Source organism: Oncorhynchus clarkii, chromosome 19 (assembly GCF_045791955.1).
Source record: "Oncorhynchus clarkii lewisi isolate Uvic-CL-2024 chromosome 19, UVic_Ocla_1.0, whole genome shotgun sequence".
Lineage (NCBI taxonomy): Eukaryota > Metazoa > Chordata > Actinopteri > Salmoniformes > Salmonidae > Oncorhynchus > Oncorhynchus clarkii.
The window spans coordinates 51387950-51508645 of record NC_092165.1 but is presented as its reverse complement, the minus strand read 5'-3'; the positions used below and the strand labels follow the sequence as shown (position 1 = coordinate 51508645).

The following is a 120696-nucleotide window of genomic DNA, read 5'->3' as shown; positions in this document are numbered from 1 at the left end:
AACTTAACTTTGCGAAATACCCTAGATGCAGTCGCACTGCTAAAAACCAAAACAATTGTCATAAGAAACAAGCTCCATGGTATACAGAAAATACCCGAGCCCTGAAGCAAGCTTCCAGAAAATTGGAACGGAAACTTGGAAGCCTTCCAATGCTTGGAAAGACAGTACTATGCAGGAAACTTGGAAGCCTTCCAATGCTTGGAAAGACAGTACTATGCAATATCGAAAGCCCTCACTGCTGCTTGATCAACCTACTTTTCCAACCTGACTGAAGAGAATAAAAAAATCCCAAATGTATTTTTGATACAGTCACAAAGCTATCTAAAAAACAACATTCCCCAAGTGAGGATAGCCTTCAATTCAGCAGTGATGAATTCATGAACTTCTTAGATGAAAAGATCATGATCATTTGAAAACAAATTACGGACACCTCTTTGAATATGCGTATTTCTCCAAAACTCAGTTGTCCTGAGTCCGCACAGAACTGTCAAGACCTTGTTATTTTTGATCCTGTATTTCTCGACACATTCACAAAAATAGACATGGCCTCTAAACCTTGCAGCTGTCTACTTGACGCTATTTCAACTAAACTACTGAAAGAGCTACTTCCTGTGCTTGGGCCTCATATGTTAAACATAACAAACAGCTCCCTATCCTCTGGATGTGTACTAAACTCACCAAAAATGGCCGAGCCGCACTTGTAAAGTAGGTAAATGACCTATTAATGGCGTCAGACCCAAGCTCTGCGTCTGTCCTCGTGCTCCTAGACCTTAGTGAGTCTTTCGGCTAAACCGGTCACCGCATTATTTTGGAAAGATTGGAAACTCTAATTGGTCTGTACAGGCCAGTTCTGGCCTGGTTTAGATCTTATCTGTCGGGAAAGCTATCAGTTCGTCTCTGTGGATGGTTTGTCCTCTGACAAATCAATGGTAAGTTTTCTGTGTTACTCAAGGTTCTGTTCTAAAACCACTATTGTTTTCACTATATATGCTACCTCTTGGTGATGTCATTCGGAAACACAATGTCAATGTTCACTGCTATGCAGACGACACACAGCTGTACATTTCAATGAAACATTGGGAAACCACAAAATAGCCTACCTTGGAAGCCTGTGTTTCAGACATAAGGAAGTGGATGATGGAAAATGTTTTACTTTTAAGCTCGGACAAAACAGAGATGCTAGTTCTAGGTCACAAGAAACAAAGAGATCTGCTGTCGGATCTGACAATGAATCTTTTCCATCTTTGTAACATTACAAAAATCAGAAACTTTCTATCCAAAGATGTATCCATGCTTTTGTCACTTCTAGATGGGACTACGGCAGTGCTCTACTTTCCGGCTACCCGGATAAAGCACTAAATAAACTTCAGTTAGTGATTAACACGGCTGCTAGAATCATAACTAGAACCAACCATTATTTATCATATTACTCCAGTGCTAGCCTCTCTACACTGGCTTCCTGTAAAGGCTAGGACTGATTTCAAGGTTCTACTGCTAACCTATAAAGTATTACATGGGCTTACTCCTGTCTATCTCTCTAATTTGGTCCTGCCGCACATACCAAATCAAATCAAATTTTATTTGTCACATACACGTGGTTAGCAGATGTTAATGCGAGTGTAGCGAAATGCTTGTGCTTCTAGTTCCGACAATGCAGTAATAACCAACAAGTAATCTAACCTAACAATTTCACAACAACTACCTTATACACACAAGTGTAAAGGGATGAAGAATATGTACATAAAGATATGAATGAGTGATGGTACAGAACGGCATAGGAAAGATGCAGTAGATGGTATAGAGTACAGTGTATACATATGAGATGAGTAATGTAGGGTATGTAAACATATAAAAGTGGCATTGTTTAAAGTGGCTAGTGATACATGTATTACATAAAGATGGCAAGATGCAGTAGATGGTACAGAGTACAGAATATACATATGAGATGAGTAATGTAGGGTATGTAAACATTATATTAAGTGGCATTGTTAAAAGTGGCTAGTGATACATTTTTCCATCAATTTTTCCATTATTAAAGTGGCTGGAGTTGAGTCAGTATGTTGGCAACAGCCACTCAATGTTAGTGGTGGCTGTTTAACAGTCTGATGGCCTTGAGATAGAGGCTGTTTTTCAGTCTCTCGGTCCCTGCTTTGATGTACCTGTACTGACCTCGCCTTCTGGATGATAGCGGGGTAAACATGCAGTGGCTCGGGTGGTTGTTGTCCTTGATGATCTTTATGGCCTTCCTGTGACATCGGGTGGTGTAGGTGTCCTGGAGGGCAGGTAGTTTGCCCCCCGGTGATGTGTTGTGCAGACCTCACTACCCTCTGGAGAGCCTTACAGTTGTGGGCGGAGCAGTTGCCGTACCAGGCGGTGATACAGCCTGACAGGATGCTCTCGATTCTGCATCAGTAAAAGTTTGTGAGTGCTTTTGGTGACAAGCCGAATTTCTTCAGCCTCCTGAGGTTCATCTCATCTTCGATCATCTCCTTTGTTTTGTTGACGTTGAGTGTGAGGTTATTTTCCTGACACCACACTCCGAGGGCCCTCAGTTCCTCCCTGTAGGCCGTCTCGTCGTTGTTGGTAATCAAGCTACCACTGTAGTGTCGTCTGCAAACTTGATGATTGAGTTGGAAGCATGCATGGCCACACAGTCGTGGGTGAACAGGGAGTACAGGAGAGGGCTCAGAACGCACCCTTGTGGGGCCCCAGTGTTGAGGATCAGCAGGGTGGAGATGTTGTTTCCTACCCTCACCACCTGGGGTCGGCCCGTCAGGAAGTCCAGTACCCAGTTGCACAGGGCGGGGTCGAGACCCAGGGTGTCGAGCTTGATGATGAGTTTGGAGGGTACTATGGTGTTAAATGCTGAGCTGTAGTTGATGAACAGCATTCTCACAAAGGTATTCCTCTTGTCCAGATGGGTTAGGGCAGTGTGGTTGCGATTGCGTCGTCTGTGGACCTATTGGGGCGGTAAGCAAATTGGAGTGGGTCTAGGGTGTCAGGTAGGGTGGAGGTGATATGGTCCTTGACTAGTCTCTCAAAGCACTTCATGATGACGGAATTGAGTGCTACGGGGCGGTAGTCGTTTAGCTCAGTTACCTTATCTTTCTTGGGAACAGGAACAATGGTGGCCCTCTTGAAGCATGTGGGAACAGCAGACTGGGATAAGGATTGATTGAATATGTCCGTTAACACACCAGCCAGCTGGTCTGCGCAAGCTCTGAGGACGTGGCTGGGGTTGTCGTCTGAGCCTGCAGCCTTGCGAGGGTTAACACGTTTAAACGTTTTACTCATGTGGCTGCAGTGAAGGAGAGTCCACAGGTTTTGTTAGCAGGCCGTGTCAGTGGCACTGTATTGTCCTCAAAGTGAGCAAAGAAGTTGTTTAGTATGTCTGGGAGCAAGACATCCTGGTCTGCGACGGGGCTGGTTTTCTTTTTGTAGTCCGTGATTGACTGTAGACCCTGCCACATACCTCTTGTGTCTGAGCCATTGAATTGCGACTCTACTTTGTCTCTATACTGACGCTTACCTTGTTTGATTGCCTTGCAGAGGGAATAGCTACACTGTTTGTATTCGGTCATGTTTCCGGTCACCTTGCCCTGGTTAAAAGCAGTGGTTCGCGCTTTTAATATTTGTGCGAATGCTGCCATCAATCCACGGTTTCTGGTTTGGGAATGTTTTAATAGTTGCTGTGGGTATGACATCGCCAATGCACTTGCTAATAAACTCCCTCACCGAATAAGCGTACCTACACGTACGCTACGGTCACAAGATGCAGGCCTCCTTATTGTCCCTAGAATTTCTAAGCAAACAGCTGGAGGCAGGGCTTGTACTAGAGAGCTCAATTTTTATGAAATGGTCTGCCTATCCATGTGAGAGACACAGACTTGGTCTCAACCTTTAAGTCTTTATTGAAGACTCATCTCTTCAGTAGGTCCTATGATTGATTGAGTGTAGTCTGGTCCAGGGGTGTGAAGGTGAACGGAAAGGCACTGGAGCAACGAACCGCCCTTGCTGGCCAGGTGAGTCACTGGCTTACTGGTGCTCTTCCATCCCGTTCCAAGGAGGGGTGCGTCACTTCAGTGGGTTGAGTGACTGACATGATCTTCCTGTCCGAATTTGGTGCCCCCCTTGGGTACGTGCCATGGGGGAGATCTTTGTGAGCTATACTCAGCCTTGTCTCAGGGTAGTACGTTGGTGGATTGAAGAGATCCCTCTAGTGGTGTGGGGGCTGTGCTTTGGCAAAGTGGGTGGGGTTATATCCTGCCTGGTTGGCCCTGTCTGGGGGTATCGTCGGACGAGGCCGCAGTGTCTCTCGGCCCCTCATGTCCCAGCCTAACCCTGACCTGTGCACCAGACGTGTTACTTTGTCCCGGACCTACTGTTTTCGACTGTCTCTCTCTTCCGCATCTGCTGTCTCTAACTCTGAATGCCACCGTGCTTCTACATCTGCATTGCTTGCTGTTGTTTGGGGTTTTAGGCTGGGTTTCTGTACAGCACTTTGTGACATCGACTGATGTAAAAAGGGGTTTATAAATACATTTGATTGATTTATTGATGCTGGGTCGGGCATGCCCTGAGCTCGTGAAGTGAGCGTTACTGGAGCGAAATTGGAGAGGGTGAGAAGGCCGATGCTCCAGCCTTTGGGGAAACTCCAGTCAAATTGGGCACGCTCTACTCCTCTCTCCGCTCCAGCTCCGCTCTGCTCACATACTCTGGTGCTGAACATTATGTGGCCAAAAACGGGGGCCTCAGGTAAAAACAATGGCCGATGTGGGGGGCCTCGAGGACAAAAATAGACCAGTGTATGAGAAATGTCTGTGCTGATTTCTGGTCCCAGTCCTTTGCTGCCTCATGGTTTTAATCAACCTGAACCCAGACAGTAATTACTGATGCATTTGTCCTGTTTTCCTCTGTACACAGCGGAATGGGATGGGATGGAGAAAACTGAGAAAAATCTGTGCTTGTGAAGTGTGTGAAGATAACAGCTGTTATCTTTTTCTCTGCAGTTACCGTGAGTCGTGATCCAATCGAGGTGCTACTGAAGGAATTTGTTGACTCCTGAACCCAGGAATAGTACACAATGCTTTTAAAATTTTGAGAGAAAAATGTTGAATCCTGACCAAACACACACTGATGTGAAAAGCTGTTGTTTTAGGAATAAATAACATTTTCCATTTCCATATTCCTTTTAGTAATTTAGCAGACAATCTTATCCAGAGCGACTTACAGTTAGTGAATGAATGAATGAATCTTTAATAAATCAGTGTCAAGTGAAGGGAAGTCTGTCATCTTAGGAGAAAATGAAGATCTTTCTTGAGGATGAATGAGAAAAGGAGGATATTCCGAGCGATCTTCCACAGACAAAACTATTCAGGTTTCTAAAATGAAAAGAATAAAGACAAAAGTTTCTCAACAGGATTACTGAAACCTACCTTCTTTGTTCATTAAACCTCATGAAAAGCTTAACCAAACTCCCCAATAATAAATAATACTTCAAATATAACCTTTCCAGTGTGTCACAAACTAGTTGTATCAACATTGTTTCCATATCATTTGAACAAATACATGAAATGTGATGACGTGGAAAATGTATTGGATTTGCAAATGTTTTATTTTAACCCTAGATCCAATGGGACGGTTAAAATGTTAGTTGGTTTTTACTTTCAATTCACATTATTTGACAACTGTATCAAGTGTAAATCAAAACTAGGCATTGAACTGACATCTGTGCTCAGTGGGTAGTTCTTTCAATGTATTTTCTTCTGAAAGTCATTCATTACTGTAATAAAATAACTGTAGTACAGTATGTACAGTGCCTTCCGAAAGTATTCATACCCCTTGATTTATTCCACCTTTTGTGTTACAGCCTGAAAGTGAATAAAACAATTATCTCACCCATCTATAGTACACACAATGTCCCATAACGGCAAAGGTAAAACATGTTTTAGAAATGTTAGCACATTTATTGAAAATGAAACACAGAAATATTACATTTACATAAGTATTCTCACCCCTGAGTCAATAATTTGTAGATGCTGTCACGTTCTGACCTCTATTTCCTTTGTTTTTGTATTTATTTAGTATGGTCAGGGCGTGAGTTGGGTGGGCAGTCTATGTTTGTTTTTCTATGTTTTGGGGCAGTTCTATGTTTTCGGCCTAGTATGGTTCTCAATCAGAGGCAGGTGTCATTAGTTGTCTCTGATTGAGAATCATACTTAGGTAGCCTGGGTTTCACTGTTTGTTGGTGGGTGATTGTTCCTGTCACTGTGTGTGTTGTCACAGGATAGGCTGTATAGGTTTTCACGTTCCGTTTGTTGTTTTGTAGAGTTAAGTTATTTCATGTATCGTTCAGTTTCCATTAATTAAAGAACATGAGTAACCACCACGCTGCGCTTTGGTCCGCTTCTTCTCCTCCTATAGACGAACACCGTTACAGAATCACCCACCACAACAGGACCAAGCGGTGTGGTAATGGGCAACGGAGAAAGCAGCAGCAGGAGCAGCGCGAGGAGGTATGGACATGGGAGGACGTTATGGACAGCAATGGCATGGGTTATACTACTTGGGAGGAGATCGACAGGTGGGCGGCCGACCCAGGGAGAGTGCCGGAGCCCGCCTGGGATTCGATGGAGCAGTGCGCGGAAGGCTATCAGAGAATGGAGTTGGCGAAGCAGGCACGGCGGCGCGGAGGGAAGCCGGAGAGGCAGCCCCAAAAATTTCTTGGGGGGGGGCTAACAGGGAGTATGGCTACGCCAGGTAGGAGACCTGGGCAGACTCCCTGTGCTTACCGGGGGGCTAGAGAGACCGGACAGGCACCGTGTTATGCAGTGGTGCGCACGGTGTCTCCAGTGCGGGTGCATAGCCCGGTGCGGTATATTCCAGCTCCGCGTGTCAGCCGGGCTAGATTGAGCGTCGAGCCTAATGCCATGAAGCCGGCTCTACGCAGCTGGTCCCCAGTGCGTCTCCTTGGGCCGGCTTACATGGTACCAGCCTTGCGCTCGGTGTCTCCGGTTCGCCTGCATAGCCCAGTGCGGGCTATTCCACCACGCCGCACTGGCAGGGCGACCGTGAGCATTCAACCAGGTAAGGTTGGGCAGGCTCGGTGCTCAAGAGCTCCAGTGCGCCTGCACGGTCCGGTCTTTCCAGTACCACCTCCACACCCCAGCCCTCCGGTAGCAGCTCCCCGCACAAGGCTTCCTGTGCGTGTCCTCGGCCCAGTACCACCAGTGCCAGCACCACGCATCAGGCCTACAGTGCGCCTCGCCTGTCCAGCACTTCCAGAGCCTTCCTCCTCTCCAGCGCTGCCGGAGTCTCCCGCCTCTCCGGCGCTACCAGAGCCTTCCTCCTCTCCAGCGCTGCCGGAGTCTCCCGTCTGTCCGGCGCCTCTGCCGGAGTCTCCCGTCTGTCCGGCGCCTCTGCCGGAGCCTCCCGCCTGTCCGGCGCCTCTGCCGGAGCCTCCCGCCTGTCCGGCGCCGCTGCCGGAGCCTCCCGCCTGTCCGGCGCCTCGGCCGGAGCCTCCCGCCTGTCCGGCGCCTCTGCCGGAGCCTCCCGCCTGTCCGGCGCCTCGGCCGGAGCCTCCCGCCTGTCCGGCGCCTCGGCCGGAGCCTCCCGCCTGTCCGGCGCCTCGGCCGGAGCCTCCCGCCTGTCCGGCGCCTCTGCCGGAGCCTCCCGCCTGTCCGGCGCCTCTGCCGGAGCCTCCCGCCTGTCCGGCGCCTCTGCCGGAGCCTCCCGCCTGTCCGGCGCCTCTGCCGGAGCCTCCCGCCTGTCCGGCGCCTCTGCCGGAGCCTCCCGCCTGTCCGGCGCCTCTGCCGGAGCCTCCCGCCTGTCCGGCGCCTCTGCCGGAGCCTCCCGCCTGTCCGGCGCCTCTGCCGGAGCCTCCCGCCTGTCCGGCGCCTCTGCCGGAGCCTCCCGTCTGCCCGGCGCCTCTGCCGGAGCCTCCCGTCTGCCCGGCGCCTCTGCCGGAGCCTCCCGTCTGCCCGGCGCCTCTGCCGGAGCCTCCCGTCTGCCCAGCGCCGCCCGTCTGCCCAGCGCCGCCAGCGCCGCCCGTCTGCCCAGCGCCGCCAGTGCCGCCCGTCTGCCCAGCGCCGCCAGTGCCGCCCGTCTGCCAGGAGCCGCCAGTGCCGCCCGTCAGCCAGGGGCCGCCAGTGCCGCCCGTCAGCCAGGGGCCGCCAGTGCCGCCCGTCAGCCAGGGGCCGCCAGTGCCGCCAGTCAGCCAGGGGCCGCCAGTGCCGCCAGTCAACCAGGGGCCGCCAGTGCCGCCAGTCAGCCAGGGGCCGCCAGTGCCGCCAGTCAGCCAGGGGCCGCTAGAGCCCCTCCGCCCGGAGCAGCTGCCCCTCCGTCCCGAGCAGCTGTCCCTCTGTCCCGAGCAGCTGTCCCTCTGTCCCGAGCAGCTGCCCCTCTGTCCCGAGCAGCTGTCCCTCTGTCCCGAGCAGCTGCCCCTCTGTCCCGAGCAGCTGCCCCTCTGTCCCGAGCAGCTGCCCCTCTGTCCCAAGCAGCCCCTCTGTCCAGTGGGGTCATTGAGAGGGGTGGGCATGGTGTGTAAGCCACGGAGGCGGACAATAAGGCGGACTGAGACAATGGCGAAGTGGGGTCCGCGTCCCGCGCCAGAGCCGCCACCGCGGACAGACGCCCACCCAGACCCTCCCCTATAGGTCAAGGTTTTGCGGCCGGAGTCCGCACCTTTGGGGGGGGGTACTGTCACGTTCTGACCTCTATTTCCTTTGTTTTTGTATTTATTTAGTATGGTCAGGGCGTGAGTTGGGTGGGCAGTCTATGTTTGTTTTTCTATGTTTTGGGGCAGTTCTATGTTTTCGGCCTAGTATGGTTCTCAATCAGAGGCAGGTGTCATTAGTTGTCTCTGATTGAGAATCATACTTAGGTAGCCTGGGTTTCACTGTTTGTTGGTGGGTGATTGTTCCTGTCACTGTGTGTGTTGTCACAGGATAGGCTGTATAGGTTTTCACGTTCCGTTTGTTTTGTAGAGTTAAGTTATTTCATGTATCGTTCAGTTTCCATTAATTAAAGAACATGAGTAACCACCACGCTGCGCTTTGGTCCGCTTCTTCTCCTCCTATAGACGAACACCGTTACAGATGCACCATTGGCAGAGATTACAGCTGGGAGTCTTTCTGGGTCAGTCTCTCTAAGAGCTTTCCACAAAAAGCTCTTAGCTCTTAACATATGCACAGTATTCTTTTTTAAATTATTAGCTCTGTCAAATTGGTTGTTGATCATTGCTAGACAACCATGTTCAGGTCTTGCCATAGATGTTTGCCTTTTCACTCTGTCGATGAGGTTAGTATTGTGTAGTAACTGCAATGTTGTTGATCCATCCTCAGTTTTCTCTTATCACAGCCATTCAACTCTGTAACTGTTTTAAAGTCACCTCTGGCCTCATTGTGAAATCCCTGAGCGGTTTCCTTCCTCCCCGGCAACTGAGTTAGGAAGGATGCCTGTATCATTGTAGTGACTGGGTGTAATAAATCCAAAGTGTAATAAATAACTTCACCATGCTCAAAGGGAATTCAATGTCTGCTTTTTTTTTTTTACCCATCTACCAATAGTTGCCCTTCTTTGCGAAGCATTGGAGAACTTCCCTGGTCTTTGTGGTTCAATGTGTGTTTGAAATTCATTGCGTGACTGAGTAACCTTACAGATAATTGAATATGTGTGGGGTACAGAGATAGGGTGGTAGTCATTCAAAAAGTATGTTAAACTCTATCAGTGTTGTGATGTAAAGTGCATAGCACGTAGAATTAAAAAGGTATTGTTGGATATTATTCATCCTAATCAGACAGGTTTTTTTAATATGGATAATACACTGGAGGTAAAATAAGACAAGTAGTAACCCTAGGTGTAAAATATTAAATAATGGCTACTTCTCAGAAAGTTTTAAACTGTCAAGAGGAGTAAAACAAGGTTGTTCACTATCGGCATATCTATTTATTATGGCCATTTCGATGTCAGAATCAGATCCAACAATAATATCAAGGGCTTAGATATCCAGGGCTTAAAAACAAAGGTATGCTGATGATTAAAGTTTTGGATTCCTCCACAGCCTCATAGATGAACTAATATGAACTAATTATGATGTGTCAAACCCTGATCTGTTTCACCTGTCTTTGTGCTTGTCTCCACCCCCCTCCAGGTCTTGCCCATCTTCCCCATTATCCCCTGTGTATTTATACCTGTGTTCTCTGTTTGTCTGTTGCCAGTTCATTTTGTTTCATGAAACCTACCAGCGTTTGTTCCCCCTGCTCCTACAGCACAGCTGACTGCTCTTTGCAACGTTATTGCATTGGCCAAATGTTACAAAGTAGCGAGGTACAGTGCCAGCTGTCAGAGTCAGATACATGCTTATTGCTGAGAACAGTTCCATAACTTTGGGGCTGTACAACTTATTCAACAAGCTGGCAAACTAGCTATTCAAACAAGCTTGCACTAGGCTGCCAGCTTAGTTTAGTCAACTGATCGAACATTGTTTGCCGTAGTAGCCAGTGTGTCATAGCTACCGAGAGCGGAGTGATTTTAATAATTAGGAACTATTGTTAGGCGGATGAAAAAAGAAAATCAACCATATAAAAATCCCTACAAGACAGATTGGTTGAGGGAAGAGCTTTGCGTAGGAGTGACGCCATCTGACGTGAGACAATGATGGAACCCGGTGTTTGCTTTACACTGCTCTTCCCCACCCTATGTAGGCTAATTTGTCCAACTGTAAATTCCCATCTGTGCAGAACTGATAAGTCACCTCTAAGCCTCCTGTCCTCATTTAAGTCACTTTCAGGAATCCTCCTGAAAGAAGAGAAGAAGTCCAGATTTGGAGGCTGTTATCACTGCTTTAATGCAAACACCAATTTAGGTCTGGTTGGTTGGCAGCACAACGGCGGGTGTTTGCAGTAGAGTGCAGCAGAGCGGTGAATTGCGAAGCTTGAGAGGTAAAGTGTGTTATAATAATGATTAAATAATTATCCACCTCAGGCCTTCTCTAGGCTACACAGAACTGCTAGGTTGCAGGGCAGAGGTACTCTAACGATGAGGAAAATAATGTTAATTCACAGAAGAAGGAAAGTGAGACTTTCTGCTTGGTGTGCTGCTCCTTCGTTCTACATTGTGTCAACAGGGCAAAACGTAGAGACAACGATCGCTAAAAGACAACAGAAAACAATGCTAACAGTTCTGAAGTTTGTGTGTGTGCATGTGTTAGAAGAGGACAGTTGTGTGTTGCGTTGGCTGCTCGGTGGGAGGTGTAGGTTGACTAGTGGAAAAGGCCAACCCTCTCTCTTGTCTCTCAGGACAAAATGTCACAGGTGTGATTAATTTCAAAAGGCGCCCAAGTGTGTTATCTTCCCATCTTCCACTAGCCATTGCAGAAGCCCAAAAGGTTAGTGTCCCTGCCCCTTCCTCCCTCACCCAGACATTTCCCATCTATTCCTGTCTCAACGACCCACTCTCCATTAGGTTAATGGTTCCCTGCTGACGGCGGCCATATTTCTGGTCAGCTAAAGGCAAAAGAAAGGAGTGATAGCAGGAAGGTGATGAATAGGCACTGTACAAGGAATTCTATAAGAATCTACAAATCAACAGTCTTCTTCTGTGATGTAACAATGGTTACATAATAGTGACCTGAGCTAGCTAATCCTCCTTGAAACAAGTTGTAATGAGGATATGCACTGAGTGTGCAAAACATTAAGGACACCTGCTCTTTCCATGACATATGCTGACCAGGTGAATCCAGGTGAAAGCTATGATCCCTTATTGATGTCACTTGTTCAATCCACTTCAATCCGTGTAGATGAAGGGGAGGAGACAGGTTAAATAATGATTTTTAAGCCTTGAGACAATTGAGACAAATCAAATTTTTTCAAATCAACTTTTATTGGTCACACACACGGTTAGCAGATGTTATTGCGAGTGTAGCAAAATGCTTATGTTTCTAGATCTGACAGTGCAGCAGTATCTAACAATCCCACAACAAAACCTAATGCACACAATCTAGTAAAGGAATGGGAGGAGAATATATAAGTATAAAATATATGGATGAGCAGTTACAGAGCAGTTAAGATGTAATAGACAGTAAATAACAGATAGTGAAGGATACAGTATGTACATATGAGATGAGTAATGTAAGATATGTAAACATTCTTAAAGTGACATTATTAAAGTGACTAGTGGTCCATTTATTACAGTGGCCAATGATATCAAGTCTGTAGGTAGGCAGCCGCCTCTCTGTGCTAGTGGTGGATGTTTAACAATCTGATGGTCTTGAGATAGAAGCTTGAGAGAGACGTGGATTGTGTATGTGTGCCTTTCAGAGGGTGAATGGCAAGACAAAAGATTTAAGTGCCTTTGAACGGGGTACAGTAGTAGGTGCCAGGTGCATCAGTTTGTGTCAAGAACTGCAACGCTGCTGGGTTTTTCACGCTCAACAATTTCCCTGTGTATCAAGAATGGTCCACCACCCAAAGGACATCCAGCCAACTTGATGCAACTGTGGGATGCACTGGAGTCAACATGGGCCAGCATCCCTGTGGAGCGCTTCAACAGTCCATTGAACTCTTGTAGAGTCCATTTGCCCTGACAAATTGTAGCTGTTCTGAGGGAAAAAGAGGGGGTGCAACTCAATATTATGAAGGTGTCCTTGATGTTTTGTGCACTAAGTGTATATTTCTGAACACATTCTAGTTGACATGTCACCTTTCCTGAGACTTAGAGATACTTAAATTATTACATTTTCTGAGCATAAACTTAACAAATGTGAACTATGCCTTTAAGTCAACTGTCGCCAAGACAACCATGACAGACCAGCTTTTTTGGGTCAGTGGTATCAAACCGTTTTCTTGAAGTGCGAATAGTGTGAGCATCATATCGAATCCATGAACAAGTTGATACATGCTTCAGCAGCAGGACTGAAATGAAGAGCCTCAGAATGGCACCTCCCAGTAAGCACAAGACCATCAAAAGTATTTTCAACCAAAAATATATTTATACCTATATTTATATTTTTCTCATATGGCTATCTAGGCATGACTTAGAGAGGATTTAGAGACATGCGTCCTCATTTCAAAGTTTCATGACCTTGATTTATATAGCTAAACATATAGTTTCCTCATGTCAACCTTGTTCCAGACAGTTGGGTTGGAGTGTGGTAAACCGTCGGTCTCTTATCTACCCCTTGATGGGGGCTTCCCTCATTTAAATATCTGACTCGGAATAAGAAAACGCTATGATTTGCTTTGCACAATTGAATTTGAATAATATTACCACCAATACATAGCCTTGAACTACAGAAATATGGCTTTTGATCTTGCTTATTACTCTGAGAATTATGATGCAAAGTTTCAGAGCCATTCTTCCCCCTGCAAAACACAGTCGGAAAACGTCTTCCTCAAAATGATTCAAAGTAGAGACAGCAAACTGCTGAAAGGTAGCAAATGGAAAATAGATTGTGAATCGTATAATTACGTGACTGCTTCGACTAGTGTTGCTTTTGTTCCCAGGGACGTTACAGTAAAACACAGTATGTCCTACCTTTCATTGAACCTAGAATAAATGGATAGATGGACAAAAGGGAAGGGGGGAAAGGGGAAAGGGGCTCTCAAGCTACTGTTTTCTCACTGCTTTTCTCCTAACTCATTGTTTTCTCCTAACTCACTGCTTTTCTCCGAACTCACAATAAGACATTGATCACAAAGCTATGTGAATCAGCCAAGCGGGAGACATTGGACGATGACGTCTCAGTCAAACCCGATAACCGTCTCTTCCCAGTTCCCTTGTGGGACTGAGCTCAATGAGGGGAGAATGGTGCCATTAGCCCCATATACGTACACAAATCCCAGGAGTCATAGCACCGACGAGCCTGGCGTTCTAGCTCACGCCTTGCAATGTCCTTCAGAACTGGCCAGTGGGTAAAAATAATCAGATGACCCCTCCTCTCAAGTCAGTATTCGACTGGCATCCATGTCTGAGGATGTTGGGAAATTACATGGAAACTGGCCACTAGGGGGCAACAGTGAGCACAGTTACGTTCAAGTAGGTTTGGGTTTTGCTAGGACGTTGTGGACAGGGATGGCGGATGGCTGTAAGCATCTGTCTGTGGTGCCAAGGTTTGCATGTTTGAATCCAGCAATAGACTGTTGTTTTTGATATTTTTGTTTTAAGCCTATCCCAAACCTTAACTCTTACCTTAACCATTCTGGGTTAATGCCTCACCTTAACCATTCTGAGTTAATGCCTAACCTTAATAATTTAGAGTTAATGCCTAAACTTAAACTTGGAACGATACAGAGAAGTAACCAAACACTTGGAAATTTGATGTTTGGAGCAACTTCAAAATTGGACGTTTTAGAAACATGGATGAACGTCTAATTCTGAGGTGAGACTGTGAGAGCTTGAAGCTCTTCTCTTCTCTCCTTTAATCTTCTCTTCTCTTCACCTCTCGTCTCCTCTCCATTCCTCTTCTCCTCTCCCATCCTCCCCATTCCTGTTCCCCTCTTCTCTTCTCCTCTCCATTCCTCATCTCCTGTCTCTTCCTCTTCTCCTCTAATCCACTCTCCTCCTCTCTTAAACCTTGCCTTGCGGTTATCATCATCATAATTCTATAAGATAACCTATGGAGAAGATGACACATTGGTAATTGACCAGCTGATGTGTGTGTACACTATAAAGCCAATCCATGAACTCTGGGTAAGGGTTTACTGCCTCCCTCATATTCTCTGTCATCCTTACCACGTTACAGGCTCCCGTAGGGCTCGCACACAGACACACACACCGTCAGGATATAGAAATGTACCTATCCCCTTTATTACCAACCATTTGTCATCAGTAGCATTTGTTACACTGTGTCTTTTACAGAGCAGTAAATCATTGTGTATTTGATGCAGTGTTCAGGCCAGGTTTGAAATGTAATTGGCTATTGCTTTTGCCAAATTAACAGAGCAAAGCCCATGAAGAAAACATTGCTATCTTGTTCGTTTGGGCCCCTCGTGGTAAAAACGCAGTAGATGTTCCGGGAAACGTAGTCATGGCGAGCCCAGGCGTGCCCAGGCCGTGATTGGTTCTGTCATCTAATCATGTGACTTGTTCTTTTTCAGAATCTATAATGAGCCATTATAACCGACAGATCAGCGAGCAAGTGAGAGAGAGAAAAAGACTCAATAGCTGGGAGACCTTATGACATCACAGTTCCCCCAGGCTGATTAATGGATCATCAGATCAGCCATCGTTGGGTTCTGCCTAGCAAGATGCTCTGGCCCTAAGTCCACCCCTGAAGGAGAAACGAAGAGTAAAAGAAGAAAGGGAAAGAGCAGAGGGAAGGAGATGAGGAGAAAGGGAAGGAGATGAGGAGAAAGGGAAGGAGAGAAGCTTGGGGTGAGAGGAGGGCGTCGGCAGAAGAGGAGAAGAGGATGAGAAGAGAGGAGATGAGATGAGGGAGGAAAATAGAACAGGAGGAGAGGAGGCAAGCAGAGATAGAAGAGAGTAAGAGGAGACAGGGAAAGCCATGTATAAAGGGAGAGATGGAGACAAGAGGAGAGTTGAAGAAAGGAGGAAGAGAGTACAAGGAAGCAGGAAAAGATAGAAGAGAAGACAGGCATAGAGCATCCCAAATTAACCCCACCACTCAAACACAGGAAATGGGAAACACGCGATAACACAAGTGCCAAGTCCTCATAGTGATTACGTGATTCTGATCACTTAATTAAACAACAAAGTACATTAATGCAAATAACTCTAATTTCCACTTTAAAGGCCTACCAAATTATAAAAAGAGTTAAGGAGCTTCAATCGAAAATACATGTTGAGGAAACTCATATCTGATTGAAGTTATACGTTTAAGAGACAAGCTTCAAGTGAGTTGGGAGTTGTTTATTTTTTTTTTGTTGAATCACAAGCTTAATGTAGTCATTGGTGCAAGCAATATGGGACCAAACAGGCCTACTAACCTTTAGACTACTTTAAGAAACTTTAAGTGAATTTGTTCAAGTACATATGATTTCTTCAAATGAGGGGACTAGATACATAAAGTGCTTTTATGTTGAAATAGTAAAACAGATATGTCTGAAAATTCCCTCAAATAAAAGGTGACATTTTGTACTATTGTGTCATAATGATAATTTGATCTCAAATCCAAAATGCTGGAGTATAGAAGTGCATTTTTTATTTTAGCTTCACTGTCCAAATATGTTGAAGAATACAGCATCCATATTAGGAAATCTTCTCACACAAACAATCAAAGCAATCCTCCCTGGCGACTTCCTGATATCGACGCCGTAAACCTAGCAATGGTCATATGTCTCATTATAGCTATCAGTGCTAGCAGGGGAGAGGGCGCTGGCGCAAGACATGCTACACCTGTCGACACACAGAGACACCTGTTGACACAGAACACCACCCCTTCATTTGGCCCAGCTAACCCCACTAATGGTGCACAGGTGGTGGGGGCAGAACGAGTGATGGGGAGAGGAGGAGAGGAGTGGAGGAGGAAGAAGAAGTGTGATAGAGGCCAAATTAGTCCCAGTAATCTGAAAAGGGAGGGTTAAACTCTGCTGCTCAGAGCTTGAGACAAATGTGCTTGATTTGATGAGCGCATTGGACCAAATTTGAACGATGGGTGAATTCCGTATGTACCCAGTATCTGTCAGTTTTCACACAGAAGAGAGAACAGGTCAGGGAAGAAAGGACATGAGAGAGGAAGGGGAGAAAGAAGAACAGGGTGAGAGTAGAGGAGATACGTACAGAGGAGAGAAGAGAGAGTGGTAGGAAGAAGAGAGGGATGGTGAAGAGGAAGGAAGGATAAAGAGCAGTAGGAAGAGATAATGGAGGAGGAAAGGAGAGCAGAGGAAGAAGGGAACGGAAAAGAGAGAGACAGCCCTCTGATGATGGGTGGGGATTGGGGCTGGTAAGGGGGTAGGGGAAAGGAAGGGGCGCTAATTGGGGTCAGAAGCATTAGTTGTGGATTTGAAGAGGCGGCAGGAGGGCGAGGCCTGTCGGACAGAGCCGTCACAGTGAAAGGGATTGTGGGAAACTAGCCTTGAGGTCTGTCAGAGCTGTGATGAAAAAACGGACCCAAGGATAGCTGACTCAGACCAACGACTGTAGTTTAGCTACCGACTGGGTTTTATTATTCTCAAAAAAGGTAACGTAAACTTTACTTTATGTGTCTAGGACAGTGACACACACAGACACACACCAAACTATATCTCAGACTCACACAAACAATTATCTCTGTCAGACAGAGACATACACTCTCGGCACCACACACACACACACTCCCTCTCTGTCACACATACACGTTGTCCTTCCTTCCTGTCCTTATCAGAGCGACAGGAAGTGATTGCTCTCTAATCTCTGAGAGTTCCCTGAACAGCTGGATCGCTGTCCGTGTCCGACTCCACATGCACACACACACACGCAGGCAGACGCAGGCACACACTCATACAGGCACACACAGGTTAGGAGGTACGAGGCCACACACAGTGCCTGTGTGGAACAGCTTACCTGAGTTTGGCGAGCAGACAGAGTTTGATATGAAGTTTAATCCTCTTTATTCTCCAAGCGTGAAGATTACCGTGGGATGGCGGTGGAGGGAGGAGGCAGGAGATTTACAGTACGGCACGACAAAACTGGAGTGGGGCGGCGTTCAGGAGAAACTTTCAAATTAACTTCCAAGGGTGTTGTGGACTTTAGATTTCAACATGTGTAATGACATTTCACTATTCAAATAGTAGATAGTAAAAATAATACAATAATGGGTTTATTTATATCGTTGATCTCTCTCTCCATCCCTCTCCCTCCTCTCTTGCTGTTCTCCCTCCATCTCTCTGTCAGAGCACGGCTCCAGTCTAAGTTGTGACGTGTGAGCAGGATTTGGCAGGCTGGCGAGTCGATTTGACAGTCTAGCGAATCGATACGGAAGATCAATCGGATGTCGATGCTGTCTTATCACTGTCTGTCTCATCCTACTTCACACACACACACACACCTTACCTCCTCTGACGGAAGTCATGTTGAGTGTCGCTCCTCCTCCTGATCCCACAAACACACACACAGCCCCTAAAAATAAACGATCAATCTTGCTCCTTGATGCGTGGCTGGCTGGTAGACAAAAGGGGGAGAGGAGAAGGTGTCCTCTGTTTGTTCCTTATTGTTACCTGCCTACATTGGTGGTATACATTAATTATTCACCCGGGGGGGTTTCCTCCTAAGACTGGTCAGGTTTACCTTCTGGTGTGAGACCCGAAACGAGGCCTCTCGTTTTCTCAGCGAAGATAAAGGAACTTTCTCTTTTCATTAAGTGTGTGTCCATAACTCTGACAGTGATCCTCCACTCACCTCCCTTTAACCCCACTGTTAGCTGCTGTATGAGACCAATCCTGTATGTCCTGTTCAAAATACTGGTTGCATCTGAAATGGCACCCAATTCCCTAAAATAGTGCACTGTCTTTGACGAGAGGCCCATGGGTCCTGGTAAAACAAATAGTGCACTATCTTTGACGAGAGGCCAATGGGTCCTGGTAAAACATATAGTGCACTATCTTTGACGAGAGGCCCATGGGTCCTGGTAAAACAAATTGTGCACTATCTTTGACGAGAGGCCCATGGGTCCTGGTAAAACAAATAGTGCACTATCTTTGACGAGAGGCCCATGGGTCCTGGTAAAACAAATAGTGCACTATCTTTGACGAGAGGCCCATGGGTCCTGGTAAAACATATAGTGCACTGTCTTTGACGAGAGGCCCATGGGTCCTGGTAAAACAAATAGTGCACTGTCTTTGACGAGAGGCCCATGGGTCCTGGTAAAACATATAGTGCACTGTCTTTGACGAGAGGCCCATGGGTCCTGGTAAAACAAATAGTGCACTGTCTTTGACGAGAGGCCCATGGGTCCTGGTATAAATATATATATATATATATATATATATAAAACATATAGGGCACACAACATTTAGTTATATATGGAATTTCAAGAACAACAACAAACAGTACTGTTACGACCTGCTGTGGTCATTCTCTTGTGAGATGGCAGTGTCAATGCAAGACCAATACTGTATGGTTTTACCGTGCTTCTACATCTGCATTGCTTGCTGTTTGGGGTTTTAGCCTGGGTTTCTGTACAGCACTTTGATATATCAGCTGTTGTAAGAAGGGATTTATAAATACATTTGATTGATTGGATTGAAGATGTTGTTCAAAGTGGCTAGAGAGGACTCTGTAATGAGAGAGAGAAATAATAATACAGAAAATATTAGCCTACAAGATTCAAAGTTTGCTTCAGTTGCAACCCATCAAAGGGGTAATCAACAGGTGCTACATACATTTAGTTCACTTTTGAATTAATTAAATGTGCCCATTGATTTTTGAAGAATATAACTTATAAGTTCCTCATGAGCTTAGTTCAGCTGTTCTCGTTAATGGGGCTGTAGTGGAGCAGGTTGAGAGCTTCAAGTTCCTTGGTGTCCACATCACCAACAAACTATCATGGTCCAAAACACACCAAGACAGTCATGAAGAGGGCAGGACAAAGCCTATTCCCCCTCAGGAGACTGGAAAGATTTGGCTTGGGTCCTCAAAGAGTTCTACAGCTGCACCAGTTCTTATTCTTATTGTTAACTGCATTGTTAGTTAGGGGCTCGTAAGTAAACATTTCACTGTCTACTACACCTGTTGTGTTCGGGGCATGTGACAAATACAAAATATTCTCGCTCTTATTAATAATATTCTCATCATGTAAACTAGCCTTCTCCCACAGCCTACCTTCACAGCCTACCTTCACAGCCTACCTTCACAGCCTACCTTCACAGCCTACCCCACACAGTCTACCCCACACAGTCTACCCAACACAGTCTACCCAACACAGTCTAGCCCACACAGTCTAGCCCACACAGCCTACCCACACTGTACCTGCGATTTGATTTGATTTGAGCTGTTGGCTAGAGTGCACGTGCATTCTGTGTGCACTACGTCATCACACACTGATTTTTATCCGAAACGTCTGTTTGGTGGAACACACCACACACAGCCTACGTCTGTTTGGTGGAACACACCACACACAGCCTACGTCTGTTTGGTGGAACACACCACACACAGCCTACGTCTGTTTGGTGGAACACACCACACACAGCCTACGTCCTTTGGTGGAACACACCACACACAGCCTACGTCTGTTTGGTGGAACACACCACACACAGCCTACGTCTGTTTGGTGGAACACACCACACACAGCCTACGTCTGTTTGGTGGAACACACCACACACAGCCTACGTCTGTTTGGTGGAACACACCACTGGTGGGAAAAAAACACATCTTTTTTTTGTGCAGATTTGAGGATAATTGCATGATCATCTGTCAGCAGTTGGATGGAAACCTAGTTACTGACATCAAGTCCTGCGACCCCCAGCACATAAGACAAAATCAACAGTACAAAACCAAAGATCTGTTTTATGTTTTGATCTTGTGTTATCGTGCTATAAACCTTTATACTAAGATGTGCAATTCCCCCCCAATTCGATGTGGTCAAAACGGCAGCTTGGGTTGTTAGTTGTTAGTATCACATGCTGTCCACATCATGGAAGGTAGTTTAATATACATTCATTAGATATAGCAAAATAATGAAATATCTTAGTTTAGGATGATAGTAAATTAAGCAAATTCACAGATTTTTACAATAATCACATATATTTGTTACTGATTTAACCATTTAGAGAGTTTTTTTTTTCTTATGCGCAATTTAACCAGGAGCTTAAGAAAGAGTTCCCATAATGAAGCCCATTAATTCGCCCTCCCTACTCTAGTTGTGCTGTTCCACTGTTACGGAGGTTTCACTGGTAAGACTCTTATTGAATGTGAGAAAGTAGACTAATTCAAGTAAAATAATTTCAGTGAAAGTTTGTGTTGATGTGTGTAGGTGTGTGTTGTTATCAGGGTCAGAAAATGACAGCTTTCCTCTGTCCCTGTTCAGTTGTACTCTGACCCTCTGAGGAGCTCTCTGTTTCAGTGTGAATAGGGTGGGGGACAAATATGGCTTGTATCCAGCATTACACCACTGTATTCCACACATTCTAACCCAGTCACCATGTCCTTCCCTGGAGACTCTGGGGCCACACCTACAGCAAATAATTTAATATCTCCAACCTCAATGTCCCAGCTGTGTGTCCCTGAGTTAAAGCCCTCTGAGCCCAGGACAAGGTCAGATTTATCAAACCTCTCTGGGTTGTCAGGTAACTTCTGTGTCACTCCAATGCATCTCATACTGGTCAGATCATCAGAGAGGAGGAGACCTGGGTGACCAGTGTTGGGTTCCAGAATCACAGGACCTAAAGAGATAGAACGGAAACATAGGACTAAAACTAAAAGACATTTCATATGATGTTTATTTTTTAATAACTACTTTTATGCTATGATTAACATTATACATTGCATATTTTCCAATAAAGTTATAAATGTGCATATCCATGACTGTCTAGTTCTGTTTGTTTCTTTGGTACAAATATATAATCATCAATTTTATTTGTATAATTATAACACAATACTCACTGTACTGAACAATGTCCTGCATCTTCTCCCAGACTCTGAACTTCAGGTTGCCCAGGTGTTTGGCCACATCTATCAATGCTCCTGAGACCAGCTGTGGATCTGGCAGTGTGCACTGGGCTCTGGAAGAACATTGAAGTGCTGTTGTGAGGTTGGGTTCAGATTCAGAACCACAGAGAAGAGAGACACAGGAGAGAGATGACTTACCTTTTCACCGTGGCTGTGTAGTTCTGCAGGAGGATAGAGGGTTGTCAATTTTATCAATCAACTTATCATACAATCATGTCTACCAAGGACAAATATGTTGGTTCTTACTTGTAGAAATGAGATGTCTTCAGCTCCCAGCTCCTCCTGTATGGCTCGGATTGTGTCTGAAAGGCATGATATCTCTTTACTCATCTCCTCAATCTTCTTCTTCATCCGATGACTCTTCTGCTCCTCTTCCTCCCTCATAGCAGCTACCCTGGCTGCCTCTTTGTCTCGTAGAAACTGGTGAAGCTTCTCAAACTCCTTCTTAACTTGCTTTTCTGTAGTCTGGGCCTGGCTCTGGATACAGTGAGAGGAATACGTGGGTAACGTGGGTAACTGTATCCACACACTTGGTGAATTAAATATATAGAAAATATTGCATGCTAGCAGCATTCATTAGTCTTACTGGGTTCTGCTGTTCTATCACATGTTACTTTAACTATGTTAAAGATCTTTAGCTTCTCTTGTAAGGGTTGCAGTGCAGTCTTGAGTTCCTCCTGCAACAAAATAACACAGTAGTTAGCTCAACCGCCCGCGGGGCACCCACCGATCCTGTGGAGGTTAATGTCAGGGGTGCATATTAACACAGTCCACAAGGTTGTTAGTCCTTCCAAATTTTGTTTCTGCATGACACTGATTAATGAATTGTTATCGATAGGCTACCTAGGAAATCAATAGCCTTCCAAGACAGGTGTTGTGCACCCCCGGTCTGTATCTGGATAGTGGGAGTACCAGGGCTACGTTTTACAACTTCGGATCAGGTGATCTATTTCGTAGATTCAAGTGGAATTTGTTTACTATTCTGACACTGATTTAGCTCGTTTATATTTCCACTTAAATCCACACAATAGGAAACTTACACAGCAGGCTGAACCACCACAGACTATAGGTACTAGATCATGTGGGTTTCATTTCTAGATCAGTATACCAGATTCTATTGGTCCTTTTATAAACTGGGTGTTTGGGGCCCTGAATGCTGATTGGCTGACATCCGTGGTATTTTAGACCGTATACCACGGGCATGACAAAAAATGTATTTTTACTGCTCTAATTATGTTGGTAACCAGTTTATAATAGCAATAAGGCACGTCGGTGGTTTGTGGTATATGGCCAATATACCACGGCTAAGGGCTGTATCCAGCCACTCTGTGTTGTGTCGTGCATAAGAATCTAATCAAAGTTTATTTGTCACGTGCCCCAAATACAACAGGTGTAGTAGACCTTACAGTGAAATGGTGCGAAATAAAAAGGTATGTGTGTGTGTAGGTAAGTAAAGAAATAAAACAACAGTAAAAAGACATTTGAAAAAAGAATAGCAAGGCTCTATACAGACACCTGTTAGTCAGGCTTATTGAGGTAGTATGTACATGTAGGTATCGTTAAAGTGACTATGCATATATGATGAACAGAGAGTAGCAGTAGCGTAAAAAGAGGGGTTGGCGGGTGGTGGGACACAATGCAGATAGCCCGGTTACCAATGTGCGGGAGCACTGGTTGGTCGGGCCAATTTAAGTAGTATGTACATAAATGTATAGTTAAAGTGACTGTGCATATATGATAGCAGCAGTGTAAAAGAGGGGTTGGGGGGGGGGGGGGGGGGGGGGGGGGGGGGGGTGCACACAATGCAAATAGTCCAGGTAACCATTTGATTACCTGTTCAGGAGTCTTATAGCTTGGGGGTAAAAACTGTTGAGAAGCCTTTTTGTCCTAGACTTGGTACTCCGGTACCGCTTGCCATGGGGTAGTAGTGAGAACAGTCTATGACTGGGGTCTTTGACAATTTTTAGGGCCTTCCTCTGACACCGCCTGGTGTAGAGGTCCTGGATGGCAGGCAGCTTTGCCCCCGTGATGTACTGGGCCGTACACACTACCCTCTGTAGTGCCTTGCGGTCGGAGCCCGAGCAATTGCCGTACCAGGCAGTGATACAACCGGTCAGGATGCTCTCGATGTTGCAGCTGTAGAACCTTTTGAGGATCTGAGGACCCATGCCAAATCTTTTCAGTTTCCTGAGGGGGAATAGGCTTTGCCGTGCCCTCTTCATGACTGTCTTGGTGTGTTTGGACCAATCTAGTTTGTTGTTGATGTGGACACCAAGGAATTTGAAGCTCTCAACCTGAACAGCCCTTAGCCATGGTATATTGGCCATATACTACACCCCCTCGTGCCTTATTGCTTAAATAAATCCTCATATAGGTTCTTATAGGTCCATATATTAGTTCCTTATATATCCTCATATAGGTCCTTATATCCTCATATAGGTTCTTATGGGTCCATATATTAGTTCCTTATATATCCTCATATAGGTCCTTATATCCTCATATAGGTCCTTATAGGTCCATACATTAGTTCCTTCTATATCCTCATATAGGTTCTTATAGGTCCATATATTAGTTCCTTATATATCCTCATATAGGTCCTTATATCCTCATATAGGTCCTTATATCCTCATATAGGTCCTTATAAGTCCTTATATTAGTTTCTTATATACCCTCATATAGGTCCTTATATCCTCATTATATACAGTATACCCTCATTCTGAATGATTAGGTATGTCCTCACAGTTACTTTCTCACCTTATAATCCTGGGCAGCTTCATCTATGGGACAGAAGGAGTGTTTTTTGGAAGTCTGACACACAAAGCAGACAGGCGGTTTATCGTCCAGACAGAAGAGCTTGAGTTTCTCGCTGTGCAGACTGCAGAGCAGCTCGGACCCTGCTGAAGCTCTCAGACACCTTTCCTCTAAGGCCTCACACAGGTTCTTTAAAACCAGAGTCTCGTTGCTCAGAGGCTCGTGTTTTGATGATCTGCATATAGGACATTCCTGAGTTTCCATTCCTTTCCAGCATTGCTGCAGATGGGATTTACAGAAGTTGTGGCTACACGACAGGAGCACAGGATCCAGGAAGATATCCATGCACACAGGACAAGAGAGATCCTCCTCTAGGAGAAACGATCTGGAAGCCATTTTTCTCTGTCTGTAATGGCTTCTGAGGTTATTACAAATCTACTTTCCCTTTTATGTTGCACACTGTACCGAAGTCAGGAACATTCCAATGTTAGAGTTTAGATGAAAGCTTCGTTATGCTTCCCCTTTGCTATGGTCTCTTACCCGCTGTGATTATTATAGATCTTGTCTCAAGGTCTAAACAGGTAAATGAACAGCACGGCATGAATGTCAGTGTTGTACTGCACTGAACATTGAACATGTAACTACTTCCTGTGTTTCTGAAAAGAGTAGAGGGTGGAGCTATTGGAAAACTATTATCAGCTACCTTTGATTTATTTCAGAGAGAGAGATAACATGTAAGAGAGTGCAGGAGAGAGAGAGGGAGACAATTGTATAAGCCCACATGCAAAGGTACAATATGTTGATTTTTTGCTCATTCAAGTAGCTCTAAGACCCTAGTATGGCCTCTCTGGCCACAGCTGAAATTACATTGGTTGGTTCCAAATTCGCCCTTTTGCAGGTATAACCATATAATTTCTTCATCCTGGCCAAATTTCCTCATATGCACGTTTCTCCCCTATTTCAAAGTGTTTCGGTACTTCCCTTATGCACTACACTTTTCCACACGCTAACTTTTACTGTACCACAGATCAGTATAGTCTACCAGTCTAACTGTCTATCCTGCCCTCTATCCACCATTCAACACAATGATCCTACCTAGACTAGCCTACAACACAATGATCCTACCTAGACTAGCCTACAACACAATGATCCTACCTACACTAGCCTACAACACAATGATCCTACCTAGACTAGCCTACAACACTTAGATCCTATCTAGACTAGCCTACAACACAATGATCCTATCTAGACTAGCCTACAACACAATGATCCTATCTAGACTAGCCTACAACACAATGATCCTATCTAGACTAGCCTACAACACAATGATCCTATCTAGACTAGCCTACAACACAATGATCCTACCTAGACTAGCCTACAACACAATGATCCTACCTAGACTAGCCTACAACACAATGATCCTACCTAGACTAGCCTACAACACAATGATCCTACCTAGACTAGCCTACAACACAATGATCCTACCTAGACTAGCCTACAACACAATGATCCTACCTAGACTACAACACAATGATCCTATCTAGACTAGCCTACAACACAATGATCCTATCTAGACTAGCCTACAACACAATGATCCTATCTAGACTAGCCTACAACACAATGATCCTACCTAGACTAGCCTACAACACAATGATCCTACCTAGACTAGCCTACAACACAATGATCCTACCTAGACTAGCCTACAACACAATGATCCTACCTAGACTAGCCTACAACACAATGATCCTACCTAGACTACAACACAATGATCCTACCTAGACTACAACACAATGATCCTATCTAGACTAGCCTACAACACAATGATCCTATCTAGACTAGCCTACAACACAATGATCCTATCTAGACTAGCCTACAACACAATGATCCTATCTAGACTAGCCTACAACACAATGATCCTATCTAGACTAGCCTACAACACAATGATCCTACCTAGACTAGCCTACAACACAATGATCCTACCTAGACTAGCCTACAACACAATGATCCTACCTAGACTAGCCTACAACACAATGATCCTACCTAGACTAGCCTACAACACAATGATCCTACCTAGACTAGCCTACAACACAATGATCCTACCTAGACTAGCCTACAACACAATGATCCTATCTAGACTAGCCTAAAACACAATGATCCTACCTAGACTAGCCTACAACACAATGATCCTACCTAGACTAGCCTACAACACAATGATCCTACCTAGACTAGCCTACAACACAATGATCCTACCTAGCCTACAACACAATGATCCTATCTAGACTAGACTACAATACAATGATCCTATCTAGACTAGACTACAACACAATGATCCTACCTAGACTACAACACAATGATCCTACCTAGACTACAACACAATGATCCTACCTAGACTACAACACAATGATCCTACCTAGACTACAACACAATGATCCTACCTAGACTACAACACAATGATCCTACCTAGACTACAACACAATGATCCTACCTAGACTACAATACAATGATCCTACCTAGACTACAACACAATGATCCTACCTAGACTACAACAACACAATTATCCTACCTAGACTACAACAACACAATACAATGATTAACTGCATATTTGTTTTCAAGTGAGTACAGAATTCTACTCTAGGCTGCAGTGAAAATGTCATGTGAATAACGGAGCAAAAGACCTGTGATAAATGATTTGAATGTTTCAGTCCATTTAGATCAGTTGTGGGTCTACTCTCATCAGTTGATAGGGTCTAGAAAGACACAGTAGCAGGCTAGTTTTTTTTACTTCTGATACTGAGATGTGCTGTCTGTTGCAGATCATCATTCTCCCAAGTCGTCCTATAATAATGTGGCCACATATGCTCCCGGGAAGATTTTTTTTTTTTGACAACCCAGTAAAAGGTTGGTTTCATTTGAAAATATTTGCAACGGGGGCACAATTTTTTTCTATGACACCTCAATACCATGAATCATACTTTATAACTATCTATCTAGCTAGTCATTTAGCGTTAATTGTAACTACGTTCCAGCGAGGCTGGATGGATGGAGGGAAGGAAGGAAGGTTGAAAGGAGGGGAGGGAGGCATGAAAAAAATGTAGATAGTGATGGAGGGAGATGGAAGGACAGGGGGGGGGGGGGGGTAGGTAAAAAAAGATAAAAAAAGAAAAAGACAGAGAAATAAAGAAATAAAAGACCTGCACACACTCGTTCTTTGTCAAGTGTCTCTGCATATAGACAATCATCACCGTATTATACAAGCTCTCACGTTAATACTTCTCAGTCTGACATGGCGTACATTACCTACAGTACAACATAACTTCATTCTTCCATTACACTCAAGGGTCTCCCAGGACAACATGCAGATAAATGCCTAATTAGTTTGATCATTAGTAATATTAAATTAATTTATTTTCACTCAATGCACGATTTGTTGGCTAATGAGCGTCACTCACTATGAAAATTCTCCAGTCACTGTTGTGCTATTAAAGAATATAGTGCAGTATTGGATTTAGTTTTGAATGACACAATGACACTGAAGTGAGGAAGAGACGGTGAGCAGAGTAGAGAGGTTTGAAGAGGGTGAATGGAGGAGAGGATAAGGGGAGCATAGAGGACAACACAGTTACTGTAGAGTGAGAGAGCAAACCATCCATGGCCAGGATCAAACCAATGTAACACTCACAAACACAAAAAAAACAGATATTTTTCAAGGAGATTTTCTCCACTTTTTTCCACTTGAAAATATGAAAATAAATCACTTACAGCAGATAAGAAAGATATCAGTCAGTATGGGTCTGTTTTTTTCAATTTCTTCTGTCTCTAAACCCACAGGGGACACCTCAGGAACCAATTTACCCACAATGCAGTTCTGTGTGACCGCATTGCAGGCAGCGGTTAGACAACAGATTCAATTCCCTTGCTTAAGTAATTACCCCCCTACCAATAAACCCTCTCAATTCATTTGTCTTAATTGAACCCTCAATAATGGGAGTCTATACGGTCATCGCTGGCTGCAACCAACGACCATAAAAGACTATCGTCTGCGTCAAACCACTCTCAGTCTCAGCCATCACCAAACATTTAGGATATTAGACACTGAGGTAACTGAAAAAATTGCAGTTTTCTTCTTTCATATTGAAATGAAATGGAGTTGCAATCAGAAGTTGGGCAATGAGTGAAATGGTCATGGTGATTAGGTTGGATGGAGGGACATGGTGATTAGGTTGGATGGAGGGACATGGTGATTAGGTTGGATGGAGGGACATGGTGATTAAGTTGGATGGAAGGACATGGTGATTAGGTTGGATGGAGGGACATGGTGATTAGGTTGGATGGAGGGACATGGTGATTAGGTTGGATGGAGGGACATGGTGATTAGGTTGGATGGAGGGACATGGTGATTAGGTTGGATGGAGGGACATGGTGATTAGGTTGGATGGAAGGATATGGTGATTAGGTTGGATGGAGGGATATGGTGATTAGGTTGGATGGAAGGATATGGTGATTAGGTTGGATGGAGGGATATGGTGATTAGGTTAGATGGAGGGATATGGTGATTAGGTTGGATGGAGGGATATGGCCTGAAGATAAAGGGATGGAAATAGGGGATGATGGAGAAAAGAGGAAGAGTGGTTGCTATCCAAACTGAGTGGTTGCCATCCAAACTGAGTGGTTGCCATCCAAACTTTACAATATAGAGGATTAGGAACTGTATCTCTTCCACATAAGGACGGCATCTGTGTGCTGTTGTTCAATATGAGTTACCCTGAATATGAGTTAACCTCAATATGAGTTACCCTGACACAATATAGAGTGCTTTTGAGACCATACCTATACACTCACTATATCACCTACAGCATACAACACACACACACACACACACACACACACACACACACACACACACACACACACACACACGCACACACACACACACACACACACACACACACACACACACACTTTTTGAATCTTCCTTCACTGTGAGAAGATGAACATTCACCTCCAGACTCTCCGGGCTTCTGCCTCCAAAACACTCATCTTCTATTTGGACACAGCATGTTGGGCCTGCGTGATTTACTCTGACACACACACACTTTCTCGCTGGCACACATACATACATAAGCTAGCTCCCTTGCAGACACACACACTTCTGTAATTGCAGTGGAACAAAGTAGCAAAGTAGCATTACACTGCCTGAATGAGATTGTGAAATCCTCCTTGAAATTATGCTGACTTAAAAACCTCTCCCCTCTCCTCTCCATTTCCATTTCAAAACGACAAATAGACTGCGGTTTCTATTTACTTCTCAGAGGTTAATCAAACCGTTGACCCGGTTACTTACCACCAATTACAAACCTGGTCTTCAAGGCCAACTCGCTATGTAATTCTCTATTGATCTGAAGGTGCATCAGTTGAGGTTGAATAGTTATTAAGAGGGAGAAAGTGGTTCTGCCTTCACTGCTATTTTGTCATGAGAGAGATGACAAAGAGAGCTAAAGAAAAACAGATTCACGTAAGAAAGAACCAAGCCAAGCTATACTGGCCGCATCCGCCGTAGTTGCTGGAATCGTACTGTGCTGAAAAACACACAACACTAAACCTTTCACCTGCGCGTTACCCACTGGGAGATATCATGCTGTGGGTGAAGAAATAGTTACATTTGAGTCTGATTTGTAGCTGAGTTTTGAGTGATATTGAGATCTCCGTCTGGCACCCATGTGACTGTCCTTGCTCTCTGGACCGCCAAAGGAAAGATAAGGGTCATTCTTAAAATCAATCAACGCCCCTTTCTATGCCCAGCTTACACACACGCACGTCCCCTTCCGTGCTTCAGTCTGATTAGTGGCCGGAACAATTACGCTAATCATGTATCTTAATGAAGCAGCTGATAAGGAGAGACCACATTGGTCATCTTAATCCAGGAGACCTTCGCCTACGCACAATATCAGCTGCCATCATCCCACAAGCGTGCACGGACGCAGACGGGCGCTCGTACGGACACACCGACGGGCACACACACACAGGCATCGAGAGACAGAGAAGAGGTAAACAGAGAGAGCGAGGTAGAATGAGAAAGAGAGGTAGAGGGCCTAAGTGGAAAGGAGACCAGATTCAAAACCCCTCAGTGCTGCTCACATCACAGCCTCTCCAACCAAGGTTCTGCCAGGGGGTCATGGATACCACCGGCTATCCAGAGTGCTACAACAGCCATAACATTTACATTCAATTAGCCAGCTTCAAAGACACTGTCGGAGACTGTACACACAACATCTGTAAACACACACACACACACAAATGCGAGAGACATTTCATGCGTCTAATCTCTAATCAATGACTCTAATATTTCTAGATTTCTTAATTCCATTATTTTACGTTATAGATGTGTGCATTGTTAGATATTATTGCACTGTTGGAGCTAGGAACACAAGCATTTCGCTACACCAGCAATAACATCTGCTAAATATGTGTATGTGAACAATAACATTTGATTTGACTTGAGGTAACTGTGGTAACTGATTTTTGGGTTATTTTGCAAGAAAGAGGGAGATGAACCCTTGAAGCACTGCAGCTACACAAAGCCACTTTAGGTCTATGTTATTCGAGTTTCACAGACCAACTTTCTATGCAGAAGTTCACTTTAGTTCAAACATTTTGAGTCATAAGCAGTGCAGGAGAGAATGGAGATACCTCCATCGTCCACCTCCTTCGACGATAAGCGCGAATCCGACCATCACCCCTGGTGAGACAAAAACGTGACTCGTCAGTGAAGAGCACTTTTTGCCAGTCCTGTCTGGTCCAGCGACGGTGGGTTTGTGCCCATAGGCAACATTGTTGCCGGTGATGTCTGGTGAGGACCTGCCTTACAACAGGCTTAAAAGCCCTCAGTCCAGCCTCTCTCAGCCTATTGTGGACAGTCTGAGCACTGATGGAGGGATTGTGTGTTCCTGGTGTAACTCGGGCAGCTGTTTTTGCCATCCTGTACCTGTCCCGCAGGTGTGAAGTTCAGACGTACCGATCCTGTGCAGGTGTTGTTACACGTGGTCTGCCACTGCGAGGACGATCAGCTGTCCGTCCTGTCTCCCTGTAGCGCTGTCTTAGGCATCTCACAGTACGGATATTGCAATTTATTGCCCTGGCCACATCTGCAGTCCTCATGCCTCATTGCAGCATGCCTAAGGCACGTTTACACAGATGAGCAGGGACCCTGGGCATCTTTATTTTGGTGTTTTTCAGAGTCAGTAGAAAGTCTTCTTTAGTGTCTTAACTTTTCATAACTGTGACCTTAATTGCCTACTGTCTGTAAGCTGTTAGTGTCTTACCGACCGTTCCACAGGTGCATGTTCATTAATTGTTTATGGTTCATTGAACAAGCATGGGAAACAGTGTTTAAACCCTTTACAATGAAGATCTGTGAAGTTATTTGGGTTTTTATGAAGACAGGATCCTGAAAAAGGGACGTTTCTTTTTTTCTGAGTTTATGTTAAAGAAAGTAGAGCTACTTGTCCCAACCCATGTTGTTTGCAGACCTGAAGAGACAAGCTTCCGTCATTGCTTCCACAAGTTCCTTCAAATATGTTCCTTCAAATATGTCAACACTGAAAGGGAAAGAAAGAGCAAGAGGAGTTTTCTAAACATGTAGGAGATCATGATCCAAGAATTCTAAACTTTGCAAGATTATGGGAATCCCCTAATTGGTTATGGGAGTGTCTAGCACGTTCACACAAACATTTAATTTGAACTATGAGATGAATGACAGCAATAGTTTTCTCTGAAGATGAGAGCAAAATAATAGCCCTGTTCTGAGTCTGGTAGCATGGCTCCCTCTAGTGCAGTCCAGTGTAGATGCACTGCATCTTCTACTAACTAGTGGAACCAAATGCATTTGGAGAAAAGAGGACACAAGAAATTAAAGAAATACAATTGAGATTCACCCAGTCTGATTCTCAACCTTACATGTGCACTTTTTAACTCCTCCCCATGGAGTGAATTGACAGAGTTTCCACACCAATCTATTCCTTTAAAATGTGTAAAGGGGTGCATACCAGGGTTGAGCTCAATTCAAACCTTAGTGCTTAGAATAGCCCATTTGTTTTCCTTGATGATTCATTTCAAGAGTTTATCCTGAAAATCAATTGTTACAACAATATTTTATATGCTTGTAGGCCTATATAACGAAATGTTTTATGTACAATATGTATATTTCTATACACTACACCTAGTATGGAAGAGGCATTTGAATTTAATTGAATTTCACTAAATTTAATTTAATTCAAATTTCAATTCTGTATTATGATTACTACTTCAATTCAATTTATGAGGCATTCTCAACTCAAAATTGAATTGATCCCAACCCTGGTGCTTACTTCACTATACGGCTATCACCAGCAAGTGTCGCTACATCACTGTAAAAAAAAATCCCTTCTGCTGTATAAACATAAGCAGCAGTTGTCCCATGCCCCGCCCCCTTCCTTGTTTTGAAACTATTTCTTTAGTTTGCATAGATCTCTTTATCACTGACCCATGCAGGTCAACTACCCAGTTGCATAAGATGCCAGCAGTCACACCATGTGGTTTACATTGAACCAGGAAGCACCAAAGACCTGCAGAACAGGGCCCTTGAAAATATGATCTTTTGGACTCTGACATATGTTTGCATTGATTAATTATAGGTGTGTTGTAAGGGAGGATCCTTCTTTTATAGGCCAGTTGACTCAGTCACAAGTAGGGTGCCCACTAGTTATAATAAATTATTAACTCCTGTGGTCATGGAATTGTGTTTTATGATTGACACAGAGAAATGGTGACAACACCGCTTTGTTGGCAGTCAGCTAGCACTGACTGACATTCATCAAATTAAACAGTATGGTAGAAGAGGAATGTGGTGGTCAAACACAACATTATACCTAAGATCAACAATGGGCAACATGTAGGCCTAGCCTATTGTAAACAAATCCATTGTAAGCCTAAATAGGATTGTGTGGCCTACCTACACAAAACCTTACATGTGTTTGACCTTACCATTATGGCCAGGGAGTCTGTCGGCCTTTCTTTCTTCAATGTTCTTCAACGTTGCACTTTTAAATATAATGTATTTCACGTAAGATAAACATTTCATTTCTTTCAAGTGACAGATAGCTCATCATTATATGACTGTTTTCGAAGACAAAAATCACGTTTCTTTCTGCAATGTTAATGCAGTGAAACTTTGCTCAAGATTTGCTACCGACCTTCCCCACCGGAAGGGGCGGGCATGAGATTATCCCCTGGTTTCTTTTTGTTATCCTTATGTTGAGAGCTCGCGAACAGAATCGTCGGAATAGACCACGGTGCTGAGACAGAGTTGTTCGGCAAACAGGTGGAAAAATTGGCGACGAGAACGGATACATTAATCTCACACCACACTTCTCCGTTTGGAAGAAGAGTGTATTTTAAAACATGGAACAGTGTCGTTAGCCGGTAGATTGAGCCCTAGCACTTTCTTGTACCTAAATCGCGAAGTTGAGTCCCTCGACCCAGCCCGTTAGCTGTTTGGCTAGCTAGCCAGTTAGCATTGCATTATTAGCTATGTAGGTCGCTAACTAGCACATTTTTGTCAGCCAAGGGGTTCGTTCGCAAAGCAAATATATTTCGTTGTTTGCATATGGGAACTGTCATGGTATTAACTATTCAGTTATTAGGTATGCTTGTTGGGTGTGTCCTTTAATCAATATTTGCTGTCATTCTGTTTGAAGACAGACAATAGTTTTGTCCGAGGGCATGATGTCACACTAGTTTAACCCTGTATCAAAACGAACGATAATTTCGCTTGGTTAGCTCATAGCCAAGGTATCCATGAATATGTCATCTTACGCGTTAGCCGATTAACTATTAATTGACATTGTTTAGCTGAGTTTTAAACGCTAACAGGTGAATGCCAAATGTGTGTCTACATCGCAAAAGCAACCGGCATTAGTGACTTAGTTAGCGGCACCAGCTAACATGTGTGGACTCTTGTCTTGTGTGAAGCTCATCAGAGTTATTGCTTGTTTTCAGCATTTATTGACGTATTTTCTGGATTTTATTTTACAGATTAAACTCCTCGGGACATGCATGATCTGGGGAATAGCTGTTTATTGAAGATTTGCTGAAGGAGAGAGAATTCCCCTCCAAGTAGCAAGCCATTGTGTGATGATGGAAAATGCAATGTATGAGGACGAACCTTTGTAACTAATTTAGCTGGCTGACCAGGCAGTTGGCACCACATATCAAGGATTCTGGATGATTCTTCGACTAGAGTCCATTGGGGATTATTATCTTTTGGAGAGGTCCTGTAATTTATCGCCGAGACAGTCGCATTGTCTGTCCGTCTGACAGTGGACACAATGGGGGAGACCAGTCTCAACGACTCGAATGTGAAGGTCGCAGTACGTGTTCGTCCTATGAACAGGAGAGGTGAGTAGCATTTGCTAGCATATCGCTAAATTGATGACTTAACACTCGGCTCAGTTGTTGTGAGACGGGCCTAAAATCCACGGTACTAAATGGTTTTGGACACCCTGGCCCATAATACACAAACTAGCTGCCTATTCAAACAGTTAATGTGATCTGCCTGAACATGTGTAGTCACCCTTTCATAACATAAGCCGCTATAATAAATGCACGGTGACATGCCTCCAGATAATGAATCTGTGCGCGCGCACCCAAATGATTATTTCAATTATAATTCGGGCTAAGAATGCTGCTCAGGGGAAAGGAATGACATTTTAGCCGTGTGCCTAGTCGAATTTAGCCGTGGGAGAACATATCTGGAAGAACAGGAGTCTATTGAGGCGGAAAATACTGAGTCTAGCTACAATGTAGCGGACCATGTCACGTGTGCCTTTTCACAGAGTGTAGAAATCGGTCACAAGACGGGGAACTCGCTCTCCAACCAAAGCCTCCAACCAAAGCGGTTTCGCATGCAATGAAACAAGCCCAGGGCAGTATCAGTTATATCCTCCACTACTCGTATCCTTGTCCATTTTGATAGTAGCCCACCGTCTACGAATGAATTGGATTCCCACCAAAACAGATCATAGACTGAAGCCTCTTATTTGAAGATAAACTGTAATAGATTGTTAATAACCACATAACTCAGAACATAACATCATTTTCTCTTTCACACTGTTGATGGAACCTTAAGTTTGGTTTATACGTCATTGACATCTCAATGTGTTTTGGCAAGGCATCATATTTCTCTTTCAACCTTGCCCTGTGTGTGTGTCAGTCAGAGCTAGCTGGTCTCTGGCTGTGCTGGACAAAGGCAGGAAGGGAGTCAGTCCTTTCAAACTATTTGCTAGCTTTGCATAACTGACCATGTTCCCATGGTGGTAGAGAAGTTATTGAGAGGCCTTCGAAGAACAGCCTCATCGTCTCCATCCCAGTCACAGCATAGACACGGCTTTTCCATTTCCACACTGATGTCATGCCCATTGTACCACCAACCAAGCCCAGTGCTGTTTCACTTACCGTATGGAAGAAAGCAAAAGTGCCAGTGGAACATTTGCTGGTACTGGAGAGAATCTGGTGAAAGATGAGATACTCATCATTGCATTTTACCTCAGATATTTTTCTTCTATTTCCTTTGAGAAAAAGGAAGATCTCAATGCTATTCCTGAAAGTCATCGAGCAGTCATAACTGGTTATAACATGATTAGCAGGTGTACGAACACATACACTGATTCCGTTACTACCAGTGAACTCTGTGTGGCCTTAATGTAGCCTTTGCTTAGAGCTGACGCTCATACCCATGTGATGATGCCCCTGACACGCGCACACACAAACAAACTAGGGCTGTGACGGTAATGGCATTTTGGATGGCGTTAATGGAATGAATATAACGGTTGTCCCCATTCAAGTTAATGATGGCATAATGGGTAGACTGGCGGCCATTGCGAGGAGGTTGAAGTGGGAAGTGTACCATCAATATGTGCTGGGATTTCTTGATTCAACTCGACTGACATTGCAAAAAATACATTCCATTGCATGAGCCAAATCAGTTAACACCATTTGAAATGGGGCTGGGTGGTATAGCTTATTTTCCGATATATCATTATTGATGCACGAACCCGTTTGGGTTTTTACTTTACCTTCTATAACAGTATTTGAATGTTTAGTTTGTTAAATGTGACACGCCGTGTGTAATGTCAGTTTTATAGTTTACTCCGCTACTTGAGTCATCTCTCTATCTATATATGCCACTTTCCACACAGACCTATCCCCTGCCAGTCAAGGAGCAAATTTGTTGTTCCTCGACCATGAGACATTTGCGTTCAGTCTGCATGGTCAATGCAGCACATGCAACAATTTTGTTGACAAAAATGCTGTTTTCATTTTGCTTCTTAATATAAATCCACTAGCGTTGTATAATTACACTAATAGTTTGTTTCTTACATTTGCAAACTGATAATTTGTTTTAGCAACTTGGGCCTAAATCGAGGTTAGCCGCTAGTACTAATTGCCAGAGGTGTGGACTTGAGTCACGTGACGTGGACCCGAGTCACAAATATGATGACTTGCAACTCGACTTGAGCCCTTTGACTCGAACTGACTTGATATCCTCCCTAAGCCAAAATATTGAAAATTATGCGATTTAAGAAAGTGTGCAGCGCATCAACTCTTCATTTATTGGATTACAGTTTGAATCGGACAGCAGCCAATCCAATTGTGCCAGCTGAGAAAAAGTTGTGCATGGCAGTGCAGAGGAATGTCGGTGGGTGAATTCAGATAGATCCCTTGAAAAGATGATACCCCAAATTATTATTTTTGGATATAAAGGGCTATGCTGTAGTCAACAAAAAATGGATTGCAACTTGCAAAAGATGCGAGAAGAAAATTAGACTGAGGCGCAACAACTTCCAACTTTGTTTGGCATTTGAAACTGCACAAAGAAAGGTAAGTAGTGGCTAATACAGCCGACGACTATATATAATTTGCTTGTGTAACATGTAGGCTAACGTAACATTAAATCAATGAGCCTCCACACAGTCAGTCAGTGTGGGAACGTGATCATTGCACCCAGGATTGAGCTACAACTGGCTAGGCAGTTGGTAGCCTAAATCCTGCCTGATGTTACTGCTGTTCCTAAAACAATTGACATAGCCTACTGTAACCACACATAGAGAGGGTGTATGTGATAAGGTTGGGCGATTGTGTACAAGCCTATTGCGCCCCATAGCGATCCTCGATAGTCGATGTGGGAACGTGATCCCATGGAAATATAATGTTTATTTGGAAAGTAATACATTTATATATTTTTTTAAAGAATTCATGATTTGCATAAATGTAATATACTAACTATTACTCTTATGAAATATATTATATGAAATGGTATTACATTTGGTGAAGAACACATTATGACTTGTTTAGGACTCAACTCAAAGTTTAGGACTTGACACTTACTTGTAAAACAATGACTTGGTCCCACCTCTGCTAATCGCTAGTTAGCTGGCTGGCTAGCTAGCTAATAAATGTACTGAGTCGGAGCAAACGTAACTAGCTATACAGCCTGATAATACCAGGGATGGTGCTACCTAAATCGGAATGTTTGTGCAGCAGTATCTTCTAAATCAAAGAGGAATACGGAAAGCATAAATATGTTGCTAAGAGAGAACTTTAAATGTTAGGCAACACTGACAACTTTGGTTCCTATCCTGTCACAATAACGCTTCCCTTATATTTGAATTCGTTGTCATGTCAAGCAACACTGCATTTTAACTTCGCACTATTAAATTCTAACTATATAGAATTAGAAGAAATTGAGGAAAATACATATTTTTTTTGGGGGGGGGGGGTTTAAGTTGAACTGATTAAAATCATCAAAGCCTGATTATGAGTTGATCATTTTTGTCAGCTCTGTAGTAGAGGTCGACCGATTAATCGGAATGGCCGATTAATTAGGGCCGATTTCAAGTTTTCATAACAATCGGAAATCGGTATTAAAAAAATAAAAATAATAATAATAATAAAATAAATAAAAAACAAATTGTTATACCTTTTATTTAACTAGGCAAGTCAGTTAAGAACACATTATTATTTTCAATGACGGCCTAGGAACGGTGGGTTAACTGCCTTGTTCCAGCAAACAAGAGTAAGGTGCTTCTTTCCTCAAATATATACATGTCAATTTGCATAAATATTGTGATTGGTTGACAGCTGTGAGGATTATCGAATCAGAATCAAATCCTCTGTCCAAACTATTGACTACGACTGTATATTACACTTAGTACTGTACATTCACTGTTAATTAATTCCGATAATTTCTAATCTACAATGTTTTGCATTGGTTACTGTCAATGAATTCAATATTATTCTTCCAGCCTTCCTGTTCTCATTGTCAGAGTGGAATCATTGTTTGCAGAGTGCACAGCCTATGCTACACTAGTGAGAAACACGTTTTGATTAATTTAAATCCATTTTCAAGTTCTGTCAATTTAGTCACTGTCTTTTGTTTGGAGCGCTCCTGTCAATGTTTATTAACGACATGCAGGCATAGAAGTAGTTGCCTATAGGCTACATTGCTTGTGCGCAAATGTAGGCATATAAATGTGCCCATTTGGGGATCTGATAGTAGTTCTGATTGTCTTAACGCAACACCACTAATGACCTATGGAGCATCTTGAAGTAATGTTTTCTTCAAATCAAACTGCAAGCAAGCAAAGTATGTTTTTACATCGATTTGAGAATCACAATAGTTCCTCAATGTATTTGAAAAATCTTTCCAGCTCTCTCCCTTTCGATAACCACTCGGCGTGAAAGGGACAATGTCATGCTCTGATCCAGTGGAAACGTCATAAAATACGATTCTTGTCCGTGCTTGACTTGGACTGATGTGTTTCGGTACTCATTTTGGGTGCTTGTACTGTTTATAGTTAGGTGCATGACCTCCACAATACTTTTGAGCTAATATTCTATAAGAGGAACAGGAGCTCAAGCAGTAGAACATTTTGGGTTGCCTGTACTCCGCTCCGGGTTAGCTCTGCTTCTTATCCTTTGCGCAATTAGCCTACATCTGTGTCTGTCCCGTGTTCATTGGTGCAGGAAACTCTGAGGGCCAAGAATATTTGATACAATGTTGGAAGTTCACTAGCACCAGCTTTAGGCCTGAGCAAGTTAATAGTTGATACAATGTTTCAAGTTAGTTGCAGACAGGCCATGTGCAGCCAGTGTGATTTATAGGATATTTATTTTTATCAGAATATTTTCTACCTGTAGGCTGCAATGTTTTTATTTGTTGGCTATTTTTACCTACTTGATAATGGAAGTTACTTTTTAGGTTTATCATTTAAATTTGGATAGAATTTTTATTAACCACACGACAATGCTTTTGTGATATGAAGACGTTATTATAAATTAAATGAAAATGTGCATATGAAAACCATAACTGGCACGCAGATAGGTAGAAATGGGAAGATAAATTGGCATTCCACATGAAAGGTTGTTGACTCTCTGTGTAGCCTATTACCGGCAACTTCAGGAGAGTAATGGCCGAATCTACGAAAGCCAGCGGGAGAAGAATAGTTGGGTCAGGTTATGTTTTTTTCTCTGGCACCCTCTTGAGGCATCAGACTTTAAGCTTTAAGCATTAGACAAGCTCTATGCATATAGTTCATTTTATTGTTCATTTATTACACTTAAGGTGTCCATAAATGGAAAAATACACTTTCGAGCAGTCGATTGGTCGAAAGAACCAGTATTTTTTTTAGTCGGACAGCCTTATTGTGCTTGAAATGGAATGTGTGTGTGTGTTCCTGTCTATGGTAAAACATTTATGAATTGTCAATATTAGACCCCAGAGGCCAAGAGGAAACAAAGGGTTTTGAAAATAATTTAGTTTTTGAAATATTACTACCATGTGACTAAGAATAGAGTGAGGAATCATTTTCTACATAGTCAAGTACAGATTAAATCTAGGCTACATCATAATATGGTAAAAGTGTGCTAATTTTTAAATTTAATTTACCGTTATTTTACCAGGTAAGTTGACTGAGAACACGTTCTCATTTGCAGCAACAACCTGGGGAATAGTTACAGGGGAGAGGAGGATGAATGAGCCAATTGTAAGCTGGGGATGATTAGGTGATGGTATGAGGGACAGCTTGGGAGTTTAGACAGGACACCGGGGTTAACACCCCTACTCTTACGATAAGTGCCATGGGATCTTTTAAATGAGAAAGCTGAATGTGGAAAGGGATTGGCCCATATTTAGGCTAGCAGTACAGCTGGATAGCCCAATAACCAATGCTGCTATTATTAGGCCTCTAAATGCACCGCTACACTAACTGACAAGGCCTTAGCCAAAATCATTGTGTCATATAGGCCTACAGTGTCCATTAGTAGCCTATGTGACCCTTGTGGCAATTGAACTCGCAAACTTGGTTTTTGCGACAGTCAGCACCATCTTCCAATCAAGTAAGTAGTACTGCGCCATTTGGCTGAGCCTGAGTGGTGCATGTGATAGCTGTTGTCTCCAAGGCCAAGTGGTGAGTCATGGTTTGGCATCAGAGGGCCAGGGTCAAAGTGTGGTTGAGTCAATGTCCCACATCACATGAGGTATTTGTGTGAGGAGGACTAATGGTTTCAGACACTTTGTTCTACTGTTATTGATTGAGTTACAGCTCAACTCTCAAGAGAAAAGGCAACAAGCCAGGGCCTAGGCTACCCAGCACCGGCCACCAATCACTTAACAAAGGTTTCTGCCAAGACTAAATAGCCTCTTATACATAGCATATACAGTGCATTCGGAAGGTATTCAGACCCCTTGACTTTTCCCACATTTTGTTACGTTGCAGCCTTATTCTAAAATGGATTAAATCGTTTTTTCTCATAGTCAATTTACACACAATAATGACAAAGCAAAAATAGGTTTTTAGAAACTTTTGCTAATTTTATAAACTTGGTTAAATCACATTTACATAATTATTCAGACGTTTCACTCACTACTTTGTTGAAGCACCTTTGACAGCGATTACAGCGTTGAGTCTTCTTGGGTATTTGGGGAGTTTCTCCCTATGGGTCTCCCTATGGGTCTCCCAATCATGGCCCGTTGTGATACAGCCTGGAATCTAACCAGGTCCTGTAGTGACGCCTCTAGCACTGAGATGCAGTGCATTAGACCGCTGCGCCACTCGGGAGCAGCAGTGGGTCATGTAATTCATATTAGAATACTAATAATAATATATGGGTAAATCCATTTTTAATTCAATCACTCTTTGATTTGAATGAAACCTTCCATGCATATTTGCCTGTTATAGAAGTGCTCAGAAAGGGTCTTTTTGGACCTGAATGACAAAACATTTGAGATAAAGGTGCTCAATGTTGACCCATTTTGCATACCCCACCATACCATGAAAACATGGTAAAAAATGTTTTTTGTTCTTAGGGTCGTTGTCCTGTTAGAAGGTGAACCTTTCGCCCCATTCTGAGGTCCTGAGGGCCCTGGAGCAGGTTTTCATCAAGGATCTCTCTGTACTTTGCTCCATTGATCTGTCCCTCATACCTGACTAGGCTCCCAGTCAGTGCTGCTGAAAAACATCCATACAGCATGACGCTGCCACCACCATGCTTCACTGTAGAAATGGTGCCAGATTTCCTCCAGATGTGATGCTCGGCATTCAGGCCAAAGAGTTCAGTCTTGGTTTCTTCAGACCAGAGAATCTTGTTTCTCATGGTCTGAGAGTCCTTTAGTTGCCTTTTGGCAAACTCCAAGCGGGCTGTCATGCCTTTTTATTGAGTAGTCACTTCCATCTGGCCACTCTACCATAAAGGCCTGATTAGTGGAGTGCTGCAAACATGGTTGTCCTTCTGGAAGGTTCTCCCACCTCCACAGAGGAACTCTCGGGTTCTTGGTCCTCTCCCTGACCAAGGCCCTTCTCCCCGATTGTTCAGTTTGGCCGGGTGGCCAGCTCTAAGAAGAGTTGTGGTGGTTCCAGACTTCTTTCATTTAAGAATGATGGAGGCCACTGTGTTCATGGGGACCTAAAATGCTGCAGAATTTTTTTGGGTAACCTTCCCCAGATCTGTGCTTCGACACAGTCATGTCTTGGAGCACTACGAACGATTCCTTCGACATCATGGGTTGGTTTTTGCTCTGACATGTATTGTTAACTGTGGGACCTTATATAGACAGCCTTTCCAAATCATGTCCAATCAATAGAATTTACCACAGGTGGACTCCAAGTTGTAGAAACATCTTTAGGATGATCAATGGAAACAGGATGCACCGGAGCTCAATTTAGTGTCTCATAGCAAAGGGTCTGAATACTTATGTAAATAAGGTTTTTCAGTTTTTATTTTTAATACATTTGCAAAAATGTCTAAGAACCTGTTTTCTCGTCATCATTTATGGGGTATTGTGTGTAGATTGGGGGAGGGGAGGGGGGGGGGGTTATTTAATACATTTTCGAATAAGGCTGTAACGTGTAACAGTGCAAAAATAATAATACTAAAATACGAAGGTCAATTCAGTCCGTGTAGCCATTTTATTAGCTATTTGTCAGTCTTATGGCATGGGGATTGAAGCTGTTTAGGAGCCTCTTGGTGTCAGACTTGAGGCAACAGGTGAATGATGTTTTGACCTTTTTGTAAGCTTTTAAATGATCAAACTCAACCTTTTATCTATTCCAGTGATGAAGACATGGATGTCTCATGGTTTGGCGGGGTATGCAAAATAGGGCCTCTTTGAGCACCTTTGTCTCCTGAATGTTTTGACCTCAATTTAATTGATAACAGCCCTGCCCTGCTCCGCGAATCGCAAGTATGAATACCGTGACCGTATCTCATTAAATGCTGCATGGCAAATGCAGACGTTGGATTGACCAGATGCACAATGCACTGCTCTCTCCAGAATGCACTGCTCTCTCCAGAATGCACTGCTCTCTCCAGAATGCACTGCTCTCTCCAGAATGCACTGCTCTCTCCAGAATGCACTGCTCTCTCCAGAATGCACTGCTATCCCGACAATTTGTCCACATTCATTGTTTCATAACTTAAATGTGTTAATTGTTCACGTTTGATATCAGTTCCCCATTACATATGTCACTAGTAGTACATTTACTGTTAATTTCTATAATTTCTAAACTACAAGGTTTGTTAATTTGTTTAGTAATTTATTTTAATGCATTCAATATTGTCATTCCAGTCTTCCTGTTCTCATTGTCAGAGTGGATATGTTGTTTGCAGAGTGCACAGCCTATGCTACACTAGTGAGAAACAAGTTTTGGTTAATCTCATTCCATTTACAAGTTCTGTCAATTTAGTCATTGTCTTTTGTTTGGAGCGCTCCTGTCAATGTTGATTAACGACATGCAGGCATAGAAGTAGGCCTATAAGAAACCTGGCCTGCAGGCAAATGTAGGCATATAAATTGGCCCAGAATATTTTACACAATTTTGCATGTTTGCTAGCTTCTGGCCAGACCCAAGTTAATAGTTGATACAATGTTTCAAGTTTGTTACAGACAGACCACGTGTAGCCAATGTGATATGTAGGATATTTAGTTTAATCAGGATATTTTCTACCTGCAGGCTGCAATGTTTTTATTTGTTGATTTTATGTAGGCTATTTTTACATAGTTGCCAATAGAAGTAACTTTTTGTTTGTATCATTTAGATTTGGATAGAATTTTGATTAACCACATGACAATTATTTTGAGATATGAAGACGTTATTATAAATTAAATTAAAATGTGCATATGAAAACCATAACTGGCACGCAGATAGGTAGAAATGGGTCCATAACTTGGCAGTCCACATGAAAGGTTGCTGACTCCTTATGTAGCCTATTATCTGCAACTTCAGGAGTGTAATGACAGAATCTGGAGCGACCCAATAGTTGGGTCAGGTTACGCTTTTAAAAATGTTGGTTATCTAGATCTCTGGCGCCCTCTTGAGGCATGTTTTTATTTCATTAAACAGTAAGCTTTAAGCATCAGACAAGCTCAGTGCATTTTATTAAAACACTTAGGGTGTGTCTATATGTAAAAATACACGTTTAAAAATAGACCAATAAATTGGGCGAAAGAACAGACTTTTGGTCAATCAATATTTTTTTAAAGTCGGGGACAGACCTAATGGAAAGTTTTGTTTTAAGTCATAGGGGATGCTGTGTGAGATTGAATTCAAATGCCATTCAGAAGACGCTTTTATCCGAAGCGACTTAGTCATGTGTGCATACATTTTTTGCATGAGTGGCCCTGGGAATCGAACCCACAATAATACTGCCATAGCAGTCGCCATGCTCTACCAACTGAGCCATTCAGGTCCACAATGTAATCAGTAAATAGTGAACGGTTTTTCTCCTTTCTAGTCACGTGATGATGTGCCCGCATGATGAAGTACCTACCGTGCAACTGGAGGTTGCTCTGAATGTTTGTACAGTACTCTGAACCTTTTCCCTTCTCTCCTTCACAGAAAAGGACCTGAACACAAAATGTATTGTGGATATGGAAGGCAACCAGACCATCCTGCATCCAGGCGGAGGAAACCTGGGCAAAGGAGACTCCAGGTTTGTGTGTGTGTGCGCACGCCCACTCATGGGACTCAGTTTCAGTTGTTGAGAGTGGGAGTCCAGTGATTTGGAGAGTGTCACATGACTGTTGTTGACAGTCTGTCTGTATCGCCTGCTGAGTGCACAATGATTTGGGTCTGGAAGATGGGTTGAGCAGGTCTATTTGGGAGAGCTTGTCACTCGACGGCCCATTCCTCTCTCTCCCAGTCTGCCTGCTGCTCCTCTCTTCATTCTGCCTGTGTTGGGGCATAACTCTCCTCCAGCTGACTTCTTCTCTGTTTCTCAGCCCTTCCGTTGCCCCGACAACGTGGGGGGAGGTCACACGGGCCAATACCAGGCGACCACGGAACCCCCTTTTACTTTTGGAGAAGCTAGGGAGTGAGGGACATAACAAAAAAGGGGAAGAGAGAGTGAAAGAAGCACACGTTTGCTTTAGCATCTGCCGGCCATAAAGATCCTCTACTGGCTTTTATGGGGTTAAACAAGGGATGCGCTATCATTTCTCTCTTTCTCTGCCTTTTCTTTCTGTCTCTTTCTTTCCATCTGGGAGACAATGGGGTGGGGATGACGAACAGGTTTCACACTTGGAGAAAGACTGAGCTGGCTGCTCCCCATCACACTCCAGACACTTAAACGGCTGAGCTGGGTTCATGTTGTAGGACCTGCTGCTGAGACTCATCCTGGGATGGAGAGATGAATGCTAAAGAGAGGCCCTCCTCACTCACTCCTATAGAGCCTCTACTGACTCTCATGGCACCAGATGCCTTCCTATGGCCCCAGTTCACACGACTGTCTGCAGTATACACAGTTCAGTGTTGTGCCCAGTTTCTTTGGTTTATTTAGGACAGAGGCACCTCTCCCTCTCCCATAGGCTTTCATTGCCATAGGGCCCCAGATGCCTCCTATGGCCAAAGTTCACATGACTGCAGTATGAGTGGATCTGTGTCTGTGGAGGGGAGTCCCACTCCCCATGAGCTCCAGGAGCAGACAGCGCTTCCACTGGAGTTCTCTCTCAGGCGACGCCCAACCCAATCGGTATCCCTCCACACCCCTGTCCTTTTTCCTGCTCCCAGCATGTGGAGGGTGGGACGCTGTTGCCTGTCTAACTGACCTCTCTCCATTGTGACGAGTGGAACATTGAACTTGCAATGTTTTGTCTCTGCTCCTGTGTCTTAAAGTTAATGGCCAATAAAATGTTTTCTCTCCTGTAGCAATAGTTACAAACATGGGGATAGCCCTCTCTGTTAATCAATCAAATGTATAAAACCCTTTTTACACCATCAGATGTCACAAAGTGCTTATACACAAACCCAGCCTAAAACCCCAAACGGCAAGCAATGCAGATGTAGAAGCACGGTGGCTATGAAAAACTCCCTAGAAAGACATGAACCTAGGAATAAACTTAGAGAAACCAGGCTCTGACGGGTGGCCAGTCGTCTTCTGGCTGTGCTGGATGGAGATTATAAGAGTACATGGCCATTAAGGCCAGACTGTTCTTCAAGATGTTCATAGATGACCAGCAGGGTGAAATAATAATCACGGTGGTTGTAGAGGGAGCAACAGGTCAGCACCTCGGGAGTAAATGTCAGTTGGCTTTTCATAGCCGAGCATTCAGAGGTCGAGACAGCAGGGGCATCTGGGACAAGGTAGCATGTTCGGTGAACAGGCCAGGGTTCCGTAGCCGCAGGCAGAACAGTTGAAACTGGAGCAGCTTCTGTGTTGCCTGATCTGGTGTATTGTGATTCATGAGTGGAAAATGATCATGTCAGATAGGGCCTGTCTAATGAATGGTCAATAGGCCTACAGTACACTGTCTATTGTTGATACCCTGGCTGAGGCAGGGTGGGCCTACAGCTGCCTCACTCATATCCTTCCTGCTGCCATTAGAGTTTGCATAGTGACGAAAGGCTTTATTTGCATAAGTGTTGGAATCCAGTGTTGACTTGTTCAGTTAGACTTGGGCTCAAACTCTCAACATGTAATTTCATATATGTGGTATATGGCCAATATACCAGGGCTAAGGTCTGTTCGTAGGCACGACGCAACGCGGCATGGATACATCCCTTAGCCGAGGGTAACCTTTTAATAGGGTTGATGTCATATATTGTGGGCCAAGCCTTAAAGGCCCAGTCCACTGACCTGACCGCTCACCGCTGACCTCTGCTTGTTATTCAGAGTAGTATTGTGATCAGACACCCATGGCAGGGTGTTTGTCAGGCATAATCACCCATTAGAATGCATGTGCTCTAGTGAAGCAGTGCGATTTCTATTTACAGGGATGCAAATACCGTAATTTCCGGACTATAAACTGCTACTTTATTCCCACGCTTTGAACCTCGCGGTTTATACAATGACGCAGCTAATTTATGGATTTTTCCCGCTTTCACAAGATTCATGCCGCCAAAAAACTGAGCACCGTCACATAACGTGACGTAAATCGAGCGCGCTCAAACCCATCATTCTGATTACGGTAGTAATTTGTCACCCTCATCATGGCAAAGACAAAGAGAAATGCATATGATGCAGCTTTCAAGTTGAAGGCGATCGATCAGGCTGTTGGAAAAGGAAATAGAGCTGCTGCACGGGAGCTTGGTCTTAATGAGTCGATGATAAGACGTTGGAAACGGCAGCGTGAGGAACTGACTGCAAAAAGACAACAAACCTTTCAGAGGGAAGAAAAGCAGATGGCCCAAAGTATTTGCAGCCACTCGACATCAGTGTAAATCGTGCATTTAAGGTGGCGCTCCTTGTTCAGTGGGAGGCTTGGATGACAAGTGGGGAGAAATCCTTCACTAAAATGGGCCGCATGCGAAGAGCAACTTATGGTCAAGTCTGCCAGTGGGTCCTGACAGCGTGGAGCATTGTCAAAAAATCCACTATCATCAACGGGTTTCAAAAGGCTGGACTGCTGCGTGTTGAAGAGGGCAGCATGAACTCAGCGGGGAATTTGCCTCCGGATGAAAGTTAATTTGTTTCAATGTACCGGTAGGCACCTGCGGCTTATAGACATGTGCGGCTTATTTATGTACAAAATACATATTTTTTTAATAATTCAGTGGGTGCGGTTTATATTCAGGTGCGCTTAATAGTCCAGAAATTACGGTAGGTCTTTTTTTGTGTGATATTCTCAGTTTTGATCGCAAAATAGGTCATCCAAGTTAATCGTGTAGATAGCCGCATCCCCTAACCAGCCATTAGGCTACTAGCTTCTTCTTTTCATGTGTTCTTTCTGCTCATCTCCATCAGTTAATAAATGTTATTTAGCCCTGATGGTGAGCTGGATACTTCAAAGTAGTTATTGGGGGTCTGTACTGTACTTTACTATTAATATTTTTTTACAACTTTTACTTCACTACATTCCTAAAGAAAATAATGTACTTTTTACTCCATATATTTTCCCTGACACCCAAAAGTACTCATTACATTTTGAATGCTTAGCAGGACAGGAAAATGCTCCAATTCAAGCACTTATCAAGAGAACATCCCTGGTCATCCCTACTGCCTCTAATCTGACGGCTCACTAAACAGAGAACATCCCTGGTCATCCCTACTGCCTCTAATCTGACGGCTCACTAAACAGAGAACATCCCTGGTCATCCCTACTGCCTCTGATCTGGGGGACTCACTAAACCGAGAACATCCCTGGTCATCCCTACTGCCTCTGATCTGGTTGACTCACTAAACACATGCTTTGTTTGTAAATTATGTCTGAATGTTGTGTGCTCCTGGCTAGCTGTAAATGTTTTAAACAAGAACATTATGCTGCCTGGTTTGCTTAATGTAAGGAATTAAAATAAGTATATTTAAAACCAAGACTTTTAGACAAGTATTATTTTACTGGGTGACTTGTCATTTTCTATTAATTAAGGTATCTTTACTTTTACTTAAGTACTTTTTCCACCCCTGGCAGACAGTGATGGGGTTTCTGTTACAATTTGTTTAATTATTGCGGAGAAGGAGGAAGCAGCGCGCGCGGGGGGAAGAGGAGGAGGAGGAGGAAGAAGAGGAGGACGCGTGGGGGGGAAGAAGAAGAGGCGCGGGGGAGAAGAAGTAGAGGAGGAGGAGGAAGTTTGTGCGGGGGGAGAAGAAGTAGAGGAGGAATAGGAGGAAGCGTGTGCGGGGGGAGAAGAAGTAGAGGAGGAGAAGGAGGAAGTGCGTGCGGGGGGAAGAAGAAGAAGAAGAAGCGCGCGGGGGGAGAAGAAGTAGAGGAGGAGGAGAAGGAGGAAGTGCGCGCGGGGGGAAGAAGAAGAAGAAGAAGAAGAAGCAGCAGAAGAAGAGAAGGAGGAAGCGCGCGCGGGGGGAAGAAGAAAAGGCAGAAGGAGGAGAGAAGAAGAAGAAGAGGAGAAGAGGAAGCAGCAGCAGCGCACGTGGGGGGGAGTAGAAGAGTGCGTGGAAGAAGAAGAGGACGTGCGCGCGCGGGGGGAGAAGAAGAAGAAGAAGAGCGCGCACGCACGGGGGAGAAGAGGGAGGAGGAAGAAGAAGAAGAAGAAGAAGAAGGAGGAGGAGGAGGAGGAGGAAGAAGCAGCAGCGCGCGTGGGGGGGAGTAGAAGAGTGCGTGGAAGAAGAATAGGAAGCGCGCGGGGGGGGGGGGGGGGGGGGGGGGGGGGGGGGGGCGCAGAAGAAGAAGAAGAAGACGCGCGGGGGGGGGGGGGGGGCGCAGCAGCAGAAGAAGAAGAAGAAGAAGACGCGCGGGGGGAGAAGAAGAAGACGCGCGGGGGGAGAAGAAGACGACGCGCGGGGGGAGAAGAAGAAGAAGAAGAAGAAGAAGAAGACGACGACGCGCGGGGGGAGAAGAAGAAGAAGAAGAAGAAGAAGAAGAAGAAGAAGAAGATGCGCGGGGGGAGAAGAAGAAGACGCGCGGGGGGAGAAGAAGAAGACGCGCGGGGGGAGAAGAAGAAGAAGACGCGCGGGGGGAGAAGAAGAAGAAGACGCGCGGGGGGAGAAGAAGAAGAAGACGCGCGGGGGGAGAAGAAGAAGAAGACGCGCGGGGGGAGAAGAAGAAGAAGACGCGCGGGGGGAGAAGAAGAAGAAGAAGAAGAAGACGCGCGGGGGGAGAAGAAGAAGAAGAAGACGCGCGGGGGGAGAAGAAGAAGAAGAAGAGGACGCGCGGGGGGAGAAGAAGAAGAAGAAGAAGAGGACGCGCGGGGGAAGAAGAAGAAGAAGAAGAACGGACGCGCGGGGGGGAAGAAGAGGAAGAAGAAGAACGGACGCGTGGGGGGGAGAAGAGGAGGGCGCAGGGGGGGAGAGAAGTGGAGGATGCGCGCGGGGGGGAAGAAGAGGATGCGCGTGTAAAGTTGTCTGAAGAGTAGGAAAACGATGGTTTATATAGGTCTAGTGTGTTTTCCCCTTACTGCCACGATGAAAATACAGATAATTAGGCATTTATACTGAACAAAAAACCCTGTGGTATCACAGTGCTACTCGTGATACTTGGCCTGGTATCAATCACATCGTTAGAAAAATTAGCTATTGTGACATCGTAACAAAAGAATTGTCACCTTTTTGGGCCATCAAATTTTATTTGTCACATGCGCCGAACAGGTGTAGTAGACCTTACAGTGAAATGCTTACTTACAAGCCCTTAACCAACAATGCGGTTTTAAGAAAAATTATGACTAAATAAACAAAAGTAAAAAAATAAGAGTAACAATAATGTGGCTTTATACGGGGTACCGTTACCGAGTCAATGTGTGGGGGTACAGGTTAGTCAAGGTAATATGTTGGTAGGGGTAAAGTGACTATGTAAAAAAAAAGGGGGGGAGGGTCAATGCAAATAATCCAGGTAGCCATTTGATTAGCTGTTCTCCAGTCTTATGGCTTAGAGGTAGAAGCTGTTCAGAAGCCTTTTTGGACCTAGATTTGGCGCTCCGGTGTCGATTGCTGTGTGGTAGCAGAGAGAACAGTCTATGACTTGGGGGACTGGAATCTTTGGCAATTTTTAGGGCCTTCCTCTGACACAGCCTGGTATAGAGGTCCTGGATGGCAGGAAACTTGGCCCCAGTGATGTACTGGGCCATACGCACTACCCTCTGTGGCTCCTTGCCGAGCAGTTGCCATACCAGCCGGTGATGCAACCATGCTCTTGATGGTGCAGCTGTCTCATGGACCACGATAGTTTGTTGCAGCTTGAAGCTCTCAACCTGCTCCACTACAGCCCCGTCGATGAGAATGGGGGTGTGCTCGGCCTTTGAGGTCACTATGGTGTTGAACGCTGAGCTGTAGTCAATGAACAGCATTCTCATGTAGGTGTTCCTTTTGTCCAGGTGGGAAAGGGCAGTGTTGAGTGCAATCGAGATTGCATCATCTGTGGATCTGTTGGGACGGTATGCAAATTGGAGTGGTCACCAGTTTGCATCCCTGTATTTAGGTCAATAGTACAGTAAGGAGCACAGGGGAGGGTGTCCCATACCCCATCCTCCCTAACCCTTACCTCTAATAGGCTGTAGCCCAGGCTGAACCTTATCCCTCTCCATACTCACCCTCCCTATGCCTTCCACGACCATGGCATGCACAGTCACAGGAGAGGGGAGTGAGCGGCCAGCGTGCATCCACGCGGAAACTTATTTTTTTAAGTGACTGCGATCGTAACAGAGAGAACGAATGAGGGAAGACAGGCTGGCGGGCGGGCACTCCTCACTGCCTCCCTCTCTCCTCTCATTGGCCGGTGGGACGTGTTGCGTGATGTGTAACTGGGTTATGGGCTGCTGGACAGGGCCCCTCACGGCCCTCTGGAATCTGAAATCCACCCCCCAACCAAGTGCTGCATCCCGGACCCTGATTTGCTGTGACAGCTGTCAGTGTGGCGACCATCAACCTCTGAGTGGGTTATGGCTGGGGGGCGGGAGGGTTCTTCTCTCCTTTACGGTGAAACTGGTCAAGAAAGACATCCAGTAACAATGCATTGGTAAGGGTTGGTTAGATTGAGCTGTGCTGTTGGCAAAGGTTGGCTAGATTGAGCTGTGCTGTTGGCGAGGGTTGGTTAGATAGAGCTGTGTTGTTGGCGAGGGTTGGTTAGATTGAGCTGTGCTGTTGGCGAGGGTTGGTTAGATTGAGCTGTGCTGTTTGGTGAGGGTTGGTTAGATTGAGCTGTGCTGTTGGCGAGGGTTGGTTAGATTGAGCTGTGCTGTTGGCGAGGGTTGGTTAGATTGAGCTGTGCTGTTGGCGAGGGTTGGTTAGATTGAGCTGTGCTGTTGGTGAGGGTTGGTTAGATTGAGCTGTGCTGTTGGCGAGGGTTGGTTAGATTGAGCTGTGTAGTTTGGCGAGGGTTGGTTAGATTGAGCTGTGCTGTTTGGTGAGGGTTGGTTAGATAGAGCTGTGTTGTTGGCGAGGGTTGGTTAGATTGAGCTGTGCTGTTGGCGAGGGTTGGTTAGATTGAGCTGTGCTGTTTGGTGAGGGTTGGTTAGATTGAGCTGTGCTGTTGGCAAGGGTTGGTTAGATTGAGCTGTGCTGTTGGCGAGGGTTGGTTAGATTGAGCTGTGCTGTTGGCGAGGGTTGGTTAGATTGAGCTGTGCTGTTGGTGAGGGTTGGTTAGATTGAGCTGTGCTGTTGGCGAGGGTTGGTTAGATTGAGCTGTGCAGTTTGGCGAGGGTTGGTTAGATTGAGCTGTGCTGTTGGCGAGGGTTGGTTAGATTGAGCTGTGCTGTTTGGTGAGGGTTGGTTAGATTGAGCTGTGCTGTTGGTGAGGGTTGGTTAGATTGAGCTGTGCTGTTTGGTGAGGGTTGGTTAGATTGAGCTGTGCTGTTGGCGAGGGTTGGTTAGATTGAGCTGTGCTGTTTGGTGAGGGTTGGTTAGATTGAGCTGTGCTGTTGGTGAGGGTTGATTAGATTGTGCTGTGCTGTTTGGTTAGATTGAGCTGTGCTGTTTGGTGAGGGTTGGTTAGATTGTGCTGTTGGCGAGGGTTGGTTAGATTGAGCTGTGCTGTTTGGTGAGGGTTGATTAGATTGTGCTGTGCTGTTTGGTGAGGGTTGATTAGATTGTGCTGTGCTGTTTGCTGAGGGTTGGTTAGATTGAGCTGTGCTGTTTGGTGAGGGTTGGTTAGATTGAGCTGTGCTGTTGGTGAGGGTTGGTTAGAGTGAGCTGTGCTGTTTGGTGAGGATTGATTAGATTGTGCTGTGCTGTTTGGTGAGGGTTGATTAGATTGTGCTGTGCTGTTGGTTAGATTGAGCTGTGATTGAGCTGTGCTGTTGGTGAGGGTTGGTTAGATTGAGCTGTGCTCTTTGGTGAGGGTTGGTTAGATTGAGCTGTGCTGTTTGGTGAGGGTTGGTTAGATTGTGCTGTGCTGTTTGGTGAGGGTTGGTTAGATTGTGCTGTGCTGTTTGGTGAGGGTTGGTTAGATTGAGCTGTGAGGGTTGATTAGATTGTGCTGTGCTGTTTGGTGAGGGTTGATTAGATTGTGCTGTGCTGTTTGGTGAGGGTTGGTTAGATTGAGCTGTGCTGTTTGGTGAGGGTTGGTTAGATTGTGCTGTGCTGTTGGCGAGGGTTGGTTAGATTGAGCTGTGCTGTTTGGTGAGGGTTGATTAGATTGTGCTGTGCTGTTTGGTGAGGGTTGATTAGATTGTGCTGTTGGTGAGGGTTGGTTAGATTGAGCTGTGCTGTTGGTTAGATTGAGCTGTGATTGAGCTGTGCTGTTGGTGAGGGTTGGTTAGATTGTGCTTTGCTGTTTGGTGAGGGTTGGTTAGATTGTGCTGTGCTGTTTGGTGAGGGTTGGTTAGATTGAGCTGTGAGGGTTGATTAGATTGAGCTGTGCTCTTTGGTGAGGGTTGGTTAGATTGAGCTGTGCTGTTGGCGAGGGTTGGTTAGATTGAGCTGTGCTGTTGGTGAGGGTTGGTTAGATTGAGCTGTGCTGTTTGGTGAGGGTTGGTTAGATTGAGCTGTGCTGTTTGGTGAGGGTTGGTTAGATTGAGCTGTGCTGTTTAGTAAGGGTTGGTTAGATTGTGCTGTGCTGTTGGCGAGGGTTGGTTAGATTGAGCTGTGCTGTTTGGTGAGGGTTGGTTAGATTGTGCTGTGCTGTTTGGTGAGGGTTGGTTAGATTGAGCTGTGCTGTTTGGTGAGGGTTGGTTAGATTGAGCTGTGCTGTTGGCGAGGGTTGGTTAGATTGAGCTGTGCTGTTGGTGAGGGTTGGTTAGATTGAGCTGTGCTGTTGGCGAGGGTTGGTTAGATTGAGCTGTGCTGTTGGGCTGCAGGGTTTAAACTGACTCACTGCACTATACAGTGTTCACAAAGTTCTTGGGTAGAAATTGGGGGAAATTATGGGCTGGGCTGTGGGATTTTCTCTCACTGTGTTTGTGTACAAGACACGGCTCCTGGTCTGGGAGAGATGAGTATGATGGGAAAAGCCAGAGATAAAAGGAAGGGGGGCGGTGGAAGGATAGAAGAGACAGAGAGGCATCGTGATGGAAGGATAGAAGAGACAGAGAGGCATCGTGATGGAAGGATAGAAGAGACAGAGAGGCATCGTGATGGAAGGATAGAAGAGAGACGGAGAGGCATCGTGATGGAAGGATAGAAGAGACAGAGGCATCGTGATGGAAGGATAGAAGAGACAGAGGCATCGTGATGGAAGGATAGAAGAGACAGAGGCATCGTGATGGAAGGATAGAAGAGAGACGGAGAGGCATCGTGATGGAAGGATAGAAGAGACGGAGAGGCATCGTGATGGAAGGATAGAAGAGACAGAGGCATCGTGATGGAAGGATAGAAGAGACAGAGGCATCGTGATGGAAGGATAGAAGAGACAGAGGCATCGTGATGGAAGGATAGAAGAGACAGAGAGGCATCGTGATGGAAGGATAGAAGAGACAGAGCGGCATCGTGATGGAAGGATAGAAGAGACAGAGCGGCATCGTGATGGAAGGATAGAAGAGACAGAGAGGCATCGTGATGGAAGGATAGAAGAGACAGAGAGGCATCGTGATGGAAGGATAGAAGAGACAGAGAGGCATCGTGATTGAAGGATAGAAGAGACAGAGAGGCATCGTGATGGAAGGATAGAAGAGACAGAGCGGCATCGTGATGGAAGGATAGAAGAGACAGAGAGGCATCGTGATGGAAGGATAGAAGAGACAGAGAGGCATCGTGATGGAAGGATAGAAGAGACAGAGAGGCATCGTGATTGAAGGATAGAAGAGACAGAGAGGCATCGTGATGGAAGGATAGAAGAGACAGAGAGGCATCGTGATGGAAGGATAGAAGAGACAGAGAGGCATCGTGATGGAAGGATAGAAGAGACAGAGCGGCATCGTGATGGAAGGATAGAAGAGACAGAGAGGCATCGTGATGGAAGGATAGAAGAGAGAGGCATCGTGATGGAAGGATAGAAGAGACAGAGGCATCGTGATGGAAGGATAGAATAGAGAGGCATCGTGATGGAAGGATAGAAGAGACAGAGCGGCATCGTGATGGAAGGATAGAAGAGACAGAGCGGCATCGTGATGGAAGGATAGAAGAGACAGAGGCATCGTGATGGAAGGATAGAAGAGACAGAGGCATCGTGATGGAAGGATAGAAGAGACAGAGAGGCATCGTGATGGAAGGATAGAAGAGACAGAGAGGCATCGTGATGGAAGGATAGAAGAGACAGAGGCATCGTGATGGAAGGATAGAAGAGAGACAGAGGCATCGTGATGGAAGGATAGAAGAGAGACAGAGGCATCGTGATGGAAGGATAGAAGAGACAGAGGCATCGTGATGGAAGGATAGAAGAGACAGAGAGGCATCGTGATGGAAGGATAGAAGAGACAGAGAGGCATCGTGATGGAAGGATAGAAGAGACAGAGAGGCATCGTGATGGAAGGATAGAAGAGACAGAGGCATCGTGATGGAAGGATAGAAGAGACAGAGGCATCGTGATGGAAGGATAGAAGAGAGACAGAGGCATCGTGATGGAAGGATAGAAGAGACAGAGGCAGCGTGATGGAAGGATAGAAGAGACAGAGAGGCATCGTGAAGGAAGGATAGAAGAGACAGAGGCATCGTGATGGAAGGATAGAAGAGACAGAGGCATCGTGATGGAAGGATAGAAGAGACAGAGGCATCGTGATGGAAGGATAGAAGAGACAGAGGCATCGTGATGGAAGGATAGAAGAGACAGAGGCATCGTGATGGAAGGATAGAAGAGAGACGGAGAGGCATCGTGATGGAAGGATAGAAGAGAGACGGAGAGGCATCGTGATGGAAGGATAGAAGAGAGACAGAGAGGCATCGTGATGGAAGGATAGAAGAGAGAGGCATCGTGATGGAAGGATAGAAGAGAGACAGAGAGGCATCGTAATGGAAGGATAGAAGAGACAGAGAGGCATCGTGATGGAAGACAGAGGAGACATGTTCAAAGCCTCTTTATGGGCCTAGTCCTAACTAGAGGGTAAATCACACAGCCTATCTACTCTCTGTATTGGAGAATGGCACAAAAGTTTGACTTACTGGGGTGATGTCAGTTCTATGTAGCTTAGTGTCAGTGAAATTAATTCCACGATAACGAAGTGATGTTGAAACTCTGATTTTTCACTTTCAAATGTATGTAAAACAAAAACCAATGATTGCAAAGTTAAACAAAACATACAACTCTATGGAATTGTCCCGTGTCAGATACCTGCCATTGTTTTGGATGTTTTTAAAGAGCTGAAGAAGTTCAGCTGAGGCATTTTCAAAGAATGTGCATGGATAAAGGGAACCAGGTGTGTGTCTGTCTGTCTGTGTTGGCCATATCACAAAGTGAAATGTATTAGTTGGTGAAATATTTGTATTTCGATTGTCAACAATCTCTTTGTCGTTTGCGTTAAGTAGAGGTCGACCGATTTATGATTTTTCAACGCCAATTTTTCAACGCCAATATTGGAGGACCAAAAAGGCCGATTTAAAATTACAATTAAAATATTTAAAAATATATTTTTTATATATACACTGCTCAAAAAAATAAAGGGAACACTTAAACAACACAATGTACCTCCAAGTCAATCACACTTCTGTGAAATCAAACTGTCCACTTAGAAGCAACACTGATTGACAATACATTTCACATGCTGTTGTGCAAATGGAATAGACAACAGGTGGAAATTATAGGCAATTAGCAAGACACCTCCAATAAAGGAGTGGTTCTGCAGGTGGTAACCACAGACCGACCACTTCTCAGTTCCTATGCTTCCTGGCTGATGTTTTGGTCACTTTTGAATGCTGGCGGTGCTTTCACTCTAGTGGTAGCATGAGACGGAGTCTACAACCCACACAAGTGGCTCAGGTAGTGCAGCTCATCCAGGATGGCACATCAATGCGAGCTGTGGCAAGAAGGTTTGCTGTGTCTGTCAGCGTAGTGTCCAGAGCATGGAGGCGCTACCAGGAGACAGGCCAGTACATCAGGAGACGTGGAGGCCGTAGGAGGGCAACAACCCAGCAGCAGGACCGCTACCTCCGCCTTTGTGCAAGGAGGAGCAGGAGGAGCACTGCCAGAGCCCTGCAAAATGACCTCCAGCAGGCCACAAATGTGCATGTGTCTGCTCAAACGGTCAGAAACAGACTCCATGAGGGTGGTATGAGGGCCCGACGTCCACAGGTGGGGGTTGTGCTTACAGCCCAACACTGCAGGACGTTTTGCATTTGCCAGAGAGAACCAATATTGGCAAATTCGCCACTGGCACCCTGTGCTCTTCACAGATGAAAGCAGGTTTACAATGAGCAGAGTCTGTAGACGCCGTGGAGAACGTTCTGCTGCCTGCAACATCCTCCAGCATGACCGATTTGGCGGTGGGTCAGTCATGGTGTGGGGTGGCATTTCTTTGGGGGGGCCGCACAGCCCTCCATGTGCTCGCCAGAGGTAGCCTGACTGCCATTAGAGATGAGATCCTCAGACCCCTTGTGAGACCATATGCTGGTGCGGTTGGCCCTGGGTTCCTCCTAATGCAAGACAATGCTAGACCTCATGTGGCTGGAGTGTGTCAGCAGTTCCTGCAAGAGGAAGGCATTGATGCTATGGACTGGCCCGCCCGTTCCCCAGATCTGAATCCAATTGAGCACATCTGGGACATCATGTCTCGCTCCATCCACCAACGTTACGTTGCACCACAGACTGTCCAGGAGTTGGCGGATGCTTTAGTCCAGGTCTAGGAGGAGACCATCCGCCACCTCATCAGGTGCATCCCCAGGCGTTGTAGGGAGGTCATACAGGCACGTGGAGGCCACACACACCACTGAGCCTCATTTTGACTTGTTTTAAGGACATTACATCAAAGTTGGATCAGCCTGTAGTCTGGTTTTCCACTTTAAATTTTGAGTGTCACTCCAAATCCAGACCTCCATGGGTTGATAAATTTGATTTCCATTGATCATTTTTGTGTGATTTTGTTGTCAGCACATTCAACTATGTAAAGAAAAAGGTATTTAATAAGAATATTTCATTCATTCAGATCTAGGATGTTATTTTAGTGTTCCCTTTATTTTTTTGAGCAGTGTGTATATACAGTGCCTTGCGAAAGTATTCGGCCACCTTGAATTTTGCGACCTTTTGCCACATTTCAGGCTTCAAACATAAAGATATAAAACTGTATTTTTTTGTGAAGATTCAACAACAAGTGGGACACAATCATGAAATGGAACGACATTTATTGGATATTTCAAACTTTTTTAACAAATCAAAAACTGAAAAATTGGGCGTGCAAAATTATTCAGCCCCTTTACTTTCAGTGCAGCAAACTCTCTCCAGAAGTTCAGTGAGGATCTCTGAATGATCCAATGTTGACCTAAATGACTAATGATGATAAATACAATCCACCTGTGTGTAATCAAGTCTCCGTATAAATGCACCTGCACTGTGATAGTCTCAGAGGTCCGTTAAAAGCGCAGAGAGCATCATGAAGAACAAGGAACACACCAGGCAGGTCCGAGATACTGTTGTGAAGAAGTTTAAAGCCGGATTTGGATACAAAAAGATTTCCCAAGCTTTAAACATCCCAAGGAGCACTGTGCAAGCGATAATATTGAAATGGAAGGAGTATCAGACCACTGCAAATCTACCAAGACCTGGCCGTCCCTCTAAACTTTCAGCTCATACAAGGAGAAGACTGATCAGAGATGCAGCCAAGAGGCCCATGATCACTCTGGATGAACTGCAGAGATCTACAGCTGAGGTGGGAGACTCTGTCCATAGGACAACAATCAGTCGTATATTGCACAAATCTGGCCTTTATGGAAGAGTGGCAAGAAGAAAGCCATTTCTTAAAGATATCCATAAAAGTGTCGTTTAAAGTTTGCCACAAGCCACCTGGGAGACACACCAAACATGTGGAAGAAGGTGCTCTGGTCAGATGAAACCAAAATTGAACTTTTTGGCAACAATGCAAAACGTTATGTTTGGCGTAAAAGCAACACAGCTCATCACCCTGAACACACCATCCCCACTGTCAAACATGGTGGTGGCAGCATCATGGTTTGGGCCTGCTTTTCTTCAGCAGGGACAGGGAAGATGGTTAAAATTGATGGGAAGATGGATGGAGCCAAATACAGGACCATTCTGGAAGAAAACCTGATGGAGTCTGCAAAAGACCTGAGACTGGGACGGAGATTTGTCTTCCAACAAGACAATGATCCAAAACATAAAGCAAAATCTACAATGGAATGGTTCAAAAATAAACATATCCAGGTGTTAGAATGGCCAAGTCAAAGTCCAGACCTGAATCCAATCGAGAATCTGTGGAAAGAACTGAAAACTGCTGTTCACAAATGCTCTCCATCCAACCTCACTGAGCTCGAGCTGTTTTGCAAGGAGGAATGGGAAAAAATGTCAGTCTCTCGATGTGCAAAACTGATAGAGACATACCCCAAGCGACTTACAGCTGTAATCGCAGCAAAAGGTGGCGCTACAAAGTATTAACTTAAGGGGGCTGAATAATTTTGCACGCCCAATTTGTCATTTTTTGATTTGTTAAAAAAGTTTGAAATATCCAATAAATGTCGTTCCACTTCATGATTGTGTCCCACTTGTTGTTGATTCTTCACAAAAAAATACAGTTTTATATCTTTATGTTTGAAGCCTGAAATGTGGCAAAAGGTCGCAAAGTTCAAGGGGGCTGAATACTTTCGCAAGGCACTGTATATATATATATTTATTTATTTGTAATAATGACAATTACAACAATACTGAATGAACACTTATTTTATCTTAATATAATACATAAATAAAATCAATTTAGCCTCAAATAAATAATAAAACATGTTCAATTTGGTTTAAATAATGCAAAAACAAAGTGTTGGAGAAGAAAGTAAAAGTGCAATATGTGCCATTTAAGAAAGCTAACGTTTAAGTTCCTTGCTCCTTTTAACATGAGTCTTCAATATTCCCAGTTAAGAAGTTTTAGGTTGCAGTTATTATAGGAATTATAGGACTATTTCTCTCTATACGATTTGTATTTCATAAACCTTTGACTATTGGATGTTCTTATAGGCACTTTAGTATCACCAGTGTAACAGTATAGCTTCTGTCCCTCTCCTCGCCCTTACCTAGGCTCGAGAGAGGCAAAACTGCTGAGCTGCTGGCAAAACGCACGAAAGTGCTGTTTGAATGAATGCTTACGAGCCTGCTGCTGCCTACCATCGCTCAGTCAGACTGCTCTATCAAATCATATGCTTAATTATAACATAATAACACACAGAAATACGAGCCTTAGGTCATTAATATGGTCGAATCCGGAAACTATCATCTCAAACAAAACGTTTATTCTTTCAGTGAAATACGGAGCCGTTCCGTATTTTATCTAACGGGCGACATCCATCAGTCTAAATATTCTTGTTACATTGTACAACCTTCAATGTTATGTCATAATTACGTAAAATTCTGGCAAATTAGTTTGCAACGAGCCAGGCGGCCCAAACTGTTGCATATACCCTGACTCTGCGTGCAATGAACGCAAGAGAAGTGACACAATTTCACCTGGTTAATGTTGCCTGCTAACCTGGATTTCTTTTAGCTAAATATGCAGGTTTAGAAATATATACTTCTGTGTATTGATTTTAAGGAAGGCATTGATGTTTATGGTTAGGTACAGTCGTGCAACGATTGTGCTTTTTTGGCAAATGCGTTTTTTAAAAATCATCCCCCGTTTGGCGAAGTTGGCTGTCTTTGTTAGGAAAAAATATAGTCCCATTCAGAGGGTGAATGGGCAAGACAACAGATGTAAGTGCCTTTGAACGGTGTATGGTTTGTGTCAAGAACCGCAACGCTGATGGGTTTTTCACGCTCAACAGTTTCCCGTGTCTATCAAAAATGGTCCACCACCCAAAGGACATTCAGCCAACTTGACACAACTGTGGGAAGCATTGGAGTCAACATGGGCCAGCATCCCTGTGGAAGGCTTTCAACACCTTGTAGAGTCCATGCCCCCAATGAATTTAAGCTGTTCTGAGGGGGGGGGGTTCTCATCTCAATATTAGGAGGGTGTTCTAATAGTTTTTTTCGGTCAGTGTATTGAGCTTGTAAGTGCAATATGTTTTATTGTTATTGTAACATACACCAAGATAGGTGCAGTGAAATGAGTTTTACAGGGTCAGACGTAGTAGTACGGCGCACCTGGAGTGAATTAGGATGAAGTGCCTTGCTCAAGGGCACGTAGACCGATTTTCTTGTTGGTTCGGGTATACGAACCAGCACCCTTTCGGTCACTGGCCCAACACTCTAAATGCTAGGCAAGGGAAGAAATGGAGTAACAAAAGAGGTAGAGGGCTGAAGGAGGGAGGATTGACAAAGCACTTGTGAATGAGAATGATGATTTGATGCTGCTGAACACTAGAGCTAGCAGAAACTGTACATGTGATGTTAGTTCCCACTAGAACTAGCCTGTGCTAGTTTGGGTCTGGCTGCAGTTGATCAGAGCCCTTCAGATTTACTGCATTTAATCTCATAAGCCTAATGAAGAAATGACATATTTTTGACAGCCACCCCCAAAAAATGTTGAGGTGTGTGGTGGTAGTGCAGCCCTTTTGGATTGGATTAGGTTATTCATGACTCTTCTGATGGTTTAGATGGACAGATGTAGTAACAGGACTATCAACACCTAGATGGTTACATTCCACTCCCATCTCTTCCTCCCCTAGACTGTCTCGGTGGTATGTAGCCAGGCCTATATAAGCCGTGCGTGTGAGTGAGTGTGCACACGTGTGTTGGGGAATGCCAGAGCAGCAGCTGCTGTTACAGCAGAGCTCCGTCCCAAATTGAGAATAAAAGCTCCCAAACAGTTTTACAGGGACTCTGCGACAGGAGAAATCTATTGTCCAGAATGATAGTAAACAAAGCAGCACGTCACAGGAGAGTGGAGAGGATTCTCCCTGCCTCCATTAGTCAATGCTTGTCTTCACTGGGACCACTCCAGGGTTTGGGTTAATTGGGGCATGAACTGAATTTAACAGCCTGGCCAATAAACTCCCAAACTACCAAATAATCTAAGTGAGGTCTGAGGCACAGCCCACTAGATAGAGGGAAGTTGTCTGGCTAGAGGACACTAGATTTAACTCTACAGGCTGGGAATGGTAGGTTCTGTTCTGACTCCACAATCCTCTGTTTTTAGTGTTGAGTTTGATTGAATGTCCAATTTATAAGCCACTTTCCTTCAGGAATCTTCTAGGAAAGGATCTAGGAAGTTAGAGCTGTTTGCTTATATCTCGCCTACCTGGTTGTCACCGCTCTGCCAATGGGAGTGAACCAACAGTCACACAATATTGCACTGGTACACGCACGCACGCGAGCGATCAGAATAACTATTTACAATGAGTTTCCAGCCTGTATCAGACAACTTTGTTCCCCAGCCCACATATCATGATTCATAAGGCCCACATATCATGATTCATAAGGCCCACATGTTTTATGGGTGCAGTCGGCGTGCCTGGCGGGCATGCTTCTAAGCTGTCTTTTACTCTCACTACCCAGACAGGTTGAGACAGCGGTCTGCTGATGCTGTAACAGCATGCTGTAGCCAGGCCCCAGTTGGGAATAGGAATGCCAGGGGATGAGGAGAGCAAGCTGTGGGGTGAGGTTGGTGGGAAAAGGACTGGAAAGCAGCTGCCAATTACTACTACTCCCCTACCGACCATCCTCCTTTCACCCACACCTTCCCTCCCTCCCTGGCTGTCAGAGAGCTACGCCTGGGGTAACTCACTGTCCGTGGCAGGACTTGTCAGCTCAACACTGTGGTCTGCGGCCCAAATGGCACACTTTTTCCTATATAGTGTTCCCTATGGGCCCTGGTCAAAAGTAGTGGCCTAAATAGGGAATAAGGTTCCATTTGGGACCCCAGCCTAGTGGCAGGTGGAATCTGCACAGATGTTTTCCTATGTTAGCACAGCTGAAAACTGTTGTCCTGATTTAAGAAGCAATAAAACTGGCCTTCTTTAGAGTATCTGGAGCATCAGCATTTGTGGGTTCGATTACAGGCTGAAAATGGCCAGAAACAAAGCACTTCTGAAACTCGTCAGTCTATTCTTGTTCTGAGAAATGAAGGCTATTCCATGTGAGAAAGTGCCAAGAAACTGAAGATCTTGTACAACGCTGTGTACAAACGGTCTCTAACCAGAATAGGAGGAGGAGTGGGAGGCCTCGGTGCACAACTGAGGACAAGTATATTAGTGTCTTGTTTTAGAAACAGACAAAGCAGCTTCATTAAATAGTACCTGCAAAACACCAGTCTCAATGTCAACAGTGAAGAGGCGACTCCGGGATGCTGGCCTTCTAGGCAGAGTTGCAAAGAAAAAGTAATATCTCAGACTGGCCAATAAAAGATGAAGATGGGCAAAAGAACAGACGCTGGACAGAGGAACTCTGCCTAGAAGGCCAGCATCCTTTCATGGCTACAGATGGGTTGGTAGTCATTTAGGCATGCTGCCTTAGTGTTCTTTGGCACAGGCACTATGGTGGTCTCCTTAAAACATGTTGGTATTACAGACTCGGACAGGGAAAGATTGAAGACACTTGCCAGTTGGTCAGCGCATGCTCGCAGTACACGTCCTGGTAATCCGTCTGGCCTTGCGGCCTTGTGAATGTTGACCTGTTTTAAAGGTCTTACTTGCATCAGCTGTGGAGAGCATGATCAGTCTTCAGGAACAGCTGGTGCTCTCATGCATGTTTCAGTGTTATTTGTCTCAAAGCGAGCATAGAAGTAACTCATCTGATAGGCTCGTGTCACTGGGCAGCTCTCGGCTGTGCTTCCCTTTGTAGTCTGTAATGGTTTGCAAGCTGTGCCACATCCGACGAGCGTCAGAACCGGTGTAGTACGATTCGATCTTGGTTCTGTATGGATGCTATGCCTGTTTGATGGCTTGCCGGAGGTCATAGCGGGATTTCTTATAAGCTTCCATCCAGGTTAGCGTCCCGCTCTTTGAATGCGGCAGCTCTAGCCTTTAGCTCAGTGCGGATGTTGCCTGTAATCCATAGCTTCTGGTTGGGGTATGTATGGTCACTGTGGGGACGACGTCATTGATGCTCTTATTGATAAAGCCAATGACTGATGTGGTGTACTCCTCAATGCCATCGGAGGAATCCTGGAACGTATTCCAGTCTGTTCCAGCAAAATAGTCCTGTAGCTTAGCATCAGCTTCATCTGAACACTTTTATTGATCTAGTCACTGGTCCTTCCTGCTTTAATTTTTGCTTGTAAGCAGGAATCAGAAGGATATAATTATGGTCAGATTTGGCAAATGGAGGGCGAGGGAGAGCTTTGTATGTGTCTCTGTGTGTGGAGTAAAGGTGGGCCAGGGTTTTTTTCCTCTGGTTGCACATTTAACATGCTGATAGAAATGAGGTAAAACTGATTTTAAGTTTCCCTGCATTAAAGTTCCCTGCTACTAGGAGCGCCGCCTCTGGGTGAGCGTTTTCTTGTTTGCTTATGGCGGAATACAGCTCATTCAATGCTGTCTAAGTGCTAGCCTCTGACTGTGGTGCTATGTAAACAGCTACGAAAAATACAGATGAAAACTCTTTAGGTAGATAGTGTGGTCTACAGCTTATCATGAGATGCAATAGCTCAAGACTTCATTAGATATCGTGCACCAGCTCTTATTTACAAAAATACATAGTCCGCCGCCCCTTGTCTTACCAGACGCCGCTGTTCTATCCTGCCGGTACAGCATGTAACCAGCCAGCTAGCTGTATGTTGATAGTGTCGTCATTCAGCCACGACTCCATGAAGCATAAGATATTGCACTTTTTAATGTGTCATTGGTAGTTTAATCTTGCGCATAGGTCATCGATTTTCTTCTTCGAAGATTGCACGTTTGCTAGCAGAATGGAAGGAAGTGGGGGTTTATTTGATCGCCTACGATTTCTCAAAAGTCAGCCTGCCCTCTGGCCCCTTTTTTCTCCGCCGCCTCTTCACGCAAATCACAGGGATCTGGGCCGGTTCCCAAGAAAGCAGTATATCGTTCATGTCGGGCTCGTCAGACTCGTTAAAGGAAACAAAGGATTCTGCCAGTCCGTGGTGAGTAATCGCAGTCCTGATGTCCAGAAGTTATTTTCGGCCATAAGAGACGGTAGCAGCAACATTATGTACGTAAATAAACAAACAAAAAACACAATCGGTTGGAGACACGTAAAACGTCTGCCTTCTTCTCTGGCGCCATTTTTGTGGTCAGCCCCAGGGTTTTCAAATCAAGTCTCTGCATAGAATCCATCTGACAGTAGTAGTAATTCAATGTTTCCCCTACTTAACCATTCATATAGCTGTGGTGGTCCACCTTGCTGACTGAGCAGTGTCTCTGGCCATGTGTGTCTGGCCATGTGTCTCTGGCCATGTGTGTCTGGCCATGTGTCTCTGGCCATGTGTCTCTGGCCATGTGTCTCTGGCCATGTGCCTCTGGCCATGTGTCTCTGGCCATGTGTCTCTGGCCATGTGCCTCTGGCCATGTAATGGTGTTGTGATAGGGTCTGATAATAACAGTGCCATGGGCTAGAGGAGCAGTCAGTGATAGAACAAGGGCAAAGTAAGTGTTGCTACATTGTTTAGGAAGGGAGTTGGCTGGGGTGTGTGTGAGAACATGTAGCAATCTTCTCTCTCTCTCTCTTTCTTTCTCTCTTTCTTTCTTTCTCTCTTTCTCTCTCTCTCTCTCTCTCTCTCTCTCTCTCTCTCTCTCTCTCTCTCTCTCTCTCTCTCTCTCTCTCTCTCTCTCACACACCATTCCTTCTGATTCAACAGTCGGCAACATAGGCCTGAGGTCGCAGGCAGGGCTGTAAAAAGTGAGTACATGTTTAATCAGCCAATAATCCTTTATAGGCCTAGGGCTAGCCTATTACAGCTACCGCCACACCCCTAGCATCAAACAACTGTCTGTGAGATGAGTTCTTATCTCCTATTGATAATGGCCTATGTGCCAGACAGATTCTATCCAACATGCAAGCTAAACTATTGTATCCTCTGCCAATTGCCTTCTACAATGGGTGTGTCCGCATATCGTCCGATAGCTGCACTGGGCTTGAACCTGAGCGCTGATTTGGATATGCTGGTTCCAATCATTAAAGCCTGATTGGCTATGCTGGTTCCAGTCACAAATGCCTGATTTGGCTATGCCCACCACCCAGCTCTGTCTGCTTCCGGGCCGGAGACATGGAGGCCTGGTCCACACCCACTGACGTGTTTGTGGTCATTGTGAATGTCTGTAGTATGATGTGTAGAAAGCAGACTCCTGTACTAATGGACAATCAGTGTGTGGGGCCTTTAAAGAACATACGCATTTACACACACTGACTTTGTGTCTCTTCTACAATGCATCCCCGGCATGTAGAAACTGAGTGTCTCCTTGTCTCTCTCTCACGGCCTGTGAGTTAGTGTATAATATTACTGTTGGTCATTGGGTTCATGCAGTGCTGTTCAAAGCTTATTTTCAGCCACGGGGTAGATAAGGGAGTACTCAGGCATTTTACTAGGGGTTTAAGATTCACTGATACACCAGTCCCTGATTTTTAAATGTTTAAGATGCAGTGCATTCAGAAGGATTCAGCCCCCTTTACTTTTTACACATTTTGTTACACCCTTAATACAATACATAATGACCCCATAATGACAAAGCAAAAACAGGTTTTTAGAAATGTTTGGGAACTTATAAAAATAAAATGTTAATATGACATTTACATAAGTATTCAGACCGTGCCTCAGTACTTTGTTGAAGCACCTTTGGCAGTGATTACAGCCTCAGTCTTCTTGGGTAGGACGCTGCAAGCTTGGCACACCTTTATTTGGCCAGTTTCTCCCATTCTCTGCAGGTCCTCTCAAGCTCTGTCAGGGTTGGCACACCACACATAGTTGCACCACAATAGCTGCACAGCTATTTTTTTATTTTATTTTTTATTTTTAGCCCGTTTTTCTCCCCAATTTTGTGGTTTCCAATTGGTAGTCTTGTCTCATCGCTGCAACTCCAGAACGGACTCGGGAGAGGCGAAGGTCGAGAGCCATGCGTCCTCCGAAACATAACCCAACCAAGCTGCACTGCTTCTTGACACAATGCCCATCCAACCCGGAAGCCAGCCGCACCAATGCGTGGGAGGAAGCGTGGGAGGAAGCACCGTACACCTGGCGACCTGGTCAGCGTGCACTGTGCCCGGCCCGCCACAAGAGTCACTAGTGTGCGATAATACAAGGATATCCCTGCTGGCCAAACACTCCCTAACCCGGACGATGCTGGGCCAATTGTGCGCTGCTCCCCGGGGCCTTCCGGTGAACCTTTGACCCAGTCTGAGGTCCTGAGTGCTCTGGTGCAGGTTTTCATCAAGGATCTCTCTGTACTTTGCTCTGTTCATCTTTCCCTCGATCCTGACCAGGCCCTGCCACTGAAAAACATCCCCATAACATGATGCTGCCACCATCATGCTTCACTGTAGGGATTGTGCCAGGTTTTCTCCAGATGTGACGCTTGGCACGAGAGAGTTCAATCTTGGTTTCATCAGACCGATTTAATCTTATTTCTCATGGTCTGAGAGTCCTTTAGGTTTCTTTTGGCAAACTCCAAGCGGTCTGTCGTGCCTTTTACTGAGGAGTGCCTTCCGCCTGGCCACTCTACCGTGAAGGCCTGATTGGTGGAGTGCTGCAGAGATGGTTGTCCTTCTGGAAGGTTCTCCCATTTCCACAGAGTAACTCTGGAGCTTTATCAGAGTGACTTGCGTTCTTGGTCACCTCCCTGACCAAGGCCCTTCTCCCCTGTGTGCTCAGTTTGTTCCAAACTTACTCCATTTAAGAAAGATGGAGGCCACTGTGTTCTTGGGGACCTTCAATGTGGCAGAAATGTTTTGGTACCCTTCCCCAGATCTGTGCCTCGACACAATCCTGTCTCGGAGCTCTACGGACAATTCCTTCGGCCTCATGGTTTTTGCTCTGACATGCACTGTCAACTGTGGGACCTTATATAGACCGGTGTGTGCCTTTCCAAATCATGTCCAATCAATCGTATTTACCACAGGTGGACTCCAATCAAGTTGTAGAAACATCTCAAGGATGATCAATGGAAACAGGATGCATTTGAGCTCAATTTTGAGTCTCATAGCAAAGTGTCTGAATGCTTATGTAAATAAGGTATTTTTATTTTAAATAAATACATTTTCGCTTGGTCATTATGGGTTATTGTGGTTAGATTGAGGGGGGGGAAACAATTGAATACATTTTAGAGTAAGGCTGTAACGTAACAATGTGCACAAAGGGACGGGGGTCTGAATACATTCCAAGTGCATCAGTCCGCAAACCTCAAACCGATCCAAATGTAACATGCATCGGTCAGAAAATCCTAAATTCTAATGTTACAAATTGCCGGTTCCCAAATTAGTTTAGCTCATATTACATTCTTTTTACATTCCGAATGACCTCATCTTTTATGACACAATGCGTCCTCTCCTTCATTGTTGAACTGCATATAACTGTGTTGACGGTCATTGATATAAGTCCTTTAGCATGCCGAACAAACCCGGGCAATATCAGTAGCCTTGTCAAAGTGCGCTGTGTCCAGCTTCGCACACTGGTCATCAGCAGGAAGAGGACTGTTCCTGATCTTGCACACCTGCACGGCAACTTCAGCATTCAACTGCTAAAATGTCTTATGTGATATTAGGCTGTATTAGTTTATTGACAACCTATGTTACGTGCTAGGTTATTATCTATGTGCTGTTGGAAACATTGTTTGTTTTTTACTGGAAGAAAAGTAAGCTACTGGAGACACAACTCTCATCTGGCTATACCTGCTGAGTGGGGCTTAACAATATATTTTATTGTTCAGTTTCACCATCAGCAATAGTTTTGATTTAATCAGTGTATCTGGTCTTTTTTAGATAAACTGGATAAAGTTGATAGTTTCATAACGAGGACAACAATCACTTTTGCGAGGCACGCTGCATAGCCGTAGCGAGAGGTCGCTCCATAACTTCCAAACAGTCAAAACAATTTGCTTTTGAGATGGCATGCTATATATTCATTGGCTATGTCATAGCTAATTTGTAAACTATAGATATTGACTCATTAATGGCTCAAACACTTAATCTGCTAATATGACAAGTTAATTAGTGGGTGGTGCCTACATTGTACATACATCACACACACACGTACATACATCACACACACACGTACATACATCACACACACACACACACGTACATACATCACACACACACGTACATACATCACACACACACATAGATACACACACACATGTACATACATCACACACAAACGTACACACACACACACACACATGTACATACATCACACACACACGTACACACACACACACACACACACACACATGTACACACACACACACACACACACACACATGTACACACACACACGCGTACATACATCACACACACACAAGCACATACATCACGCACACAAGCACATACATCACAAGCACATACATCACACACACAAGCACACACACACACACACACACACACACACACGAGTTAGCTCAGACAGATCCAGCTCAGAGAAGCCCAGCTCATTAGCTCCATCAGCAGTAGAATGGAAATTGAATGTGTTTATGCTACAAATATTAGTGCATCGAAAGGGAATCGTATCGATTCATTCTGTAATAAACCGAATCGCACGGAGTCGTTTCAAACTAAAACATATCCTGCCTGTATTGTATCGGAGCCCATGTATCTAAATACAGTTGAAGTCGGGAGGTTACGTACACCTTAGCCAAATACATTTATACATTTTTCGCAATTCCTGACATTTAATCCTAGTAAAAATTCCCTGTCTTGGGTCAGTTAGGATCACCACTTTATTTTAAGAATGTGAAATGTCAGAATAATAGTAGAAAGAGTGATTTGATTTATTTCAGCTTTTATTTATTTTATCACATTCCCAGAGTTTACATACATTCAATTAGTATTTGGTAGCATTGCCTTTAAATAGTTTAACTTGGGTCAAACGTTTTGGGTAGCCTTCCACAAGCTTCCCACAATAAGTTGGGTGAAATTTGTCCCATTCCTCCTGACAGAGCTGGTGTAACGGAGTCAGGTTTGTAGGCCTCCTTCCTCGCACGCGCTTTTTCAGTTCTGCCCACAAATGTTCTATAGGATTGAGTTCAGGGCTTTGTGATGGCCACTCCAATACCTTGACTTTGTTGTCCTTAAGCCATTTTGCCACAACTTTGGAAGTATGTTTGGTCATTGTCCATTTGGAAGTCCCATTTGCGACCAAGCTTTAACTTCCTGACTGATGTCTTGTGATGTTGCTTCAATATATCCACATAATTTTCCTTCCTCATGAGCTATCTATTTTGTGAAGTGCACCAGTCCTTCCTGCAGCAAAGCAAACTAGTCTGGCTTTTTTATGGCGGTTTTGGAGCAATGGCTTCTTCCTTGCTGAGCGGCCTTTCAGATTATGTCGATTTAGGACTCGTTTTATTGTGGATATAGATACTTTTGTACCTGTTTCCTCCAGCATCTTCACAAGGTCCTTTGCTGCTGTTCTGGGATTGATTTTCACTTTTCACAGCAAAGTACGTTTATCTCTAGGAGACAGAACGCGACTCTTTCCTGAGCGGTATGACGGCTGCGTGGTCTCATGGTGTTTATACTTGCGTACTATTGTTTGTACAGATGAACGTGGTACCTTCAGGCGTTTGGAAATTGCTCCCAAGAATGAACCAGACTTGTGGAGGTCTGAAATTTTTTTTCTGAGGTCTTGGCGGATTTATTTTGATTTTCCCATGTCAAGCAAAGAGGCACTGAGTTTGAAGGTAGGCCTTGAAATACATCCACAGATACACTTCCAATTGACTCAAATTATGTCAATTAGCCTATCAGAAGCTTCTAAAGACATGACATCATTTTCTGGAAACTTCTGACCCACTGGAATTGTGATACAGTGAATTATAACTGAAATAATCTGTCTGTAAACAATTGTTGGAAAAAGTGTATTTAAACTTCCAACTTCAACTGTACATATTGCATCGTCTTGAAAGGGAAAGATACAAATCCTTTATTTTGCTGCTCTGTTCTACTCTGCCTCTGTCATTCTGTGAGTTTGTCTTTTACTCTCTTCCCCATCCCCCCATCATAATTACACCAACAATCAACAAAAAGCAGATGATTTACAGCAAACTCAAACTAACATTGAAAAACAACCTAGCATGTGAACAAATCATGTAAATAGCCAAGAAACACGATGACAAAGTCACACTTTAGTAGCTAAATGCTCTGTGACCACCTGCAAATGTGGCTGGTGAAATAGACATTCTTACCCGTCAATGACGACAAAATGTACCCGCATTTGGCATGAGTTAATATCCCACCCTGGTTGAGTAACATTGAAACATTGTCGTAAACAAGGGTTTATCATCTCCAGGCCTCGGCACCCACAGGACTGAACATTTTAGAAAGCGAGAGAAAGAGTGTCAAATACTGAGAGAAATGGAGAGGGAGAGAGCAGGAAGTTTGAGTGGAAGCAAGCCTACATTCTTATGAATAGGCATCTTGATTCACGTTAGCTCTATTGCCCATGCTGCATCCTGTTTCAGTTGGGAGATGTGATTATTTTTTTATATTTTTTTGTTCCTCATTTATCAGGAATGGTGGATTTGCAGACCTCTGACAGTATGAATACTGTGTATTTTATGATCTGTAGGCCTGTCATTGAAACAGCCCTGTAATCTTTATTTTCTTCCCTTGTTATCAAGTGCCGATCACATGATTGATAATAGTAATCTCTTTCACCAGTCTGATAGACCATATTGTGCTCATACACTGTGTAGCATACTTCAAATAAAATGGTTATTGACAGACAGGCTAACAACTTTGTGGTCTTTAGTTTTTAATGATGGATATTAATCTGTCATTCACCAATGTGTATCCATGACGCAGTGACATACTTTTTTATTATTTTTACCAATATTAGAAAATCCTGTTTCAGTGTGATTGTCTGTCTGGTTGTACACTACAGTACATCAAAATGTCCTGGTGTGTATTCACTAGGAACCACAGGACAGAAGCAAACAGAACTAAACAGGGAGGGACCTACCTGAATATGTCCAATAGAAACTCTTGGTTTTGTTGCAAAGAGTTTTCCTGTTTGCAACCATTTGCTACGGTGTGAACTAATGATTACACCACCGGTGTTTGTTTACATTGGTGTCTGAGATATGATCCTTCTCTCTCTCTCTACCCATGTAACCATCCTTTGACCTTGTGTGAACTTCCTCAGGAGTCAGACCAAGGTAAGCCCTGTCCAGTACATTACTACTGATTTGTGTTAATGCTTGGTTGTCAATGCTGTTATTGGTCTCTGTGTTGACACACTAGCTACTTTGTGGAGCTGTGATTATATAGCAGTCATTGTACTTGTACAGTTGTGGCCAAAAGTTTTGAGAATGACACAAATATTAATTTTCACAAAGTTTGCTGCTTCAGTGTCTTTAGATATTTTTGTCAGATGTTACTATGGAATACTGAAGTATAATTACAAGCATTTCAAAAGTGTCAAAGGCTTTTATTGACAATTACATGAAATTGATGCAAAGAGTCAATATTTGCCGTGTTGACCCTTCTTTTTCAAGACCTCTGCAATCCGCCCTGGCATGCTGTCAATTCACTTCCTGACTTATTCTTGCATATTCAATGCTTGGAGTTTGTCAAAATTTGTGGGTTTTTGTTTGTCCACCCGCCTGTTGAGGATTGACCACAAGTTCTCAATGGGATTAAGGTCTGGGGAGTTTCCTGGCCATGGACCCAAAATATTGACGTTTTGTTCCTAGAGCCACTTAGTTATCACTTTCGCCTTATGGCCATGTGCTTCATCATGCTGGAAAAGGCATTGTTCGTCACCAAATTGTTCCTGGATGGTTGGGAGAAGTTGCTCTGGGAGGATGTGTTGGTACCATTCTTTATCCATGGCTGTGTTCTTAGGCAAAATTGTGAGTGAGCCCACTCCCTTGGCTGAGAAGCAACCCCACACATGAATGGTCTCAGGATGCTCTATTGTTAGCATGCCACAGGACTGATGGTAGCGCTCACTTTGTCTTCTCCGGACAAGCTTTTTTCCAGATGCCCCAAACAATCAGAAAGGGGATTCATCAGAGAAAATGACTTTACCTCAGTTCTCAGCAGTCCAATCCCTGTACCTTTTGCAGAATATCAGTCTGTCCCTGATGTTTTTCTTCTTACTGGCAGCAATATCCTTGCCAGTGAAGCCCTTTATGTGCATCGCAATGATGACGGCACGTGTTTCCTTGCAGGTAACCATGGTTGACAGAGGAAGAACAATGATTCCAAGCACCACCCTCCTTTTGAAGCTTCCAGTCTGTTATTCAAACTCAATCAGCATGACAGAGTAATCTCCAGCCTTGTCCTCGTCAACACTCACACCTGTGTAAACGAGAGAATCACTGACATGATGTCAGCTGGTCCTTTTGTGTCAGGGCTGAAATGCAGTGGAAATGTTTTTTGGGGATTCAGTCCATTTGCATGGCACAGAGGGACTTTGCAATTAATTGCAATTCATCTGATCACTCTTCATAACATTCTGGGGTATATGCAAATTACCATCATACAAACTGAGGCAGCAGACTTTGTGAAAATTTATATTTGTGTCATTCTCATAATTTTTGGCCACAACTGTATATTGACATGTTCAAAAATGTTTATCACTGCCTGTGCTCAACCCAACGGGGAAAACCTGTTAGAAATAGCATCATAATAATGTCATAACAATGTCATTTCAACAGATCATTTCAAAGTGTTTTGCCCTCTGGAAAACAGCTGTTATAAATGTGTTGTAAACTATTTTGTTTCATTGTGTTCTTGTCCCCTCAGACCTTCGCCTATGACTACTGTTTCTGGTCCATGGACGAGTCGGAAAAGGACAAGTTTGCGGGTCAGTTTTTGTTTCACTTGCTTTAACCCCTCTTCCTCACTTCCTTCCCTCTGCTCTTCCTCCTCCTGTACATTTAGTAGGCCACATTCAGTTGCCAAATGTTATCGAACGTTACAGGTAGAAATGCCACAAATAGAGTCGACACTATTCCTTGTTCTACATGACGGCCTACAGATGCCTATTTTTTTCTATGCAACATATTTCTATCTCAAAGTTCCAAAACGGTGCGTCCTGTTGAACCCCAGGTATAGGTCTGTCCAGGTGGTTTTCGGGTATTTTCAGAAGTTTTTTTTCTCTACATTGACTAAGGATCCCACCTGAAATGTCTTTGTTGTTTACTTGCTTGGATTGGATCTCTAGGTGTTTGGCTTAATTTAAATGTCAAATATTCCTGTCAGACCTGCTAGTCATCCACCTCTTTGTGCTGTAGGCCAAAACCCAACTAGGGCCTATTGTACCTAATGCTGTTTCTCACACTGTTCATGTATACAGTCTGAAGGTCCTATATGAATTAACACTTACACATGCATAACATGTCCATTATCTTGTAATTGTGTTAGTGTGCTCCAGATGATTTGTAAATCACCCCGAAGGGGATCAGTCAAGTCATATTGTAGGGTTTTATATTGTATAATTAACATGATTGTATTGTGTAACGTTGCCTGGTGGTTGTCTCCAGGTCAGGACGTGGTGTTCCAGTGCCTTGGGGAAAGTCTTTTACACAACGCCTTCCAGGGCTACAACGCCTGCATCTTCGCCTACGGACAGACAGGTATGTTATGACATTGGTTCGTTATGATACTACTAACTGGCCTCATATTGTTGGCATGGAACAGATCTTTACAGTTTCAAGTTTAAAACCGGTTGAAGTTCATTGGTTGTCTCCTAACGGCTGTTCTCATCCCTTGGCTGCGTGTGTGTCCCTCCAGGTTCGGGAAAGTCGTACACCATGATGGGTTCTGTGGACTCTCCAGGTCTGATTCCGCGGCTCTGCAGCTCTCTGTTTGACCGGACCCTGCTGGAGCAGAGGGAGGGGGAAGGCTTCACCATAGAGGTCTCCTACATGGAGATATACAATGAGAAGGTCCGCGACCTCCTCGACCCCAAAGGGTACGTATGACCCTGAATATTGACCTTTAACCACTTCTTGGACTCTAGTTTTGTTTGAATTATTTGTTGGAATATACTATAATTTGTCAGTGGCCCCAGTTTAAACATGCTTCCTCTCTTCCTCGAAGTCTAGTCACTTTTCAAACACAACTAGTCTAAAACGATGTTTACTGACGTGGGCTAATTGAGTGGCTGCTGACTACGACACTGGCGTAGTGGGATACATCTCAAATAAAATACTATTTGAGATTATTCTTTTTAATGTTTTTGATAGAACATGGAAGCATGATGACTGTTTGTTTTTGTAGTTAACCACATTGATATGTGTCCCCCCCCCCCAGGAGCAGGCAGGCTCTTAGAGTGAGGGAGCACAAGGTGTTGGGGCCGTACGTGGACGGCTTGTCACGCCTTGCTGTGGCCAACTACAAGGTACACTACACCACTATCATCACTAGTAGAATGACTACTGATATGACCATGCTACTGATGATTTGACCTTGATTCTAGATTCATAAACAACAGAATTGATATGATGGTAAATAAATGGTATAAAGTCTTCATGTTCTGGGTTGGCGCATAGAGGAGAGCGTAGAGAGGGGTGTGGTAGCTGAGAGCTCTGTTAGATGAGCCATGTCAATAAGAAAACCATTCACAACTGAGTTAACCACACACACACACACTTATTTAATCAACACACTGACTTGAAGGCTGACTGCACACACACACACACACACACTCTCACTTCACAATCCCTGGATTCAAGGCTTACCATGGCTAATGACTTTGACAGCTGTTCACATATCGGTGGTAAGTTACTATGCTTTCTCTGGAGAAAAGTATTTATTTATCTATCTCTCTCTATCTTCCTTCCCCTCTCTCTTCTTCCCTCCAACCTTATCTCCATCCCCCCATGTCCTGCCTTCTGTCCACTGTTCCTCCAATTCTTACCTCCTCCCGGCCTTCCATCCTTGTCCCCTCTCTCTCTCCATCCATCCCTCCCTCTCTCCTATCTATTCTCTAGGACATTGAGTCTCTGATGTCGGAGGGGAATAAGTCTCGTACGGTGGCTGCCACCAACATGAATGAGGAGAGTAGCAGATCTCACGCTGTCTTCAACATCATCCTCACACACACACTCAAAGACCTGCAGTCTGGGGTAAGACACACACACACTCCAACTGATTGTTACGCAACGGTCAATCCAACCTCTCCCCCGTAACATCTTAGTCGACTGCTGTAATGTTTTGTGACTACTGCATCTTCGTCATATCACTCTTGTTTCCCTCTAGTTCTAAAGCACTGTTGAACCGGGTCACTGAGGGTAGTAGAGTCCCAGAGAGATTGTCTGTCCTGTCACTGAGGGTAGTAGAGTCCCAGAGAGACTGGCTGCCCTGTCACTGAGGGTAGTAGTGTCCCAGAGAGACTGTCTGCCCTGTCACTGAGGGTAGCAGAGTCCCAGAGAGACTGTCTGCCCTGTCACTGAGGGTAGTAGTGTCCCAGAGAGACTGTCTGCCCTGTCACTGAGGGTAGCAGAGTCCCAGAGAGACTGTCTGCCCTGTCACTGAGGGTAGCAGAGTCCCAGAGAGACTGTCTGCCCTGTCACTGAGGGTAGTAGTGTCCCAGAGAAACTGTCTGCCCTGTCACTGAGGGTAGCAGAGTCCCAGAGAGACTGTCTGCCCTGTCACTGAGGGTAGCAGTGTCCCAGGGAGACTGTCTGCCCTGTCACTAAGGGTAGCAGAGTCCCTGTGAGACTGTCTGCCCTGTCACTGAGGGTAGTAGTGTCCCAGAGAGACTGTCTGCCCTGTCACTGAGGGTAGTAGTGTCCCAGAGAGACTGTCTGCCCTGTCACTGAGGGTAGCAGTGTCCCAGAGAGACTGTCTGCCCTGTCACTGAGGGTAGCAGTGTCCCAGAGAGACTGTCTGCCCTGTCACTGAGGGAAGTAGTGTCCCAGAGAGACTGTCTGCCCTGTCACTGAGCCCGAGTTTCTACTGTTCAGGAACTAGCTAGTGATGTCAGCTTCCAGGAAACCTGTAAATAAGTAATGAAGTGCTCTCTCTGTCTGTCTTGATGTCAGCTGATCTGCTGTGTTAGCCTGCTCCTCTTTTATCCACACCTGGTTGGTTATCCAACCCTGGGGCTGTATGTTTGTGTGTGTGTTTGCGAGCTTGTGTCTGTGCGTGTGTCACCTGATCACCCAACCCTGGTCTCCCTGCATAATATCGGTAGCACACAGGGTGAATAATGCAGGAGTGGAACAGTTGATTCTAGTTCAGAAGAAAAAATGGCTGGAACAGTTGATTCTAGTTTAGGTCAAATAAGGCTGGAACAGACAAGTGAACCTCTATTATCCCCATAAGGACAGTCATATGTTATTATCCACATCAGTATTTCAAAAAAGCTCATTCAAATTAAACACATTTCAGAATGTTTGTGAACACTCTTCCTAACGAATGTATCGCAGGCAGTTAATCTAAAGCAGGGATGGGCAGCTGTAGGCCCGCAGATCAATTACCCCAAAAAACTCAGCCGTGTCTCAACTTACTTTTGAGAGTTAGAATAGTAGAATGTACAAGGTGCAATTTTGAAATTTGGTTTTGCATCGGCAGTTTTTCTCTCATGTCGGTCAATTAGCATTTTTTTTGTCTGTCTGTCTGAACTTGTAAACTCAGCATAAAAATAAATGTCCCCTTTTCAAATCAAATCAAATTTATTTATATAGCCCTTCGTACATCAGCTGATATCTCAAAGTGCTGTACAGAAACCCAGCCTAAAACCCCAAACAGCAAGCAATGCAGGTGTAGAAGCACGGTGGCTAGGAAAAACTCCCTAGAAAGGCCAAAACCTAGGAAGAAACCTAGAGAGGAACCAGGCTATGTGGGGTGGCCAGTCCTCTTCTGGCTGTGCCGGGTGGAGATTATAACAGAACATGGCCAAGATGTTCAAATGTTCATAAATGACCAGCATGGTCCAATAATAATAAGGCAGAACAGTTGAAACTGGAGCAGCAGCACGGCTAGGTGGACTGGGGAAAGCAATGAGTCATCATGTCAGGTAGTCCTGAGACAGGAGGGGTCAGGAGACACTGTGGCCCCATCCGAGGACACCCCAGGACAGGGCCAAACAGGAAGGATATACCCCCGCCCACTTTGCCAAACCACAGCCCCCACACCACTAGAGGGATATCTTCAACCACCAACTTACCATCCTGAGACAAGGCCGAGTATAGCCCACAAAGATCTCCGCCACGGCACAACCCAAAGGGGGAGGCACCAACCCAGACAGGAAGATCACATCAGTGACTCAACCCACTCAAGTGATGCACCCCTCCCAAGGACGGTATGAAAGAGCCCCAGTAAGCCAGTGACTAAGCCCCTGGAATAGGGTTAGAGGCAGAGAATCCCAGTGGAAAGAGGGGAACCGGCCAGGCAGAGACAGCAAGGGCGGTTCGTTGCTCCAGAGCCTTTCTGTTCACCTTCCCACTCCTGGGCCAGACTACACTCAATCATATGACCCACTGAAGAGATGAGTCTTCAGTAAAGACTTAAAGGTTGAGACCGAGTTTGCGTCTCTTACATGGGTAGGCAGACCATTCCATAAAAATGGAGCTCTATAGTAGAAAGCCCTGCCTCCAGCTGTTTGCTTAGAAATTCTAGGGACAATTAGGAGGCCTGCGTCTTGTGACCGTAGCGTACGTGTAGGTATGTACGGCAGGACCAAATCAGAGCGATAGGTAGGAGCAAGCCCATGTAATGCTTTGTAGGTTATCAGTAATACCTTGAAATCAGCCCTTGCCTTGACAGGAAGCCAGTGTAGGGAGGCTAGCACTGGAGTAATATGATCAAATTTTTTGATTCTAGTCAGGATTCTAGCAGCTGTATTTAGCACTAACTGAAGTTTATTTAGTCCTTTTCAGGACCCTGTCATTCAAAGATAATTAGTAGAAATCCAAATAACTTCACAGATCTTCATTGTAAAGGGTTTAAACACTGTTTCCCATGCTTGTTCAATGAACCATAAACAATTAATGAACATGCACCTGTGGAACGGTCGTTAAGACACTAACAGCTTACAGACGGCAGGCAATTAAGGTCACAGTTATGAAAAGTTAGGACACTAAAGAGGCCTTTCTACTGACTCTAAAAAACACCAAAAGAAAGATGCCCAGGGTCCCTGCTCATCTGTGTGAACGTACATGCAGACTGCAGATGTGGCCAGGGCAATAAATTGCAATGTCTGTACTGTGAGATGCCTAAGACAGTGCTACAGGACGGACAGCTGATCGTCCTCGCAGTGGCAGACCACGTGTAACACCTGCACAGGATCGGTACATCCGAACATCACACCTGCGGGACAAGTACAGGATGGCAACAACAGCTGCCCGAGTTACACCAGGAACAAACAATCCCTCCATCAGTGCTCAGACTGTCCGCAATAGGCCGAGAGAGGCTGGACTGCGGGCTTGTAGGCCTGTTGTAAGGCAGGTCCTCACCAGATATCACCGGCAACAACGTCGCCTATGGGCACAAACCCCCAGGGGTGATGGTTGGATTCGCGTTTGTCGTCAAAGGAATGAGCGTTACACCAAGGCCTGTACTCTGGAGCGGGACCGATTTGGAGGTGGAGGGTCCGTCATGGTCTGGGGCGGTGTGTTACAGCATCATAGGACCGAGCTTGTTGTCATTGCAGGCAATCTCAACGCTGTGCGTTACAGGGAAGACATCCTCCTCCCTCATGTGGTACCCTTCCTGCAGGCTCATCCTGACATGACCCTCCAGCATGACAATGCCACCAGCCATACTGCTCGTTCTGTGCGTGATTTCCTGCAAGACAGGAATGTCAGTGTTCTGCCATGGCCAGCGAAGAGCCCGTTTCTCAATCCAATTGAGCACGTCTGGGACCTGTTGGATCGGAGGGTGAGGGCTAGGGCCATTCCTCACAGAAATGTCCATAACTTGCAGGTGCTTTGGTGGAAGAGTGGGGTAACATCTCACAGAAAGAACTGGCAAATCTGGTGCAGTCCATGAGGAGGAGATGCACTGCAGTACGTCATGCAGCTGGTGGCCACACCAGATACTGACTGTTACTTTTGTTTTTGACCCCCCCCTTTGTTCAGTGACACATTATTCAATTTCTGTTAGTTACATGTCTGTGGAACTTGTTCAGTTTATGTCTCAGTTGTTGAATCTTGTTATGTTCATGCAAATATTTACACATGTTAAGTTTGCTGAAAATAAATGCAGTTGACAGTGTGAGGATATTTATTTTTTTGCTGAGTTTAGTAATCATGGTTGAATTACTGACCGGATGGCCCCCATTTTATTTTGTTAGTCAAAGTATTAAAAACTGCAAACATTGCTCTCTGACCCCATATGAATTGCAACAAACTTGCTTTAAAACTGATACATTTTCTCTACACCCCATATCAAAATGTTTACAATTGCAGGAAATTAACTTTAAAAATGATCTTGATGTGGGTGGTGCTTAAGGCCCCCAAAACCCTTGGGCCAGCTCTGACTGCATGTGTGGTATAAATGTCGGTAGCTTTCAGTTTTGTTGTGGCACCCACCCCCCCATCAAAGTTGCCCATCCCTGATCTAAAGTGTTGCACATTGTTGACTGAGCCTCCCTTTCGGAAGCTGTAACAGTTTGATACCTTGTTGTGTTGCTGAATGCAGCCCCAGGTGCACCTGTGGTGGAATGGAAACGGAGTTAAATATAGTCTGAGTCTGATCATTTAAACTGATGCACAAATAAAGGCTGTCCGCCTCAGTGTGCACGCACACACACACACACACACACACACACACACACATAGTGAGATAAAGAGCAAGAGCGTCTTTGGGCCTCCTATTTCTGCTGAGGTTCACTTGGCTTTATCCTCCCTTTACTAATCTCCATGGAAACTCAGTCCTATGCAAATTCACAGGGGCCTGTTGACAGAGAGTAATCTGAATGTCTCTGAGATGTTGCTTTGGAAGTGCCATGGTGAGAGAGAAGGAAGTTTAGCATCTTTAGAAAAGGGGGATGAAGTTGCAATGACACATTAACTAAACCGTAGGCAAATACTAGGGAAAATCCTGCAAGATTGTTACTCAACTAGATGACCTAAGACTTTAAAATATACTGATATTCTACATTTAATGAGGTATCAGCCAAATACATCAAATCATTTTTGACTCAGGTCCACCCTGTTTCATGCTTTTTCTCCTCTCTCTCTCTCTCCTCTCTTCTCTCTCGCTCTTCTCTCTCTCCTCTCTTCTCTCTCTCCTCTCTTCTCCCTCCTCTCTCTCTCCTCTCTTCTCTCTCGCTCTTCTCTCTCCTCTCTCGCTCTTCTCTCTCCTCTCTCGCTCTTCTCTCTCCTCTCTCGCTCTTCTCTCTCCTCTCTTCTCTCTCTCCTCTCTTCTCCCTCCTCTCTCTCTCCTCTCTTCTCTCTTGCTCTTCTCTCTCTCCTCTCTTCTCTCTCTCCTCTCTTCTCCCTCCTCTCTCTCTCCTCTCTTCTCTCTCGCTCTTATCTCTCCTCTCTCGCTCTTCTCTCTCCTCTCTCGCTCTTCTCTCTCCTCTCTCGCTCTTCTCTTCTCTATCTCCCTCCACTCTCGCCTTTTCTGGGGACAAGGGCAGGCTTTGTTTTCACAACTCACTGTAATCTCTGCCCGCTCTATTCCCACTCAGCACGACGCCGGACGTAACACACACACACACACACACACACACACACACACACACACACACACACACGACTCCAAACATAATGCACACACCCCCCTCTGCCCCCGCTGCCCTTTGTCTCTCTACCCCCACCCCCATCTCCTTCTATAATTTCTTGCTCAAATCATTCACTCACCCCATCTCTCTCTCTCTTTCTATATATTTAGCGTAAATTCTCATGCGTACATTCTTTCCTTCTACTACTGCATTCATGCATTTTCTCTGTTCTTCCTCTCTTACACGATCTCTCCTTTCTCTCATCCCGTCCCTACGTCCCCTACTCTCTCTCTCTCTCGTCCCTACCTCCCCTACTCTCTCATCCCGTCCCTAACTCCCCTACTCTTTCATCCCGTCCCTACCTCCCCTACTCTCTCTCTCTCGTCCCTACCTCCCTTACTCTCTCATCCCGTCCCTACCTCCCCTACTCTCTCTCTCTCGTCCCTACCTCCCCTACTCTCTCATTCCGTCCCTACCTCCCCTACTCTCTCTATCTCATCCCTGTCTCCCCTACTCTCTCTCTCTCTCTCTCGTCCCTACCTCCCCTACTTCCCCAACTCTCGTCCCTACCTCCTCTACTCTCTTTCCTCTCGTCCCTACCTCCCCTACTCTCTTTCCTCTCGTCCCTACCTCCCCTACTCTCTTTCCTCTTGTCCCTACCTCCCCTACTCTCTTTCCTCTCGTCCCTACCTCCCCTACTCTCTTATCCATTATCTCTTCGTCTCTCAGTCAAGCTCCAGTCCTTAATGCACACACCTTATTTAAGATAAGGTCCCCATTACGTGTGTACACACACACACACACACACACACACACACACACACACACACACACAAATATACAGAGAGTTAAGCTCCACCCCTGCAGCTAACATTGTAAATCACAGAGAACAATGGGAGATTGTTACTCCAGCCTCTCTCTCCAGCTCGCTTTCTCTCACACGCTGTCGCACGCTCTCTCTTGTTCTCTCTCTCTTTCTCACTCTCTCTCCTCACTCTTGTACGCGCTCTTTCTTGCTCTTTTTATCTCTTAATCGCATGCTCTCTTGTGCTCTTTCTCTCCTCTTTTTCTCTCTCCTTGGTCTCTTTCTCTCTGTCTTCGATCTCTCGCGTTCTCGCTCTCTATCTCTGTCTGTCTCTGCCTCGCTGTGTGTGGCTTTTGGCCTCTGTTCTCCATAGGAATACCTGGTTAATGAATCCTTTCATATATATCTCTATATATATCTATATCTCATCCTTCCTGGACCTTTACGTTAGAGCAGGGAGACATGATGGTTGTATCCTGCATGAAAATGACTGGGATGAGATGGGAAATCTTTGACTGAAACAGTTGCATTTGTGTGCATTCCGGAGGTTTATGCAGCATGCAGGATTGGAGTCACTTTAACAGTTTAAAATGAAGGATGTTATCAAAAATCAAATCTACCAAGATTACTTTCTATCCGTTTTCCCCTTCCTCGTATCTCTCTCTCGCCCCCCTCTCGCCTCTCCCCCTCTGTAGACGAGTGGTGAGAAGGTGAGTAAGCTGAGTCTGGTAGACCTGGCTGGCAGTGAGAGAGCAGCTAAGACTGGAGCTACTGGAGAGAGGATGAAGGAGGGCAGCAACATCAACAAGTATGTTACCAAGCACTTTGATAATGCACCCATTCATACATCCTCAATGAGTCCACAACACACACACACACACACAGCACCAAGTGTTCTAGTTCCCCTTTTAAACAAAGATGAGTAAATATGCTACCTGTTATGATAGTGGGTTGTTGTGTGTCTCTGCAGGTCTCTGACTACTCTAGGCCTGGTCATATCTGCTCTGGCAGAACAGGGATGTGGGAAAAACAAGACCAAATTTGTCCCTTACAGAGACTCTGTGCTAACATGGCTGCTAAAGGTAAGAGAGACATATTTTGTATTTTTCCCTGCTCTTACTATAACTTCTCTGGTCCTCCCTCTCTCTCTCTCTCGCACCGCTCAACATGAGAGGGATGGGGGCTTATCTTCCTGTTTCCTTTAGAGATTTGAACGCTTCTGCCCCGACAATCATTTGAAGATTTGGTTCTGACGACCTTATATCTTCCTCTTTCATTCCCCCTCTCTCACTAACACTCCTCTCTCTCTCGACGCTCTCTCTCTCTCTCTCCCTCCCTCGTCTCTCCTCTCTCTCTCCCTCGTCTCACCTCTCTCTCTCCTCGTCTTGCCTCTCTCTCTCCCTCGTCTTGCCTCTCTCCCTCGTCTTGCCTCTCTCTCCCTCGTCTTGCCTCTCTCTCCCTCGTCTTGCCTCTCTCTCCCTCGTCTTGCCTCTCTCTCCTTCGTCTTGCCTTTCTCTCCCTCAACTCTCCTCTCTCTCTCCCTCGTCTCTCCTCTCTCTCTCCCTCGTCTCTCCTCTATCCCTCGTCTCGCCTCTCTCTCTATCCCTCGTCTCGCCCCTCTCTCTCCCTCGTCTCGCCTCTCTCTCTCCCTCGTCTCGCCTCTCTCTCTATCCCTCGTCTCGCCTCTCTCTCTATCCCTCGTCTCGCCTCTCTCTCTCCCTCGTCTCGCCCCTCTCTCTCCCTCGTCTCGCCTCTCTATCCCTCGTCTCGCCTCTCTAACCCTCGTCTCGCCTCTCTCCCTCGTCTCGCCTCTCTCTCTCGCTCTCCCTCGTCTCCTCCCTCTCTCCTCTCTCTCTATCTCTCGCTCTCCCTCGTCTCTCCTCTCTTTCTCCCTCGTCTCCAGGACAGCCTGGGCGGCAACAGCCGCACGGCCATGGTGGCCACGGTGAGCCCGGCAGCAGACAACTACGACGAGACGCTGTCCACGCTGCGCTACGCCGACCGGGCCAAGAGCATCGTCAACCACGCTGTCGTCAACGAGGACCCCAACGCACGTATCATCAGGGAGCTCCGAGAGGAGGTGGAGAAACTACGGGACCAGCTGACACAGGCAGAGGTAGGGGGGGAGGAAAGGTAAAGGAGGTAAAGAGGGGTAGAGAAAGAGGGGGAAGAGGGAGATCAACTGACAGTCCAGGGTAAGGATGGATTGTGGAGAGAGCCTGTCTATACCAGCTGGAAAAACTGGTCACGTTAAGGTTGCGTTGTGGTCGAAAAGGACGTTTTATTGCTTTTGTTTTTGCATCCAGAAACAATGTGATTGTAGCAGGTGTTGGTTCTCTCTCCCTCGTCTCTCTAGGTTGTATGAAGCCTTTTTTTTTGTTTTTTTTTTAATTTTTTGTGAATTTTACCCCCTTTTTCTCCCCAATTTCGTAGTATCCAATTGTTGTAGTAGCTACTATCTTGTCTCATCGCTACAACTCCCGTACGGGCTCGGGAGAGACGAAGGTTGAAAGTCATGCGTCCTCCGATACACAACCAACCAAGCCGCTGCTTCTTTAACACAGCGCACATCCAACCCGGAAGCCAGCCGCACCAATGCGCCGGAGGAAACACCGTGCACCTGGCCACCTTGGCTAGCGTACACTGCGCCCAGCCCGCCACAGGAGTCGCTGGTGCGCGATGAGACAAGGACACCCCTACCGACCAAGCCCTCCCTAACCCGGGCGACGCTAGGCCAATTGTGCGTCGCCCCACGGACCTCCCGGTCGCGGCCGGTTACGACAGAGCCTGGGCGCGAACCCAGGACTCTGATGGCACAGCTGGCGCTGCAGTACAGCGCCCTTAACCACTGCGCCACCCGGGAGGCCCTGTATGAAGCCTTTTTAACCAGAACATCAGTGACATATTGTCTGCTTGTAGAGATGGAAAGAGTGTTTTCTTATCTCCTATCCAGTCTATGAAGGCCCCAGAGCTGAAGGAGAGGCTGGAGGAGTCTGAAAAACTCATCCAGGAGATGACTGTCACCTGGGAGGAGAAACTACGCAAGACGGAAGAGATCGCACAGGTACACAACACACCTTTGTACATTCTGTCCTGGGTTGTTCATTAGGCACGAAACAGAAGACAACGGTCTGAAACAGGGACTTTCTGAAATTGTCAAATAAGAAATGCTTTATTTAATTTTTTGTTGCACAATGTTTTGAAAAGTGTGCCCTGATTAACTGTAGGCTGGAGGCTGGATTAATAGTTCCTGTGTTGTGTGTCCTGTAGGAGCGTCAGAAACAGTTGGAGTCCCTGGGCATCTCTCTCCAGTCGTCTGGCATCAGAGTGGGAGAAGACAAGTGTTTTCTAGTCAACCTCAACGCTGACCCCGCTCTCAACGAACTGCTAGTCTACTATCTGAAGGTAGCACACAATGGTGCATTCACGTGTTCTTACACACACACACACCATTATAACATTATGTGTTATCATGTGTTGTTGTGTACTATAGGAGCACACTAAGGTTGGTTCAGCAGACTCCCAGGACATTCAGCTGTGTGGGATGGGTATTCAGGCTGCACACTGCATCATAGACATCACAGCTGACCAACGGGTGGTCCTCACTCCTCACAAAAACTCAAGGTACGTATAGAACACTCCTCTTCGTCTCCATCATCACAATTCCCAGTGGGGCAAAACTAGATGAAATACCGTCTCTACAACCAACAGGTTGAAATCAAGGTTGTAAAACATGTCATATTTTGCCTGCTGGCACCTCGCACCCCACAAGGAGTCACGGTACACCAGCTTAGTCATCTATGTCATCTCAACACGCCACATCAGAATGATGATCCTGGTCAGCTCACTGTGACTCCTCACCTCATGACTTCCCTGCTTCCAGATAAGGATGACGTCATGTTGCCTTTAGGCCCTTAGGGATTACATGGCCTGCTTGCAGAGGAGGCTGGTGGGGGGGAGCTATAGGAGGACACTCTGATTGTAATGGCTGGAACAGAATCAAACACATGGAACATCTGTTTTTATGCCATTACAATGAGCCCTATAGCTTCTGCCACCAGCCACTGCCTGCTTGAATGAGCTAACAGTATGGTCATCTTCTTGTTGTCATTTATTGATGTTACAGAACGTGTGTTTTATGATGTGGTTACGTTACAGAACGTGTGTTTTTATGATGTGGTTACGGTACAGAATGTGTGTTTTATGATGTGGTTACGGTACAGAATGTGTGTTTTATGATGTGGTTACGGTACAGAACGTGTGTTTTATGTTGTGGTTACGGTACAGAACGTGTGTTTTTATGATGTGGTTACGGTACAGAACGTGTGTTTTATGATGTGGTTACGGTACAGAACGTGTGTTTTATGTTGTGGTTACGGTACAGAACGTGTGTTTTTATGATGTGGTTACGGTACAGAACGTGTGTTTTATGATGTGGTTACGTTACAGAACGTGTGTTTTTATGATGTGGTTACGGTACGGAATGTGTGTTTTATGATGTGGTTACGTTACAGAACGTGTGTTTTTATGTTGTGGTTACGGTACGGAATGTGTGTTTTATGATGTGGTTACGTTACAGAACGTGTGTTTTTATGTTGTGGTTACATTACAGAACGTGTGTTTTATGATGTGGTTACGGTACAGAACGTGTGTTTTATGATGTGGTTACGGTACAGAACGTGTGTTTTTATGTTGTGGTTACATTACAGAACGTGTGTTTTATGTTGTGGTTACATTACAGAACGTGTGTTTTTATGTTGTGGTTACATTACAGAACGTGTGTGAATGGCTCTCCTTGCACCAGCCCTCAGCAGCTCCACCATGGAGACCGCATCCTGTGGGGAAACAACCACTTCTTCAGGTGTGTGTGCACACGTGTGTGTCTTGTGACAGTTCTGACAATCCTGCAAATCACAATGTCTCCCTCAGCTACTTGTCCTGGTTTGAAAACAATTCATCTGTTATACTAGATATTCACTGTATTTCTGAAACCTCTCCCTCCCCTCCCGTCTCTCCCTTTCTCTCCCCCCTCCTTCTCTCTCCTCTTTCCTCCTCTCAGGATCAACCTGCCTAAGTGGCGGTCGCGGGGTGGTGGTGAGGAAGAGGAGGGTGAGGGGGGCCTGATGAAGAACAGTAGCAGTAGTGAACAGCTGGAGGGCGACGGAGACACCAACAGTGAGGTTTCCTCCGAGGTCTCCTTCTCCTACGAGTTCGCCCAGACAGAGGTCATGATGAAGGCCCTGGGCAACAACGGTGAGCACACACACACACACACACACACACACACACACACACACAGGTCCTTACAAACAACGACAAGAGGGATGTGTATTAAGGAGAGGGAAAGGAGGAATGGAGAACTAATGATAAGCGCCCTTCAGAAACAAATAACATGTTGAGAATCACTGATTGACTGCAACTTCTGTCCATCACACTGCATATGAATCACGTTTGATTGATTATCCGGATCCCCTGTCCTTGATTGGCTCTCGTTCCTGTCCGTCACCTTCAGACCCCATGCAGGCAGTGCTCCAGTCCCTAGAGAGGCAGCACGAGGAGGAGAAGCGCTCGGCGCTGGAGAGACAAAGGCTGATGTACGAACAGGAGCTGCAACAGCTGAGACGACGGCTGCACCCGGACAGACCGTCTGTAGGACAGACAGGCATGGCACCCAGCCAATCACAGGGCCAGGCTGACAGGCCGGGACAGCCCCACTACCGCAGCCTGGAGAGACTCAGCATGTCCAACTCACCCAGCGCACAGAGCAGACTGAAGCAGTGGAGCGAGGAGAGGTGAGAGGGAGGGAGGGAGGGTGTGGAACACAGGGTTGGGGAGATGGGCTGTATGTGTGGCTGGGGGTGGATGGTGTGTGTGTGTACACTTTGAATGAGATGTTGACGATGATTCCCCCTCAGAGAGGCGGTGTTGACCCGGAGCCTGCGTAAGCTGAGGGAGCAGATAGTGAGAGCTAACCTGCTGGTGCAGGAAGCTGGCTTCATAGCAGAGGAGCTGGACAAACGCACAGAGTACAGAGTCACCTTGCAGATACCTGCTGCTAACCTCAATGCCAACCGCAAGGTACACACGAGTATTAGCATGCTCACACACACACACCTGGTGGAGTGTCGCTTCTCTATTTCTCTCACATAAAGACACACACACCCTTACCACCTCTGTCTCTCCCTCCTCGTAGCGTGATGCAGTGCTCAGTGAGCCTGCGGTGCAGGTGAGGCGTAAGGGGAAAGGGAAGCAGATCTGGGCTCTGGAGAAGATGGAGAACAGACTGGTGGACATGAGAGAACTGTACCAGGAATGGAAGGAGTACGATGATGACAACCCAGTGAGTGTGTGAGGGTGGTTGTGCACTGCGTGGGTGAATGGGTGTGTATGGTAACCTGTCCAGCCAGTGTCGTTGTTGGAGTGTATGTGTGGTGCTGTGAACTTGGGACTACAACGAAGATGAAGCCTGTGTGACAAATCATTGTTTTTGAGAGTCGAATCCATTCAAATGTACACAAACGCCATGTAAGGTGGTGCTAGCAAGCATGCTAGGTATCAACAGCCAATCGACTAGTTTCTGGAAGCCTATAGTGAGCTTCGATTGGTTAATCGCAGAGTATTTGCTTGAAACGCCCGATTCGAAAACGAATGGAAACCCAACTCTTCAGTTAACACGTACTGTAAGGGCTCCATTTAGGATCTCATCACATTTCTCTTCTCTTACACTCTCTCTCTCCCTCCTCTCCAGGTGATGCGTTCCTACTTTAAGCGTGCCGACCCGTTCTTTGATGAGCAGGAGAACCACAGCCTGATCGGCGTAGCCAATGTCTTCCTGTCCTGTCTGTTCTATGACGTCAAGCTGCAATACGCAGTACCCATCATCAACCAGAAGGGGGAGGTAAAGAGACGGCCTTCAGTATCACATAACACCAAAGTCGTATTCACTAGAGACACAGCGAAGCAGACCTTTTTTAAACGGAATAATCATTTTAAAAAGCATTTCCTATTGGTAGTTCCTCCCTGTTTGTCTGTTTTATTCTGTTAGTCGCCAAATGAATACAACCCTGTTTCTCAACCAGTGATATCCAATAGGGCTGGGCCATATGGCCAAAATATCATATCATATATGGTGTTTTTCAAATTGTTGACGGTATTTTATGTTTTTGATTAATAAAAGTTCTACATTTACTTAATGAGTAGTGAGTGATCCTAGGGTGGCAACACATGTATTCTAAATTATTTCAATGGGTCTTTCTTCATTCTGATTATTTTAAACTGTTCAATTCAACTTCAACCTAAAATAATTTCACTTCAACACTTGGGTGATCTTTTGGAATCATGGAAATAGAATGTTTATAATAATTCTATAGTTAGAATATAAATAATAGTGGGCACTTTGAACACGGTGTTTGAAAATGCCATGGATGAGTTATTGTGACAGGGTAGAAACCAAAGTGATGTTCAGTGTTTCCTAGGGAACCCTATAATCTTTGGCTACATGAAATCTTTATTCATATAGCCAACATATTCATTATTAGCCTATTCCTCTTTGATTTAGAAGATGCTGTTGCACAAACAACATGGTGAATTAAGCCTCCACCAGTACTGGTATCAGGCTGTATTAGCTAGCTACGTTTGCTCTGACTCAGTACTGGTATCAGGCTGTATTAGCTAGCTACGTTTGCTCTGACTCAGTACTGGTATCAGGCTGTATTAGCGAGCTACGTTTGCTCTGACTCAGTACTGGTATCAGGCTGTATTAGCGAGCTACGTTGGCTCTGACTCAGTACTGGTATCAGGCTGTATTAGCGAGCTATGTTTGCTCTGACTCAGTACTGGTATCAGGCTGTATTAGCTAGCTACGTTTGCTCTGACTCAGTACTGGTATCAGGCTGTATTAGCTAGCTACGTTTGCTCTGACTCGGTACTGGTATCAGGCTGTATTAGCGAGCTACGTTTGCTCTGACTCAGTACTGGTATCAGGCTGTAATAGCGAGCTACGTTTTCTCTGACTCAGTACTGGTATCAGGCTGTATTAGCGAGCTACGTTTGCTCTGACTCAGTACTGGTATCAGGCTGTAATAGCGAGCTACGTTTGCTCTGACTCAGTACTGGTATCAGGCTGTAATAGCGAGCTACGTTTGCTCTGACTCAGTACTGGTATCAGGCTGTATTAGCTAGCTACGTTTGCTCTGACTCAGTACTGGTATCAGGCTGTATTAGCGAGCTACGTTTGCTCTGACTCAGTACTTTTAATAGCTAGTTAGCAAGCCAGTTTACTATTGATTAGCATTAGTGGCTAACATGATTTAGCTCAACTTGCTAAGAAAATACAAACTAGCTGTTTGCAGATGTAAGAAACACAAACTAATATTGTAATTATAGAACGCTTGTGGATTTATATTAAGATCAAAGTGGAAACAACATCGTTGTCATCAACATTGTTGGATGTGCTGCATTGACCATGCAGACTAAACGCAAGTGTCTCGTGGTCAAGCAACAACAACATGCGCTCCTTGAGTGACAGGGTGGGACTAGGTCTGTGTGGAAAGCGGCGTGGAGAGTGCAGAGAGGGAAGACTCAAGTAGCGGAGTAAACTATCACATTTAACAAACCAAACATTCAAATACCGTTGTAGAAGGTGAAGTAAAAACCCCAACTGGTCCGTGCATCAAAACAGGTATTTACAGTGGGGGAAACAAGTATTTAGTCAGCCACCAATTGTGCAAGTTCTCCCACTTAAAAAGATGAGAGACCTGTAATTTTCATCATAGGTACACTTTAACTATGACAGACAAAATGAGGGGAAAAAATCCAGAAAGTCACATTGTAGGATTTTTAATGAATTTATTTGCGAATTATGGTGGAAAGTAAGTATTTGGTCACCTACAATCAAGCAAGATTTCTGGATCTCACAGACGTGTAACTTCTTCTTTAAGAGGCTCCTCTGTCCTCCACTATTAATGGCACCGGTTTGAACTTGTTATCAGTATAAAAGACGCCTGTCCACAACCTCAAACAGTCACACTCCAAACTCCACTATGGCCAAGACCAAAGAGCTGTCAAAGGACACCAGAAACAAAATTGTAGACCTGCACCAGGCTGGGAAGACTGAATCTGCAATAGGTAAGCAGCTTGGTTTGAAGAAATCAACTGTGGGAGCAATTATTAGGAAATGGAAGACATACAAGACCACTGATAATCTCCCTCGATCTGGGGCTCCACGCAAGATCTCACCCCGTGGGGTCAAAATGATCACAAGAACGGTGAGCAAAAATCCCAGAACCACACGGGGGGACCTAGTGAATGACCTGCAGAGAGCTGGGACCAAAGTAACAAAGCCTACCATTCAGTAACACACGCCAGGGACTCAAATCCTGCAGTGCCAGACGTGTCCCCCTGTTTAAGCCAGTACATGTCCAGGCCCGTCTGAAGTTTGCTAGAGAGCATTTGGATGATCCAGAAGAAGATTGGGAGAATGTCATATGGTCAGATGAAACCAAAATATAACTTTTTGGTAAAAACTCAACTCGTCGTGTTTGGAGGACAAAGAATGCTGAGTTGCATCCAAAGAACACCATACCTACTGTGAAGCATGGGGGTGGAAACATCATGCTTTGGGGCTGTTTTTCTGCAAAGGGACCAGGACGACTGATCCGTGTAAAGGAAAGAATGAATGGGGCCATGTATCGTGAGATTTTGAGTGAAAACCTCCTTCCATCAGCAAGGGCATTGAAGATGAAACGTGGCTGGGTCTTTCAGCATGACAATGATCCCAAACACACCGCCCGGGCAACGAAGGAGTGGCTTCGTAAGAAGTATTTCAAGGTCCTGGAGTGGCCTAGCCAGTCTCCAGATCTCAACCCCATAGAAAATCTTTGGAGGGAGTTGAAAGTCCGTGTTGCCCGAGGAGATCTGCATGGAGGAATGGGCCAAAATACCAGCAACAGTGTGTGAAAACCTTGTGAAGACTTACGTTTGACCTCTGTCATTGCCAACAAAGGGTATATAACAAAGTATTGAGAAACTTTTGTTATTGACCAAATACTTATTTTCCACCATAATTTGCAAATAAATTCATCAAAAATCCTACAATGTGATTTTCTGGATTTGTTTTAGTTGAAGTGTACCTATGATGAAAATTACAGGCCTCTCTCATCTTTTTAAGTGGGAGAACTTGCACAATTGGTGGCTGACTAAATACTTTTTTGCCCCACTGTAGTAAAATACGGTATTCCGCCCAACCCTAATATCCCATTTGTGTTCCAACCCAGCACTAACACACCCGATTAAACAAATCGTCATCTAGATTGACGACTGCCCTGAGTCGATTGTTTGAAGGAACGAGGTGTCTTGGTGATGTGCTGAAATGAAAACCTCACATTGTCGCAAAGTGATGATGCAGCACAGAATGAATGGTGTTATGGTGTTGGTTGTCTTGTAGGTGGTTGGGAGGTTACACGTGGAGGTGGTGAGAGTGGCGGGGGGGTTTGAGGACAGCATGGCTGGCGGAGAGGACAATGAGACCAGCCCCGACGGAGAGGTGCAGGAGAGGAAACTGGTCTGCATGGTGAGTCTGTTTTGAACACTCATAGAATACACACATATATACAGGAATGTCATTTGTTTTGTATAGTTCTTCTGAAATGCCAAGCAATATAGTTTGATTGTTCTCTGTCAAATCATATTTAATCATATCCTCTCTCTCCTTCCCTATCTTCCTCTTTCTCTCTCCCTCTCTCTCTCTCTCTCTCTATCTCTCTCTCTCTCTCCAGATCAAGATTCTTCAGGCAACAGGTCTCCCCCAGTACCTTTCCAACTTTGTCTTCTGCCAATACTCGTTCTGGGACCAGGCGGAGCCCGTAATCGTGGCCCCAGAGGTGGACCCCTCTGCCTCATCCCCAAGCAGCAAGGACCCTCACTGCATGGTGGTCTTTGACAGCTGCAAGGTCAGACATCCAATTCAATTTAAAATGCTTTACTGGCATGGTAAAGGTACTTGTATTGTAAAAGCAACAATGTTAAAAAATCCAGCAGGATATAAAATAAATGCACATCTCAGTCACGTTGCAGCTCTATTAGCCCAGGACGAATCAGGTAGCCTGGTTTAACCAGTGGTGAGCACAGCGTTCACTCTAGTTTAACTGTGTTTATGCTCTGTTTTCTGCTAATTCACCTCTTTTGGTTTTCTATGCTATTCTTTCTGCCCTTTCTAATTCTGTTTCTCTCTATGTCTCTCCCCCTGTAGGAGATGGGTGTGTCAGTAACAGAGGAGTTTATAGAGTATCTGACTGAGGGGGCAGTGGCCATGGAGGTGTACGGACACAGACAGGCCGCTGCCGGACAGGCTGACTCCGGCAGGAACCCTGCCTTCTGGGACCTCAGCATTATACAAGCCAAGACACGCACACTACGGGACAGGTACACGCACTACGGGACAGGTACACGCACTACGGGACAGGTACACGCACTACGGGACAGGTACACGCACTACGGGACAGGTACACGCACTACGGGACAGGTACACGCACTACAGGGACAGGTACACGCACTACGGGACAGGTACACGCACTACGGGACAGGTACACGCACTACGGGACAGGTACACACGCACTACGGGGACAGGTACACGCACTACGGGGACAGGTACACGCACTACGGGACTGGTATAAGCACTACGGGACAGGTACACGCACTACGGGACAGGTACACACACTACGGGACAGGTACACGCGCACTACGGGACAGGTACACGCGCACTACGGGACAGGTACACGCGCACTACGGGACAGGTACACGCGCACTACGGTACAGGTACACGCGCACTACGGGACAGGTACACGCACTACGGGACAGGTAAACGCACTACGGGACAGGTACACACGCACTACGGGACAGGTACACGCACTACGGGACAGGTACACGCACTACGGGACAGGTACACGCACTACGGGGCAGGTACACGCACTACGGGGCAGGTACACGCACTACGGGGCAGGTACACGCACACTACGGGACAGGTACACGCACACTACGGGGCAGGTACACGCACTACGGGGCAGGTACACGCACACTACGGGACAGGTACACGCACACTACGGGACAGGTACACGCACACTACGGGGCAGGTACACGCACTACGGGACAGGTACACGCACACTACGGGACAGGTACACGCACACTACGGGACAGGTACACGCGTACTACGGGACAGGTACACGCGCACTACGGGACAGGTACACGCGCACTACGGGACAGGTACAGACAGACGCACTACGGGACAGGTACAGACACACTACGGGACAGGTACACACGGACTACGGGACAGGTACAAGCGGACTACGGGACAGGTACACGCGCACTACGGGACAGGTACACGCGCACTACGGGACAGGTGCTCGCACACTACGAGACAGGCTCACTACGGGACAGGCTCAATACGGGACAGGCTCAATACGGGACAGGCTCAATACGGGACAGGCTCAATACGGGACAGGCTCAATACGGGACAAGTACACGTGCACTACGGGACAGGCTCACTACGGGATAGGCTCAATACGGGACAGGCTCACTACGGGACAGGCTCACTACGAGACAGGTTCACGCGCACTACGGGACAGGTTCGCACGCACACACAGTCACACAGCACAAGTTGACACTGACACATGCCAAAGGTTCCAGTTCCACATAAAAGCAACCTTCTAAATTCCATATTGGTGTTCTGTCTGTCTCCTCCTACAGGTGGAGTGAGGTAACACGTCGTCTGGAGATGTGGATCCAGGTGTTGGAGATCAACGAGAACGGAGACTTCATGCCTGTGGAGGTCATACCTGCCAAAGACGTACGCACAGGAGGTATATTCCAACTGCGACAGGTAGGTGTTGTGTGTGTGGCTATCCCCAAATGTTTTTTTTCCTGATTTAATCAGGAATTCCAAATTGTCCTTTACCTCAGAATGAAAAAGACAATCCAATACATATTTACATCAGGAACACAACAATACACACATTAGAATCAATGAGAAGAAAGACCGCCAAGTCAACCAACTGAATTGTTGATTGAATCAGTAAGAGGAAGGCCCAGCTGTTTCCACCACTACTGTTCTATGTTGTGTTGATTACACGTGTCCCTCAGGGCCCGTCCTCAGGGCCAGTCCCAAAGACATGTCTAATCTGTTGTTCCCTCTCCTTCTCCCCCTCAGGGCCAGTCCCAAAGACATGTCTAATCTGTTGTTCCCTCTCCTTCTCCCCCTCAGGGCCAGTCCCAAAGACATGTCTAATCTGTTGTTCCCTCTCCCTCCCCCTCAGGGCCCGTCCACAAGGCCAGTCCCAAAGACATGTCTAATCGGTTGTTCCCTCCCCCTCAGGACTAGTCCCAAAAACATGTCTAATCTGTTGTTCCCTCTCCTTCTCCCCCTCAGGGCCAGTCCCAAAGACATGTCTAATCGGTTGTTCCCTCTCCTTCTCCCCCTCAGGGCCAGTCCCAAAGACATGTCTAATCTGTTGTTCCCCCTCCCTCCCCCTCAGGGCCAGTCCCAAAGACATGTCTAATCTGTTGTTCCCCCTCCCTCCCCCTCAGGACTAGTCCCAAAGACATGTCTAATCGGTTGTACCCCCTCCTTCTCCCCCCCAGGGCCAGTCCCAAAGACATGTCTAATCGGTTGTTCCCTCTCCTTCTCCCCTCAGGGCCAGTCCCAAAGACATGTCTAATCTGTTGTTCCCTCTCCTTCTCCCCCTCAGGGCCAGTCCCAAAGACATGTCTAATCTGTTGTTCCCCCTCTCTCCCCCTCAGGGCCAGTTCCAAAGACATGTCTAATCTGTTGTTCCCTCTCCCTCCTCAGGGCCCGTCCACAAGGCCAGTCCCAAAGACATGTCTAATCGGTTGTTCCCTCCCCCTCAGGACTAGTCCCAAAAACATGTCTAATCTGTTGTTCCCTCTCCTTCTCCCCCTCAGGGCCAGTCCCAAAGACATGTCTAATCGGTTGTTCCCTCTCCTTCTCCCCCTCAGGGCCAGTCCCAAAGACATGTCTAATCTGTTGTTCCTTCTCCCCTCAGGGCCAGTCCCAAAGACATGTCTAATCTGTTGTTCCCCCTCTCTCCCCCTCAGGGCCAGTCCCAAAGACATGTCTAATCTGTTGTTCCCCCTCCCTCCCCCTCAGGGCCAGTCCCAAAGACATGTCTAATCGGTTGTTCCCTCTCCTTCTCCCCATCAGGGCCAGTCCCAAAGACATGTCTAATCGGTTGTTCCCTCTCCTTCTCCCCTCAGGGCCAGTCCCAAAGACATGTCTAATCAGTTGTTCCCTCTCCTTCTCCCCCCCAGGGCCAGTCCCAAAGACATGTCTAATCTGTTGTTCCCCCTCTCTCCCCCTCAGGGCCAGTCCCAAAGACATGTCTAATCGGTTGTTCCCTCTCCCTCCCCCTCAGGGCCAGTCCCAAAGACATGTCTAATCTGTTGTTCCCTCTCCCTCCCCCTCAGGACTAGTCCCAAAAACATGTCTAATCTGTTGTTCACTCTCCTTCTCCCCCTCAGGGCCAGTCCCAAAGACATGTCTAATCGGTTGTTCCCTCTCCTTCTCCCCTCAGGGCCAGTCCCAAAGACATGTCTAATCGGTTGTTCCCTCTCCTTCTCCCCCCCCAGGGCCAGTCCCAAAGACATGTCTAATCTGTTGTTCCCTCTCCTTCTCCCCCCCAGGGCCAGTCCCAAAGACATGTCCAATCTGTTGTTCCCCCTCCCTCCCCCTCAGGGCCAGTCCCAAAGACATGTCTAATCTGTTGTTCCCTCTCCCTCCCCCTCAGGGCCAGTCCCAAAGACATGTCTAATCTGTTGTTCCCTCTCCTTCTCCCCTCAGGGCCAGTCCCAAAGACATGTCTAATCTGTTGTTCCCCCTCTCTCCCCCTCAGGGCCAGTTCCAAAGACATGTCTAATCTGTTGTTCCCTCTCCCTCCTCAGGGCCCGTCCACAAGGCCAGTCCCAAAGACATGTCTAATCGGTTGTTCCCTCCCCCTCAGGACTAGTCCCAAAAACATGTCTAATCTGTTGTTCCCTCTCCTTCTCCCCCTCAGGGCCAGTCCCAAAGACATGTCTAATCGGTTGTTCCCTCTCCTTCTCCCCCTCAGGGCCAGTCCCAAAGACATGTCTAATCTGTTGTTCCTTCTCCCCTCAGGGCCAGTCCCAAAGACATGTCTAATCTGTTGTTCCCCCTCTCTCCCCCTCAGGGCCAGTCCCAAAGACATGTCTAATCTGTTGTTCCCCCTCCCTCCCCCTCAGGGCCAGTCCCAAAGACATGTCTAATCGGTTGTTCCCTCTCCTTCTCCCCATCAGGGCCAGTCCCAAAGACATGTCTAATCGGTTGTTCCCTCTCCTTCTCCCCTCAGGGCCAGTCCCAAAGACATGTCTAATCAGTTGTTCCCTCTCCTTCTCCCCCCCAGGGCCAGTCCCAAAGACATGTCTAATCTGTTGTTCCCCCTCTCTCCCCCTCAGGGCCAGTCCCAAAGACATGTCTAATCTGTTGTTCCCCCTCCCTCCCCCTCAGGGCCAGTCCCAAAGACATGTCTAATCGGTTGTTCCCTCTCCCTCCCCCTCAGGGCCAGTCCCAAAGACATGTCTAATCTGTTGTTCCCTCTCCCTCCCCCTCAGGACTAGTCCCAAAAACATGTCTAATCTGTTGTTCACTCTCCTTCTCCCCCTCAGGGCCAGTCCCAAAGACATGTCTAATCGGTTGTTCCCTCTCCTTCTCCCCTCAGGGCCAGTCCCAAAGACATGTCTAATCGGTTGTTCCCTCTCCTTCTCCCCCCCCAGGGCCAGTCCCAAAGACATGTCTAATCTGTTGTTCCCTCTCCTTCTCCCCCCCAGGGCCAGTCCCAAAGACATGTCCAATCTGTTGTTCCCCCTCCCTCCCCCTCAGGGCCAGTCCCAAAGACATGTCTAATCTGTTGTTCCCTCTCCCTCCCCCTCAGGGCCAGTCCCAAAGACATGTCTAATCTGTTGTTCCCTCTCCTTCTCCCCTCAGGGCCAGTCCCAAAGACATGTCTAATCTGTTGTTCCCCCTCTCTCCCCCTCAGGGCCAGTCCCAAAGACATGTCTAATCTGTTGTTCCCTCTCCCTCCCCCTCAGAACTAGTCCCAAAAACATGTCTAATCTGTTGTTCCCTCTCTTTCTCCCCCTCAGGGCTAGTCCCAAAGACATGTCTAATCGGTTGTTCCCTCTCCTTCTCCCCTCAGGGCCAGTCCCAAAAACATGTCTAATCTGTTGTTCCCTCTCTTTCTCCCCCTCAGGGCTAGTCCCAAAGACATGTCTAATCTGTTGTTCCCCCTCTCTCCCCCTCAGGGCCAGTCCCAAAGACATGTCTAATCGGTTGTTCCCTCTCCTTCTCCCCCTCAGGGCCAGTCCCAAAGACATGTCTAATCGGTTGTTCCCTCTCCTTCTCCCCCCCAGGGCCAGTCCCAAAGACATGTCTAATTGGTTGTTCCCTCTCCTTCTCCCCTCAGGGCCAGTCCCAAAGACATGTCTAATTGGTTGTTCCCTCTCCTTCTCCCCTCAGGGCCAGTCCCAAAGACATGTCTAATTGGTTGTTCCCTCTCCTTCTCCCCTCAGGGCCAGTCCCAAAGACATGTCTAATCTGTTGTTCCCTCTCCTTCACCCCCTCCCTCCCCCTCAGGGCCAGTCCAGACGTCTGCAGGTGGAGGTGAAGTCTGTGCAGGACAGTGGGACGATGCCGCTGATAGCGGAGGTGCTGCTGGCCGTGTCTGTGGGCTGTGTGGAGATAAGACAGACACGGCAGGCCAAGGCCAACAACGAACCCGTACAGGTAACACACACAGACACATACCTATGCAGATACAGTGTATTCAGACCCCTGGACCTTTTCCACATTTTGTTACGTTACAGCCTAATTCTAAAATGGATGAAGGGAAAAAAACAATTTAACCAATCTACACACAATACTCCATAATGACAACACAAAAGTAGGTTTTTATTTTAACAAATGTTTTAAAAATGAAATATCACATAAGTATTCAGACCCTTTCCTCAGTACTTTGTTGAATCACCGTTGGCAGCGAATACAGCATTGAGTCTTCTTGGGTATGACACTTCAAGCTTGGCACATATATACATATATGTATTTGGGGAGTTTCTCCCATTCTTTGGGGAGTTTCTCCCATTCTTCTCTGCAGATCCTCTCAAGCTCTGTCAGGTTGTAGATTGATGAGGAAAAATTTAATTGAATCCATTTTCGAATAAGGCTGTAACGTAACGTTGTGGGAAAAAGGAAGGGGTCTGAATACTTCCTGAATGCTCTGTGCATTACTGTGCATTACTATGCATTACTGTGCATTACTATGCATTACTGTGCATTACTATGCATTACTATGCATTACTGTGCATTACTATGCATTACTGTGCGTTACTATGCATTACTGTGCGTTACTATGCATTACTGTGCATTACTATGCATTACTGTGCAGGAAGATGGCAATGGCTGTGAATGCCATTTACGATATGTCTGTTCTGGACTAATACAATTGTGTATTTTGTTTGTCTCACAGATGGAGGGGGATGAGATGGACAGCTATCAGGTAAACACTTTTCACTGTCTTGTCTCGACTGAAATACCTCTTTCATATATCCCCACTGTATCTGATCAAATCAGACGACTCCACTGAAGAGGATGCTACAGTGAATGTGCCTGTTTCTGTGATGGATTGGTCATGTCTGTCTTGTTTTTTTGTGTGATTGTTTTGACCGGTTTCCCTCCTGCACTCGCTCCGGTTGATTGATCCTGTTGTTCTCGCTCTGATTGGTCATTGGTGTGTGCGTTCTGTCCAATAGGAGCGTGATCTGGAGCGTCTGCGTCGTCAGTGGCTGACAGCTCTCACCAAGAGACAGGAGTACCTGGACCAACACCTTCAGACCCTGGTCAGCAAGCCAGGTAACTAACACACACACACACACACACACACACACACACACACACACACACACACACACATTCCACACACACATCTGGGTGGAATTGAGGGAGATAGATTTTGAAATTGTTGTACTCCCTCTACAGAGAAGACAGAGGATGACGTAGAGAGGGAGGCCCAGCTGTTGGAATGGCGCCTGACACTGACCGAGGAGAGGAACGCTGTCATGGTGCCTTCAGCTGGGAGCGGCATCCCTGGAGCTCCTGCAGAGTGGTGAGAGAGTTGGGTCTAAACTTAAATGTAAAATGAGCATTTTTTTAAATCATAAATGTTAATATTGTTCAGGAAGTGAATCTGACAATTGTGTAAATTTTTTGTGCCTTTAGGGTCCCCCTACCTGGAATGGAGGCCCATACCCCTGTTCTTTTCCTGGACCTCAGTGGTAAGTTCTCTTTATTCAGTGTTATAGTATCTCTGACTGGTTTGGTGACAAGTCAATTATTCAACTCCTCACTTTCACGCTTAACTCGTGTTTTTCTCTTACTTCTCTCTCTCCTCTCCAGCGGATGACTTCAGTTCCCAGGATGCTTTGGAGGTCCCGGAGGCTGGGGGTTGGGATGCCACTCTGAGCGGAGAGGACGAGGAAGAATTCTTCGACCTGCAGATCGTCAAACATTATGATGAAGAGGTGAGCTCCAGGGGTCCTTTTCATCAGGGCACGGCCTAGCAAAACACTTTGCAATAGAAAACCAAAACCAGTGTTTCTAATTGGGCAAGTCCACCTAATCCCCCCCCCCCTTATTTCACCATATGCTCCCTGATAGGGTGGCAAAATTCCGGTAACTTTCCCAATATTTCCAGATTTTCCAGAAATTGGAACATTACTGGAATCAGCAAGGAAATCTGAAATCCATTAACTAGGATTTCTGGAAAACTTGGGAATTTTTGGGAAAGTTACTGGAATTTTGTGTCCTTAATGAACACGACCATGTATCCCCACCCCTTCCACTAGGTAAAAGCTGAGGCATCGTGGGACTCCACAGTGCACCAGTGTCCCCAGCTGAGCCGCGGCGGAGCGTGCCCGGAGCAGAGGGTTTATCTGACGGTGCGCTGCGTGGTGCAGCTCAGCCATCCGGCAGACATGCAGCTGGTGCTGAGGAAACGGATCTGTGTCAACCTGAACCCCGGCAGACAGGGCTTCGCTCAGAACCTCCTCAAGAGGATGTCCACGCGCTCCACCATCCCCGGCTGTGGGGTCACCTTCGAGGTGGTCTCCAACATCCCCGGGGTGAGGGTGTGACAGGAGGGAAATGACTTAATTTATCATCAATTACTTTGGTTCTTTTTGGTAGAGGTTTACTACAACGGCTGTAGCTCTGGACTGTCTGTCTCTCCTCTCCTCACGTCCTCTCCTCACGTCCTCTCCTTCGTTGCACTGATATGAGGAAGGTGAAATGCCAACCTAATGACACCCTTGGCACCACCATATTGTTTTCATCTGTCAAGTAGTGTTTTCCAACCAGTGCACATGAAGGGGAAGAGATTTTTTATCATTTGAGATCGAGTCTGTCTTTTTGTCAGCTCTACTACCTCTCTCTCTCAGGATGCCCAGGGTTCAGAGGACAGGGAGATGTTGGCTCGTCTAGCCGCCAGCGCTGAGAACCCCAAGTCGGCCGACAACGAGGCGGCCATAGAGAAATACCTCCGCAGTGTCCTGGCTGTGGAGAACATCCTCACTCTGGACCGACTACGACAGGTAGTCACACTAGGACAGCTGTCTATAGCGATCTACAGCTGTGTTTCCCAAACTCGGGCCACGGTGTGCACATTTAGTATTTTGTCCCAAGACTACACAGCTGATTAAACTAATCAAAGGCTGATGATGAGTTGGTTATTGGAAAAAGCTGTGTAATACTAGGGCAACAAACAAAACGTGAACCCCTTTGGGTCACCAGGAAACGCTGTTCACATGCTTAGCACACATTGTTATTAATGGTACTGTTACTTATTTCGTGTGTGTGTGCGCAGGAAGTGGCGGTGAAGGAGCACCTGGCAGGCAAAGGGAAGGGTAACAGACGCAGTCTCAGCTCCCCCAGTGTCCACAGGGTAAATGGCACATCTTCTGTTGGGGGTATTACTGGGTGCTATTGATTTATTGAATAGTTTTAAGCCACTGAGGTCATGACATTAGTATTTTTCCTCCCTCTCTCTTTCTCTCTCCTTTTCGTCTTCAGCTCTCTGGCAGCAGACAGGACCTGTCCTCTGACTGCAATCTGGACGACAACAAGGTGTGTACAACCCTGTTGAAGCTGTGCCACTGTTGATACTCAAACTGAACAACCCCACGTGCCAAAGTACACAGATCAATCCTCACATCTTTAACCCCCCTCTGCTGTTCTGTCTTCTCTGCTCCAGACTCGCTGGGAGAGCCAGCAGGACATCTTCATGACCTCGCCCCAGTTTAGCCACACCCTGCCTCGCCCCTCCTCCTCTCCCCCTACTACTCCCCCACAGAACCAGAACCAGGACCCAGAGCAAGGTAAGAGCCTGACTCCCCATCTCATCTCCCCTCCCTCTGCCCCATTGTCCTCTCTACCTTTCTCCCCCTAGACTGCTCTACTAACCTGGCCTTGCTGACTGGTTGACTCTACCTCAGTCTCCTCTCTCTCCCCTCTCTCTCCTCCTGTCATCTATTTTTTCTGTGCAGTAGACCTTTTGTGTGGTTCTGTCGGTCCTGTCTACTAGTGTTGTCTCGTGTTTCAACTGTTTTAAGTGTGTTACATACAGTAGTCATATTGTCTGTTTTTTCTGTCTTTGATTTCACATTCTCAGTAATGATGTCATTGTAATGAATGTGTGACCAATGACAGTTAATCATTCAGATTAATTGGCAGTCTTTTATGATTATAATCCAGAGATTATAATATGTTATCATATGCTAAAATCATATTTATTTGATTATTTTCAGTTATTTTAATCAATTCTTTGTCTTGTCTCACTGACCTGGTCCAGCCATTTTCTTCATTGTGTGTCTTTTTTCAATGTAATTTCCTGGGCTTGCTTTTCAACTTCCGGTCTTAATCTCTCACACTTCCCCTACCTTCCAATCCTCCTCACCATCCTCTTTTCCTCCTCTCCATCTTTTATTCCCGCTGCTCCTCATCTTTTCTTCCTCCTCCCGTTCCTCCTCCTCCCTCACCGGTTCTCCCCTCAGGTCGTTCAGGGCTTGCTGCCTCTTATCTTTCAGTCAAAGCCCTGGTGCCGCAGATGCCCAAGCTGCTCAAGTCCCTGTTCCCTGCCCGCGAGGACAAGAAGGAGCCCCTACGCCCCTCACCCCACTCTTTACAGGTAGGATGCACATACCCCAGTGACCTTTTGACCTTGGTTAAAATAAGTCCTTCCCTTTTTTTTTATCTTGTAACCCCATTGAATCCTTTCCCATTTTCTTGTGATACACCAAATAAACCAAACCCTGTTTCTAGCCACAACACCAGTCAGTAACTGGGAGCCCAGAGAAACTGGATGGTCGATGTGAGTCTATAATCCACTATAGTTCACTGTCTCCCCATCCTCTGCCTCAAACCATTGCTGTAATCCATGCCTTTTTTTCAGTGTAGCCTGTATTTCCATTTTATTTTGTCTATCAGGCTTTTTACCAAGTGCTGCTATCACAATGAGACCCATCATCATCTGCATTTAAGCAGAGGAAAGTGGAGATGGTATTTAGGGCATTCAGAGGAAGTCCCATCTAGACCAGTGACTGTTACTCAGCTGCCAGATGAAACACACTTGTCTCAGAAGACAGACTGGGGATAGAGCGGTCTAGGGCGGTTTAGTGCTATTATTAAGCAATAAGGCCCGAGGGGGTGAGGTACAGTGCCTTTCGGAAAGTATTCAGACCCTTTGACTTTCTTTCTTTTCCCTCATCAATCTACACAAAATACCCCGTAATGACAAAGCAAAACAGGTTTTAAGACATTTTTGCACATTTCTTAACAAGAAAAAACGTATCACATTTACTTAAGTATTCAGGCCCTTTACTCAGTACTTTGTTGAAGCACCATTGGCAGCGAATACAGCCTCTAGCCTTGGGTATGACGCTACAAGCTTGGCACACCATTCGTCTCTCCAGATCCTCTCAAGTTCTCTCAGGTTGGATTGGGAGTGTTGCTGTACAGCTATTTTCAGGTCTCTCCAGAGATGTTTGATCAGGTTCAAGTCCGGGCTCTGGCTGGGCCACTCAAGGACATTCAGAGATATGTCCTGAAGCCAGTCCTGCGTTGTCTTGGCTGTGTGCTTAGGGTCGTTGTCCTGTTATAAGGTGAACCTTCATCCCAGTCTGAAGTCCTGAGCGCTCTGGAGCACGTTTTCATCAAGGATCTCTCTGTACTTTGCTCTGTTTATGTTTGCCTCGACCCTAACTACTCTCCCAGTCCCTGCCGCTGAAAAACATCCCCACAGCATGATGCTGCCACCACTATGCTTCACCGTAGGGATGGTGCCAGGTTTCCTCCAGACGTGACACTTGGCATTTAGGCCAAAAAGTTAAATCTTGGTTTCATCAGACCAGAGAATCTTGTTTCTCATGGTCTGAGCGTCTTTAGGTGCCTTTTGTCAAACTCCAAGCGGGCTGTCATGTGCCTTTTACTGAGGAGTGGCTTCAGTCTGGCCACTCTACCATAAATGCCTGATTGGTGGAGTGCTACAGAGATGGTTGTCCTTCTGGAAGGGTCTCCCATCTCCACAGAGGAACTGTAGAGCTCTGTCAGAGTGACCATCGGGTTCTTGGGCCCCTCCCTGACCAAGGCCTTTCTTCCTGATTGCTCAGTTTGGCCGGCAGTCAGCTCAAGAAAAAGTATTGATGGTTCCTAACTTCTTCCATTTAAGAATGATGGAGGCTACTGTTCTTGGGGACCTTCAATGCTGCAGAAATGTTTTGGTACCCTTCCCTAGATCTGTGCCTCGACATAATCCTGTCTCAGAGCTCTATGGACAATTCCTTTGGCCTCATGACTTGGTTTTTGCTCTGACATGCACTGTCAACTGTGGGACCTTATATAGACAGAAATCATGTCCAATCAATTGAATTTACCACAGGTTGACTTAATCAAGTTGCAGAAACATCTCAAGGATAATCCATGGAAATAGGATGCAGCTGAGCTCAATTTCGAGTCTCATAGCAAAGGGTCTGAATACATATGTAAATAAGGTATTTCTGTTTTTTTTATATACATTAACAAACATTTCTGAACTGTTTTCACTTTGTCATTATGGGGTAGTGTGTGTAGATTGATCAGGGGGGGAAACTATTTAATACATTTTAGAAGAAGGCTGTAAAGTAATGTTGTGGAAATTGTTAAACAAGGTCACTCAAAGTTGATTTTAAATGAATCATTGTTTGTCAGCGTGCTGGAGAGCTTCCGACCACAACAAAGCACCATAGTACACGTCAGTCAGGAGCTCTGCTGGGGCAGTCCCAGCAGCTGTTATGTACGGCTATACACAGACAAGTTATATTTGCAGGATTTAGCATAATTAATTCATCATTACCGTTTTGTTTCATTAATGTGACCGACCAATACTGGTTCATAACATGTGACAGACCAATATCTCACGAGGCTTCTTCTCTCTAAGCTGAGACCTTGAAACTGAGACATATCTGTAGTTCGTTCTCAAAACAAGGTCTGGGCGTACTGCCAAATTGCAGCTACTGTTAGTGAGGAGGAAACAACATGAGGCGCAGATCGCCTTACAGTGTTACGCCCCTGAAAACAGGGGAGAAATAATCACGAGTATGATACGGTGTTGTATTCTCAATTCAACTTTTAGTGTAATCATTTCACAAAAGTAACACATTACAAAACAACAGAAAACCCATTATACAACTAACACAGCAAAATATCTTATTAACAACGTACATGTTCATTCACAATCGACATAAAATGGCAGCTACTCTCAGTACGATGCTATTCTTCACTTCAACCGAGCAGGGCTAATATTACTCTCTTCAAACTTAACTCTAACTTCCTCAAGACGTTACTAAGACACACCTTAAACACTCTTTACATGTTAGCGAGTTATAACATTTAAATTACTATTTTTATCATCAATAAAGTACCTGAAAACAGGGGAGAAATAATCACGAGTGTGATACGGTGTTGTATTCTCAATTCAACGTTTAGTGTAATGAGAAAAGACCGCGATTTTCCCCAGGAATATGGGTGGAGACCAGAGCAATCGATCTCCGGCTCATAGATTAAGAGCATTTCGTAGATCACAGATGAACATTTTTAGGCACCACAAAATAAAGTAATCAATATAACACATTACTCTCACAATTCGTACCCTGCTTCACGTTGGTGCTATCACTTTAATTTAAGACCCTAACTTTTCTCCTTACTTGTGATAATGAAAGATTGGTATTTCAGTGCATTCTTAGTCTAAAATACTATACATTTTGCAGTGTTCAGACCTCCACAATCAACCTGATACCCCAAATAAACAATATTGGATAAGCCTAAATAAATTACAGGTTGCTGGCTCGGACTCTGGTCTCACGGTAGAAGTGGTGAAGGACCATACTGAATGCCATTTTTGCCGTTATTTCAGCCGGTTAGAAGGGGTGTTGAGGTTCACACAGTTTTTCGACCAATACCTCAAGAGGCTTCTTCTCTCTAAGCTGAGAACTTGAAACTGAGACATCCTTCGTTCGTTCTCAAAACAAGGTCTGGGCTTACTGCCAAATTGCAGCTACTGATAGTGAGGATTTGTTCAGTCAGCCACTTGCATGAACACAGAAATTGGTTATAAGAAAAGCACAAACATTAAAATTCCCATTACAGTAACAAAATGTGGAAAAGGGGAAGGGGTCTGAATACTTTAGGCCATATCGCCCAGCCAAACCAGCCGGTGGACATTTTTGTGTGTTTCTACATGTAGAATCGATTTGCACACATATTTTCTAATTAAGGGCCGGCACTCTTTTCAGAGGTGCTGAGTGCTCTCGGCCGGCAAACGCTAACCAATGTGGCCAAGCCATAAGGTAAAGGAAGAACAAAAAACTGACAGGCCTTTCCCCCAATCTATCTCATTAATGCTGTGCGCCAGCTTTTGGTTTGACTCGGCCGGGGATTGAGCTCCCAACCTTCCAATCTCAGGGCAGACACTCAAACCACATGCCACTGAGTTGGTTATGTCCATATATAATGAAGTCAAAAGTCGCTGAACACTGGATGTAGGATATACCAAGCTTGTTATTTAATTTCCATAAAGACAATATATCTTTAGTAATACCACCATCTGTTCGTCATTCTTTCAAGACAGATAATTCCACTATGGATTTAGCCATTATTTTTAGGGATTAATACCATTTTTGTCAAGAGCTGAATATAATCAACTGAGCTTTTGAATTTTTACATTAACTCGTAAAATTATGGACAATGTGAGACAATACTGATGTATTTCAATTAATAATTGAACCTTCAATCATTTGAACAATAATTGTGTTTCTCTCTCTTCCTGGCAGCACATGCCTCGTATCATCATGCAGACGACGGGGCCTGAAGACAGCAGGATCCGGACAGAATCGGTAAGAATCATCTGTCAGTCTGTCATCTCTTTTCAACTCTCCTCTTGCCTGCTCCCCCTTGTTCAACCAACATTCCCTATGAGCACAAGATGTTAAAAATGTTTAAAAGGACGTCTTTTCAACTTCTTGTGGTCACTGGGAGTTGTAGTTTGTTACAGATAAGTCTAGTTGTAGTTGATTAGTTGAAATCAGTTCGTTTTCAACAACTCTCCAGGCTAAGACAGTGTATTGACTGTAATATGAAGCTATGGTTGGTAGTAAGCTAGGGGATCTGAGGATCATGATGAAGATGGTGATGATCATTATGATATTGAAAATTGTGTTGGCATCATGATGTCTTGGTTTGCTCCAGTCAGTCTTAAGTTTGTTGGAGTTCTTAAATTCCTGTTGTGGTGTGATTGCCATTGCCATGATTCCTCCCCGTAGGTTGCTAAGGTAGGGAGGACCGCCTTTATCCCGGCCTTGACCAATGACAGGTGGTCAGAGTCCACCGAAGCCCCTCTTCCTGTTCCGTCCTCCCAGCATGACTATCCCCTCAGCCCCATCAGCGAGGCCTCCAGCGGCTACTTCTCCACTAGTGTTTCCACGGCAACCCTGACCGAGGCTTCAGCCAGCGCCGCTGGTGACCACCCTGCCACCCCCCTCCGCCCCTCCTCCTCCCTCACCCTCCTAGATGCAGGGGTGGGACTAAAGGGGATTGATGCTCCTGAAACTACGTTACCCAGAACCCAGCAGCAGCAGCGAGCTGAACGAAACGGTGTTACTGCTGCCTCTCCTCAGTACGACAACAAAATGGCCACCACAGGTCCCGGCTACAGCGTCACCACAGGCAACAAGCCCTTCTCCGTACAGAGGGTGTCGACGTCGGACCTGAAGTCGTTCCAGCAGCGCATCCTGGGGGAGGAAGTGGAGGCGAGAGGAGGAGGAAGACAAGGGAGTCTAGAGAGACTGGAAATCGTCCTGGACGACGAGGATGGCGGCTGCGACTACGTGCTACCTGATTGGCTGAGAGAGGGTGTGTGCGTGACGGTGGGAGCCAATAAGGACGGGACAGTGCGCTACGTGGGCAACACTGAGTTCGCCGAGGGCGTGTGGGTCGGGGTGGAGCTTGACTCGCCCTCAGGTGTGTTTGTGTGTTTACTGTTCAGACAGAATCGCATGACTCAACATAATGACACCAGAAGAAATGTAACTCTAAGCAAATAGCCTGAAAATAACAGCTCTAGAGGGCCTTGTCCACATGTACATGAGAATCATCAGAGCAGGCAATGCTTAGTTTAGGAATTTCAAAGTACTAAACCAACTCTCTTCCTTGTCTACCCCTCACCCATTTCTCTTATTCTCTCTCTCTGTACAGGTAAGAACGACGGTTCCGTAGGCGGGCGCCACTACTTCCGCTGTAACCCTGGTTACGGTGTCCTGGTGCGTCCCGACCGGGTTCTCCGACGGGAGCATTCCACCAAACGGAACCCGGAGAACCGGCGCAGCGGCGAATTCTACCAGCCCGTTCTGCGGGGAGAGTCCACTATCAGGAGAGGGGAGAACCGCAAGTCCTGGAGCAGCTGAACTGGAGAGAAACAGGCTTGGCTGGGAGAGACCATTATTCTACACATCCTAGAAAACTAGAAAACCCACACATCCTGTTTCTAAGCCTCCGTCTCGCTTAGCACCCTCTCTCTCAATCTCCCCCTAACTATGCAATACAACTGCATCTAATGGTCCCTGTCCTATGCCCACCCATAGCTATGGAGCAGTACCTTAGTGCTCTGTGTTAGATCTGTCTGGGTTCATTTCAATAGGGAAGACCTTTACCCAACAAGCCCCTGCTGTCTCCCCATCTGGACACAGCACTGGTGGCATGGATTGGGCACAGGCCCTGAGTGGTTCCACAGCACCTGAAGTAGTCTACAGTGTTGCTGTCTGTATGAAGTGGCCCACAGGAACTGTTTCTCCTCGGGCCAAGGTTCAGGTTCTGAAGTACTGACATCACGCTCTCTGATGTCATCAAACTCTGGTCACAGAGAATCCTTCTGAAAGAATGAGACTACTATTCCACCGGACCCTGACCTGCAACGCCCCTCTTTTTTCAATGGAACTGTCCATTTACCCCCCCCCCCCCCTATTTTTGAATGGAACTGTCCCTTTTAATTAAATGATATTATCAGTCCTTTTTGTGGACTGACATTTTAACAGTTACTGTATCCCCTGTGTAAAGTCATTCATCTGAAATGATCAATTCTTCCAGAATGTGCCTTCATGGGTTTATTTTTCTTTGTTATATTTCTTAGTGGTTTTATTCAAGTTTCTCCCTCTGTTGAGCTTTGACGAGAATACCTTGTGTATGTGTGAGGTGATCTCAGGGACTGCAGAGTGGACATGGACGTACCTGTGAGAAGATGTGTGTGCCTGCCTGTGTTTTGGCCCTTGAAGCTGAATTTAACCATGGCAATTTACAGTATAGGCTGGGAGAACAATTATCCCTGTGCGTGTGTGTATATGCACATCTGTGTGTGTGCATGTTTCCGGCTGATCTGAAAGATAAAGCACCGTCGTTATGACGACGTGGTTTGTGCGAAAGTAATAGCCGTTGGTTTTAAATTGTAAGTTGAAGGATGGTTCCACTATGAGAAGCCCAGGGAGCAAAATTGGTTGAAATTGCTTTTCTCAATGTCCTTTTAACATCAAGTGCTCACTGGGAGATTTTGCACGTTGGAGGTTAGTTTGGTGACTGACTGTGGTGATGTGTGTTAGCAGAATGGTTGTCTTTGGTTCTAGAACTGTTTGAGGAAGTAGCAGTGTGATGTATGGTCTGCATGTAACTTTGTGTAGTTTTATGTAACGTGTGGATGTTGGATCTGGTATGATTTATGCTGGTCATTGATTTGTGTTTGGGGGATAAAGATCTCTATGCATACATTCACCATTTGTGTGAAGATACAGATCTGTAATAGGGTCTATCATTTACATACTGAGTCCATGGCTTTGGGAGATGAAAGAAGGTTGTGGGAGCAGTGTTTTACAAGTTATTTCCTTTGAAACTATGGAATATTATTTAAAATGTTAATTGATCCCTGAAGTTCTATCAAAATGTAGTGAATCTCGTTTTTATTAGACATTTGAAGTTAATACTTAAAGGGGCAATCTGCAGTTCAAACAATAACAAAGTGGTGTCCCCGCCACAGTTTTGGTAAATAGGAATGGGACTGGAGAAATGTAACCAGCTCTCAAATTAATCAGTGGGTGTATATCATTAATTTAAACATCCAAAATTGGATGTAACAACTGCAGATTGCCTCTTTTTGAAATTCCATTGAATAGAAATGTAAACTGTATTCTCACCTCGTGAGCGGAGGTACAAACTGTAACGAGATGCAGAGTGGGTTTTAACATTAGTCCATCCAGCAGTCACATGAAGGATCTGAAAGCTAAACCCCTTCACCCCAACGCTATCACATTTCTTTTGACTCTTTATCCTCTGATTTAAGAGAAGCCTAAATTTGCAATGTTATATATACAGTATATCACAAGTGAGTACACCCCTCACATTTTTGTAAATATTTGAGTATATCTTTTCATGTGACAACACTGAAGAAATGACACTTTGCTACAATGTAAAGTAGTGAGTGTACAGCTTGTATAACAGTGTAAATTTGCTGTCCCATCAAAATAACTCAACACACAGTCATTCATGTCTAAACCGCTGGCAACAAAAGTGAGTACACCCCTAAGTGAAAATTAGAGGGGACAGCAAATGTACACTGTTATACAAGCTGTACACTCACTACTTTACATTGTAGCAGTGTCATTTCTTCAGTGTTGTCACATGAAAAGATATACTCAAATATTTACAAAAATGTGAGGGGTGTACTCACTTGTGACATACTGTATTTAAATGGTTGTACATATGCCTTTATCATGTGAAATAGATAAAGCCTTCTAAATTGTACTGAAACAAATTGTTGCTTGCACAAGTGATTTTATGAGAAATGGTGCTGCTATAGCCACTGTTATATAACTGTAAATGGATTCGATCATTGACATTCTAGTCTTGCTTTTTAGCCTTCTATACACCACTTGAGATGGGAGAAAGTAAGGAGGAGTTGTCTATGGGCTGATGACTGGCCAATTGATAGAGAAATGGAACGTAGCAAGTGCTTATTTATTGTCATGTACTGTCCCCAAGTTGGTCACTTTACATTGCTCTTTCTATAGCTATTGCTAGCGTTTTTTAAGTTTGTCGTCGTGTTTATACTTGTGGTAATAGGAGGGGAACTGAGTATGTGTGTGAACGCGCAGTATTGTAATGAAGAGAGAACAGGTGGTGTATCGGATGGATTTGGCCTTCGTCTTCTCACCTCTCTGCACAGAGAAGAGTGTTTTGAGATCACTTCAGGCTCATCTATTTATTTCCGTGCCTCTGTTTCTGTCTCTCACATCAGGAAGTAGCTGATTCAAACACATTTCATTATGAAGTCACTTTTATGGGTTTTTTCACATTGCCGATGGACTCTTCGCTTCTGACTCAAAATAGGTGCAGTGAGGCCGGGATTCAATCTGGTCACACTGTCGGCTGTGCACCTTTTAAAGGCAATGTTTCCTCATTTCTGTAAATATTATTTTGTCGTTTAGCACACACTCTTATCCAGTGCGACTTACAGTAGTGCATACATAACTGAATGCTGTGTAACGGGAGGAAGTCATTTGTCATACATGCATCCTCTGGCTTTCATTTCAATTTCATCATGGACTTTATATGGTTGTGACTGTTTGCGCTCAGAACCACATCAGGGGTGTATTCGCTAGGAACCAGAAGCAAACGAAACAAAGCAGGAAGGGGCCTACCTGAATTGATCCAATAGAAACTCTTGTGTGGAGTAAATGGAAAACCACTTTTTCTACGGTCTGCAACTAATGAATACACCCCTGACCCTTAGACTGTCTATACCTGATTAAGGATTTGTCTATACAGTTACCCTTTCATCATTCCACAGAAGGCATGTTTTTTTGTTGTCAAGTGCTACTATGAGCATATATTTTTAAAGGCCCAAGGACACAACAAACCGTTATGGGGGAAATAATATTTCAAGAGTATACATTTGTTTACATGCATTTCCTGTATATCTTTGGCAACCCTGGCCCAGAGCTCAGAGCAATATGACACCTGCCTTTATGTGGCCTTCAGTCTACCAGTCTGTCCCCCTCAGAGGCTTTTAGTTATTAAACACAGTCTGGCAATGCGAGACTCAATAACTGCAAGCCCTTAAACTCCCTCCATAGAGAAACCTGTATATTATAAGACTTTCTTCACACTACATCAGACCCACTGCCACATGGGACCATGGGAGTTCACGTTAGTAGAGGAAACTAACACAGATATCAACTAGAGCAGAGAATCTTTATCCCCAACACAGACGTCAACTAGAGCAGAGAATCTTTGTCCCCAACACAGACGTCAACTAGAGTAAAGAATCTTTACGCCCAACTCAGGAGCCACGTTCCATTTCTGTCCAATACTAAAGGGGTTTGAGCTGGAGGAAGGGACAGAAATGGAATTGGGCCCGATCTTCAGACCATTTGTATACCGGTTTTTGTCATTAAATGGCACCCTACTCCCCATATAGTGCACAGAGAATAGGACTCACTTGAGACCAACTCTGGTTTGTGCCTCGTCCTGGAGTCTTGAGTTATTATTATAATCAATCATTTGTCTGATTGTGTTGTCATGAAGTGTATTCCTGTGAGCGAATGCGTGTAGGCTTGATTATGTATATATTTGCATATTAAGACTTAACAATCTGAGCGCAAGTTTGGGTTTTGATTTAATTTAATTGTTCTGTGTAATTCTATGCTGAAATCCAAAGAATAATCATGACTTTTTTATCGCCTGGACAATAATCTCCCTGTAAAGGAAAGAATAAAAAAATGAATTGATTTAAATCGTCTGCAGTTATTTTATGGAGAACGCTGCGTAATCTTCCGGAAGCCATGCATCGATTGCAATTCGAGTTAAATCTGCAGTTCAAGATTTGAACCAGTTGATACACATTTTGTGAAATCATGCAGTTAGATTTCAGTTGCTCAACAAAACCACACATTCTTTATTCTCTAGTAGGTACAGTAAACAAATGAGAAAATGTAACAAAGGCATAGTTTTCTACATATTCATTACAGAACAGTCTACTGTCCAAAAAAGGCACTAAATTCTGAAGTAGCAGAACAGGACTCATTTAACACTCATACATAATGTGAATACAAGGACTGGCGATATCCGTTCCTTCGAAACGTCGAAGGCAAAGCACCTCCCACACAGGTTAAAGTTCATTAAGTAGCAAATGCAATCTTTTCACCTGGTTTGATATGCAGAGATTTGACTGATGTCAAAGACGCAAAACCAACGTGTATGCTACTTAATATGCATTAAGTCTCAGGTTAATGGTCTTGAGAGACGAGTAAAGACCTCAGAAACCTGAAGGAAGAAGCTTTGCCTTTGAGTAATGCAATACAAAACACACGGCAGATTGTGCATATATCAAATGGAAAACACAAAACATGATATCAAAAATAAAAAGCATTTCATGAATCTAATATACATTCCTGTTTGGCAGAACTTTACACTGAAAATAAAATATGAAATATCTTATCTTGTAAGATACATATTTGATTAGAACAAAGCACTAGGTTAATGGCTAGCAGAAACCGTCCTCGGGTCAGCTTGGCTGTCATTCAAGACATACTGGACGACTTAAAGGGACAGTTCACCCCAAACAATGTTAGTCTAATCTCTGCACCTTGAATCTTGCATGCGCGCTGGTCAGCCAACACTCCAATCGTTGTGTAGATCTGGCAATGAGAAAGTTTCCAAATCGTTTGGGGTTGAGGTCTACAGATTTATTCATAATAGGACCTACACAACTAAACCAGTCAACTTGAATTTCAAGGTGAACTACCCCTGTAAAGGTTAGAAAATCAAAGTTATTCATCTATATAATTTATTTCACATTAAAAGCAGTGACCTGGTAGTTGAGGGGAAGGTGTGATTGGGGGGGGGGGGGGTTTAAAACACCAAATTACCCCTAATCCTTGAACATGTGTCAGTCAGCAGATCAGTCTTCCTTCCTTCTATTGCCTGCCTGGTCTGTCAATCACTCAGGATGACCAATAAGCTACGAGGGGAGGAAACTGAAGCGCCATGGTAGTTTCTCCCATAAAGTGTCTTTTTAAAATACAATCTAAAAGTAGGTATCTTAGATAACAGCTTGTGTCTAGAACACGTCATGGCATATAAAGCAGATAGAAAAATAAGTGTTTGCATTACTCCCAGTACCAATAATAGGGACATTTATAATGCTCCCTTGATTGGCAATCTTTTAAAAGCGTAAATCATTTCCTTTCAACTGGGGAACGTGATTATAACATCAGTCGGTTGCCTTAAATTAAGGTTAAAAGCTAAAAACAAATGCTTTGGGTACAGCTACAATATGCTTATAGTTACCCCCATAACAAGCACATACACAAGGCCCCTCTCACTAGCTAGCATGATTCTATCTATTCCCTTCATCATTAAGAATTTAGGGGCAGTTTTTATTGCATCATTCGTAAGCAATAATATAATGAATGTCTGATCTCACTAGCTTTAAACCTAACCAGTTTAGGTAGTGCTACAACAAGGGAATATATAGGCTTCTCCAGGGGCCTGTTAAACCCTCACCACTTCCTGTCTCCAGAGGCCTGTTAAACCCTCACCACTTCCCGTCTCCCTTATACTGCGAAGTTGGAGGTGGGAGACAAAAACAGAGGGATAGTGTGATGACGGGCATAGGGAGTGAGAGGGATAGAGGGATGACGGGCATAGGGAGTGATGAGAGAGAGTGATGACGGGCAAAGGGAGTGAGAGGGATGACGGGCATAGGGAGTGAGAGGGATGACGGGCATAGGGAGTGAGAGGGATAGCGGGATGACGGGCATAGGGAGTGAGAGGGATAGAGGGATGACGGGCATAGGGAGTGATGAGAGAGAGTGATGACGGGCATAGGGAGTGAGAGGGATGACGGGCATAGGAAGTGAGGGATAGAGGGATGACGGGCATAGGGAGTGAGAGGGATAGAGGGATGACGGGCATAGGGAGTGATGAGAGAGAGTGATGACGGGCAAAGGGAGTGAGAGGGATGACGGGCATAGGGAGTGAGAGGGATGACGGGCATAGGGAGTGAGAGGGATAGCGGGATGACGGGCATAGGGAGTGAGAGGGATAGAGGGATGACGGGCATAGGGAGTGATGAGAGAGAGTGATGACGGGCATAGGGAGTGAGAGGGATGACGGGCATAGGAAGTGAGGGATAGAGGGATGACGGGCATAGGGAGTGAGAGGGATAGAGGGATGACGGGCATAGGGAGTGATGAGAGAGAGTGATGACGGGCAAAGGGAGTGAGAGGGATGACGGGCATAGGGAGTGAGAGGGATAGAGGGATGACGGGCATAGGGAGTGAGAGGGATAGAGGGATGACGGACATAGGGAGTGAGAGGGATAGAGGGATGACGGGCATAGGGAGTGAGAGGGATAGAGTGATGACGGGCATAGGGAGTGATGAGAGAGAGTGATGACGGGCATAGGGAGTGATGAGAGAGAGTGATGACGGGCATAGGGGGTGAGAGGGATAGAGGGATGACGGGCATAGGGGGTGAGAGGGATAGAGGGATGACGGGCATAGGGAGTGAGAGGGATAGAGGGATGCCAGGCATAGGGGGTGAGAGGGATAGAGGGATGACGGGCATAGGGGGTGAGAGGGATAGAGGGATGACGGGCATAGGGAGTGAGAGGGATAGAGGGATGACGGGCATAGGGAGTGAGAGGGATAGAGGGATGACGGGCATAGGGGGTGAGAGGGATAGAGGGATGACGGGCATAGGGAGTGAGAGGGATAGAGGGATGACGGGCATAGGGAGTGAGAGCGATAGAGGGATGACGAGCATAGGGGGTGAGAGGGATAGAGGGATGCCAGGCATAGGGGGTGAGAGGGATAGAGGGATGCCAGGCATAGGGGGTGAGAGGGATAGAGGGATGCCAGGCATAGGGGGTGAGAGGGATAGAGGGATGCCAGGCATAGGGGGTGAGAGGGATAGAGGGATGCCAGGCATAGGGGGTGAGAGGGATAGAGGGATGACGGGCATAGGGAGTGAGAGGGATAGAGGGATGACGGGCATAGGGAGTGAGGGATAGAGGGATGCCAGGCATAGGGGGTGAGAGGGATAGAGGGATGACGGGCATAGGGAGTGAGAGGGATAGAGGGATGACGGGCATAGGGGGTGAGAGGGATAGAGGGATGACGGGCATAGGGGGTGAGAGGGATAGAGGGATGACGGGCATAGGGAGTGAGAGGGATAGAGGGATGACGGGCATAGGGGGTGATGAGAGAGTGATGACGGGCATAGGGGGTGAGGGATAGAGGGATGACGGGCATAGGGGGTGAGAGGGATAGAGGGATGACGGGCATAGGGAGTGAGAGGGATAGAGGGATGACGGGCATAGGGGGTGATGAGAGAGTGATGACGGGCATAGGGGGTGAGGGATAGAGGGATGACGGGCATAGGGGGTGATGAGAGAGCAAGATAATTAAAGTGTGCAGAGCACCTTGGGGAGAAGGTGCCAAGGCAGGGGTCCTCCATGCTTAGAGGGAGGTTTGCAGGGTTCTAGAATAAACTATTCTGAATCTTTAGACCCACACAGACAAGAGCATATACCATACATACACCCACACCTTCAGGACCAGACTTGCCAACGCAATGCCTCCAGAACAGTCTAAAGGGGGTACTAGGGGGTAACGAGGTATTAGGGGATAGGGGTGGAGGTAGAACCAGGCCTCCCAACACCTCTAGAACAGTCTAAAAGGGTTTACTAGGGTGGTAGAGGTATTAGGGAGGGGATAGGGGTGGAGGTAGGACCCGAAGGGCAAAATGAGTTTGACACTCCTGATTTACAGTATAACAATCCAATATCCTCTACCTGCACCATGACATACAATGTTTTCATACTCCACTATAACAGTCACATACCGTACGTATACACTACAATTCAAACGTTTGGGGTCACTTAGAAAAGCTTTTTTTTGTCCATTAAAATAACATGAAATTGATTAGAAATACGGTGTAGACATTGTTAATGTTGTAAATGACTATTGTAGCTGGAAACGGCTGATTTTTAATGGAATATCTACATAGGCGTACAGAGGCCCATTATCAGCAACCATCACTCCTCTGTTCCAATGGCACATTGTGTTAGCTAATCCAAGTTTATCATTTTAAAGGCTAATTGATCATTAGAAAACCCTTCTGCAATTACAGTGCCTTGCAAAAGTATTCGGCCCCCTTGAACTTTGCGACCTTTTGCCACATTTCAGGCTTCAAACATAAAGATATAAATCTGTATTTTTTTGTGAAGAATCAACAACAAGTGGGACACAATCATGAAGTGGAACGACATTTATTGGATATTTCAAACTTTTTTAACAAATCAAAAACTGAAAAATTGGGCGTGCAAAATTATTCAGCCCCCTTAAGTTAATACTTTGTAGCGCCACCTTTTGCTGCGATTACAGCTGTAAGTCGCTTGGGGTATGTCTCTATTAGTTTTGCACATCGAGAGACTGAAATTTTTTCCCGTTCCTCCTTGCAAAACAGCTCGAGCTCAGTGAGGTTGGATGGAGAGCATTTGTGAACAGCAGTTTTCAGTTCTTTCCACAGATTCTCGATTGGATTCAGGTCTGGACTTTGACTTGGCCATTCTAACACCTGGATATGTTTATTTTTGAACCATTCCATTGTAGATTTTGCTTTATGTTTTGGATCATTGTCTTGTTGGAAGACAAATCTCCATCCCAGTCTCAGGTCTTTTGCAGACTCCATCAGGTTTTCTTCCAGAATGGTCCTGTATTTGGCTCCATCCATCTTCCCATCAATTTTAACCATCTTCCCTGTCCCTGCTGAAGAAAAGCAAGCCCAAACCATGATGCTGCCACCACCATGTTTGACAGTGGGGATGGTGGGTTCAGCTGTGTTGCTTTTACGCCAAACATAACGTTTTGCATTGTTGCCAAAAAGTTCAATTTTGGTTTCATCTGACCAGAGCACCTTCTTCCACATGTTTGGTGTGTCTCCCAGGTGGCTTGTGGCAAACTTTAAACAACACTTTTTATGGATATCTTTAAGAAATGGCTTTCTTCTTGCCACTCTTCCATAAAGGCCAGATTTGTGCAATATACGACTGATTGTTGTCCTATGGACAGAGTCTCCCACCTCAGCTGTAGATCTCTGCAGTTCATCCAGAGTGATCATGGGCCTCTTGGCTGCATCTCTGATCAGTCTTCTCCTTGTATGAGCTGAAAGTTTAGAGGGACGGCCAGGTCTTGGTAGATTTGCAGTGGTCTGATACTCCTTCCATTTCAATATTATCGCTTGCACAGTGCTCCTTGGGATGTTTAAAGCTTGGGAAATCTTTTTGTATCCAAATCCAGCTTTAAACTTCTTCACAACAGTATATCGGACCTGCCTGGTGTGTTCCTTGTTCTTCATGATGCTCTCTGCGCTTTTAACGGACCTCTGAGACTATCACAGTGCAGGTGCATTTATACGGAGACTTGATTACACACAGGTGGATTGTATTTATCATCATTAGTCATTTAGGTCAACATTGGATCATTCAGAGATCCTCACTGAACTTCTGGAGAGAGTTTGCTGCACTGAAAGTAAAGGGGCTGAATAATTTTGCACGCCCAATTTTTCAGTTTTTGATTTGTTAAAAAAGTTTGAAATATCCAATAAATGTCGTTCCACTTCATGATAGTGTCCCACTTGTTGTTGATTCTTCACAAAAAAATACAGTTTTCTATCTTTATGTTTGAAGCCTGAAATGTGGCAAAAGGTCGCAAAGTTCAAGGGGGCCGAATACTTTCGCAAGGCACTGTATGTTAGCACAGCTGAAAACTGCTGTTCTGATTAAAGAAGCAATAAAACTGGCCTTCTTTAGACTAGTTGAGTACCTGGAGCATCAGCATTTGTGAGTTCAATTACAGACTCAAAATGGCCAAAAACAAAGCACTTTCTTCTGTTGTTTCCAGCTACAATAGTAATTTACAACATTAACAATGTCTACACTGTATTTCTGATCAATTTGATGTCATTTTAATGGACAAAAAAAATGGCTTTTCTTTCAAAAACAAGGACATTTCTAAGTGACCCCAAACTTTTGAACAGTAGTATTCACTCCCTCTTTCTTACTGTGATGTACACACACACACACCGTTCCCTCCCTCTTTCTTACTGTCATGTACACACACACACACCGTTCCCTCCCTCGTTCATACTGTCATGTACACACACACACACCGTTCCCT

The 120696-nt window shown here is 45.4% G+C and overlaps 2 protein-coding genes across 3 annotated transcripts; one reads left to right on the top strand and one right to left on the bottom strand.

Moving 5' to 3' along the window:
• Window positions 1-19396: 19396 nt before the first annotated feature.
• On the bottom strand, window positions 19397-24927 carry LOC139374515 (E3 ubiquitin-protein ligase TRIM35-like). Its single transcript, XM_071115516.1, has 8 exons — window positions 24355-24927; window positions 22215-22277; window positions 21847-22116; window positions 21739-21761; window positions 21535-21653; window positions 21041-21314; window positions 20813-21002; window positions 19397-19474 (listed from the first exon to the last, which is right to left on the bottom strand). Exons 1-8 carry the CDS (start codon window positions 24745-24747, stop codon window positions 19397-19399), a joined length of 1410 nt encoding a protein of 469 aa, XP_070971617.1. The 5' UTR covers window positions 24748-24927.
• Window positions 24928-33670: 8743 nt separating this feature from the next.
• On the top strand, window positions 33671-114241 carry LOC139375358 (kinesin-like protein KIF13B). Of its 2 annotated transcripts, XM_071117061.1 has the most exons (40): window positions 33671-33807; window positions 34420-34782; window positions 44778-44871; window positions 72528-72540; window positions 74135-74195; window positions 74875-74967; window positions 75125-75305; window positions 75647-75734; window positions 76327-76461; window positions 83508-83620; window positions 83783-83894; window positions 84716-84928; window positions 85766-85876; window positions 86083-86217; window positions 86306-86436; window positions 87587-87673; window positions 87872-88065; window positions 88325-88604; window positions 88728-88890; window positions 89006-89152; window positions 89561-89710; window positions 93257-93382; window positions 93588-93761; window positions 94061-94233; window positions 95554-95686; window positions 99470-99619; window positions 100359-100388; window positions 100642-100741; window positions 100868-100994; window positions 101108-101163; window positions 101285-101409; window positions 101734-102009; window positions 102325-102477; window positions 102750-102827; window positions 102956-103009; window positions 103137-103260; window positions 103936-104069; window positions 108247-108309; window positions 108736-109432; window positions 109667-114241. In XM_071117061.1, exons 2-40 carry the CDS (start codon window positions 34713-34715, stop codon window positions 109873-109875), a joined length of 5553 nt encoding a protein of 1850 aa, XP_070973162.1. In that variant the 5' UTR covers window positions 33671-33807; window positions 34420-34712; the 3' UTR covers window positions 109876-114241. The 2 variants fall into 2 exon arrangements, with proteins under 2 accessions (XP_070973162.1, XP_070973163.1); XM_071117062.1 differs by having other exon boundaries at window positions 33671-34782; window positions 103969-104069.
• Window positions 114242-120696: the final 6455 nt, after the last annotated feature.

Bases quoted from the DNA above. Each gene is read 5' to 3' on its own strand.
- LOC139374515 (XM_071115516.1), bottom strand. From the start codon at position 24,747: ATGGCTTCCAGATCGTTTCTCCTAGAGGAGGATCTCTCTTGTCCTGTG. The intron at 21,762-21,846 runs GTAAGAACCAAC...ATCCTCCTGCAG, and splicing joins AAGACATCTCATTTCTACAA to AACTACACAGCCACGGTGAA. The intron at 21,315-21,534 runs GTGAGTATTGTG...CTATCTCTTTAG, and splicing joins GCAGGACATTGTTCAGTACA to GTCCTGTGATTCTGGAACCC.
- LOC139375358 (XM_071117061.1), top strand. From the start codon at position 34,713: ATGGGGGAGACCAGTCTCAACGACTCGAATGTGAAGGTCGCAGTACGT. The intron at 34,783-44,777 runs GTGAGTAGCATT...TCTCCTTCACAG, and splicing joins TCGTCCTATGAACAGGAGAG to AAAAGGACCTGAACACAAAA. The intron at 89,153-89,560 runs GTGAGTGTGTGA...CCTCCTCTCCAG, and splicing joins AGTACGATGATGACAACCCA to GTGATGCGTTCCTACTTTAA.